Source organism: Antechinus flavipes, chromosome 3 (genome assembly GCF_016432865.1).
Source record: "Antechinus flavipes isolate AdamAnt ecotype Samford, QLD, Australia chromosome 3, AdamAnt_v2, whole genome shotgun sequence".
Lineage (NCBI taxonomy): Eukaryota > Metazoa > Chordata > Mammalia > Dasyuromorphia > Dasyuridae > Antechinus > Antechinus flavipes.
Window position 1 is genome coordinate 272,958,863 of NC_067400.1, and position 144,179 is coordinate 273,103,041.

Sequence of the window (144,179 nt, forward strand, 5' to 3'; positions counted from 1 at the left end):
GCTAAGTGAAATGAGCAGAACCAGGAGATCATTATACACTTCGACAACGATATTGTACGAGGACATATTTTGATGGAAGTGGATTTCTTTGACAAAGAGACCTGAGTTTCAATTGATAAATGACGGACAAAAGCAGCTACACCCAAAGAAAGAACACTGGGAAACGAATGTGAACTATCTGCATTTTTGTTTTTCTTCCCGGATTATTTATACCTTCTGAATCCAATTCTCCCTACGCAACAAGAGAACTGTTCGGTTCTGCAAACAGATATTGTATCTAGGATATACTGCAACATATCCAACATATAAAGGACTGCTTGCCATCTAGGGGAGGGGGTGGAGGGAGGGAGGGGAAAAAAAAATCGGAACAGAAATGAGTGTCAATATAATGTAATTATTAAATAAAAAATTTAAATAAAAAAAAAATCAAAAAAAAAAAAAAGATTCTTAACAAACCCCTTTAAGACATCATATTAAGTCCTCCTATTTGAGAGCCCAGATTCCAAAGCATAATATCTTTTGGTAAAAGCATAAACTATAAAGAACATAATGCCAACCATCAAGAACCCATGCTCTATTTTTCACTAAAACACATGACAAATTGGAATCACAACATATTGTTAGAAGAAGGAACAACTTTTAGCTATCCATTAAATAACATTTTCTCCCATGATGTAATCCCATGAAGAGTTCAAATATATCATTCTAATTAGAATCTATATAGCTATGAGTAGGACAGATCTATTCCGTGATGAAAAATTTTAATCCATCTATGAAGTGTAAATACTTCCATTTTTATTGAGTTCTGTCCCTGACTTTCTGGAATTCTTTTTCCACTAAACTCAACATTATCATATGCTTTTCAGTTTCCTTTAATGCATATGGTCTTTTCCTATTACAACGTTTCATTCTTGAGTGTAGTAACTTTTTTTTAAAACTTTGCTTGAATTTGTATTCCTAGTACTTGTGTTCATATTGCCAGGCACAATAACTGGCAAATAATGTTTAATGAATGCTTTTTGACTTGATTTGGCTAAGCTAATTAACCAAGCAACTAAATAAAGCCTTTAAATTGGTAAATTCTGATTCACTTTCAGGCACCTAAGAGTGAGAAAAATTGCAAGCTTACAGGTGCTTGTGAAGAGGACAACTTTAGAGGAGGGAAGTAGAGAAATTCTCACTCTTTGTACCATTAATGTCCTCCATCTAATTTTTGAGAGGAGCAAAAATTAAACAGTAGTATTCATTGTAGACATCAGGGGATAGAGACATATATTCACGACAGATGCAGAAAGGTAAGCCACCTGAGGGAGGGAATAACTTTTAAGCAACATGATTCTTAGAAGCAGGGAAAAAGTCATAAAGAGGAGAACCTGGAAGTCTAGCTGAGAAATATGCCAAGTAGCCCCTATCAGCCTGCTAGGAAGCTTTGTTGATTCAGAGTAGCAAAAATGAAGTGTTCTTTTTAGTCTGGAATTCTTGGCAAAGTTAATTCTTCTGCAGACTGGAACTAGAACTGAGACCCTGCCCTGCTCCTGGAGTCTGTCATATTGCTGTTTGTACTGCTCCCTACCATTTTGCCACCTTGGCTCTCTCTTATTTCTAAATATTTAAAATAATCCTCAAAGGAAAAAAAGAGGGAAAAACACAAAAAAGACAAAAATGTCTATGGAAAAAGTAAGATTTCCTGAATTTTCTGGAAACATTTTAATTCTCCATGATTTCTGGAAAGATTTATAGTAAGTGTATTATCATATTAGGAAGCTCTTTATTTCTGAACTTACACATGATCAACAATGACTACAACGCCTGATCAAAAACCAGAAACATCTGATTTAAGAATAAAAAGAATGGCTAAGTATGCTAAACCAGGATTCAGGAAGACTCATCTTCCCAAGTCCAAATCTGGCCTCAGATATTTACTAGACATATGACACTTAATTCTAATTTGGTCAGTTCCTCTTCTGTAAAATGAGCTGTAGAAAGAAATGGTAAATTACTACAGAAGAAAATTGACAAAAAGAAGGTTAGAGATGAGGAAAAATTTTAAACTATCTTAATTGGGTGGGGAAAGAACGAGGATGACAGGAGAAAGATAACTAGGACAATTTAATTACAAATTGAACAGAGACAAAGAGTGAAAGACAGTGATAACTTGGGGAATAAGATAGGATCAAAAGGGAAAACAAAATTAAACACAGAGGCACAGAAACGACTAAGAAGAGGAAAGCTACAAAAACAAAAGTAACACATTTATCAGAGGAAAATGAACAATCATAACTTTAAATTTTAGCTAACTAAAAAAACCTAAGATCATCAAATGATGGAAGTGAGGTGGGGAGGAGAGAACCACAATCTTGCAGGGTCCTCAAACTTTTAAAATAGGGGGCCAGTTCACTGTCCCTCAGACTGTTGGAGGGCTGGACTATAGTAAAAACACAAACTTTGTTTTGTGGCACTTTAAATAAACTTCATAGTACTGGGTGAGGGGGATAATCATCCTCAGCTGCTGCATCTGGCCCGTGGGCCTTAGTTTGAGGACCCCTGGATTGTATACAAGAAAAGAGTGTAAAGACATAAGAAAAACGAGAACCTAGAACAAAATATACTACTTATCAAGTAAATTAAAAAAAGTCCAAAAGTTATACTCATATTGGCTCTTTGATCTTAGGCAAGTTACTCAATATTTTAGTGCTCTAGGCAACTCTTTAAGACTAAAAGGTATAGTAAAGATATAAATCTGTTTTAGGAGAGGGAATCTGATGATACGGATTTGTAGAATTCTACATATCAGTGAAATAGCCTCTGGTTCAATTGGGATGAATTTTAGATGTGTTTTAGTATTAGGCATCATTTTAAAATATTAGAATAGCAAGAAAAAAAGAAAGCAAAGGCATGAATTTAGACAGAGAGGACAAAATAATCCCTGTTTTCTGACAACTTGAAGGTTTGCTTAGAAAACCCCAAAACAGCAAAGAAACAGAAATTAATAAGATACACACAAAAATTTAACCTGCACATAGAAAAAACAAGATAGGCAGAGAAGGGAAAGGGAATAAACATTTATTTAGTATCTACTTTGTTCCAAGAATTGTATTAAGCACTTTTAAAATCTTGATTTAATTAAAAATGTAAGATGTAAGAAAAGGGAAGTCTCATTCAAAATAAGTACATAATTCAGTGACTATCTGGTGGTCAAACCTTCAAGGTGTACTCCAGAACTGTCTGATTCTCTAAAGCTCAAAAATCCAGAGATCTAACTCTGGCAGGTAAAAGGTTGCAAAGGAACCCAAGATGACATCCAGCAACACAGAACATCCTGCCCAAAAGCAGACTGAAACAAAGCCTCTCCTTTTTACTGCATTTTTATTTTTCACAAAAATATATTTTGGTCATTGAAATTTTCATTCAACATGATAGTGAGAAGGGAAAGAAAGTAATGGAATAAAAATTTATATGTGTTTGTATATATGTGCTAAGTAATTTTTTCCAATATTGTCTGATTGATCCTCATAACAATCCTGAGAAGTAGATGCTATTAAACCCTGCATTTTCACAAGTTAGGAAAATGAGAGACAGTTTAAGTCACATGCCCAGGGTCATACATAAGTATATGATCTTGGATTTGAAATCAGGATTTCTCAATTAGACATTAACACTCTTATCTACTATATCAATAGCTACAAATGCTAAGCAGGTAATGTGCCACAGTTTTCTTTTAATGTCCTGACCCAGTTTCCCTAATTGTCCTATTCAGTTACTCTGCCTCAGGTTATAACCATTCCTTCTTAATGTTTGATAGGATAAAGGTCTTTATCCATTTTAGACATCATTAGACTATCAGGATCCTCTCCAGTGCCTCCCCCCATTAGGTCATCCCCATCTCAGGTACCTCCCCCATTACATCATTGTTGTTACCCTATAAAAGATTCTTGTATCTGACATTCACGGCTGGATTCTTTGAGACGATAGTCTCAGTCAGCCCTGGGATCAAACCATGAATCCATTTGGTCCCAGTGACTCTCTCCCATTTAATAAACTATTAAATACTCTCTAATCTCTTATCTTGCTCAGTTTCTCTGGCATTACATTTTGGAGCTCCCCAGCAAGATGTTAGAAAATGAGGATTAGAGATAAAAGAGTGGAAGTGGAGTGGGGGGGAAGGGCAGCCATGTGGAATCTCCCCCCCCCCCTACCCCCTCTAAACTGTTCCAGACATTTTTTATCTAGTTGTAGCCACCTGGTTCTTGGCTAAAAGGAGCAAACTGATTTGATAAATATAAGGTTATGGTAAATATCTGTTTAAGATTTATCCAAAACTTTGGTTGTTATTGGAGGTAAAATTTCTTGGGCTAATATTATTTGTTAATAATATTAGTTAATATTATTTGCGAGTTTTAAAGCTCCATTGGGACAATTATTTGGAGTAAACTGGGTTAAAGTGGCTATTTATCCTGTATGAGCTTAGGAATCAGTTTTGATTGCTGATGTTATGTTATAGTTATGTCCTCCTGTAACTGATTTCTATGATCACAGCAATGGTCAATATAAACTGTTAATGCAATTCAATTACGTCATACCTTGCTATTTCCAATCTGGTTATATGTTATACCTGGTTATCTGTAATCATTATGCCCTAAATACTTGAGCAAATAAGTATTTAGTCTGGTCATTTATCTGTTACATGATATTGTGTCTGGATATTCAAGTTTTTTTTTTTTTTTTTTAAGGTTTATAACTAATGAGAGGCCACTAATGTAGCAGTCCTTGTGGATCAGTCTTTTTATCTCAGACTGTTCTAACTTTTCTTTGTTAGATTTGTTTTTGTTTCTAGATTTGGTCAAATTACAGATATATGGACTTGCTTCTGGAACCTAGATCAAGCTTTGATTGTCAGCATGCCACATTACACCCATCCCCCTCCCTGGACTGAGCATCTCCGTCCATCTTCAGCAGGAAGCAGTTTTTGAGAAAACTATTGCCCCTGCTCCTGATGTAATTTGGACTGATATGGGGGAGTGGGAAAGTAGTTGAATTGTTAGAATTTTAATTGTATTACTGTATGTTTAAGTATTGGGATGGAAATTGTTAAAATTTGTGTAACTATTACTGTTATGTTTGAGGGATTTTTAGTCTGATGTATATGTATAGAAATTTTGATTCAGTCTTGCGATTTATATATGGGAAGGTTATTTGAAATTCCTTTCCATGAGAAAAAAGGGAGGAAGACATAGGAAATTGGGGAAACTGGTGTATTTTCTTAGGCATTCTGCCCCACTCCCTATCTTACTAGTTCTGATTTAATTGGAAGTCCTTTAAATAGTCCTTTTCACTTTCACTCCTTGCTTAAATTTACTGGACTGATTTGTTGGTTTTGTTTTAACTTTGAAATCCCTTATTCTGTTGAATTGCCCTTGCAGACTCAGTTTGGGGGATTATTTTTCAGAAACCATCAGAAGTCAGACACCTGTTTTGGGACTGGCAGTCTCTGATCTGTTTCTCCACCCCTGTTACCCCCGGTCCTTAATTAGTATTTCAGTGTACTTAAAAGGACCTTGTGGTTTTGTGTCAGGCCTCTAAAAGTTTGGGGTTTGCCTGCCTTGCTCTAACTGTGCTCAGAAGTCTGATCCTTTCTGCAGTCCTGTCCAAGCCTCACCCTTCTCCCCTGGAGCAGGTTGCCCCTCTGAATGGGCAGCACAACTGGCTTGAGCCCCGCTGCTTGGTAAATAGAGGCCAAGTCATGCACAAATGACTACAGACCTAACTTGCAGTGAATTGTCCATATGCTCCCCAACTGCAGAGGATCTGAAATGATTGCAATGAGGAGCTTTGTGTATTGCTGATTAATTCTAGGGTTATCAGGGAGAGACTTGACCTTGCCATAAATCCTTGCATTGTTCTAGCTTTAATTTGATTTTTATTTGGTCTATTTACTTCCCATAGGGTTGTTCAAAATTATGGTACTAAGACCTTCTAGAGGAAGGTAATTCAAAGATTTGAATAGCTCGAAGAGAGAGAGAGTGTGGAATGTTGTGCCACAGTTCTCTTTTATTGTCCTGACCCAGTTTCCTTAATTGTCCTATTCAGTTACTCTGCCTCAGGTTATAACCATTCTCTCTTAATGTTTGTTGGGATAAAAGTCTTTATCCATTTCATATGTCATTAGGATATCAGGAGCCTTTTCAGTACCTCCCATTATGTCATCCTAGGTGCCTCCGCTTATTAGGTCATCTCTATCCAGGTATCTCCCTCATTATGTCATTGGTCTTGTTACCTTATAAAAGAATCTTGTATCTGAAGTTCTCTGCTGGATTCTTTGAGACAACAGTCTCATTCAGCCCTGGGACCAAACCATGGATCCATTTGGTCCCAGTAAATCTCTCTCATTTAATAAATTATTAAATACTCTCTAATCTCTATCTTACTCAGTTTCTCCAGCATTACAGTAAAGATTGTTAAATGAAAATCCAATTGTGATTATCTCTTTCATTTTGTTAAATGCAAAATATCCTATCTTGTCCAACTTCAAGATTTTAGAATCCAATTATTCACATTAGTCTAAATGACCAGACATATCTCAGAATCATATTTGAGGAACTTTATGACTGCCTTTGTATTTTGGCCCAATTTAAATAAATGAACTCAATTTATATTCTATTGTTTAAAAACAAAAAAACAAATCTTGTTATTGAATTCCTTTTTTAAGTCTAGAAGCTCCTATGACTGCACATTTCAATTTCTATATAAGTAAAATTGTTATGAGTCAGTATACATTATTGTGTATAGAATAACTTTATCTCCATGACCACATGGAAAAGTTAATTAACCTTTAGAATCTCCAAGAACTATGTAAGATAGTCTTCTTGTTGGTTTGAATTAATGGAATGGATTTCTTCAATTAGATTTCCTTACATGAATAAAATAACAGATAAGGACAACAAAACAATTTGCTAATGGAGACTTGTGCCTTATGTGAATAAAAACCTAGCTGGATGATCCCATTCATTTTACAATGAAATGAAACAATGGAAGGGATGTATAAAATAGTGTAAGTGTTCTGCTGCATACCTCAAAAAGACAATGATATATAAATGAATAAATGGAAAAGAGTATTTGGAACATCTTTTGCTGCTTCTAGGATGTAGTAAGATTTAATTATTTTGGAAATTGGCAATCATGGAATATCTTACCAGCTAAATGAAGATTGAAGTCATTGTTTTTATTATAATTGGATAAATTTGTGATATTTTGAAGAACTATTATCTTACTTTAGAATAATTTATCATTGCCATGTGAAAGTATATAGCTAAAAAGTTATTGTGCCATATCTATATAGTATTATTATACTTGTATGCAACCATCAATCTTGGTATGCAGATAACACTAATAAAGACAACTATCAGTTAAATTTCTTAAATATAAATCTCTTTGAACCATATTAAATGTTTGTTTTCTTTAATTTTTTTTATCCTGAATTTAATAAATACCAAATAAAATGAATATTTCCATAAAAGAGTAGAACAGAAGAGGACTGTACATGAAACTGTGAATATTTTGCAGAGCACACTTTTCTTTTAGGTATATAATAAATTCAATGTCATTTTCAAAACTGTCCTGCTTATCTTATTCCTTCTATCTTTCCATCTGTTTTTTTCTATGCATTTAAAATATCTTCAATAAATTTCTCTCTCTCTCTTTTTTTTTTTCATTTTGGGAGGGAGGTAGTCTTATCTCTAAAATAAATAAATTTAGCAGAGACACTTTATGATTGTCAGTGAACTCATCCATCCTAGTAATCTAAGGAATGGAAGAAGAATTGCTTGAGAATATCAATGACTTTTTCTAAGCCTTGAATGAAACAATGAAAAACACTTCTTAGAAATCAATATGGGGCCAATGGAAGAGGGATACTGTTAAGAGGTTTAAATGACCTTTTCCGATTTCATGTTAAATAATTGAACATAGACTTGTTAAGTATGTGTCAGGGACTTTGTCCAAATGAATAAATGTAAGAGACATTCAATGCCGTCAGAAAGAAAATATCACAAAAAACAATTTTAAAAACTTACACATACACACATATCTGAATATACATTCATATATTATTATATATTATTTCAGAGTTGCCTAAAAGTTCAAAATTCTCTAATTTCTATCTAGTTCTTTCTTAAAATTATATCAGATACCAACATGAATGAGAAAAGTCATTCTGGAGCAATGTAATATTAGGTGTGTGATTTGGGATTTAAGGATGGAGAACTATTTTCTACAAACCACAAAGTTATTGGTACTCTATCAGAACACTAAAGCTAAAAAAATAGGATAAAACATGCAATTTCCAGACTAACTCCCTGGAGGGCATCAGGATCAGTCAGAGTCAGGATTAATCAAAGTTCTTGGTTTTTAGGAGGAGAAGTGCAGGAGGCAGACAAGCTGCCACCCAGCTTGCCAAAGATGTATCCTGGATTCTGGAATCCGGAGTCTCTAGCTTCCCTCTTCGTCCTGCAGCCAAATGACTCATTTCTCTCCCTCAGCTCTCCAATCCTTGCCTATGATTATTATTTCATCACCAAACATTTAGCAAACACCAATGGTGAGGAGAGCCATCACATCACCATCTCATCTAAATATTTATATAGAGCCATTATCTCACATCAAATAGGTAATTAGCCTTAAGTGTTTTGCTGTCTGATTCAAGCATACCTTTTTGGAGTTTCAGCCCTCTGCATCAACAGGATAAATAAGGGCTAGATTTATTTCTCTTCTTAATAATGCAATTTCTGGTGATATTATAGCTTGTGACTACTTGGAACTCCTTTTTCCAGATCTAATAACTCTTGCTCCTTGTGGCTATGTTTATAAAGTGTTGCTAATGTAAAAAGAACTATACTGTATGTTGAAGGTAAACCAAAGTATATTTGTGTTGTCAGGAAGCTAGTATTCTAATTTGTAAGGTAACATTTTTTTTTTTAATGCTTTAACTGCCAAGGATGAAAGAAAGGCTCAGTGGAAAAAATAGATTGAAGTTTTTTTTTTTTTTTTTTTTTTAAATTTTCTCTTCTATTTCTTATGTTGGACTATTTGACTGTGTCAAGTATTGTGATATTAATAATGGGTAAGACACTGGATATAGAACCCAGAAGGACATGGATTCAAATCTTATTTACCAGTTATCTGAGCAAATTATTTAATCTTTATGTATTTTAGTTAGTTTATTGACAAAATGGGGAATGTTGTACTTGATGGCCTCTAAAATCCCTTCTATCTTGTAAAATATGACTTTATGAACTTTCTTTTTATTATTATTATTTTTTTTAGCTGTTTGTGCCTGAAAAGACAAAGGCTAAAGCATTGGTAGAGTCAGTTGTCAGGTTAAATCTGGACAGTTGCTTCACTGAATGGCTGGGGTTGAAGGAAGTACTGGATCTAGAAGTAGGGTTTGAACTCTGAAGATCACTGTTATTCCTGAGACTCTTGGACTTCCCTGTCCATTGGTAGCAGTTGGTTGGTAATTAGTGTAGGTAGATAAAAGGATGGTGAGCCTCTTCTCCAGGAGATTTGCATTCCTTTATTGTTATTTTGGATAGAAATGAAAGAAAAGGAAAGGAAGATTGCTGTTCTTAGGGCTCTTGGGCAAAGGGTAATGGATTTACACCTTGGAATTCCAGGTGATGGTAGTAGTGATGATTTGATCCATTTACCAAATGTTATCTTCTATCTCAACCTCCTGGTGTCTTGCTGCTTCAAACTGCCTTGCTTGACTTTATAAGTGGCAATTTATTGGCAGTTGATAATAGTGGTTATAGAAATGGCTACTCCTTCAATATTAATGGTCTGGAGAATACTATTATCCCAGGGATTCTGTTCATAGGTGACAGTTGACAGTTGGTGCCCACAGCTGATAAACCTTTTAGTGACAAGGATTAGATAGACTATCAAATATAAACTAGTACTTTCCAATTAGAAAATTCTGAATGAGATTTCAAAGATAGTTTAAGTAATCAAAAATGGCCATTCTCAATCTAGCATCCTTTCAAATGACATTTTTTTTTTTTACCAAATACTCTTTAAAATTTTAATTTCAATTAGAATATACTGATTTTTAACTGATTTTAGCTAATAATGTTCTAACCAAAATTTCTGACTGGGGACATTCTGTCTCTTCTTCTTTCAGTCTCTGATTTTCTTCAAAGTGTCCTTCACAGAACATATCTCTTTGGAAAAAGTATAAAGAACTAAGATAACAAAGAACACTAAAAGTCATCTGTCAACCGACCTAGGATCCTGGGGGCCAATTATTTATGTCCCAAGATCTCAAATAAGGCCAACTAGTGCTGTTAAACCTAGTTTTTCCTAGGCTACTTTCTCCAAAACTCTTTTTTCCCTAGTATGGGAAGGATATACAATTCCAAATCTCTTCTGTATGTAGAGAAATATGCGCTGTCTTCTCATTTTGAAAGAAGTGTCTTCTCTCAGATATTAAAGTTTTATTTGCATTTCTCTTCACTTATCACAAGGCTCAAACTACAGAAATATTTCCATCCTCCTCCCAATCTAATACTTTACTTTAAATAAGTGGAATTTTTATAGCACCACTATATCAGCGTGTATTGGGAATGTAAAGCTTAGAATTTTCCAAGGAATTCCATTCCATTTTGGGTCATACTTGGAAGACAAAATGAGGACATTTTAAAATGAATTGTCTCTTGTTTCAAGGGTTTAATTCAATCAGGTAGCTTTTGTTCAATTAATCATTTTATCAACTTAATCATTTTATCATTTAATTAATACACACTAAGTATCTACTTTGTACCTTGGAGCAATTGCCATACAAAGGCAAAAAAATGATGAGTCTCTGATTTCAAAAAAGTTTGCATTTTACCCTGGGGGGCTGGTGGTGGAGGGGAGGGAGTGTATATGTATATCTGTGTGTGTATATATATATATATATTGCAAGGAGGTGGAAGTGGAGACAAAAAACTCTAATTAGCATAGAAAGGTAAGTTGAATCCAGACTTCTGAGGACAAAGAAAAAAAAATGAACTTTATCACGGCGTTTAATAGAGAACTGTTGAAAAGGACAGAAACATGATCAAACCTGTGATGTGGGAATATCACTTCAATATCTAAAAAACAGAGAACAGATTGGAGAAAGGACATGGAAATCAATAAGAAGGCTATTTGAATAGATCTAGTAAAAGACCTAAACTAAGGTGGTAGCTGAATGCTTTATGAAAGAAATTATGATTTGAGAGGCATAATCAAGGTAGCAGTTATTTAAATATATGGGTTAAATATTACTAATTCTTTTAACAAAATATTAATCATCTTAAAATAACACTAAATAAGGTTTTTTAAATATTTGCCAAGCAGTAGACACACAATTGTATGAAAGGAGATAAAAGGAGAATACATGGAAGAAGAAAAGAAGGGAATCTTGTCTTAAAAAGTCCTGTTAAGAAATCTTTCAATTGGAAAATGGCTAAAATTGTTCATCCGCCATAAACTGAGGCAAAATGAATGAAATGAGCAAAACCAGAACATTGTATACAGTAACAGTATCAGTATATGTCATTGTACATTGTAATGATTTTGGATACAACGATCCAAAACAATCCTAAAGGACTCATGATGAAGCATGCTATTTTCCTTTAAAAAAAGATTTGATGCTATCTGAATACAGAATGAAACTGTTTCCCTCTCTCTCTCCTCTTCTCTCTTTTTTCCTTCCTTCCTTCCTTCTTTCCTTCCTTCCTTCCTTCCTTCCTTCCTTCCTTCCTTCCTTCCTTCCTTCCTTCCTTCCTTCCTTCCTTCCTTCCTTCCTTCCTTCCTTCCTTCCTTCCTTCCTTCTTCCTTCCTTCCTTTTCTTCCTTTTCTTCCTTTTCTTCTTCCTTTCTTTCTTCTCTCCTCCCCTTTCTTCCCCTTTCTGCCCCTCCCCTTCTCTCTTTCCCTACCCTCCCTTCTCCTCCCCTTTACTCTTCTCCTTTCCTTTCCCTCCCCTCTCCCCCCTCCCTTCTCATCCTTCCTCTTTCCCTTCCCATTCTCTTCTTTTCCCATCCCTTCCTTTCCTTCCCTTCCTCTTCCTTCTCCTATCTCTTCCTCTTCTCTTTCCTCCCTTGCCATTCCCTTCCCTCCCCTTTCCTTCCTTTTCCTTTCCTTTCCTTTCATTCTTTCTTGAGTTTCATTAACTCCTTATGGAGTAAAGAATGAATCATTATATAGTTTCTTGACCTTTTATTACCACACTGTGGACTCTAATATTGAAATCTTATCTCTCCTGTACTCATGCTCTGCTGGGTTCAGATAATCCTTTCTTTATCCTCTGCTAACTGCTCTGTTAGCCAAAGAACATGTTTTGGGTTGACTGCTTAGGAAGCTGTGATTATTACTAATATGATATCAGAAGAATAGTATTGTCTAAAAGATAGCTTGGCTCAAAGAACTTCTGAATATTTATCTTGGAAAAAATCCAAAAATGGTCTCTGCAACAACAAAGTTTTATAATTTCTTTTGCTGGATGAAGCTTGCCAAGATACTAAATGCTAACTTTCACTCCAAAGATTTTCTTCAGTTGCTGCTCTCAGAATATTAATGGAATTAACTTGGCCCCATTGTTCATTTACATAAACTTTTATTGTCTAATTGACTAATCATTAGGCTTGACTTTGCTGAGTGGGGCTGTCTTAACAGTTACTGATCTGAAACCTTAAATCTCTACAAATATTTGTAGAGCCACTTTTCCTAGTGACTTTGGTGCTAATGAATGTGATGATAGTTCATTCAAAGAAATAAGAGAGCATATTGAGAATGGAAATTTTGAAAATAATATTTTCCACTTATATAGAATTTTGAAGTGTTTTGTTTTAACATAGCATTCCTTCAACATTAAATTCTATGACAATAAGCAAATCATAGGTACCATGAAGTTATATGATAATGAAAGTTAACTTGAGACATGGAAAAATTAAAGATTAAGCAACTTAAGCAGGAGTACACAACCAAGATCTTCTTGTCATCAAGACAGTTCTGTATTCTACGGCACAGTTCGTTTAACTTTTCCTGAGAAAACTTAAAATCAGGAATAAACTATTTTTATTTGATATGGTGACCATTGGCATGACTTTACCAAGAACTGTGGTCAACAAGTTTTAAGAAGGTCATTGATAAGCTGAAGTATATAGAGAGAAGCAAATAAGGGAATGAAATCCATGATATATGAAGATCTGCTGAAGGAATTTGTTATATTTAGCCTGGGGAACTGAGGACTGGAGAAGGAACATGATAGATGTCTTTGTATATTTGAAAGGTATCAGGAGGAGACATATAACTTATAGCCTCTTTGATAATATTTTATTTAAAATATTTTATTAAGAATACTTTTATATATTGTTTTTACTCTATATGATCAAAATCAAATTTATGTCCTAAGAGCAGTTTACTAGGATTCCATTTTCCTAATTTTTCAGTTTATATAGTATTGGAATTAATTATCCCTTAAATGTTTGGTAGAATTATTCAAATATTCTATTTTCTGTTGTGTTAATTTGGGCAAATTATATTTTCTGAAATATTCATCCATTTCATTTAGATTTTTATCTTCATTGGCACATAGTTGGATAGAATATCTTTTAATAAATAAAACATCTCCATATTTCTTCTTCATTGGTTCTGAATTTATTTTTTTGCATTTTTTTGGTACTGGTAATTTGATTTTTTTCAATGAGTTAGCTAATGGTTTATTTTAGTGTTTTCCAAAAAATTCTAATTTTTTTAATTAATGAGGGATTTGCTTTCAATTTTGGGTTTTATTTTAAGAAATTTCATTTTTATGCTATTATATTGTGAGTTTCTAACTTGTTGGTTTTAGAAATTTTTTTTGAGGGGGGGTGTCCAGTTCATTGAGCTACTCTTTTTCTCTTTTATTGATGAAAGCATTAAGAGGTATAACTTCCTCCATTAGTACAACTTTGATTGCATTCCCCCAAATCTGATATGTTGTTTTATTATCGACATTTTCCTTATTGAAACTATTGCTTATTTCAATTTGTACCATTTTTAAGGATTAATTTATATATATATATATATATGTATATATATATTTCTTCAAAGGTTCTTTGGTTGATAAAAGATTCATTTTATATTTTTTATTTTATACATTTGCTTGTAAGCTGTTTATGATTCAATATATGCTAATTTTCTCTCTCTCCTCTCTCTCTCTCTCTCTCTCTCTCTCTCTCTCCCCCCCCCTTCCCCTCCCTTTTACTGCACTAAGCATTTTACAAATTGTCTTATTTTATTCTCAGAACAACTGTGGTGGGTTAGTGCTGAATTATCACTATTTTACATTGAAGTAACTGGAGTAGACAGAAATTCAATGATTTGCCTAGAGTCACATAGTTACTAGATCTCTGAGGTTGCATTTAAACTCAGATCTTCCTAACTCTAGGCCCATCATTTTATCATGTCATGTAGCTTCTTATATTCATAAACTAAGAGATCCACATACATATACATACTATTATACTTTTATTGTCAATTACCCACTGTAACTCATTTAATTTTTCTTTTAAGAATTCATTTGTTGCACATATGTCTAATATCAATATCATTATATCTTTTAGCAAAATATTGTTTCCTTTTTTATCTCCTTTAATCAGGTGTACTTTTTTCTGTTGCTTTGTTTGAGATCATGACTGCTACTCTTGCTCTCTCGGCTCCCCCTCACTCCCCCCCAAACTTCAGTGAGTGCATAATAGATTTTCCTCCAGTTCTTTCTTTGCTTCAAATGTTTCTTGTAAGTAACATGTTGTTGGATTCTGGTTTGTAATTCAACTTGCTATCCTCTTCTGTTTTATGTATGAGTTCATCTCATTCACATTCACATATCAGTTATCACTGATAATTTTGTGTTTCTTTATGCCTTACTCTTTTCTTCTTTGTTGCTTGTTCCCTCTTTAAGAGTATGTTTTATTTCTGAACAATATCTTCCATTTTAACAAGTTGGATAAAAAAATAATTCCGTCCAATTCTACCCTCAATTATGTGTGTGTGCACTGATTTGTGTGCATTGTGAGGACTGTGAGTGTGCATGTGTTTGCATGAATTCATGTGTGTGTACTTGGGTGTGACTCATATTCATACATATGTGCGTGTGTATGTGCATGTGTGCAGTGTGCATGCAATTTGTGTGCTGTGGGTTTACATGTGTGCACACATGTATATGTGTGTGTATGTATCTGTGAATGTACATAGTACACATGTGTCTGTGCACACTTGGGTGTGCATTATATATTGCCTATATGTGCATGTGTGTGCACGTGTATGCATGTGTTTTCTGCATTGTATGTGTGTGTGTGCCTCTGTGTGCACTTGTGTGCAATTGAATGTACATAGTATTGTTCATTTGTGGGTGCATATGTGTGCATACATGCGCATTGCATGTGTGGGCGCATATGTGTGTAAGTGTGCATGTTCATGGGTATGCATGTGTGCACTGAGTGTGCACTGCATTGTTGATGTGTGCATGTGTGTGTTTTGCAGGTGTGGCACATGTGTATATTGTTACATGTGGATGCCTGAGCAAGTGTGAATGTTTAGTGCATTGTTCCATGTGCATGTGTATGCATGTTTTCATGTATGTGCATACTTGGGTCACAATGTATTGTGCACGTGTATGCATTGTGCATATATATTTTTGCATGTGGCTGCATGTGTGTGGGTGCATATGTATGCACATAGATTACATATGCATATTTATGTGCATGTGTGCATGAATCCATGTGTGCATGTGTGTGCCTGTCGGGGGGGCACTTGGTGTGAATTGTATTGTGCCTGTGTGTGTCTCTGTGCTCATGTGTATGCATATGGGTGTTGGAATCCTTACTAACTGCTAAGTAATTAGAGTTGATCTAATCTTACAAGAAGTTGTTTTGGCCAGAACCTGAAACAAGGTACTAAGTAGAACTACCCATAATCCCTCTCTCTGGAAGGAGCATAAATAGGCCAATGGGCCAGTCGAAGAGGTTAGAGAGAGGAAGACGCTACAAGTTGAGATTTCACCGGAATGACATGAAGACTGGAGCTGGCTGGAGGCTGAAGAAAGCAGAGGCAGAGGCTGAAGGACCAGACCTTTGGATTTAAAGACATTTGGAGAGAGCTCTTGGAACCAAGCAGAGAGATAGGCCGAACAGGGACCGACAAAATCCTGATTCCAGGGAGAGAATTCCAAGCTTTTATGGCAGCCTTAGAAATTTGCTCATACACTGTTATGGGATAATAAATCTGTTCTGAACTCTCTGCATACTGACCGTCACCAGCTAGTTGGTCAAAAGTGATTTGTACAATGGCTCCTATTTGCCTATTGCGTTGGGCTTGAATCCTACATAATTCATGAAACTCCGAAAGCCACAATAAATTTTGTCCTGGTTCTAGACAAGTTTTCGTTATGGATTTCCAGTCATTTGGGGTTAGGATTTCATAAGACAAATTATCCAGTAACATCTTCACATAGGATGATGTAGCCCCATAAAGAGTGCAACCCTTTTTCAAATCTTTAATTTTTTCCAAATTAAAAGGAGTGTATTTTCTCTCTTTTTGACCTGAAGAGTCAATCTTTTCAATCACAGGATATGCATTTATAAAATCAGATATATCTTCTCCTTCATTTTTTGCTTTAATTAATGCTTTTTCTAATCTTGTCAAATTCTGCTTTACAGGAGAAGCTGACTGTGTTTCTGCCTCTCTCCCTCCCCCTTGTTCCACCCATGAAGGGTTAATTGCGGAGGGAGGGTCATGAGATGTGGAATCACCTAATTCCTCCTGCTGTGAAGTATCATACTCAGAATTGTAATTAACTCCATTCTCATCTGATTCGTCCTCCTTTTCACCTAGTAAAGTTGGCAATTCTTCCTCCTGTAAAAGAAGAAGCTAGGAGCATAGTGAAAAGCTGTACAGCTTGCCTTCCCTTCCACGCTCCTACACTGCCTCCAGGGAAGAACCCTCGTGGTTTGAGACCCAATGAAATCTGGCAAATGGATGTGACTCATTATAAATCTTTTGGTCGTCTGTCTTTTATCCACGTTGTGGTAGACACCTTTTCAGGATTCACTTTTGCCATACCAGCAGCAAAAGAGACAGCCCGAGTGGTCACTGAATTCCTCATTCAAGCATTCGCAATTATGGGTGTGCCACAAGAAATAAAAACAGATAATGGACCGGCATATACCTCCAAACATTTTGAACACTTTTGTGCACAGTATAAGATTCTACACACTACTGGCATACCCTTCAATCCTCAAGGTCAAGCAATAGTAGAAAGAAGAAACAGAGACATTAAGACACTCCTCCAAAAACAAAAGAAAGGAGGAGCCACGGGTAACCCTAGAGAACTTCTAAATTTAGTTCTCTATACCATTAATTTTTTAATCTTTGATAAAGATGCACTGGCTCCAGCAGACAGGTTTTATAACCCACCAGAAGAGCAGTGTCCAGTGCGAGCAGCTCCACTATCTTTAGATAATCGCCAGGTGATGTGGAGAGACCCAGAAAGTGGTGAATGGAAGGGACCAGATAGACTAACTGCTTGGGGGAGAGGATTTGCTTGCATCTCTACAGGTGGAGAAGGAATCAGATGGGTGCCTACGAGCCGCATTCGCCTTGTCCATCGCAGAAAGATGGAGCAGACCCTTGAAACAAAGGAGAAGACCCAAGAAATATCGGGTGGTTCTGTTGCTGATTGTGCTCATAAGAATTATTAGATTCCTGGCACATGAACTAATGGACAATGGAATCCTATTGGACTGTTTCTAGGACTTATGGACATGTGTAAATTTTCAGATTGATTCTTGTTATTTGTTACATTACTACTAGCCTGTGTTATATTGCTATGTGCTCATGTAAATTATGTATAATGCCTCCCATATTGATGGATTTATGTATACCATGTATATCTGTTACAAAGTTCTGGCCCATATTGATGGATTTATGTGTACCCCCTCAGAAACCCCCTATGTTTTAAAACAAAAGAAAGGGGGAGATGTTGGAATCCTTACTAACTGCTAACTAATTAGAGTTGACCTAATCTTACAAGAAGATGTTTTGGGCAGAACCTGAAACAAGGTACTAAGTAGAACTAATTAATACAAGGCTTGTGTTCACCCCTTTACTCATTGGAGTTCAATGAGTTCACACCTCCCTTGAAGATCTTTGGGCCAGAGAGCACTATGGGAGAAAACCCACAATCCCTCTCTTGAAGCATAAATAGAGCTTCAATGGGCCAGTCAAAGAAGTTCTTGAGAGTGAAGAAGCTACAAGTCGAGATTTCACTGGAATGACATGAAGAGTGGTGCTGGCTCTGGAGGCTGAAGAAAGCAGAGGCAGAAAGCAAAGGACAAAGTGTCAAGAGCTCTTGGAACCAAGCAGAGAGATAGGCCTCTAAGCTAACCGGGCTATATTGGAGATCTGAACTTTTATCACCTGGCTGCTTTTTGAGAAGAAAAAGCTCACCACACCATATATTCTTGTTCTGCTGTAATTTGAATACGCCATGGAACTTCAACAAGAGATCATTGCCTGTTTCTGTTAGAAGTGTTACAAAATAGCTGTACCTAAATTTAGACCAACAGAGCTTTGTTCCAGAATGGGAAAATTTGAAAACAAAAGAACTTAACACATAAAACATTCTTTCAGCAGTGCAGAAAGAGGTGGAGTGTTCAAGCTCTGACATTGACTAAACAGCTACAGGAGAACAAATGTGCCCTGGAAAGTCATGGAATCAGATAATTATGAATAGTTCACTTCTTCTCACTCATTGCCCACAGAAGAAATTCTCCAACCCAGTACATCTTGTTCTCTTTTTGTTCTTCTTCAAGGATTAAAAATAAATTCCTTTATTTGGCATTCAAAGTTCTTCACAATTTATATTCTTCCTTTAATTATGATATTCTTATGCATAATTCCTTCTACAAACGATAATCTAGCTGTACTGCATTCTTGTGATTCTTTGCATAGAATTCTACATCTACCATCTCTATCCCTCTGCACATCTACTATCTCTATCACTTTGCAATATGCTTAGAATGCTTTTCCTGCTCACTTCCTTCTCCTAGAATCTTTAGTTTAAAATGCAACTCAAATGTTATCTTTCAGATACTTTCTTGGTTTTGCTATAACTGTTAAATCCTTTTCCTCTAAGGTTCACTTCCATCTAACATGTACTTTGTAAATATCTATTAATTTATATGTTTTCCTTTTCCTTACAATGTAAGCTTCTTGTGAGAAAATTCTATTTTTATTTTGCTTTAAATTCCCAGGGATTAGTACAGTCTTGACACATAGGAAAAGATAAATGCTATTTATCTATCTTTCTGTGTGTATGTGTGTGTATGTGACTTATACATGTATATAAGCATATATATTCTTTGTTTCTTTTTTTCATTTACTTCAACTTGAGTTATTGCATAAGACATTTTAAATGAAGAGAAAAAAATCAGCAAAAATATCAATACATGGAAAAAAGCAAAATTATGTTCAATACCACACCCATTGACCTACTGTCTTTCTGCAAAGAAATGTAGTGTTGTAATTAGTGTTCTAATATTTCCTCTCTGAAACTATCTAATCCTTTATAATTTTGCAACATTGATTTTTTAAATTTTTATGATTTTTTTTCATTTTCATTTACATTGCTGTATTCACTGTTTTCTTGGTTCTACTTACTTCATTCTTCAACTGAGCCAATAAATTTTTCCATGCTTCTTTGAATTCAACATATTTTTTATTCTTATAACCCAATAAATTCCATGACACACCCATGTCATACATTTATCATATTTTTATTTATTAATTTATTGGCTTGTATACTTTGTCCTTAAATCCTTTGCTTCCAGAGAAAGTGTTACTTTGTAAAGAGGACTAGCTTTTTTCTTATCAATGATCACTTTGGGTTATAAGCATCAAAATTCAATTTCTGTGTAAAATGGTATAGGCACTTTACTTATTTTTCTTGCATAAATACACATTTCTTTTCAAAGCTGTTGAATTAATTGCTTCACTAAAAACATGCTAATGGGCCTAATCTCCCCACAATACTTTTCAGTGTTTACTGTTCCTTTCTGTTGTGATCTTAACCAATTTATAGAATATAAGATGATGCCTCTGGTTCCATAAACATGCTAATCCCAATTTACAATTTGTCCCTAGATTTAAAAAGAAATATAGCATAGCTTATTGAAACCTAGTTAACATTCACAGGCTCTTTCTGATTTCCTTCTAGAACCTCCTTTTAAGGAAGGAACCAAGGCTAGTCATCTCTTCATTTGTCATCTTACTGCACTCCTGTGGCTTTCTACATCATGCCTACTATGCATTTATTTGTTCATTATTGAAGAGGACCATGACATCTGGAAGGTGATTCTGTGACATGCAAGTGAATTGTACTGAAAATACAGAGGGCTGTGTAAAGTCACCAAATACATTCTCTCCTCCAAGGCCACCTGGGTCTATTGGCAAGAAATAGATCAGGATGACTGGAGATGGCCCTGGATGAAGTGAGGAAACCTTGACCCTTTTAAGCTAAGGTTTCTCCCAAGTTCATTTTGACTGAAGCAATGCCCAATCAGTGACTGAGGCGAAATAATAAATGAAACAATGAATGTCTTCTTTTACCCAGTTTAAAAATTTCAAGCTGGGAGGGAAAGATCCTCAAAATTTCTGGCTAGAACAGAAATAGAAACAATTGCTATTTATATTCATTCTAAACCATCAGGGCCCACACAGGACTGAATAGGACTTAGGTCAATTGGTCAATGAGAGCCAGAGTGATTTGTGTTTAAGGCATGGTTCTTAAAAAAAGCTTTATAACTTTATATATACACACATATACATACATATACATATATACACTTATATACATACACACACATACACACACATATACACATACACACACATATATAACCTATAGGTTATAAACTTCAAGATATTTTTGGGAAGTTACAGTGATCAAGATTTACATCCCTATGGGCAGGTAATTTTAGAAATGAGACCTCTATTAGAACCCTTGGATTTACATTGACCCTACCCTTAGTGGAGAGGAAGAATAAAAGGGAAGGGGAAGGGGGGAAGATGAGAAAGAAAAGGGAAGGTAGAGAGGTAGGGAAGGAATCATGTCTGCATGACTTTCCCAACCCTCACCATTCCATTCTCTCATATACTTGTAAAAGTAGGACAGAGGGAATGCTACAGGAGAATAGCTCTTTCTTGATTCTCCATTGTAAAATAATTTTTTTTTTGCCTCTCTTATGTAAGATATTTTGTTCCATTATATATGTCTATAAAGTAGTTCAATGTATATTAAACATGGTAGAAATGTGTGTTAAATTCAGTATATGCATACATAATTATACAGTTATTTTGCTGCACAAGAATAATCAAATCAGAAAAAAATAAGAAAGAAGATAAAATGTAAGCAAACAACAGAGTGAAAATGTTATGTTGTGAACTACACTCTGTTCTCACAGTCCTCTCTCTCTGGATGCAAATGGCTCTCTTCATCACAAGATTTCTTTGCATTATTCTCATTTTTCTTCCTAATTTTTCTTTTTCATTTAAAACTTAATATAAAATAAGAAAAAAGCAAACTAGAAAAATATAGTAAAAGAAAACGGAAATGCAAAAACAAAAGCATCATATGCCCAGAAGAATATCAGGGAAAATTCAAAATATATAACAATATATTTCTATTTCAAGAAAGCATATATAATAATAGAAGAGATTACACAATCATGACTATCCATCTATCTTTTCTTTCTTTACAGGTTTTTTTTTTTTTTGTTCTTTGCTATGAATTTTTTACTTTATTCTTTTTTCCCATTTGATGTCTCCCCTCCCTCCACATTCTTCAAGCAGGCTATAGTTAAACATGGGTATATTTACATATTCATATATGTATATGTGTGTATGCAAATATAGTTATATACATATATATGTCAGTGTGTATGCAAACATATATAGATGTATATATATTCACAATATACCCACATGCATACATAAATTTATATATTCATATACAAACCTCTATATGCATACATTCACACACATATAAATACACATTTAGACATGTGTAGACATGCATCTAAAACAATATTAATATGTACCTTACATATAATATAGATTTCTCTCTTGATTGAATCCTTAAGTTTGACTTTGTCTAAGATTAATGATTACTAGGCACTACCCATTTTTTTGACCCCAGTGAGTAATATTCCTATTCTTGTAATAGCAGTTTTTGTTTACTTTTTGCTGAGGCAATTACGGTCTAGTGACCTGCCCGTGGTCATACAGTTAAGAAGTGTCAGATGTCCGAGACCTGATTTGAACTCAGGTCTTCCTGACTTCAGGGCTGGTGCTCTATCCACTGTGCCACCTAGCTGCCCTGTAATAGTGTTTTTGTGTATGTTGTAATGACCATGCTAGCACCCAGGATACCCCAGAATCAGCCAGAGTCAGGATAAGCAAAAGTCCTCAATCTTTATTCTTGGTCCCCAGACGCAGGATTGAACAGGATGGAAGCAGATTCTCCCCAACCGCCTTCTCCTCATCTACCCCCAAGAGTGTGTCTCTGGCTAACTTTACTCCACCCCCTAATGCCTCCTACAATCCTCTATACACCAGTCATTGAGCCAGTACAGATGTGGAAAGGACCATTTTTTAAGCATATGCCCATAGAGTATCGTCCAATCAGAAGTTAGCTTCAAGTGCTCCAAGTCCCGGCAGTCCCGAACTCAGTGCATAGTCCCAGCCCTCTACATCTCCTGTTTTCTTTTGTTTTAAAACACAGGTGGTCACGCCCTCCTTGACTTCTCAGAAAAAGAGGTGAAAACACTGAAAAGGAGGTGATCACCCTCCCCGCCCCCGACTTCTCAGGAAGGGAGGTAAAAGCACTAAAAAGAAGATGATCACACCCTCTCTGACATCTCAGGAAGGGAGATGAAAAGCACCAAAGGGAAGTGGGGATTGAAGGCTCTTATTAGAAACAGGTATGCACAAACCCATCAGCATGGGAGATACTACACAAGCACAGAGCAATAATGCACAGGCTATTAGTGATGACTCTCCCCATGACCAGTGCAGGCTCAATGTGGTGCAATAGACATGAATTGTATATGCAAGTATTGATATAACAAACAATATAAATCAATATGGTATTAATAAGAGATTTCCAGAAGTGCTAGAAGGAGGGTATGTAACAGTCACACATACGCCTTCTTCAGCAGCCAAGAGATAGTCCAAAACCAATCTATTGTCCATTGCTTCACGTGTCAGGGAATCCAATGATCCCCCCAAGTTTTTGAAGTCCTGCAACAGTCTTTTTATGTGTTAGGGAATCCAATGATCCCAGCAGATTTTGAAGTCCTCCAACTGTCTTATCATTTCTCAGAAAATCCAATGATTCCTGAGGGTTTTGAAGTCCACAACAATCTTATCATGTTTCGGAAAATCCAATGATTCTTGAGGGTTGTGAAGTGTGAAGTGTGAAGTGTTTGAAGTATATGTGTGTGAACGTATGCAAAATGTAACAATTTTGATGTCCATGAGTCAAACACCATAACTACCACGCTCTTTCAGTGGTGGGCACAGTCAGCAATGGAACCATCCGATGTTTCTTGGGTCTTCTCCTTTGTTTCAAGGGTCTTCTCTGTCTCCCTCTGATGGACAAGGTGAATATGTCTTGTTGGCACCCATCTGATTCCTTCTCCACCTGTGGAGATACAAGCAAACCGTCTCCCCCAAGCAGTTAACCTATCTGGTCCCTTCCATTCACCACTTTCTGGGTCTCTCCACATCATCTGGCAATTACCTAAAGATAGTGGAACTGCTCACACTGGACACTGCCCTTCCAATGGGTTATAAAACCTGTCTGCTGGAGCCAGTACATCTTTGTCAAAAATCAAGAAATTAATAGTATAAAGAGCTAGATTCAGAAGTTCTCTAGGGTTACCTGTGGCTCCCCCTTTCTTTTGTTTTTGGAGGAGTGTCTTAATATCTCTGTTTCTCCTCTCTACTATTGCCTGACCTTGAGGATTAAAAGCTATGCCAGTGTTGTGTAAAATCTTATACTGTGCACAAGTGTGCAAAATGTATAGAAAAATATGCAGGACCATTGTCTGTTTTTATGGCTTGTGGCACACCCGTAATTGCAAATGCTTGTATAAGGAATTCAGTGACCACTCGGGCTGTCTCTTTTGCTGTTGGTATTGCAAAAGTGAATCCTGAAAAAGTGTCTAACACAATACGGATAAAAGACAGATGACCAAAAGATTTATAATGGGTCACATCCATTTGCCAAATTTCATTGGGTCTCAAACCACGAGGGTTTTTCCTGGAGGCAGTGTAGGAGCGTGGAAAGGAAGGCAAGCTGTACAGGCTTTTACTATGCTCCTGGCTTCCTTTCTTGTTATTCCAAATTACAAACATAAAGCTCAAGCAGTCTGATGATATTTAAAATGAGATGCTTAGGCTTCTTGAAATAAAGGAGTATTGTCCAGCATAGTTAGAAGGCTATCTGCCTTTGAATTACCATCAAAAATTGGACCTGGAAGTCCACTATGAGAGAGGACATGCAAAATATAAATCTTACCTGAATGCATTCTCACTTGCTCTTGAAGTTCCTTGAAGAGCTGATATATATTAGAGGTTACAAATTTTAATTGGGCTGTGGCAATTCTTTGTACCACATCTACCAAATAGGCAGAATCAGATATTATATTTACATCTCCTGGATAATAAGTAAAAGTTAGAATGATTGTATACAATTTATTCTGCTGAGTGGACTGAAAAGGATTTTTGACTACTCTCTTTATAGTTAAGTCATGAGAGTATACAGCACAAATATTATGTTTGGATGCAACCAGATAGTTGGTTCCTTTAAGAGGAACTTTAGAAACCTTCTCTTCAAGAATCCATTGCCAATTATGTAATAGTCTGGTTATCTTTAATGCAGACCCGTGTGCAAAATTTGGAGCCATGGCTAATAGAATTTGCCACTCTGGGATGGTTTCACGGCATACATTAATTTGTGCATTAGTATAAAAGGTGTATATCTTGTCAGGTCTTGTCCCAGATAATTGTACTGCTCGCCTAATGGCCTTTAATAAAATTCTAGCCACAAACACTGGGTAAGGAGTAAGGCTTTGCTCTGGTTGTGCTGGGAGGTTCACCCACTCTATCACACTGTCTCCTTGATGGACTACTGTGGGTGTCTCTTGTGTAGCAAAAACCAATATTTCCAAGGGTTTTTGAGTTGCCCTTTCAACCACATTGAATAAAGTCAGTTCAGCTTCTCTCAAAGCCTCTTGAGCTTCTTTTGTAAGTTGGCATGGTGAGTTTAAAGTACTGTCTCCCCTTAAAATGTCATGTAATGGTTGTAATTGATAGGTAGTCAAGCCTAACACTGGATGCATCCATTGGATATTTCCTATCAATTTCTGAAAGTCATTTAAGGTATTTAGCTTCTCTGTTCTTAATGAAAGTTTTTGTACTATGAGCTCCTTAGGATACACTTCATATCCTAAATATTGAAAAGGAACATGTCTTTGAATTTTTTCTGGAGCTATGTGCTATGTATCTTAGTATTTCCATGGTCTTTTGTAGACATGCTTCTAACATTTGTCCCTCAGGTGCACATCCTAATATATCATCCATGTAATGTAGTAACATAACTTTTGGAAATGCTTTTCTTACTGGAGTAAGAGCAGCAGCAACATACATTTGACACATAGTAGGGCTGTTTTTCATTCCCTGTGGCAAAACTGTCCATTCATATCTTTTATAAGGCTCAGCTAAGTTAACGCTGAGCACTGAACAGGCAAATCTTTTCATATCCTCCTTATCCAGAGGGATAGAATAGAAACAATCCTTAATATTGATGACCCAAAGAGGCCATTCTCTAGGCAATTAAGTAGGAGATGGAAGTTCAGGCTGAACAGTTCCCATAGTTTCCATCTGTTCATTTATCTTTCTTAAATCAGTGAGCATCCTCCATTTTCCAAATTTCTTTCTTACAACAAATACTGGGGCATTCCAAGGACTTAGAGAAGGTTGTAAGTGTCCTTGGTCAAGTTGCTCCTGTACTATATCTAATAAGGCCTGAATTTTATTGCTACCCAAGGGCCACTGTTCTATCCACTCTGGTATATAAGTTTTCCATTGGATAGGAACAAGTGAAAGTGTTGGCAGGCCTTCAACAGCAGCTCTGCCTAAAAAACCGAGGTACTTATTTTTAATCCTAATTGTTGTAAAATGTCTCTTCCCCACAGATTGATGGGGATTTTTTCAATAATAAAAGGAGTAAAAACTCCTGTTTTACCTTCAAATATCCATCTCAAAAGGGTAGCATTAACTTCAGCTGCTATTGATCCCCCTATGCCAGACATGTAGGTGTCTTTGGCCAGTGACTGGGCCAGTTGGCACTCTAATGACTGTACGATCTGCACCTGTGTCTACCAATCCTTCCAATGGTAGGCCATTTATATAGATAGTGAGAGCGTAGATCGGTCAGCTGTTACAGCTGCTGTCTAGTATATTCCTGGATTTTGTTGCTTGGAGTCAGAATCTGGGCAACTATCATCACCAGATTTCTTATTAGGAGTCTGTATAAGTAAACCTGATGCTACTACTTTTCCTGGTTGATAAGTCATACATTGTCTACCTGTATTAGTGACTGGGATATTATCTACACATTCCCAAGTTTCCCACATCAGTGTGTGGATGGACACTGTTTTGTACGTACTCTCAGGAGGTGAAATGGTCAAGCCTACTGTGCCTGGAGGTAAGGGATCCATAGGCTGGAGAGGAACAGATTTCACCTCTCCAGGGGGTATCTCAGTTGTCCTAGCTGCATACAGCTCTATTCTCCCCAATTGTAATCCCTTTCTCCCATCAGGTTGCTTCCTGGCTGACTGATTGTGTAATCCCTTTCTCCCATCAGGTTGCTTTCTGGCTGGTTGATTGTGTAATTCCCTTTCTCCCATCATATGGCTTCCTGACTGATTGGTCATGTCTGGGTACTGGACTTCTAGGCATTCTCTGGGTGCACCATCGGCTGCCATCATGCCCCAAGTGTTTTTTGCCTTGGGCCCTGGAGCTGGGCCCCTCATCCTGTTTCCCTGAATCAGTCTATAATTCTGAGGCCCAATGGAAGCCTCTCTTGCATTTTGGACATGGGGTTTGGGGTCTTGTTCTCCCACTTTGTTTTCCCATTCTATCTCTATGCCAACATTGAGCTTTCAGATGTCCTACTTTACCATATTGAAAGCATTGACGAGTCTCTCTGGAAGTCCCTTGCCAAGAGGGACCCTGTCTCCCCATGTTTGGATTTTGGGAAGTCTGCATCATAGCCTGGCTATAAAAGGCATTTGTGCCCACTGTGGCACAGCGTCTTATGAGCTCCTCTAAAGGAGCATCCTTGTGTAGTCCTAGTATAATTCTTATGAAAACCTCATTAGCATTTTCTTTAGCAAGTTGCCTTATCAAGATGTCTGTTATTGCATTTTCCCCATTAGTTCTTATGATATCTGTCTGCAAACGTCCCACAAAGTCAGCAAAGGGTTCATTTGGCCCTTGTGTTATTTTTGTGAAGGCCTCACCCTTGTCATTCTTATTGGGCAACGAAGTCCATGCTTTGATAGCAGCAGCAGCAAATTGCCCATAAGCTGCTAAGAGGTAATTAATCTGTACTGAAATTTCTGCATAAGAACCTACACCTGTTAGTAGGTCACAGGTGATTGCAGCATGAACTCCACTTTGACTATTTTGTTGGGCTTGTATCCTACAGAACTTACTACATTTGGAAAGCCACAACAAGTTTTGTCCTGGTTCTAAGCATTTCCCTTGCTATAGATTTCTAGTCTCTAGGGGTTAAGACTTCATAAGCCAAATTCTGTAGTAACATCTTAACATAAGCTGATGTAGCCCCATAAAGAGTGCAAGTCTTTTTCAGGTCTTTGAGGATTTCTATATCAAAAGGAGCGTATCTTCTACTTTCTTGACCTGAAGAGTCAAACTCTTGAATCACTGGGTACATCTCACTTTGCAAATCACTTAAATTCTGGCCGTCTCCCCTGGCTTTAACTATTGCCTTTTGCAATCTAGTCATAGGAGGGGGTGATTTTTTAGGGGGAGGTGCTGGTGGTGTCACAGCCCCTCCCACTACTCCTTCCCCCTCCATCCCGGAAGGTGAAGTTGACAGGGGTGTGGCAAGAACCAGTTCCTGTGTAGGTGGAGTTGAAGCTTCTCTGTGAGAGCGAAAATCACCACGCCTTCACTCCAGCCTTCACCACGCTCTTCATCCTCACTTCACTCCCCATGCCCTCTGGTGACACTGCTTTTAATCCCTCCTTTGTCCTCCTCATTTTCTTCACACTTCCTCATCTGGCCATTTTTAGAATTTTCCTTTTTTTCTATAGCTAGCAGGATTTTTTTAAGGCCAATTGTATCATGCTGTATGTATAGAATGTCTCCTTGGAAATTGAAGGAGGACATTTATCATTGTAGAATTTGCATCATTGCTCTCCTACCAGCTTCCAATTATCTAGCCCTATCTCTTCTTCCTTTAAGAACCAAGGGCATGTGCGTTCTAATGTACCCAACAGTCTAGCCATCTGCACCCAAGTTACAATTAATCCTTGTCCCTTGATCAGCTTAAGCATGCTTTCTATAGCACCCGCGTGGGGCGTGGGTTAGTGTGGGGCTGGGGTGGGTGTAGGGGAGAATCTTTTTCCCATATCTGCCCCATTGCAGCTAGAAAAGTTTACTAGTTTAGCCCTTAACAAAGTTAAGTTCCCTGTTTGTCTATTTAAATACTCACCCTATTTCCTGGTCACTGGAGACTTCTTCAATGAAAGTAGGGTCTTTGGTTCCCATGCTCAGGCGCCAAATGTAACGACCGTGCTAGCACCCAGGACACCCCAGAATCAGCCGGAGTCAGGATAAGCAAAAGTCCTCAATCTTTATTCTTGGTCCCCAGATGTTGGATTGAACAGAATGGAAGTAGATTCGCCGCAACTGTTTTCTCCTTGTCTACCCCCGAGAGTGTGTCTCTGGCTAACTTTACTCCACCCCCTAGTCCCTCCTACAATCCTCTATACACCCATCATTGAGCCAGTACAGATAGAGGAAAGGACCATTTTCCAAACATATGCCCATAGAGTATCATCCAATCAGTAGTTAGCCTCAAGCGTCAGCAGTCCTGGTAGTGCCGATCTCAGTGCATAGTCCCAGCTCTCTACAGTATGTCTTATTTTCTGTCCCTGAAAACTCTTTTACTTCCAGTACTTAACTTGTCTTAATATCACTTATTCCCACCCATGGAACTCTCCCTTATCTTCCTCCCTTACCACTTTTTCCTTCCCTCTTTATTCCATTCCTAGTAATCTATACACCATGTCCCACTGCTATAAATCTACATACTCTTATATCCCATATTATCCAATTCTCTCTCCCCTTATTTATTTATAAATTTTGGAGGCTACTATATCCTTCATGACATATATATGTATTGTTCCCTATTCAACCCATTCCTGATATGTGTAGGTTTTCAGAACTACCAGCTCTCCTCTTTCTTTCCCTGTAATGCCTCAGTTTTTCCTCTATATTTCATTTATATAGCATATTATAATTTTTACTTTTTCCAATACAGTTTTGCTTTTTAGAATAAGATTATGTTCAGCTCTACTCCAATCTTTTTTTGTGAACTACCTAATTAATAATATCAATCTTAAAAATATGGTATACATTCATGCAAAAAACGTTTTTTTCCCCCTTGTTGAGTCCCTTGAAATCAGTCTGTGCTGTTGGCTCTTATATGTTAAATTTTCTTTTGAATTCAGGTTTGGTTGAAACAAAGTTCTAAAAATCTGTAAGTTCATTGAGTGTCAATTTCTTCCCCTCCCCCCCCATTCAATTATGGTTAGTTTTGCTGAATATCATATTTTTGGCAGCAGACCTAATTCTTTTGATTGTTGATATATATTATTCCAGGACCTGTGGTCTTTTATTGTATCTGCTAATAAATCCCGTACAATTCTAATTGTAGCTCCAGCACAGTTGAATTGATTTTTGTTGTTGCTGCTGTTGTTTGCTTCTTGTAAAATTTTCTTTGATCTAGGGGTTTGGATATTTACCAATAATATTCCTATGTGTTTTCTATGTAAGATTTAAAAAAAAAAAACTTTTATCCTGTCCCTTCATGTTCTATCAGTCCAGAACAATTTTCTCTGATTATTTCTTGCATTATTGTCTCAAGGTTATTTTTTTTTTGATCATGTTTTCAGGTATTCCAATTATTCTTATATTTTCTCTTCAAAGAAAAGAATTTCTTTTTTCAGTTGGTTAGCTTTCTTTTTATAATCACATTTTTCTCGGATGCCTCTTGTATATCTTTTTCTTTTTAAAGTTTTTCTTCAATCTTTCTCATTTGATTTTTGAAGTCTTTTTTGAGTTCTATAAATTCCTTATGGTCAGGATAAAAAGAGGCTTTTTCTTTACTTCACAATTCTCCCCTAAAGATGAACCTTGGTCTTTTCTCCTACTCTTATAATGATTTTCTATGGTTGGGTTCTTTCTTTTTTTTGCCTGTTCCTTTTTTTTTTTAAATGAGAACTACTTGTATAAATACCTCTAATCCTGAGGTAGGGATGTCTCTAGTTTCACTTCAGTTCTCCCCTATGAACCCCAACCAAAAGCTTCACCCTTTTGCAAGTGTCTGTAGCCAGCAGCTTCTCTGCTCCACTGCTTCTGCATCATAGGTGTTTTGGTTCCTTCTCACTTGAGGCACCCACAACACTACTAGATTTGGTGTTGCTAGTCAGTACTGGTCCTCCCAATCTTTCTGGACCCAGATTCCCAGGGCCCCATGCTGTTTGGGAGGTAAAAGTTCCTGTGGTTGTGGCTTAGGCTACCTGTTTGCTGTTTCTCTGGAGCTATCCTGGAGGTGTTTACTCTTCACACAGGTTAAACTCTAACTCTGGAGTCGAATTCAGGTCTTGTTTTCCCAAGAAACTGGTCTGTTTTCCCAGAGATGCAGTTTTTTTTTAAATTTTTATTTAATAATTACTTTATATTGACACTCGTTTCTGTTCCGATTTTTTTTCCCTCCCTCCCTCCCTCCGCCCCCTCCCCTAGATGGCAAGCAGTCCTTTATATGTTGGATATGTTGCAGTATATCCTAGATACAATATATGTTTGCAGAACCGAACAGTTCTCTTGTTGCGTAGGGAGAATTGGATTCAGAAGGTATAAATAACCCGGGAAGAAAAACAAAAATGCAGATAGTTCACATTCGTTTCCCAGTGTTCTTTCTTTGGGTGTAGCTGCTTTTGTCCATCATTTATCAATTGAAACTCAGGTCTCTTTGTCAAAGAAATCCACTTCCATCAAAATATGTCCTCATACAATATCGTTGTCGAAGTGTATAATGATCTCCTGGTTCTGCTCATTTCACTTAGCATCAGTTCATGTAAGTCTCGCCAGTCCTCTCTGTATTCATCCTGCTGGTCATTTCTTACAGAACAATAATATTCCATAACATTCATATACCACAATTTACCCAGCCATTCTCTAATTGATGGGCATTCATTTTCCAGTTTCTAGCCACTACAAACCCAGAGATGCAGTTTTGTGGTGTGTGTGTGTGTGTGTGTGTGTGTGTGTGTGTGTGTGTATGTGTATAAAACTAGAAAGTTAGGAATTGTCTAATCTACGATACCATCTTCTCCAAATCCTCCCTTCTTACTTAATTTTTAAAATTCCTTTTGAATTCTTCCAAATTGACTTATTTCTTTGAGGCTTTGAATGTAGCAGTTTTGACTTTGTTGTCTTCTGAGTATATGATTTGATCTTTCTTGTCACCATAATAGCTTTCAATAGTCAGATGTTTTTCTATTTTTTTTTAACCTATTCATTTTTCCAACTTTTTTCTTGACTTGTAACTATATTAAAGTGAAGTTCTGCTTCTGGAGTAGAGGATACACTTGAGGATTTTTTTTTTTTTTTTGCTACTGATTTCAGAGCTACTGGTCTGTAAGCTTGCAATTATTCCAAGGTGTATAAGCTAAGGAGAGGTATGCTTACTACTTTCTGATTTTTGCTCTGGGCATTGAGTTGACCACAAGCATTCTTTTCTGTCCGAGAACTATGACCATGGTCCTTGTTTCTCTGGGGCCACAAGCTCTAGTACGCTATGTTCTTTCTTCCCCTGGGACTGAAAATCAGGACTGCAGCCCAGATGGGAGTTTGGGCAATGCAAAATGGTCCTGGCTCAGTACCAGCAGAGGGACCCTCTATAATCTCCTTCTGACTAGTAGTCTGAATCTTTTACTCTCTAGAGGCTGAGAATGCCACAGACTGACACTGACACTGCTGATTCACTAGGGCTCCCATGACCTGCTTCTGAATTACTAAGGTCTGGTCTACATTGGCACAGCCTGCACTGGACTGCACTACACTCTCACCTGGTTTGATAGACCTCTCTTGCTGAGCTTTTAAGTTGCCTGGGATTGGAAAATTGTCCTTTTGTGGATTCTGCTACTCCATAATTTGTTTTGAGGCAAAATTTCAAAGGCATATGGAGAGAAATTTGATAGAGTTCAAGCTCTATCATCTAGACTTGTTGTATTTCCACACATGATGTCCTGACTTACTCTAGTCCTCAGTCCTTGGCCTGTCAGTACAGAGCACTAATACTCTGGTTATATTGTAACCTATTTCCACAATTTGGCTTCTGAATTCCTGAGTCTCTGGGAAGGGTAGGGTTCAGATTAAGAAACTGAGCTGTATCTCAGAGCCAGATGGGTGTCCCATCCCCTTCTCCAGTCCTCCACTCTCATGAAGAAATCCTACAGAATGATGCTGTGCTGGTGACTACCAAGACCTCAGAAATCTTTGCACTTTGGAGCTTGTATGTCATTGAGAAGAGAGAGGGGAATCATGGGGTGGAGTTGAGTTTTTGCCTAGAGGTATGGTAGCTAGTACAATCTTGTTATTCGGGCTATGGTGGTCACTGGAGGAAGGGGAACTGAGTAAGCACAAATTAGATGTTCATAGTTTTTTTTTTTTTTTGCCTTCTCTTGGATTTCTATTGTTCTAAACTATGAAGACACTTGAGCTGATTTTTCTTTTTTGAATAATTTATTTTGTAGAGGTCTGAGAGATTGTGAGGATCAGAAAAAAGTCTAGTTCTCCAACTTACTTATCTCATGATTTTTGGAAGGTTACTTGGACAGTTGAGTAGAAAAGATGGACTACAGTGAGGAAATACATGTCACAAGGCAATCAATCAGCAGGATATAATAATAATCCAGGCATGGGGTGATGAAGACTTGCAAAATGGTGATGTCAATTTTACAGGAGAGAAGAAACATGAGGAAAATGTTATTAACAGAAAATTGATAGGCTCTGGCAACTGATTGGATATAGAGGCAGATAAGAAAGTGAAGTTAAGGATGATATTAGATTATTACATTAGTATATTATATTATCTCAATAAATAAAAATTAGGAAGCTGGGGAAAGTTGGGGGAAAGAAAATAAGTTTGTTATGTGATGCATTGAGTTAAATTATATGTGGAACATCCAGTTCAAGATATTCAAGAGGCAGTTAGGGATGTGAGACAGGAAGTTTGCACTAGATAAGTAGATCTGATAGTCATAAACATAAAGATGATAACTGAATTGATGGGAGTTGATGAGATGACCAAGTAAAATAGTGTAAAGGGTGCAAGTCAGAGCCCTTTGGGAAACTAACAGTTAGTGAACATGTACAGTGGTGAGGTAAGTAGGAGAAAAACCAGGGGAGAGAAAGTCATGTCTGAATTGCTTCTGTTGTGGGAAGTAATAAGCCCAATAAATTAATTCAGCCAATGTTACCTGCTGGCTAAATTCTGGGAATAGAGGTGATAGATTGCTGCCAAAACATAAGATTTAATTCCCCAGACATTCCTTCTTTGCAACTGACTGGAGTCATTAAAAGTAGGTAATTATTCCAAACAAACATTTTAAAAAGGGAATTAAGGATTCTGGAATATCAGGGGAAAAAAACAAAAAAAAAACAACAACAACCAATAAACTTTTAAAAAGTATCTTCAGTAATTTTTAATGAATATTACTATTTTTCTTTAAGAATAAATATTTCTTGATATCTCTTACCTTCTATATTTATCATCTTCCTTTTTGTACCATTCTTGGCCTCTGCATTTGTGATCTTGCGTCAGCTTCTGATGTTGCTTTTCTGAATTCCATTCTCTTTGTGGTTTCTATCTCTTCCTTGGTCCTTGTAGCCCTCTTTTTCTATAATCATAATTCTCTAAATTTGTGTCTCTGGGAGACTTTGCGCTATTTCTTCAGAAGTTTTCCTCCTTTACAAATTAAACAGTCCCAAATTTATAGTTAATTGAAGTTAGGATGAGAACTAAACTCTATCTACTCTCATTTCATAGACTACATTCTTCAGTTAAATAGTAAACCAGTGAAACAGTTATGAGTCAAAATGATGAATGTATGCATGCTTTAATTGTGTATGACCAAAGATTTTTTTTTTTACTTTCCTAGTAACCTGGCCATAGTTGACATTTCTGTGATATTTTCTGTGGTATATGCAAGGGAATAATACTAGGGACTGATGGATTCAGGTGGCACTGAAGTAAATAAGGACTGTAAACAATATTTAAAAAAAAATTTAAGCCTGCTCTCATTACTACTAAGCCAATAACTCTTACTGATCCCTGTATGATCAAGTGAATTCATTTGCTTCAAGTACCCTGGCTGGGACTATGCTATCTCAAATTGACTTATACCTGAAAATGGCCTCTCCTTTACATTCACTCCCATTCTTTATTCACCTTTAGTTATAGAAGATAAGGTATGGATGAGAATTAGCCTATCATCCCTCTCCTTCCAAATGTATTTTGAATGGGTGAAGAGGATCTATCTAATATAAAGGAATAGAATCATCATTAATAGATTAAATTGTGAGAGAGCCACATGAGCTCCTACCGACCCACCAGCTGACATGTCTGCCAGTGTGAGACAGTAGAAAGCGTATTGAACTAGGAATGTGAAAATCTGAGTTTAAATTCTACTTCATATGTGTACTACCTCATAAAGTGGTTATAAGGAAAGTGCTACCTCACAAAGCATTAAGAAGATATAAATTATTAAATTATTATATAGAATATAAATTGAATCATTTAGAAATTATCCGAGTTAAATATATCTAAAGTATTAAAAACCTAATTTCTGATCTGGAAATGACAGCCTTTAGTCAGTAGATCTCCCTGAATGATCGAAAATACTATGTATTATGCCAATGCTAACCTGTTCAGTCACTTCCTCCTATATTCAGTTCAGGTCCCAGGCACATGGTCCATCTCCAGTGGTGTCCAAATTTTGCACATTAGTGCAGTTCTTCCACATATATTTTCAATTGGAGAGCAATGTTTGATTTTCTTTCATTTGCTTTTTCTGATATAGATGGTTAACTAGGTCAATCTCTTAAATAATGACATTTCTATAATATTTTACTGACAATTTTCTGTAGTATTCCAGGATTTGTGACTTTAATTCCTAGTAGCACTCTATCTTTGTTACCAAACTGACTCAAAATTGTCCTGTTAGTTACATTTTTTACATCTCACACAATACATAGATTTTTAATGAGAGTTTTTAGGCCTATTGAGTCAAAATGCATGCTTAAAGTTAATAAAATAATAATTGAATTTTGATTTTCTCATCACTTCTTAGTTATAGAGCCCTGAAAATGTGTTGTATTCTAGAATATTATTTGGAACATTCTACTGATTTGCACTCTTTTCACTTCACTGTAATATCCATATAGATTATCAAATTTATTTTTTATGGAATAGGGTTTGTGATTTCAGCACTCCCAAGAGTATCTGCTTTGAGAAGGTATTCAAAGCATAGGATGACACTATGAGTCCAGGAAGAACTCTTATTAAGATCCCATCCATGTGAGAGAAAGAGAATCATCAGAATGTCAGTTATTCCAAAGGCATCCTCAAATTTGCTTCATTCTCATGGAAATTTTGAATACTTTAAACATTTTCTCTATATGTTAATAGGGTCCCTGTGGGTATTTGAGAGTTTCTACATTGATTTTAAGTTGAAATAGCAGTTGACCTCTATCCAGATGTACTTCCTTTTTCAGTATTTATATGAAAACTCTATACCATCTGTCCACATTTTTTTCCAGAAGGAAACTCAGAGATGAGTTATATTTGGAGATTTTTTTTTGGAGGGGAGAAAATTCCATATGAGGAACAATGAGGAAATATACATTTTAGTTTTCAGTCTGGTAGGACTATCCTAGCTAATATGGACCTAGAAATAAGGAGGTTTTAGGCCATTAGTTAATGAGTTATATTTCTACAAATTCTTCATATTCATAATTTCTTATGGCACAATAGTATCCCACTACATTCCTATACATAATTTGCTTAACCATTTTTTTCAGGGAATATGTGCCTGGTAGTTTCCAAATTTGTGCAAAACTATGAGATATCTCCTATGAAAAAGCAGGGATTGTTTTGCCTTTCTTTGTATTCTCAGCACTTAGCACAAGGCTTGGCCCACAATAGTTCCTTAATGCTTTTTTAACTGTCTGACTACTATTACAAAAAATACAGTTGTGAATATTCTATTGAATACAGGACTGGCTACCAGAAGATTCTAGGATAAAATTCAACCTCTCCTGTTTTGCATTTAAAGTCATAGACAATTGCTCCAAATCATCTTTTCCTGCAAATTATACACACACATTATATACATACATATACACACGAACACACATATACATACATATATACATATACATATACTTACACACACACATATAGTTCAGGCCCCTGGTATTTTATGTTTAATTCTTGGAACAAAATGAATGCATATATTTATATATCTATATATCTATCAACCAACATTCAACTATCCATATTTGATACATGGTTGTTCACTTATTGCCTCATTAGACTGTAAGTTCTTTAAGAACAGAAACTTTTTTTTTTTTTAGAAATCCAGTACTTAATACAATCCTTGGAAAACAATTTATACTTAATGAATGCTAATTATTGATTGACTTTGTATTGCTAACACTTAGCACAGTGAATGACGCATAGTAAGTATCAATATACTTATTGACTAAGAGGATCTATAATTGGTTTCTCTTATCAACCCCAAGGAAAAGAAAGCTGTGCTGACTCCATATTTCAAATAATATATAAGTTCAGGCCCAAGCTTAAGAGACAACAACATACAAGGGATCAAGTGATATACAAAAGAAAAAAAAATTGTGTTTTAATTGTTTATCCTACTTTCAAATTTCTTTAACAGAGAAATAGGACATGTGTTTTGTCTCACTGACATCTCTCTTATGATGTTCCTGCTTGTATAGGGCATTTCTCTCTCATACAACTTTTGACTTGGAGATGCTTTCTCCTCATTTCGCTGGCGATATTTGTAACGTATGAAGTCAAGCCAAGTGAGTTTGGGTTTTAATGGAGCCAGGGGTACAGTCTCTGAGTAAGAGCACAAGGGAAAAACTGTAGGGTATAAGAGCCTGCGTTTAGAAGAAAAGATACTTTGATTCTCCAAACTGGGGTAGTCCTTTGACTGGGGCATTTCAACGAGAAATTTGACACGTTTCTTCTGTGGACTAGGCAAGGATGTTGGTACAGTGATCTTTCTGTCAACACGATAAGAATTCTTTGGAAGCCATGAGTAAGCTAACCCAGAGTTATCATTAGCAGACAGATATCGATCAGTCCAGTGGGTACGTCTGGGATAGTCTTTCGTCTGCCACACACGAACCTCATTAGAGAAATTACTTTTTGGTTTTTCCCTGGGGAAAGGGCTTATGATGTCATCAACAAATTTTGTATTGTGAGTTTGCCCCTCGATGGTATAAGGTTTGATATTACATACATATCTGGATGCGCTTCTCTTCTGCTTAGTTTGGACCTGGTCTTGTTCTTCATTTTGGTAGTCAGAGATCTGTGTAGCCTTAGTCTGGTAATAACGTCTTTTTGGAGTGTCAGTTAAATGTAAAGGAAACCTTTTGGGGACTGGTATGTCTTGAACCTTGGGACGAAGTGGAACCCTTGAGCGGTGTTCGAGCATTGGTAGAGACATTGGGCTACGGCCATCAGGGCGCGACTGAGTCTTCATTAATTGAGATCTGGATGAACAGACCCGACAAGGTGGAGTCTTAGCTCGGGGAACAATATAAGGCTTAAATGTTTTTTGACATCCACAGATCATGCATATGCTCAAGGGTCCCTCAGATTTTATATAGGTGCGGTTCAGTGGAAGTAAATCATCAGAGACAAGGTCCAGGGCAAACTCTGTCTCACATTGGTGTCTCAAAGGAATCATGGTCTGGTTATCGTAATCATGGAAAAACTTTGTCCAACTTCTCTTAATTAATTGTTTTTTTGTCTTGGTTTCAGGATCTGGTGTTGGTATCTTTTGGAATCTATTGAGTAGATATGTGGATGGGTCATTAGGGCTGTTAGGCTGGTGCTGGGAAGCAACTTTGAGTTTGATTTGCTCATTGGAACCCAAATTTTGTTTCCCTTGTTGTTCAGAATGCAACTTTTTCCACGCTTGGTTCCTAGCAGCTGATGATTGTCTCTTAGTCGTGGTCTTGGAGCTAGGATCAGGAAAATGTGCTGTTGTAACTGTGGCCCTGCTCAGCTTTTTACCTCGTAACTCTGATGTTACCTTCCATGCTTTTGAGGGACTGGGATTTGGCTCCGTCTTGCGATTGGAGATTGCTGGCCCATCTCTGGCCCTGACCTTACTGCTATAAGGCCTTAAGGTTACTATGTTGGCCTGGTGATCCCTAGGGTACAGAATTCCACTGCGTGGAGTCCTACTCCTGAAGAGCAAACCAGAATGTTTTTCAAGGTTGGTTTGCTGGGATAATTTATTTGTCTTCTTCTTACTCACAAGGGGCACAGCTTTTTCCTGAAGCCCAGAGTCTGTTAATTGGGAGCGATCATTCAAGTGATGAGGAGAGGACTTAATAGTGATGATCTGATGTTTAAAGTAAGCCATTGGTCAGCCTGGAGGTAAAGTGAACCAAATTCAGACAATGGTGTAATCCGATGTAGTGGACATGATATCAGCACTGACTGGGTCTGGTAAGAAACATGTTTTTGAGGAACCAGGACCAAGGCTGAAGATGAAGAAGAGACAGTGAAAATGAGGGGAAGGAGCTACCATATCCATTGAAAAAAGGGGATGGGGGTAGGGAGAGGAGATAATAGTCAGGGATTAAAAAGGAGTTGAGCCTTACATTTCATTCTAAGCTTTTCAAAGTCTTTACCTAAAACTGTTTTGTTAGGTCTATACCAGAAATTCTTAGTACTCTTAGTAAGCTACATGTTATCTCCATTTGACAGATATGAAAAGAGATTATTATAGACCTGCAAAAATTTTATACTTAATGTGTTTTCTTAAAACTACCTATGAGGTAGAGGTATTATAAAAATTAATAATATTAATAACAACAAAATTAGCTAACCTTTATATAGCACCTAGTAGATGATGACAGGCAGTGTGCTTAGCTAAATATCATCTCATTTGATTCTTATAATAACCCTGGGAGGAAGGTGCTGCTATTATCTCAACTTTACAATGGAGAAAACTGAGGCAAATAGAGCCCAGGGTCACACAGCTAGTAGGAGTCTGAGGCCAGATTTGAATTCAAGTCTTCTAGGATTTAGACTAATACTCTTTCCTCTATGTCACCTTCGCTCATACATGAGAAAAATGATACACATGGAATCTTGCACAAGATCATAGGTATGGCTGATATTTAAATTATAAGAGCCAGAACTTAAACCCTAAAATGTTAAGGTGGGATGATTTAAAAGATTTGCTCATAAGATAATAAGTGACAAAAGACAGGGCTGGAACCCAGGTTTTCTGATTTCTTGAATAATGCATTCTTTCCAAAGGACCAATTGGGCCTGAGAACAGGGTCAGATTCAAATGGAAGAGTATTTTACACACACACACACACACACACACACACACCCCACAAAGAGAGATAGGATGGAATAATGTCTAGTTGAAATAAATAAAAATCAAAGATCCTACCCTTTTGGAAATGCCCCAAATGTTTTCCTCATTTTTTAACTGAAGTATTTCCTTGAAAATGTAAGATATTAATAAAGAATGGCAATAATTCTGGATTTTTAAAAAAATCTATGAAAAGATGATCCTTTTATGACTTTTAAAAAAAAATGAAACGTTAAACTTGGAACGTTTTTTTCACTTTGGACTCCCAATTTTGACAGTCTGCTGAAGCCTACAGACCCTCTTTTCAGAATAATTTTTTAAATAATCAAAGGAAATGGTAAATTTTAGTTAAGAGTTTAACCAAAAAATACCAAACATAGAACTTTTGGGGAACTCTAGACTAAGAACCTCTGTTTCAAAGCAACTTCCTAACATCCCCATATTGGAGAATTGTTAATAAACAGAGACTATTGTTTGTATTTATTTACCCACCCTCAACATTATTGAGTCTAATATATGAAGCTAGTCACTGACTTTGTGGTTCTTTTCTTTTACAAATTCCCATCTCTCATCTCATCCATTCCCCTTGCTCTTATTAAAATTTTAAAAAAGGAAATGTTATGTAAATTTTTGTGAAGATATAAATTGAAGGAAAGAATTACAATTTTTCTAAAATAAAAAATGAAACTTTAGAGCAAAATCCTAAATGTTTTCCAGTGATTTCTATGATGTTTTCATTTTCCTCCTTGATCTCAGTTTCTGTTTAAAAATAGTTTATTATTATTATCTGTTGTCTTTATATTATTTAATATAATATTCTTCACTCTACTTCCACTAAAAGCCATCTATCTCACTTATTAGGAAGAATGAAAAAATAAATTGTTTTGCTCTTCAAAACTAATATGTCAAAATAAACTGAGATGAGATACACTGCTTTACGTTTATAATTTCTCATCTCTACAAAGAAAGGTAAGAAAAGTGCCTTCTTATGTTTTCTTTAGGGCAAATCTAAGTCACTAAGATGGTTTTGTGATATTCTTTTCTTGGCTCCTAAGACCAGCGTTGCAAATATTTTTGCAAAAATTTCCCATAAGCCTATAGGTTCAATTGCCAGTAACCCTGTCTTTAAAAAGTGTTTTCCTGTATGTGTTCAAGTTTTCAATTCAAAGACATGAAATGTTATTTTGAGATTATTTTTTCATAATTTACTAAAAGAAATGGAAAGAAACAGGCAACAAAATTCAGACATAAATTTAGATCAACTAGACTCTCTCTTGCCCCTACCCCGACCTTTCCCTTACTTCCCAGTTCACCCAGTCCCAAAGAAGAATCTTACCAGGAGTACCAGGAGTAAGAAAAGCAAGAAATCAAAGGAGGTTAAATGTCCAAATGTAAGGCCATTGCATCATTCAAATTTCCAGTAGCCTCAGGGACCAGAAGCCTCCTCTAATTAACTAATAAATTAAACAAAAACAAAATTACAATAAATTAGTTACTTCAGAGAAATAAATAATTCTTCCTAAGAGGACTGCATACAGAGTTACAAGGAATATAGAGCTATGTGCTTTTAAAAACACTTATTAAAACAATCCTATGGTCCCAACCCAGACAGGAGATCTGACACATCAGTCTGACATCACAGAGCACTACTTGTCCATTGTCACCTGGGGTCACCTGGTGTAATGGGGACTTAAGTATTTATCTTATGGGTTTCATGATAAATGAATGAAAAGCAACCTCAAATTTTAGATATATTTAAAATTGCTACATCCTTTCTAAGGGCTGCACCACAGCATAATCATCTTTGAAATCTGGGCTTTTCTAGTGTTAGGTAATGAAACATGTTTCCTCTGTATGCTTATTTCTGTTTATTTCTCCAGGCTAATTCATTATTTCTCCAATAAGCCATTGTTGGAATCTGAAGGGCACTATTTTTTTCATTTTTCATTTTCATTTCCTTTTCATTTCATTAATTTTCATTGATACCACTAAAGCTAAAGTCCTTTTAAAATATATAAAATAACATTGGGAATAATTGGCAATCATTCAAATTAATTACAAACATTTATTAAGTGTATACTGTATTTGATATTGCAGGAAATGAAGGTTTGCAGAAACAGCAGCATCCCCACACTCAAAAAGTTTATTGTTTTACTGAAAATATCATAGTTATAATGAAAAATAGATAATTTTGATATGGGTAAAGTGGAAAAGATCACCCACTAGGGTGATCAAGATTTATGTGATGTTTGAACTGAATCTTACAAAGTTCATAAGACTATAGAATTAGAGATACAAATCTAATCACTTCATTTATCAGCCTGAGGAAAATGGAGCTCAAAGAGGTGATGGAATTAAACAGTATTCACATAGCTAACAAGTTTCTGAGGAGACATTTAAATACAGGACTCCCTGCCTTAAAGGTACAAGGTATAAGGTTTGGATGTAACAGATGCCAAGATAGAAACTGTAAATTTTGGCAACTGGGATAGAAAAGAACATGAGAAATGAGGGATGACACTGAAGTTGTGAGTCCTTTTGATTAGCAAAGGTCCTTAATCCTTTGTAATTTCTTTGGGTATAGACATATCTATAGAAAGCTAGGGAACCCTTCTCAGAATAATGTTTTCAAGTGCATTAAAATGAGATACATTGCCTTTCTATGGAAATAAATTATATTAAAACATGGTTATCAAAATTTTGTAAAAATTGATTTCATTAATTTGGAGCTATGTCCAAAGGACTAGAAAACATATTTATCTTTGGTCCAGCAATATCATTGCTAGGTCTATCCCAAAGAGAACAAAGAAAGAGGAAACTATCTACATGGACAAAGAAATTTATAACAGGTTTTTTTGTTATAGTAAAAAATTAAAATTGAGGGGAAGATCACAAATTGAGGAATTACTGAAGAAGTTGTGGTATATGCTTGTGATGGAATAGTATTGTGCATAAGAAATGAGTAGGAGGGTACCAGTGGAGCCAAAATGGCAAATTAGAGGCAACCCAGAGGAACTTTCTTAACATTTCCCTTAAAATTTCCCATTAATTCTTTAATACCTCTCTTTGAGGTAATATAAAAAAAAGAAGTATAAAAGTTTGCTGAAGAAAACTATCCTTAAAAATTAGAATTAAGCCAGTGGAAGTAATGATTTAGTGAAACATTAAGAAAAAATAAAACAAAGTCAAAAGGATGGGGAAGGGGAAGAAAATGTGAACTATCTTACTGGAAAAACAACTGACCTGGAAAAGAGAGGTATTAAAATATTATCAAATGATCTGAAAAACATGATCAAAGAAAGAGTTTAGACATCATATTTTTTAAAAATTGTCAAAACTGCACTGATATTTTAGATCCAGAGAGTAAAAAGGAAAGAATCCATCAATCATTGTCTGAAAGAGATCCAAAATGAAAACTTTGATGAATATTTTAATCAAATTCCAGAGTTCTTGGGTAAAAGAAAAAATATTTTAAATAGGCAGAAAGGTACAATTCAAATATTAAGGGACCACAGTAAGGATAACACAAGACTTAACAGTTTCAGTGTTAAAAATAGCACAGGGTTTGGGAGATGATATTATGGAAAGCAAAGGAGCTAGTATTGCAATCAAGAATAAGCTATCTAACAAAGCTAAGCATAATCCTTTGGGGGTGGGGAATGGATATTTAAAGAAATAAAGGACTTCCAAGCATTTCCAATTAAAAAAAGAGCTGAATACAAAATTTGAAGAAATTCAAGAGAAACATAAAAATGTATACATGCTAGTGCATAAATTAATAAAGAGTAATCAGCAAAGTTAAATTATTTATATTCCCATATGAAAAGATAGTACATATAACTCCGAAGAACTTCATCATTATTAGTACAATTAAAAGGAATTTATATGTCATGAATGTGTTGATTATGTGGAAATAATCTTAAAAAAAATGAAGGAGTGAGAAAAGAGGGATTCACTAGAAGAAGGGTATAGGAAGAGGTAGAATGCGGAAAATTTTTAACATTAAAAAGCAGCAAGGAGTGGAGGACAAAATAAGGGGAGATAGATGGCATTTAATACTTGAGCTTCACTCTGATTAGAATTGGTTAAGAGAAAAGAGAATATATATATTAGTCATTAGTATACTGAAATGTAATTTTTTTTGAATCTATGAAATGACTTTATTTAATCAAATGAAATGCTTTTTGATTTATGTGACTAGAGAATATAGATATAGATCATAAGCCATAGCATTTGACCTGGTTATGACTTTTTCATAATTATAACTTTTTATTCACAGGACCCATGCCTGGGTAATTTTTTACATTATCCCCTGCACTCACTTCTGTTCTGACTTTTCCCCTCCCTCCCTCCACTCGCTCCCCCAGATGGCAAGCAGTCCTATACATGTTAAATATGGCACAATAGATACAATATATGTGTGCAGAACTGAACAGTTCTCTTGTTGCACATGAAGGTAAAAATAACCCAGGAAGAAAAACAAAAATGCAAACAGTACATACTAAAAGGTAATTTACTAATAGGGAAATAGGAAGAGAAATGGATAAGAGAAAGAGAGGAGATGATAAAAGAACTGGGACTGATAAAGGGACAAAGTAGTTAAAAGCAAAATAGACTTGGAGAACAGATAAGATAAAAAGAGAAAAAAGAAGAAAAAGAAAAAAATGAGATAGAGAAAAATACACAGTAATAATAACTGTGAATGTGAAAGGGATAAATTAATCCATAAAATGAAAGTAGATAGCAAAATTGATTATAAATCAGAACCAATCAATATGCTGTATACAAGATATTTAAAAGACAAAGACACACCAAGAATTAAATAAAAGTTTAAAGCAGTTTCAGCTGAACCAAAAACAACAACAACAACAACAAAAAGACAGGAGTAATAATCATAAGCTCAGGCAAAGCAAAAGCAAAAATAGACCTCATTAAAAGGAGTAATTTTGCTAAGAGCTACCATAGACATTGAAGTAATATCAGCAAGTTTCTCTGATAAAGGCCATTCTCAAATAGTTGTTGATTGGTTGTTGTCTTTAATTCAAAGAGGTTCAAAACAATATCACTATGTTTGAGGTCAAGGACAGTGTGACCAAATGTCAGACCAATCAAGTCAGACCAATATGAGTTTAAAATGCTTAAACACAGATTGGACACATGAACATCTGAAGTGGAGATGTTTCTAAATTTGTGCATCTCACATTTTTTTGAGTTACTGCAATTCTGCTTCATTCAAAAAGAGTACAATACAGGGCCTCCCGAATCTATTCCAAACTTTTTCAGAAAGACCTTGAGAATTCTTGTATTGCTTCTTTTGAGCTCCATGTGAGCACTTGCCTTGTGTGAACTGATTATAATAGTCTTTTAGGCAAGCATGTTTTTGGCATTTGAATAACATGGCTCAATAGAGTTTAAATGCTTGACTGTTCACCTCAAGAAAGGACCTAGCCAGGTCTTATCTTTCCAGTTAACCTTCAGAATCTTTCTAAGTCAATTCAAATAGAAACAGTTCAATTTTCTGGCATGGCACTGGTAGACTGTCCAGATTGTACAGATAGACTACAATGAGGCTAGCACAATGGTTCTGCAATCCTTTAGTTTGGTAGAAAATCTAATACATCTTCTCTCTCACAATTTCCTTAATATTGATTTAGCTCTGACAATGTATGCATCAACCTCATCATCTATTTGTACTTTCATGGAAAGAACACTGCCAAGGTAAGTGAACTTATTCAAAGCATTCAGAATTGTTCCATTTACTATAATAGAGGTGTCATGTATGGATGGTGTGGTGCTAGCTTGGTGGAGAACTATTTTTTTGGTGTTAGTTGTTAGTCCAAAATTAGCACAAACAACAGAAAGTTGAGCCATATCTCTGCCTCAGAGTTTGCATTGAATGCTGTCATCTGAAAACAGAAATTCACACATTCACTCTTTCCACTTTAGCCTTGGATTATAGACTTTTCAAGTTAAATGACTTATTGTCAGTGCAGTAGCTGACCTTGATGCCATTTTCATCTCTGTTGAAGGCATTCAACATTACTAAAAAGATCATGCTAAAAAAGCATGGGAGCAAGAATACAGCCCTGCTTTATTCCATTGGTGAATAGAAAAATGCTGGAGTATTGTCTGTTGTGTAAGGGTACTGTCATGTAACCAATGTACACTATGAATAAACTTCTCCAAGCTACAAATTTTGCCATAATTTTCTGCAAGCCCTCATGATTGATAGTATTAGAAGACTTGATTAGTTTGACAAATATTGTGTTAAGACCTCTGTTCTGCTCTTGGTATTTCTCCTGGGGTTGTCAAGCATCAAAAACCCCATTAACTTTTTTCAATCCTTTCTGAAGCCCTAACTGGCTCTCAGTAGATGACCATGAATTGAGAAATAACTGATTAACCTATGATATATAGATATACTGGAATACTATTGTGCTATAAGAAATTCAAACAGGTAAATTTCAGAAAAAACTTGGAAAGGCTTACATAAACTGATTCAAAACGAAGTTAGCAGAACCAGAACAATGTATGCAATAATAACACTGTGATGATGAACTATGATTTGCTTGATTCTTCTCAGCCAACACAATGATTCAAGATAGTTCCAAAAAACTCATGTTGGAAAATGCTGTTCACACCCAGAGAAAGAACTGATGGAATTTGAATACAAGACAAAGCATATTATATTAATATTTTCTTTTGTTCTGTTCATTTATAACATGAATAATGTAGAAATGTTTTATATTAATGGTACATATATAACCTATATCAAATTCTTTACCAATTTATATAGGAGAGAAGAAAAATGGAGAAAATTTGGGTAATTTTATTTTCTTTTAAAAATTTATTAAAATTTTATTTTAAAAAGAATATTAAAAATTGTCTTAGTAATTTGGAAAAATAAAGTACTATTTAAAAGAATAAAAAACCTACCATCTGTTGTTCATTTGAAAGTTTGGCTAGAAAGACTAAAGATATATGATTTTGGCTTCAGCATGGATTGATGATGGTCTTCAGAGGGGCAATATGAAAATGTTCAGTCCATCTTTATAGAATCATGTTCTTATCACTACCATAAGTACTGAATTGTTGAGATATATATAACATAGGTGTTTGGCCCATAAATAACCTACAAAGAATCATAATTGGATTGTTATAATCTGTGTAAAATGAATTTCATCTGCCCTCTTATTGAGCCAAGAATCTTGTATATCTCTAAGTTTTGCTTCCATTTTACTTTTGGTAGAGAAAAACATTTTCTTATATCTTGTTGGTAAACACTATGGAGTTCATTTAGTAGCTTCTTAACTTACTTCTTAACTTCTTATTTTTCATTTAGTAGCTTTTTAACTTACCTATCATTGTCCTCAAACCAATCTGGGATGTTTGCAAATGTTCTGGCCCAGATGAGTAAACGCGGTACTATACAACAAATCTCTACAAGCTGTTCCATTGTTGTCAATTGTGTGTTGGCTCAGCTTTCCCTCCAAATTAGCAACAAACTGTCCAAACTTGGGAAAGCATTCTGATATGTTATCATTAAGTCCTCATCTTGTCTTAGGGATGCCACTTTTGTTGCATGTGAATGTTTATCTTGGAAATCTATGATCAGACCAGCACTCTGCACCACACACATAGCCTTCACCATTCTCATATCCTATCTGATTCTTCTACTTACAATGACACAGTTCATTAAATGCTAATGTTTCCTGCAGTGGTGTAGATGGTGATGAGAAGGTCATGACATACAAATCTTCAGCAGTAAGGGACTATTAATGTTGCTATTTCCAACCTCATTCCTCCCAAGGACTCTGTCATGTTGGATACTGTGTGTCTATTCCAGCATTAAAGTCGCCCCAAATTATAAACTTGTCCTCTTTTCCTCTTTTGGCACATTGATGATGAAAGTTTCCAGGTCTTTGTAAAGTCTTTTTTTTTTTTTTTAACCTCATCAGGGTTTATCATGGTGGAAGTATATAATGGTAGTATGGTATTTCCCTGCAAGTAGCAACTATCGTTGTCATGAGACTGTCATTCATTGCTTTGGAGATTCATACAATATTGTATGATTTTTTTTTGATTGCAAAACCTATGCCAGCCTCAGCTTTCTATCACAGCACACACTCCAAAAATGTGTATCCAGCTTTGACTTCAGGAAACTGGCTTTCATTTGCCAGTGTTATTTCACTCAGGGTTGCTATTTGGATGTGATATCTTCTGAGCTCTCTCATAAGAGCAGTTTATCTTTTAAGTCTACTAGATTTTGTGTAGTCTTTAAGTGTGCCAATGATGAGTGGAATCATCTCCAAAGCTTTTGCACCTTTTTGGGGTGCTTCAACCACATCATAGGATCCCTCACCTGCTGCAGCAAGTAGGGCAGAGTTGGGTGAATCAGACAATTTTTAAGGCACCCTTTTATATCCCCCTTATTATGCTGGAGATGAGCCGTATGGACATTTAAAAAAAACCTGCTAAAACACCCATGGGGATTGCCTAATTGCATGGCTGCTTTAATCCAGAGGGAAGATAATTCCATGGCTCAGACTGCTTCTATTGAGATTTGTGACTACAACTCTCACTGTATCTGCATCTGCTACTTTGTCATTTGTCTCTTTCCACAGGACTTTGAAGTAGGGCAAAATGGTAAAATATTAGGGGTGCTATCTTTTGATTTTTCATAAATACAGTTTCAGTGTGGCAATGTTGCATGACGTCTGCTTCACTCTTTCTTCTACAATCACCAAAGTCCAAAGGTCAAGAAGTTCTTTGATGTCTGACCAAGATCAATTCACCAAGAAGAGACTGTTTCAGCTGCTTCATTTTAATATTCTGCTGGAGGAAGTAAGTCTTCACATGCTTGTGGTAGAGATACCCCTTGCCTATTCTCAACTTGGTTCAGCCCATTGTTCTACAAGGCTTAGTAGGGGATGACTAATGAGCAGGCTATGACTCTTGGAGACAAAGATGAGAGTTGGGTGAATCAAGTGACCACTAAAGGTGAAAGTAGGACCTGAATAAGAGCTATAACAAAACAGGGATTCTCTTGAGACAACTGAAGATATAAAGAAAGATCCCAGGATGGAGGTTAGGCCTCATGAAGTATAAATATTTCTAGGCTAATTCCACTGAAATAATGCTGGACTGGGAGGTAGCCTTAGCCTCAGCCACAGGAATTTTCGCTTCTTGGACAGTGTGGGGAGTTGGGGGCCTCAGTCCAGGAAGACTGAGAGATCCTATGCTGATTAGGAATGCCAAGCCCAGCTATTAATGTATATGTATGTATGATATATTTATCCTTATTTAGTCGTAGCCTGCTTGGGAAGGAGGGAGGAGGAAAGAAGGAAAAGAAAAAAGTAAAAAAAAATGCACAGGGGAGAACAAAATAAAACTTCAAACAAACGGACTATTCTGAATACAATCCTTTATTATATATGATTTCTTTAAATGGAAATTTATTGTTAAAAACTTAGAATCCTCTCATGTTCTACTGGATACATGAGTATGTTTTTGTATTTTTATTTTATTTTATTTGACAAATTATGCAATATTTTGTATTTAAAACAAATAAATAAAAACATTAAAAATAAAATTCCAAGTATATACTGAGTAAAGCATACATGCTGGAAATAGATAATATTTTCATCATAAGTCCTTCAAAATTGTCACATATTATTGTGACTATTCTAATCAATAGCCAAGTCATTCACAGTTGATTCTTCTGACAATTATTGCTGTTACTATGTACAATATTATTCTGATTTCCCTCAGTTTATTTTGCATTAATTCAAATAAGTCTTCCTAGGTTTTTCTTAAACCCATCCCCTTGATTGTGGGGATCACAACCTCATATCACAATTTGTTCAGCCACTGTCAGATAATGGGAATCCCCTCATTTTCCAATTCTTTGCTACAACAAAAAGATCTATTATAAATATTTTAATATGAAAAATTCCCTTTTTTTCCTTTGATTTCTTTGGGACATAGACCTGTCCCAAGAATATCACTATTGATGGGTCAAAAGATATGAACAGTTTTGTAGACCATTGGACATAATACTTGAATTGTTCTCCAAAATGATTAAATCAGTTCACTTTTGGTGATGTGAACTGATAAGTTCATAAGTATCCCAAATTTTCCATATACCCTCCAACACGTATCATTTCCTTCCCATGATGTTAGTCATATTTGAAATATATAAAGGTAGTATCTCACAATTATTTTAGTTTGCATTAATGTGATCATTAGTAATTTATAATACTTTAATATGCACCATTTCTAGTCATATGAAAAAATGCTCCAAAACCCTATTGATGAGTTAATTCAGATACCACTACACACCTCTTAGATTGGCTAAGATGACACTTAAAAATAATATTAAATGTCAGAGGGTATGTGAGAAAATTGGGACACTCATACATTGTTGGTACAGTTGTGAATTGATCCAGCCATTCTGAAGAGCAATTTGGAATTATGTCCTAAGGGATATCAAACTCTGCATATACTTTGATCCAGCAGTGTCTCCACTGGCTCTGTATCCAAAGAGATCATAAAAAGGGGAAAAGGACCCACATGTGCAAAAATGTTTGCATCAGCCCTTTTTGTAGTGGCAAGAAATTGGAAACCGAGTAGATGCTCATCATCTGGAGAATGGCTGAATAAGTTATGGTATATGAATATTATGGAATATTACTGTGCCATAAGAAATAATCAGCAGGATGATTTCAGAAATGCCTGGACAGACTTACATGAACTGATGCAAAGTGAAATGAGGAAAACACTGTACATAGCAACAAGAAGATTATATGGTGATCAATTCTGATGGACAGGACTCTTTTCAACAGTGGGGTGATTCAGGCTGATTCCAATAGTCTTGTGTTGAAGAGAGCTGTCTACATCCAGAGAAAGGACTATGGGGACTGAGAGTAAATCACAACATGGTATCTTCATTTTTAAAAATTGTTTGCATTTTGTTTGCTTTCTCATTTTTTTCCCCTTTTAGATCTGATTTTTCTTGTGAAGCATGTTAATTGTGGAAATATGTATAAAAGAATTGCACGTTTAAGATATATTAAACTACTTACCATTTAAGGGAAGAAGGAAAGAAAGGAGAAAAAAAAATTGGAACACAAAGTTTGGCAAGAATGAATGCTGAAAACTATCTATGTATATGTTTTTTTTTAATAAAAAGCTTAAAAAAAGAAAAGTGCCTGTGCATAACCTTTGATTATATATCAATTGAGGAATGATTCATATTTTTCATAAATTTAAATCAATTGTTTACATATTTGAAAAATGAAGTTTTTGTCAGAGAAACTTGCAATAACCCCTCCCTCCTTCCTGTTTTCCTTCTAATCTTATTTGTATTAGTTTTGTTTGTGCAAACTCTTTTTAATTTAATGCAATCATAATTATCCATTTTATCCCCCATGATTCTCTCTTGTTTGGTCACAACTTCTTCCCTTCTTGATAAATCAGACTGGTCAAATTTCCCATACTTCTTTAATTTGCTTATGATATGACCCTTTTTAAATTATTCATTTTGCCCTTATCCTTGAATACAACATGAGATGTTGGTCTATGCCTAGTTTCTGGCAAAGTGTCTTCTGGTTTTAGCAGCAATTTTTAGTCAAATGATGAACTGTTATCTCAAAAGCTTGGCTTTTTGGGTTTATCAAAAATGGATTACAATGGTCATTTACTATGGTGTATTATATACTTAATTTATAATCACTAAACCACCAATTTGTTTCCTAGTCAATGACAGATTGTTTTCATGATTACAACTCCAGTTATCCCTTTCAGATTACAACTTTCCCTATTATGGTTTCAATATATCATGGGTCGGCATATGAAATTAAATGGGAATTTTTGATGAGTTTTGTAGAAACTGTAGAAAACACACAAAGGCTAGCAGATGAGACAGAAAAACTTTAGAAAAACACACAAATGGGTAAAAAATATAGTATTGTAAAAAATTAACATATTTTATATTTTAATATAATAATTCAGACTTCTCTGGTATAAAGGGAAGGTTAAATTTTTTATATAGATTTTCCAGATCCGAGGGTCATTCTGCCCATAACCTTTGTGAAGCAGAAGGGATAGCTGTAGTTTGGGGTATGGTTTTACTAGGTTGCTTTCCTCATGTATTTTTCATTAATTCTTTTTATGTTTTTGATTTTTTGCTTTTCCAAACAAATTAAATTATCTTCTCTCTTTGTCTCTCTCCATACATTCATACACACATTTGTAGTTTGAATGATATGGCACTAAGGAAGTTAATTTAGCAAGAATTGTCAAAATTAGCAAGTAGCATATCTAGTAATTTAGATGTGTTTGGGTGAAAAGTGCTTTTAATTGTGTTCATACAGTTTCTGAGTTTGTCTTGACAAGTAGACTTCTGAGTATTTTACATTGCCTAAAGTAATTTAAAATGGAATTTCTCTATACCTTGCTGCTATACTTCATATATCATGTAACTTTCCTAAAGTAGGTGTTTCAACTCATTTTTAAGTTGATTCTCTAAGTATGCCATTATTTCATTTGCAAAGAGTAAGAGTTTTGTTTCTTCATTGCTTATTGTAATTCTTTTCACTTCTTTTTGCTTTTTTGCCATAGCTAGCATTTCTAAAATAATATTGAATAAAAGTAGTCATAATGGATCACTTTGCTTCAACCTCAAATCTTACTGGGAAAGCATATAATATATATCTCAAAACATTTTCTGATTTTTCAAGTTTGAGTCATCTTATTTTAAGGAAAGCTACATTTATTCATATGCTTTCTATTTTTTAAAATAGGAATTAGTGTTGTATTTTGTCAAAAGCCTTTTTCTGCTAGTATTGAGCTAACCATGTGATTTTAATTATTGATATCAGTAACAGTAATAGTTTCCTAATAATGAACTATTCCTGCATTCATGATATAAATTCCACTTGGTTATAGTATATCATCTTTATAATATAGTATTGTTATACTATGATAGTATTTTATTTTAAATTTTTGCATTGATTCACTAGGGAAATTGGTTTATAATTTTCTTTCTTTTTGTTCTTCCTGATTTCTTTTATCAGAACCATATTCATGTCATGAAAGGAATTAAGTAAGATTCCTTTATCTATTTTTCCAAATAAATTTTAGAATTGCAGTTTTTTTTTTTTTTTTTTTTTTTTTTTTTTGTAAATGGTTTGTAGAATTGTGAGTTCATTGTCCTGGGATTTTTCTGAGGGAGTTCATTGATGACTTGTTCAATTTCTTTTTTTAAATAGGGTATTTAAGTATTCTGCTTCCTCTTCTATTAATGTGGGCAATTTATATATTTTTTAAAATATATTTTTCCATTTCATTTAGCTTGTCATGATTTATTGCATATAACTGCTTAAATATAGTTCTAAAGGTTTTGATTTCATTTTCATTGATGGTGCATTAATTCTTTTCATTTTTAAACTGGTAAACTGGATTTCTCTTTTTATAAAAACCAAATTAACTAATGGTTTATCTGTTTTTTTAAAATTAAAGCCAATTTCTAGTTTTATTACTTTTATTTTTTTTTATATTTTACTTTCAATTTTATTACTCTCTCCTTTGATTTTCATTTTGCTGCTTAATTTTTAAAATTTGTTCTTTTTCCATTATTTTAGTTGCATGTCCAATTCATTGGCATCTTTCTCTTTTATTGATATACACATTAAGAAATATAAGATTTCCCATACTTATTGATTTGGCTACATCCCACAAAATTTGGAATATTGTCTCATTGTCATTCTCTTTTATCATTCCTATTATTTGATTCATTCATTTTTGGAGTAGATCATTTGCTTCCAATTAATTTTTAATCTAATTTTTCACGTTATTTCATGGAATGTAACTTTGACTGCAAGATGATCTGAAAAAGATGCATTCAATATTTCTGCTTTGCTGCCTTTGAGATATTTTTATGTCTTACTGCATGGTGAATTTTTATGAGGTTGTGGAGAAAAATGTATCCTTTATGCTTCCATTTAATTTTCTCCAGAGGCCTACTAGATCTAACTTTTCTAAAATTCCAATAATCTTCTTAATCATTTTATGGTTAGATTCATCTAGTTGTAAAAGGGGAAAGTTAAGGTCCCCCATTAGTACAATGTTTTTACTATTTTAACTTTTAACTTTTCCTTTGAGAATTTGGGTACTATGTATTTGATGCATGTTTATTTAGTATTGATATTGTCTATGGGCCCTTTAAGCAAAATGTAATTTCCCCAATTATCTCTTTTCATTAAGACTTTTTTTTTTTGGCTTTTCCTTTGTCTGGATTATAATCACTACTTTTTTTTTTCTTACAAGCCTTTATTTTAACTCCGTGTGTGCCTTTAATTATATGATTTGTAAATAAATAATATATTGTTGAATTCTAGTTTCAAATTCATTTTGCTATCCATGTGTTTTATGGGTAAATTCATACTATTCAAATTCACAGTTATGATTACTATATATTTCACTCCACCTTATTTTTCCTTTATCTTTTTTTTAAACCCTGTTCTTCAAAATTCTGTTTAGTTTTGGCCTCTGCTTCTCTAATTCTATCCTATTTCTTATGACCCTCATCTCTCTCTTAGACCATTTCATCCCTACTTCCCTGTAGAAAAGATAAGATGTTTACACTCAACTATGTACACATATTTGTCCTTCTTTGAATAAATTCAGATGAGAGTAAGTTCAGGTATTGGCCTCTCCTTTCCCATTTTTCCCTTTCACTGAAAAAAAACTTGACCTTTTGTACTTTTATGTAAGATAATTTCTCCCATCATTTCTCTTTCTTTCCCCTTCTCCTAGTACATCCCTTTCTTACCCCTTGATGTCTTTTATCATCATCTCATCATAATCAACTAACACTCATGACCTCTTATCCTCTTAATTGCTCTTAATAATGTTAAAGTTTTTAGGAATTATAAATATTATCTTCCCACATTGGAATGCAAACAGTTTTAACTATATTAAGTTCTTTGGGATTTCTCTTTCATATTTACCTTGAAGTTCTATTTAGTCTTGTGTTTAAACATAAAATTTTCTACTCAGCTCTAGGCTTTTCAAAACACGCGTGTTTAAAAGTCTTGTTTTTTCCCCCTACCCATCTTTGCTATTAAGTTATTCTTGGCTATAGCTCTAGCTCCTTTGCCTTCTGGAATATTATATTTCAATCGTTTCACTCTTTTAAACTAGAAATGGCTACATCCTGTATGGTTCCATGATATTTGAAGTATTTTGTTCCAGCTCTTTGTAATATTTTCTCCTTCATTTCAGAGCTCTGAGGTTTGACTGTAATATTTCTGGAAATCTTTATTTTTGGCTCTTTTTAGGAGATAAGTGGTGTATTTTTTGTAAAAGCTTTTTTATTTTCAAAACATGCATGGATAATTTTTCAACATTACTCCTTGCAAAACCTTGTGTTCCAATTTCCCCCCCTTCTCCTCTCCCATCTCCCCAAGATGGCAAGTAATCCAATATATGTTAAAACATGATAAATATATGTTAAACCCAACATACACACACATATTTATACAATTATCTTGCACAAGAAAAATCAAAAAGGAAAAAAATAAGAAAAAAAAGCAAGCAAACAGCAACAAAAGAGAGTGAAAATGCTATGTTGTGAATCCACTCTTAGTTTCCACGATCCTCTCTCTGGGTGAAGATGGTTCTCTTCATCACATGATTATAGGAACTGGCCTGAATGATCTTGTTGAAAAGAGCCATGTCCATCAGAATTGATCATCATATAATCTTGTTGTTGCCATACACAATGATTTTCTGGTTCTGCTGATTTCACTTAGCATCTGTTCGTGTAAGTCTCTCCAAGCTTCTCTGAAATCATCCTGCTGATTGTTTTATAGAGCAATAATATTCCATAACATTCATATATCATAACTTATTCAGCCATTCTCCAACTGATAGTCATGCACTGAGTTTCCAGTTTCTTGTCACTACAAAAAGGGCTGCCACAAACATTTTTGCACAGGTGGGACCCTTTTCCTCCTTTATGATATCATTGGGATTCAAGCCCAGTAGGAACATTGTTGGATCAAAGGGTATGCACAATTTTGATAGCCCTTTGAGCTTAGTTCCAAATTGCTCTCCAAACTTATTGGATCAGTACACAAGTTGACTAACAATGTAATAATGTCCCAGTTTTCCTACATCCCCTCCAACATTAGTCATCATCTTTTCCTATCATCTTAGCCAATCTAACAGATGTGTAGTGGTATCTCAGAGATGTCATTTCTTTAATCAACAGTGATTTAAGAGCACTTTAATATATGACTAGAAATGGTTTCAGTTTCTTCATCTGAAAATTGTCTGTTTGTATCCTTTGATCATTTATCAATTGGAGAATGGCTTGAATTCTTATAAATTTTAGACAATTGTATATATATTTTAGAAATGAGGCTTTTATCATAAGCTTTGAATGTAAAAATATTTTCCCAGTTTTTTGCTTCCCTTCTAATCTTGTCTGCATTAGTTTTGTTTGTACAAAATCTGTTTAACTTAATATAATCAAAATGATCTATTTTGTATTCAATAATGAACTCCAATTCTTTGGCCACAAATTTTTTCCTTCTCCACAGATCTGAGAGGCAAACAATAGTTTCTTCTTCTGATTTGCTTATAATATTACTCTCTATGTCTAAATCTGAACCCATTTTGACCTTATATTGGTATACAGTGTTAGGTGTGAGTCAATACCTACCTAGTTTCTGCCAAACTCATTTCCAATTTTCCCAGCAGTTTTTGTCAAATAGTGAGTTTTTATTCCAAAAGCTAGGTTTTGGGGTTTTTCAAACACTAGATTACTATAGTCATTTACTATTTTGTCCTGTGAACCTAAACTATTCCACTGATCCAACTACTCTTATTTTCTAGCCACTACCAAGTGGTTTTGATGACTGCTGCTTTGTAATATAGTCTTAGGTATGGCACAGTTAAGCCACCTTTATTTGCATTTTTTCAATTAATTCCCTTGAAATTCTTGATCTCTTATTCTTCCAGATGAACTTTATTTTTTTTTTATGTCTGTAATAAGTAATAAATAAGTAATTCCTTGGGAGTTTGATTAGTATGGCACTGAATAAGTAGATTAATTTAGGTAGTGTCATTTTTTTTTTTTTATATTTGCTTGACCTACCCATGAGCACTTGATATTTTTCCAGTTAAGGGTTGACTTTATATATGTGGAAAGTGTTTTATAGTTGTGTTCATATAGTTCCTGAGTTTACCTTGGCAGGTAAACTCCCAAATATTGTATATTGTCAACAGATATTTTAAATGGAATTTCTCTTTGTATCTCTTGCTGTTAGACCTTGTAGGCAATATGTAAAAATGAAGATAATTTATGTTGATTTATTTTGTATCCTACAATTTTGCTAAAGTCTTGAATTGTTTCTAGAATCTCTAGGATTCTCTAAGTATACCATCATATCTGCAAGGAGTGATAATTTGGTTTCCTCATCTAATTCTCTAATTCTTTTAATCTCCTTTTCTTCTCTTATTGCCAAACTAGCATTTCTAACACAATATTGAATTCTAATGGTGATAGTGGGCAACCTTGTATGACCCTGATCTTATTGGGCATAGTTCTAGTTTGTCCCCATTACATATAATGCTTGCTGATGGTTTTAAATAGATGTTACTGATCATTTTAAAGAAAACTCCATTTATTCTTACACTTTCTAGAGTTTTTAATAGAAGTGGGTGTTCTATTTTATCAAATGCTTTTTCTGCATCTATTGAGAAAATCATATGATTTTTGTTAGTTTGATTATTGATATAGTCAATTATGCTAATAATTTCCTTAATATTGAACCAGCCCTGCATCCCTGGTATAAATCCTACTTGGTCATAGTGTATTATCCTGGGAACAACTTTTTGAAATCTCTTTGCTAATATCTTAAGATTTTTGCATCAATATTCATTAGGGAAATTGGTCTATTTTTTTTCTTTATTTTCATCCTAACTTGTTTAAGCATCAGTACCATTTTTGTGTTATAAAGGGAATGTGACAGTGCTCCTTCTTTCCCTTGTTTTTCAAATAGTTTGCATAGTATTGGAAATGCTGTTTAAAGGTTTGGTAGAATTCACATGTAAATCCATCTGGCCCTGGAGATTTTTTCTTAGGGAGTTGATTAATAGCTTTTTCTATTTTTTTCTCTAAAATGGGATTGTTTAAGTAATTTATTTCCTCTTCTGCTAATCTGGTCAATTTATATTTTTGTAGGTATTCCTCCATTTCACTTAGATTATCAAATTCATTCACATAAAGTTGGGCAAAATAACTCCTAATTATTGTTTTAATTCCCTCTTCATTGATGGAAAGTTCTCCCTTTTCATTTTTGAGACTAACCATTTCATTTTCCTCTTTTCTTTTTCTAATCAAATGAAAGATTCATCTATTTTGTTTTTTTATAAAACCAACTCTTAATTGTATTTAAGTCAATAGTTTTCTTACTTTCAATTTTATTAATCTCTCCTTTAATTTTCAGAATTTCAAATCTATTTAATTAGGGGTTTTTAATTTGTTCTTTTTGTAGCTTTTTTAGTTGCAAGCCCAATTCATTGATCTTTTCTTTCTCTATTTTATGCAAGCAAGCATCTAGAGATATAAAATTTCTCTACCATTTTGGCTGCATCCCACAAATTTTGGTATGTTGTCTCATTTTTGTCATTCTCTTGGAAAAAATTATTGTGTCTATGATTTGTTGTTTCACCCACTCATTCTTTAGGATTATATTATTTAGTTTCCAATTAATTTTTGGTTTATTTTGCCCTGCCCTTTTACTGCATGCAATTTTAGTTGCAAGATGATTTGAGAAAAATATACTTACTATTACTGTCTTTCTGCATTTGAGGTTTTTATGCCCTAATATATGTGCTCAATTGTTGTATAGGTTTCATATGCTCCTGATAAATAGTATATTCCTTTCTGTCTCCATTTAATTTTCTTCAAAGGTCTATCATCCCTAACTTTTCTATGATTCTACTTACCTCCTTAACTTCTTTCTCATTTAATTTGTGGTTCAATTTATATAGTTCTGAGAGAGCAAGGATAAGATCCTCTAGTAGTATAGTTTTGCTGTCTATTTCTTCTTGCAGCTCTCTTAACTTCTTTCAAGAATTTGGACTCTATGCTACTTGGTGCATATATGTTTAGTGTTGATATTACTTCATTATCTATGTTATCTTTAAGTAGGATCTAGTTTTCTTCCTTATTTCTTTTAATTAGATCTATTTTTGCTTTTGCTTGATCTGAGATCAGGATTGCTATTCTTCCTTTTTTTTTTTTAAAGTTTTAGTTTTAGCTGTAGAATAATGGATTCTGCTCTGGTCGTTTACCTTTACTCTAAAAGTATCACTCTGCTTTAAATGAGTTTCTTATAATTAACTAATTGTAGGAGTTAAGACTAATTTTAATCTGGTCTGCTATCCAATTTCATTTTATAGGACATTCACAGATAAAATTACTAATTCTGTATTTCCTGCCATCTTGTTTATCCCCAGTTAAATTTTTTCTCTTCTTTTTCCCTCTTCTTCTCCTTCCCAGTATTTGTCACTGATTACAACCTTCCTCAAACAGTCCTCCCCTTTGATAGCCCCTCTCTCTTTCTTAAATCTTTCCCATTCTACTTCTGTTTTCCCTTCCATTAATCTCTCCCCTTCCTTTTCTCCTTCCTTTCCTACTTCCCTATAGGGTGAAACAAGCTTCTCTGTGAAGCTAAATGTGTCTGATATTCTCTCTTTGATCCACATCTGATTTGAGTAAGATTTTCACAATGCTCATGACTCTCCCCCTTTCTCTCAATTGTAATAGGTCTCTTTTTGACTCCTCATGAGATGTAATTTACCCCATTTTGACTCCATTTCCCACTTTTTCTGGTAGAATCTCATTTCCTCCTCTACTATCTTTTTAAAAAAAAATCATCACAATAAAATCAAATTATACCTGCAACCCTCTTAAGTATACTCACAAAAGTTAAACACATCATGTGTCTATATAGGGATATAAGCTTTTTAATTTCTAAAATAAATTTTATCTTTTGCTTTTTACCTTTTTATGCTTTTCTTGAGTTCTGTATTTGAAGATCAAATTTTCTATTCAGCTCTGGTATTTTCATCAAAAATAAATGGAATTCATCTGTTTCATTGAATGTCCATTTTCCCCCAAAAAGAAAAAGCTCAATTTTGCTGGATAATTGATTCTTGGCTGCAATCTAAGTTCCTTTGCTTTTCAGAATATCAGATTCTATGCCTTTCAGTCTTTTAAAGCAGAAGCTCTAAGTCCTGGGTAATCCTCATTAAGGCTCCTTGATATGTGAATTGTTTTATTCTGAATGCTCATAATATTTTCTCCTTGATTTGTTAATTCTGAAATTTAGCTATGACATTCCATGGAGTTTTCATTTTAGGTCTCTTTCAGGAGGTGGTCAGTTAATTCTTTCAATAGCTATTTTGCTCTCTAGTTCTAGAATATCCAGTAAAGTTTTCCTTGATGATTTCCTGAAAGAAGATGTTTAAGCTCTTTTTTTAATGATGGTTTTCATGAAGTCCAATAATATTTAGGTTGTCTCTTCTAGATCTATTTTCTAGATCAGTTGTTTTCCCAATGAGGTATTTTACATTTTCTTCTATTTTTTCATTTTTTTGGGGAAGAGGGGTTGTTTGAGTCTTGATGTCTCTGAGTCATTCACTTCCATTTGTTCAATTCTAATATTTAATGAATTATTTTCTTCAGTTAGCTTTTTGATCTTTTACATTTGGCAAATTGAAGTGTTTTGTTCATTGTATTTTTTCCAGTTTGCAAATTCTGTTTTTCAATGAATTTGGTTTCTTTTTCATGTCTAGTTTGTAATAAGTTATATAGTTTTCCCATTTCATCAAGTCTATTTTTAAGGAGTTTTCTTCAGATAATTTCTGGTTTTCCTTTTCCATATCTTCTTGCAAAGATTTCATTTCTTTTCCCCATTTTTTCCTTATCTCTTTTAAGATCCTTTTAAAATTCTTCAAAGAAAGCTTTCTGAAATGGTGATCAACTCATATTTACTCTTTGGGGCTTCATCTGAACCTGCCTTGCCTTTAGGATTCTCAGGATTTGAGGTCTGTTCTTTTTTTTCTCCATAAAAGCTATCTACGGTCAGAGGGTTTTTTTTTTTTTTTTTTTTTTTTTTTTTTTGGGTTGTTGTTGTTGTTGTTGTTTTGTTTTTTGTTTGTTTTGTTTTGTTTTTTGTTTTTGTTTGTGTTTGTGTTTGTTTTTGTTTTTGTTTTTTGCTCATTTTAAGGATTGATCTCTGCTCTTAAGACAAATGGGTGATAACTGCTTTAGTTTGCCCTGGGGCCATTATTGCTGACTGACTTCCAGTACTAGGTAACCATGGCCAGGTTCCATTTTTTTGAGATTATGGAATTCAGAAGCTCACAATTTGCCTTCTGTATTTTGTTTTGGGGTGTCTCACAGCAATATGCTGAAGCACCAGCTTGCAACTAGGACAGAGTTGTCTAAGAGCCTCATATTAGATTCCCCCATGCATGGATGCTGCAACACTTTGGCTCCCAGCTCCCTGCCCCAGTCTTGTGGCATTGGGATCTAGGCTCAGCATCAGTTCAGGGGATTAATTTGCTATTTGTGAGAAGCTCTGTGGTTACATAGAGACATGTCTACTCTCCATCATCTTGACTCCCCTCCTCCCTGTATTTTTTGGATTTCCATTTTACTCTCTGGTTCAAATTATAAATTTTTATTATGGTTATAACTCTTTAAGATAGTCACAAATCTTTAAATATAATATCTAGACATGGCTTCAGTAGTCCAACAAATTTTAAATTCTCTCTCTTTGATCTATTTCCCAGGTCAGTTTTTTTTCCCCAGGGAAACATTTTTACATTATCTTTTATTTATTCTTTCTTTTGACTTCATATTATATCCCGATATCATAATGCAATCATTAGCTTCCTCTTAACCAGATTTTAATTTTTAAGGAATATTTTTCTTCAGTGAGCTTTTGTACCTGTTTTTTCATTTGACTAATTTCATTTCAAGAGTTCTTTTCAGTGAATTTTTTATATCCTTCACATTTTAACCATTTCTGTTTAAGATATAGTGATGGAGCTGAGATGGCAGAGAGGACACATGTTTCTGTCTGACATTCTCTTACGACCCTCAGAATAATTAGCAAATTCAGCCTCTGAATTAGTTCTGGACTAGCAGAATCCACAAATGTTGCGAGTGCAACAAATTATCAGCAGAAGATAATTTCAAAGATTGCTGGAAAAGGTCTGTTTCAATCAGGCATAGAGGGAGGCAGGCCAAGTGCAGGCAGTACAAGCATGCCAAGCACAGATGCCAGCACAGATAGTGAAGACCCAGGGTGGTGTGGACTCTGGGGGGTAGTGCAAACTCTGCAGGGTGGAGAATCTAGGGGGAGAAATTTACAGCATTGTTGGCCACTCTACTCTGGCTGCTAGCCTATAGATCAGTAGAGAAGTCATAAAACAACCAACACAAACACAGAAGGTAAATAGTGAATCCCTAAATGCCAGAATCTCACAAGATCTGGCCATACCCATCTAGCACCAGGAGTGATTTAGCACAAACTCATTGCAGCAGCTGCTGCTTACAAAGGAAGCTTGGACAAACTCCCTTGCCTTAAAAAAAGCAAAACCAAAAAAAACCAAACAAAACAAAACAGATCTCCACTTAAAAAATGAATAAAAAGCAAAAAGAACTCTTAACTATAGATAGTTTTTATAATAAAATAGAACAGATTTCAAATCTGAGGAGACAAAAGGAGATTAGCTCCAGATTAAGCCACAAAGGTGATATAAACTGGTTCTCATCACACAAGGCTCTTCTAGAAGAAATTAAAAAGGATCTCAAAAGAGAGCTAGAAGAAAAATCAGGAAGGAAATAAAAACTTTGCAAGAGGGTTTGGAAAAGACATATAACTCATTAAAAGATAGATTTGATCAAATGGAAATAAAAGCTCCCAGCAAAACAGAATTTGTGAAATGGAAAAAAAGAAAATAATTTCTTAAAAAACATAATTTGCAATATTTTATCCTTTAAAAAAGGTTATTTAAAAAGTCATTTTTTTTCTTAATTTTCTTGGACTCTTGATTTTTCTCCAAATTTCCTCTACCTCTACTATTTGATTTTTAAATTTCTTTTAAAGTTTTTCCAGAAATTTTTGTTAGACTTGTACTTGATTCATTTTTCCCCTTTTTGAGGCTTTGCTCATAACCATTTTTACATTACTGTCTTCTTTAGAGTTTTTGTCTTTATTTTCCCTGTCACCATAATACCTTTTAATGTTTAGATTCTCTCTCAATGTGCTCATTTTTTCATACTATTTCTTTGAACATTTTATTAAAAATTGGGCTCTGCTTCTTGGTTGAAAGGATGGTGTGCTGTCCCAGGTGTAATGTCCCAACTTTCAAATTTTCTGTGCTTCTGTTTTAAGAATTAATCTTTAGAATTTGTAAGTTTTCATCGAGTCAAGTTATATTATCCAAGGAGAATTGTGGTCACTGCTCTTCTGGTTTGTGCTCTATTCTTTAACCAGGAAGGGACTTTGCTTTCCTGTAGACACAAGTACTAGTGTTCTTCTGAGCTGAACTGAGACCAGAGGTTCTGATCCTTTGTGAAGGACCTGAAGCACCTTTCTCCTATCACTGCTCTCAGCTCTTGAACTGTGACCAGGATTACTGCTTTCCTATGGCTGTAAACATTAGACTAGAGCTGCAACCAGAAACTGTCTATGGATAATGCAACAGACTTATAACCAAATGCAGCAAACAGATTGATGAAATCTCTAATCCAATTATCCAAACTCTCTACTGTCTCTGGACTGAAACTTCCTAAAATCTGATGTTATAGCCCCTCTCCTGGGTTCTGGGTTGGTCCCACTCTGGTGTCACAGACCTTCCTGGTGACTTATTAAGTAGTTTGATCTGGGAAAAAATGTTTCACTTGAACATTTTGTTGTTGTTGTTGTTGATTCTTTTCATTCTAAAATTCTATTTAAGACATTCAAGTTTTTTAGAGAGGAATATTGAGAGAGTTCTGCTGAGTTGTTGTCTTTCCCTACCATCTTAGCACTGCCCCTTTCTAAGGTAATTCTTAATGTCTTTTCTGGCACTCAGGCTACACGAAAGAGATTAATGAACTTTTAGACTTATTGAAGATGACCCTTACATCTGATGGGATCAGTGACTAAAGTGCCATTCTTGGTCATTAAAGAGACATTGTTAACCACAAAAAACTTTCATCACTTACCACCTGGGCCATATGATCATTACAATCTGAAACTTGACCCTTCTAAAGCAATGAGTCAAAGACCAGGGTTTTAGCCTTCATATTCTGTTACCCTTGTGGGATGGCTATTGAATTACATATTGTTTTTGATTCCTTACTCTATTGGGATTTCTCTTCTTTTTCTTCCAGTGTTGCCTATGCAGGTTTCTGGAGTGCTTAAGATTAGGGTTTTGACTGTAAAGATTTTTAAGTGATGGAAGGTGATGGACTTTTACCACCTTGTTATGAAAGGAATAAGTTATAGTAAAAGTAATATGTGCTATATAGACTAGGCTAGTTTTTCCTTAAAAGGTACTGAAACCATTTTAAAATTCAATTGACTAAGGAAACTAAAGCTTAGAATATTGCTGCAACTTCCTGGTAACCAAAGTACAAAGAGTGAAATTGGGTACAAGAGAAATCAGTATTTTTCTTCTTAAGGCTTCTGACCAGAAGACCAATATAACCAACAATGAGCAGAATAGCTATGTCCTAGTCATTCAGTGCCATTTCCTTATTGAATATTCCTTTCCCCCTTTTGGCCAAGTATTCTGAGAACTTTTGTCAAATGTTACAGGGTTTACAATGTCCCATTTTATTCTAATGTGAAATCTGAACTATTAGACTGCCCCGAGTTAGGCCTAAAGAAAAAAGACAATTCAGCAGTATCAAATGCTGTAGAATGAACAAAAAGGATAAGGAAAAAGACAATTTTACTTGACAAATAAGGAAAGATTATTCATTTTAAAAGTCAAAGATTTAGTTGATTGATGAGGTTAGAACCTAGACAGCAAAGAGATTAGAACAATTTACTTTTCAAATCTGTGGAGAAGGGAGGAGATTATGACAAAAGAACTAAAGAACATTGTGAAATGCAAAATGGATAATTCTGATTACATTAAAAGTTTTACATTTTACATTACATAAAAAATGCAGCCAAGATTAGAAGATAAACAGAATTTTTTTTTTCATCCAGTGTTTCTGATAAAGGCATCCTTTCTAAAATATATAGAGAATTGACTCAAATTTATAACAACACAAGCCGTTCCCCAATTGATAAATAGTCAAACGATATAAACAGATAAGTTTTCAGATGAAAAATGAAAACCATTTCCAGTCATATGAAAAAATGCTTTAAATCACTTGATTAGAGAAATACATATTAAAACAACTCTGAGATGCCATCTTATATCTTTCAGGTTGGCTAAGGGGACAGGTCAAGATAATGACAAATGTTGGAGAGGACATGGGAAAACTAGGACACTAATGCATTGTTGGTAGAGTTGTGAATTTATTCAAACCATTTTGGGGAACAATTTGGAACCATGCCCAAAGGGCTATCAAATTGTACATAGCATTTGGTCCAAAAGTATTTCTACTGGATCTGTATCCAAAGAGATCATAAAAAAGGGAAAACGGATCCACATGTTCAAAAATATTTGTAGCAGCTCTTTTTGTGGTATCAAGGAACTAGAAATTGAATGAATGCCCATCAATTGGAGAATGGCTGAATAAGTTATGGTATATAAATGTAATGGAATGTTATTATTTTATAAGAAATAAGAAATTATTTTATAAGAAATTTATAAGAAATGAGCAGACTTATTTTAGAAAAGCCTTCAAAGACTTGCATGAACTGAGTTAAGTGAGCAGAACCAAGAGAACATTGTTCATAGCAACCACAGGATTATGTGATTAAACAACTGTGATGGACTTGGCTCTTTTAAAAAATGAGGCAATTCAAGGCAATTCCAATACACTTGTGATGGAAAGAGCTATCTATAATAAGACAGGACTATGGAGACTGAATGTGGATCAAAGCCTAGTTATTTTAACCTTTTTTTTTTGTTCACTTGCTTTTTTCCCTTTTGATGTGGTTTTTCTTGCATAACATAATGAATATGGAAATATGTTTAGAAGAATTGCATATGTTTCATCTATATTGGATTGTTTGCTGCCTAGGTGGGGAGTGGGACAGGGAAGAAGGAGAAAAAATGTGGAACACAAGGTTTTGTAAAAGTGAACATTGAAAACTGCCTTTGTATTTATTTGGAAAAAGAATATTATTAAAGGAAAAAAGTGAATGCACCAAAAAGATGGCTTTTTTAAAGATACAAAATGTTAAGGTTTAGAAGAGCTGAGGAAGGAGAGAAGAGAAAATGAATACAATGACTATAGATTTTCCCCCCAGGACTTTTAAAAAATCAAGGAAGGCTATCATGTGATAGATAAAGGATATATTGGGCTCTAATGCAATTTTTAAAATAGATTATATTATATATTTAGACCCTAAGCAAAAAAGGACACTACTTAATCAAAACACTATAAAAAGAGCATAAAAGATCCTGGGAAGATGGCACAATGAGAAGTAGTCTAGGACTTTGCCCATTTACTATCAATGTATCAAAACATCAGCAAGGAGGGTAGATTAAGCAAGTCACCACAAGGTGGGAGTAATTGAGAGAAAATAATATGAAAAAGATTTGGAAGGCTAATTGGGTTGCAAGTTCAATTATGAGAAAACAGCATGCAGTAAACATTTACAGGCAGTGAGGAAAACACTAAAATGAAAGAGGGTAAATATTACAGAGAAAAAGAATGATTGTGGAGGTAATTTAATAGAAAGATGGATTGAATTCCTTCAGCCTCACATGACATGGGATCTCTGGGATACCCATCTCTAATTGCTCTCGAGTTTGTTGATGCTACCTAAAGAGCAGAGCCTAGAGCTGAATGCAATACTCCAGATATTGACTAACCCTGACAGGATACAGTGAGACTGTTATCTTCCTGTTTATGGATACAGTGCCTCTTTTCATGCTTTCCACCTCCACCATATCCTCTTTGGATGCCATCATAGTTAATTCATACTGAGCAATTCTCTAAAATTCCTAACCAGATCATTTTCCTATGAAGTGTTATCCAGCCACGCCTTGCTTTTGGTGACTTTCTTGTCTTCCCTCTTGATTGATACTTGTGTTATATCTTTAGGTATCTATTGGTTTGAGGTAATTTGTAGGGGGGCACAGTCCTAGGCTTTCTCTCACTGTGCCACCTTTCTTAGATTTCCTACTTATTTTAGATACTTATTTAGTCTCCATTTAGATCTAAATCTTTCACCATATTTTCTTTATCTGTTAAAATACCTGAATATATTTTGATTATATACCTGAATATATTTTTGATTTGACTAAGAAATTGTTTTATATTTAATATTTGCATTTTTGTTTGAATGTTTACATGTAATATTAATTTTTATGAAGATACCACCTAAAGTTTATATGCACATTTATGCTCATAAGTATATGAGTATATATTTTATATTATAGTACATACACCCAATAATATGGTATATACACCCATATATAAACATATATATATATATATATATATATATATGCAAATATATAAAAATGTTTTCCCAGTTTATTGCTTCCCTTCTAATCTTGTTTGAATTAGTTTTGTTTGTTCAAAGGCTTTTTAATTTGATATAATCAAAATTTTCTATTTTGTAATCAATAATGATCTATAGTTCTTTGGTCACAAATTCCTTCCTCCTCCACAAGTCTGAAAGGTAAACTATCCTATGTTCCTCTAATTTATTTATAATATCATTCTTTATACTTAAATCATGGTTTCTGCCATACTAATTTCCAGTTTTCCCAGTAGTTTTTGTCAAATCGTAAATTCTTATCCCAAAAGTTGGGATCTTTGGGTTTGTCAAACACTAAATTGCTATAGTTATTGACCATTTTGCCCTGTAAACCTAACCTATTCCCCTGATCAACTAATCTATTTCTTAGCCAATACCAAATGCTGACCACTGCTTTATAATATAGTTTTAGATCAGGCATAGCTAGGCCACCTTCATTTGGATTTTTTCATTAGTTCCCTTGAAATTCTTGACCTTTTGTTCTCCCATATGAATTTTGTTGTTGGTTTTTTTTTTTTTTAGGTCATTAAAATAGTTTTTTGGGATTCTGAGTGGTATAGCATTACATAAATAGATTAGTCTAGTTAGTATTGTCACTTTATTATATTTGCTCAGCCTATCCAAGAACACTTAATATTTTTCCAATTATTTAAATCTGATTTTATTTGTGTGGAAAGTATTTTGTAATTTTGCTCATATGATCCCTGATTTTCCTTTCATAGACAGATTCCCAAATATTTTATGCTATTGCCAGTTATTTTGAATGGAATTTCTCTTTGTATCTCTTGTTGTTAGATTTTGTTGGTGATGTATAAAAATGCTGAGGATCTATGTAGATTTATTTTGTATCCTGCAACTTTGTTAAAGTAATGAATTATTTTTAATAGCTTTTTAGTAGAATCTCTGGGGCTCTCTAAGTATATCATCATATCATCTACAAAGAGTGATAATTTGGTTTCCTCATTACCTACTCTTATTGCTGAAGCTAGCATTTCTAATACAATACTGAATAATAATGGTGATAGTGGGCAACCTTGTTTCACTCCTGATTTTACTGGGAATGGTTCCAGTTGAACCCCATTGTATATGATGTTTACTGATGCTTTTAAATAGATGCTCCTGACTATTTTAAGGAAAACTTCATTTATTCCTATGTTCTCGAGTGTTTTTATTAGGAATGGATTTTGGATTTTATCAAATGCTTGTTCTGCATCAATTGAAATGATCATATGGTTTTTCTTAATTTGGTTATTGATATAGTCAATTATGCTAAAGTTTTCCTAATATTGAACCAGCCCTGCATTCCTGGTATAGGATTTGGTATAAATCCTACTTGGTCATAGTATATTATCCCGGGGATGATTTTCTGTAATCTTTTTGCTAATATTTTATTTAAGATTTTAGCATTAATATTCATTAGGGAGATTGGTGTATAATTTTCTTTCTCTGTTTTTCAACCTACATGGTTTAGGTAGCAGTACAATGTCTGTGTCATAAAAGGAATTTGGTAGGACTCTTTCAATTCCTATTTTTTCAAATAGTTTATATAGCATTGGAGTTCATTGTTCTTTAAATGTTTGGTAGAATTTGCATGTAAATCCATCTGGTCCTGGGGATTTTTTCTTAAGGAGTTGATTAATAGCTTGTTCTATTTCTTTTCTAAGATGGGACTATTTACATCTTCCTCTGATAATCTGGGCAAGCTATACTTTTGAGGGTATTTCATTTCATTTCATTTCATTTAAGTTATCGAATTTATTGGCAATAAAGTTGGGCAAATCAACTCCTAATTATTGCTCTAGTTTCCTCTTCATTAGTGGCAAGTTCTGTCTTTTCATTTTTAAGACTGATAATTTGATTTTCCTCTTTCCTTTTTTATTCAGTTTTACTAAGCATTTATCTATTTTTTTATAAAGCCAAGTCTTAGTTTTATTAATTAATTCAATAGTTTTTTACTTTCAATTTTATCAATCTCTCATTTTATTTTTAGAATTTCAAATTAAGTGTTTGGGAGTTTTTAATTTGTTCCTTTTCTAGCATTTTTAGTTGCAAGTCCAATTCATTGACCTTCTCTTTCTCTATTTTATGCAAGTAGACCTCTAGAGAGATAAAATTTCCCCTTATTACCACTTTGGCTGCATCCCACACATTTTGGTATGATGTCTTATCATTGTCATTTTTTTTGGGTGGAGTTATTAATTATGTCTATGATTTGCTGTTTCACCTAATCATTCTTTAATAGGAGATTATTTAGTTTCCAATTATTTTTTGGTCTATTTTCCCCTGGTTTTTTATTGAATGTAATTTTCATTGCATTGTGATCTGAAAAGGATGCATTTAATATTTCTGCCTTTCTGCGTTTGAATTTGAGGTTTTTTTGTCCTAATATATGCTCAGTTTTGTATAGCTTCCATGAACTGCTGAGAAGAAAGTGTACTTTTTTCTGTCTCCATTTAGTTTTCTCCAAAGATCTATCATACCTAACTTTTCTAGTATTCTAGTTACCTTTTTGACTTCTTCCTTATTTTGTGGTTTGATTTATTAAATTCTGAGAGTTCAAGGTTGAGATCTCCCACTATTATAGTTTTGCTGTACAGCTCTCTTAATTTCTTTTTTAAGAATTTAGATGCTATACCACTTGGTACATGTATGTTTAATACTAATGTTGCTTCATTAGCTATGCTACCTGTTAGCCAGATATAGTGCCCTTCTTTATCTCTTTTAATTAGATCAATTTTTGCTTTTGCTTGATCTGAGATAAGGATGGCTACTCCTGATTTTGTGACTTCATCTAAGGCATAGTATATTCTGCTTTAACTTTTTACCTTTACTCTGTATGTATTGCTCTACTTCAAGTGTGTTTCTTGTAAATAACATAGGATTCTGGCTTTTAATGCAGTCTACTATCTGCTTCCTCTTTTGGGGGAGTTTACCCCATTCACATTTATGGTTAAAATTACTAATTCTGTATTACTTGCTATCTTGTTAACTCTGCTTATGCTTTTATCCTTTCTTTCCCTCTTACCTCTCTCCCCAGTATTAAACTTGTGAGCACCACTTGCTTCTCACAGCCTCCCTTTTTAGTATCCCTCCCCCTACCTTAAGAGTTCCTCCCCCTTAATCCTTTTCCTCACAATTTCTGTATTCCCTTCTGTTTAGCTTACTCATTCCCTTTTCCCTTTTCCCCTCCCACTTTTCAATGAAGTAGGAGAAGTTTCTCAGTAAATTGAATATGTCTAATATTTCTCTATTTAAGCCAATTCTGATGAGAGTGTTCTCTATGTTCACCCCCCTCCATTCTTTCTCTCAGATATAATAGGTTTCCTTTGCCTCTTCGTGAAATGTAGTACCCCCAATTTACCCTGTTTCTGGTACAATTTCCTTTCCACCTCTAGTTTCTAGAACAAATTATACATTGTTCTTTATCTATGTTTAGAACAGAAATATAGTTCTGAATATTTCTTTTTATCTTTTTATGTTTCTCTTGAGTCTTGTATTTGGAGATCAAACTTTTTATTTAGTTCCAGTTTTTTCATCAGAAATAGGTGAAATTCACCTAATTCATTGAATGTCCATCTTCTTCCCTGAAAAAAAATGCTCATTTTGTCTGGATAAGTTATTCTTGGCTGCATACCAAGTCCTTAGCCTTTCAGAATATCAGATTCCAGGTCTTTCAATCCTTTAATGTGGATGCTGCTAGATCCTGTGTAATCCATATTGTGGTTCCCGTATATTTGAATTTTTTTTTTCCTAGCAGCTTGCAGTATTTTTTAATTTGGTGTGATAGTTCAGGAATTTAGCCACAATATTTCTCGGAGTTTTGATTTTAGGGTCCCTTTCAGTGCATGATCGATGAATTCTTTCAATGTCTATTTTATCCTCTGTTTCTGTAACATCTGGGCTGTTCTCTTTGATAATTTCCTGGAAAATGGTGTCCAGGTTCTTTGTTTTATCATATTTTTCAGGAAGTCCAATAATTCTAAGATTATCTTTCTTAGATCTATTTTCCAGATCGGTTGTTTTCCCAAGAAGGCATTTGATATTTTTTCCCATGGTTTCTCTCTCTCTCTCTCTCTCTCTCTCTCTCTCTCTCTCTCTCTCTCTTTGACTTTGCTTGACTGATTCTTGGTATCTCTTAGGTCATTCAATTTCATTTGTTCAATTCTAATTTTTAATGAAATGTTTTCTTCACTTTTTAATTTCTTTTTCTAATTTTTCAATTGAGTTTTTAAGTGAGTTGTTTTGTTTTATAGAATTTTTTTCCATTTTGCCAATTTTATTTTTGGAGAGCTATTTTGTTTTTCCAATTCACTATTCTGTTTTTCAAGGATTTGATTGCTTTATCCACTCTATCTTTAAATGGGTGGGATGACTTATCCAGGCCCTCTTGCCAAGCTTCCCTTTCCTTTTCCCATTTTTCTTCTAGCTCTCTTGAGAGAGCCTTTTTAGTTTCTTCTACAAGTGTCTTGTGTGTTGAGGACCAGATCATATGCCCCTTTGGGGATTCATCTGGAGACAATCTGTTTTTAGTCTCCTCAGGTTTTGAAGTCTGCTCTCTATCCATATAGAAGCTATCTATTGTTAGAGCTTGCTTTTTTTTTGCTCATTTTGTCAAAGAAGAATAAAAGAAAATAAACTAACAAAAAAATACAGTCTGCATTTTTTTTTGGGGGGGGGGCTGGATGGTATTACTGAACTTCCTCTACAGACTGCAGAGGGCAGTAGTGAGGCATTAGCAGGACAGCAATGGCTGTGCTGTGTCTGTCCTCTGAGACTCTGAGAGTGAGCTGAGCCATTCTGGGTGGGTATGACTAGGTCTTGAGAGACCCTAGCTTTTCGGGGTTATAGCTTTTACCCCCTGTGTTTGTAGCTTCTCTACTAGCTTGCTCCCAGGGCAAAATAGCCAACATTGTAGTGAAGATCTCTCCACAGAAAATGCTGAGATCTCACCCCACCCCACTCTGGTCTGCTTAGTGTGAGCCGCCTTCCGTATTCTCACTGCTTGCCCTCAGTCTGCACCTGATCTGACCATCCCTGCTAGTGAGCAAAAACATACCTTTTCTGGAGAATTTCCAGGATATCTTCTGTTGGTAATTATTTGTGGGTTTTTTCAGTCAAGCACTAATTCTGAGAATTTGTCAAGAAATAAAGTATTCGAGAGCAAGACAGAGGTTAGATAGATTTGTGTCCTCTCTGCCATTTTGGCCAGAAGCCCCCTACATCCTTTAGATAAAAATTTACATGGTTTACAAGAAATTCTATAGTGACCAGGTTTCTTTTTGAGATAAGCTTGATTATCTTTGTCTTTTTCTCTTATTTACTTGCGGTTAGGTAAATCTGGTTTGAAAACCAATTAAAATGGACTGTTATTAAATGTTAATCTTATATTAACTAGATAAATTTTGTAATATGTTCTTTGTTGAATCTGTAAGATCATGTTTTTAGAGGCAATTGAGATTTGCTGTATATATGGGATCTATCATTTTTTAAAAGTAAGAAAGATGTAACAAGTTTTATTTGTTGGGTAACTTAGAGAAACAAACTCTTATACTGGCCATTTCCTAAAAAATATTACCTCATTCTGCACCTTGAATCCATCACCTCCCTGTGAGAACATAGGCAGAATTTTTTATCAATGATGTTCTATAGTCCTGAGTGGTCATCATAATGTTCACATTCCTTCAGTCCAACTTGTTTGTCTTTACAAAGTTTGTATTTAATAAATTACTCTCCTACTTCACTTTACTCTGCCTCAGTTCATACAAATCATCCTAGATTTCTCCCTATGCATTTGCCAAAAATTTCATTTCTTGTTACTATTTTGCCATTCTGATGGATATGAAATGGAATTGCAGAATTGAATTAATTTTCATTTTACTAAAGACATTTGGATCTTTGTTTTTCATATAGATATAGATAGCTTGGATCTCATCTTTTGGAAGTAGTCTTCATATTCTCTATTATTAATTAGGGATTCTATTTAACTATGTTTTCTGAATTAAATAGTACTGGAATATTTTATTTTAATTGTTTTTAGCATTTTTATTAGTTAGATGTATTTTTTAAGTTCTTCTGGAATTTTGATGTTTAAATACCTTTATGTATCCTATTTTCCAGATCATTTGATTCTGATCCTACCTTACCTATTCTGCTAACTGTCTATCTTTTCATTTTGCTCTTATATTTATTTTTTGAACTGCTAGTTGTGAATTGTTTTCCTCCCAGATTTTGTTTTAAGCTGTCTGTTTTATTACTTAGGCTTTCTTTCTTTTCAATCCCTTTCGACACCTGTCAGAGCCAAAAGAATTATGGAACGAACTTTGGAGCTAGAAAGGACCTCAGGAGTCCCTGCCAAGGCCTATGAAAAAGTATTCATCAAGTATGTGCTTCAAGACTTCCAAGAAAGAGAAACTCAGAACCATTCAATGACCACTTATTCCACTTTTGGGCAGCTTTAGTCATTAGTGTTTTTTTTTTTTTTTTTCCAGCAAGCCCAAATGTACATCTTTGTAACCTTTTCCCTTTCCCCAGGTCCTAGTTAAAATACAAGTCTATTCTCTTCCCCCATATAAGAACCCTTCAAAAAAACTAGAAAATAATTATTAAACTACAACCCACCCCTTCTTCCCATCCCCAAGTTTTCTTTCCTATAGGTGAAATAAGACCAGCTATTTCAACTAATCTTCATATGACAAATTTAAAGCCTTTGCTCATACTGGTTGTCATTCTTCAACTTATAATATCTTCATAAACTACAATGATTAGAGATAAGTACTATGTCACTGCTGACTCAAGTTGAGTTAGTGGCTCAAATAAAACTCCTAGATCTTTTTCAAAACTTAACTGCCAATGCCATGCTATATTATAGTTGCAATTTTTTTTGTATTTTTTATATTTATCCCTATTGAATTTTGTTATAGTTAGCTCATAACTCTGGTCTGACAGAATCCTTGTGGATCATCCATATAATAGTCATCCTTCCTAGCTTTGAGTCATTTACAAATATTTTGAAAATGTCATCTCAAGTTTTTATCCAAATCCTGTTGAATAGCATAGATTCCTGGGAGATACATCATTGGAAACTTCTGTATATTGACAAGATTCATTATTAATGCTCTTTGATTCTGGATCTCTAAAATCATTTCTGTATTTATCTGATTATAATATCATCTAATCAACATGTCTGCAAATCTTAACAAAATATATTTTAGGTAAATTCTATCCATAGCATTCCCGTCTATATATTTCAATAACCTTGCAAAAAAAAAAAAAAGGAAATAGAGTTGGTCTGGTATGATTTGTTATTTTAAAAAATAAATTACTGTTATTTATTTTATCAACTTTTTCCTAATTACCATAAAGAATTTTAACAATATTTTTTAAGAATTTGAGTTTCAAATTCTCTGCCTTCAATCCATGCCTCCCTACTCCTGGAGAAAGCAAAAAAAAAAGACATTGATTATACATGTGGAGTCATGCAAAACATATTTCCCTATTAGTTACACTGTAAAAGAAAATATAAACAAATTAAAACAATAAAAATAAGGTAGAAGAAAATGTGCTTCAACCTGAATTCAGAGTTAATCAGTTCTGTCTGAGATACATAGCATTTTGATCCTGTATCCTTCAGAATTACCTTGGATCACCATCTTGATTACTGTATCTAAGTTTTTCATAGTTGATTAAACCCTTACAATATTGCTGTTATGGTGTATAATGTTCATCAGGTTCTTTTCAAATCAGTTCATATGAGTCTTGCCAGGTTTTTTTGAAAATTCTGTTCATTATTTCTTATAGCACAGTAATAGTCTATTCACAATAGTATTTCACAACTTGTTCAGCTATTCCCCAAATAATGGGCATTCCCTTGAATTCCAATTCTTTGCTACCACAGAAAGAAATGCTATGAATTTTTTTGTATACAAATAGGCCATTTTCCATTTATTTTTGATATCTTTGAGATACAAACCAATAGTGATTATTGCAGTGTAAGGAAAGTTTTATATAGCCTTTTGGATGTAATTCCAAACTATTCTCTAGAATGGTTTGGACCAATGTACAGCTACACCAAAAATGCATTAGTATTCCAAGTATTTCACATCATTTCCAGGATGTATTCTTTTTTTCTGTATGTCATTCAATTTGATAGATGAGAGAGAGTTGTCTTGATTTACATTTTTCTACTCAGGAGAGATTTAGATTGAATTATTTTGTATAACTATCAATTCCTTTAATTTCTACTTCTGAAAACCATCTCTTCTTATCCTTTGGCCATCTAATTGGAGAAAATTTTAATTTTTAAGGAATGGTTTTCTTCAGTGAGATTTTGTACCTGTTTTTCCACTTGGCCAATTCTGCTTTTTAAATAATTATTTTCCTAGGTTTATTTCTCTACTTCTTTTTCCATTTTGGATAGTTGTGTTTTTAAAATGATATTTTCTTCAGAATTTTTGTGCTTCTGTTACCAAGTTACTAATTGTCTTTTCATAGGTTTCTGTCTTTGCTTTTATTTGTTTATCTAATTTTTTTCTCTCCACTATTGAGTTTGAAAATTAATATTTTAGCTATTTCAATTGTTCTTCTTGGATTTGTGTCCAAATTTGTTTTCTTAGAGACTTTTCTTATAGCTATTTTGATTACATTATTTTCTTCTGATTTTTGGTCTTATTCTTTCCTATCACCATTGTAGATTTTTGTGTTTTTTTTGGGTTCTTTTATATTGTTTATTAATTTTTTCTATTCCATTTCTTGATTTTTATTAAAACTGGTCTCTTTTCCTAGTATAGGGTGAAAAAAGAAGCTCTATCTCAAGCTTCAGACTTTCTCAGACTTTTCAGAGCTAGTTTTAAAGTTTTGAAAGTTTTCAGTGTTTCCAAGGTAGCATGATCTGGGAAGAAATGCAGTCACTCTTCTCTTGGTCTGCATGCTAGTCCTTAACCAGGCAAGGGTCCTGTAGTGATTGCTTGAGTTTGCTTTAATTTTGCTTCTCAAGAACCTTTCTCAGGAAGGCAAATGACACTATTTCTCAAGTTCCCTGATTCTCTGGCACTGAAAGTGATGTTGACCCTCGAGATTTACATAAAGTGGTCTTCTTCATCCTTGAATTCTAAAGTGAATATAGGCAATGAAGGTGCCAGTTACCCTTCAGGGATCCTATTGCCTCTTGATTGAAATTGCTCCTCTCTGGCTTTGCACTATGACCCAGAAAAGTGTCTAGATAATAGGGTTGCCAAACACATGTGGTCTTATATTCTATGCCAGCACAGGGACACCTATAATCTTTTTCTGACCATTTGCCACATCCCTTTATCATCTCTGGTTTGAGAACTCCTGAAACTAACTTGCTGCTTCTCTTGCCTACCACCTAGTCAAACCACTGATGTCTCATCTACATGGATTCTAGGCTAGCCTCTTATCCCATGTCACAGATCTCTGTTTCCAACTTCCTATGTGGTCTTGGGCTAGAAGAATTTTTCATTCTGACCTTTTGTTGACCCTGCCATTCCAGAAATCTATTTGAATCACCATTACAAAGTTATTTGGAGGGAAATGTTGGAAGAACTCCACTGCTCCTCTATTCTGCTTCTCTATTCTGCTCCATCTCCAGAAGTCCAGGATGAGGGGTTTTTAAATATCATTTATTTAAAATTAACATTCAATTTATATTTGTACTACCTACATATATCTGTATGCACATACATATGTAAAATACAAATTACATTGTAAAACTAAAATACAATTATTTCTTTAAAACAAAAAATAGAAAAAAACAACAAAAAAGAAGAAAAAATCATGTTAGCATAGCAGAACATTAGAGGATTCAAAAGAGACTAATATATTTCCATTTCAAGAAAGCAATATAATAATAGAATGCATTGTATTAAGAACTGTCTTTATTTCCTTGTAGGTTTCCTTTTATTTTATGTTATGTATTTTAAATTTATTCCTTTTTTCTCCTTTCTTCTCCCTTTTTAACCTCCCCCCAAGCAGGTCACAGATAAGCATGGATATAATATTTATGTAAGTATGTGTATATACACACATATATCTATACACATAAGCAATCATATACATATACAAATACACACATATACATTCATATACATTGATATAAGGTTGTAATATGCTAATTTGTCTTCTGTTTTCTCTGAAGGTGGATCATCTTCCTTATAACCAAGTTTTTCCATATTTTTCTAAATCCCCCCAATCATTTGCTATGCTACAGCAACATTATAATCTTATACTAGTAGCTATTTTGAATAATCTAAGATAGTATTAATGACTGACATATAATTCAGTTTCTCTATTTTTTCTTTTTTGATTGCATATGTTTTAGCTTTAATTTTATCTGAGATAAATGGATTACCATCACTCTTTTGTTCTTAGTAAATTCTATTTCTGATTATTATGTATGCGTGTATCTCTTGATGTTCCTATCTCTGCTGACTCTTCTACTATATTTCTACCCTTTAGCTTACCTTGCTGTTACTTAACCTCTTCCCCTGCTAAGGTCCTTATCCTCTTCTCTTCACCCCTTCTCTCCCTCCTTATCCCATTTCTCATTAATCTACACCTTGTAGAGGTACTCTGCCCTATTCTATTATTATATTTATATTCTATTATTTATATATTATATTCTATTTATTAATAAACTTTGAAGAGTTTTATACAATTCTAGATATATATGTATTGTTCCTTCTTTAGACCCTTCACAATTCCAGAACTACTTGCCCTCCTCCCTCACATTCTTCCTAGTTCTTTCTTTCACACCTCATTTATATTATATTATTTTTTAACTTTTCCTAAGTGTTTTTGCTTTTTTAGAGTCATATCACAATCTTTCTTTTGAACTACCAAATTACCAAGGACATTCAGACATTTGGATTACATTTCCAAATGTAAAACAGTTTGTCTTTATTGAGTCTTTTGAAATTAGTCTTTGATGTCTATCTTATATTTCTTACATGTCAAATTTTCTGTTAAGTTCAGAGTATTTTTGGCAACAAAATCCTGAAAGTCTGGCAATTCGTTTAATATTACCTCTGTGTTGCTGCTATTATTGTTCTGGTTTGTAGTTAATTTTTCTTGGTAAAATATTTTTGACTGAAATTCTAGTTCTTTTGACTGTGGATGTATTATATTCCAAGATCTGAAGATTCTATAACAGTCATGAGATTGCCAAAGGCTAAAATATCCATGAAAAAGGCTAAAAATATCTCATTTAGAATATAATAGCAGCAAAAACTGAAAATTAACTTAGCATTTTAAAGTTTGCAAAGATTTTTATTTTTTTCATTTGATCTCAGAACAGTGTTATGAGGAAGGCAGTGAAGATGATAAAAATCTCAGTTTTATGGAGATTGAAGCATATATATATATTTGATAAGTGTCAAGAGTAGAGACTGAAATTGATATTTTTGACTCCAAGTCCACCTCCAAGTCAGTATACTGGAGGTGTCAACACATTGGCCTGAAAGGCTACATGAAACCCATAGCACTCCTGACTGCAGAAGAACCAGATTAAATTGTAATCAGCAAATATTTAACAAAATAGATTAAAAACTACAAAACACATAATATGGCACAAATATTAAAAATCATATAATTTCATTTGAATACAGTTTTGTGATAATGAAAAAGAATAATTCATCACCATATTTACTAATTCTTATTAACTGGCAATGGCTGATTTTAAAAGATAATTTTCCACTTAAGTATCTAGTTATTGATAATTTGGTGGAGGCAAAGAGATGATCAGTGAAAAGAACAGTTGAAGTAGTCTGGACAATAATTTGGGAGAGAAAGCTCAATTAATGAAAATCAAAGATGAGGGGGGCACATAGATGGTGCAGTGGTTAAGAGCATCAGTCCTGAAATCAGGAGAATATGAGTTCAAATCTAACCTCAGACACTTAACAGTGTTCCTAGATATGTGACCTTGGAAACAAGTCACTTAACCCCCAATAGCCTGAGCAAAAAAAGAAAGAAAGAAGAAAATCAAAAATGAGTTTGTAGCACATCAAAGGCAGATGTCAGAGCTTTGTATACAAAGAAAGGAGCAAAATGGAAAAATAATTCTAGGATTCTTATATTTTGCAGCTAATCCCACGTATTTGAAGATGGCAATCTGTTTTTCATGGAAAATGCAGGAAAATATTTATTTTACTGAACTTAATGTGTTTATTATTTGAAAAATTCTAAGGAAAAATAATTTCAATTTTCCTTTACATGATAGTTGCTAGTCATGCTGTAAATTATATATTGTTACAATTTCCACTTGACTAAATACCTTCTGGCACTTTTGTTGTTCAATATTTTCAGTCACATCTAACTCTTCATGACCCCATTTGTGTTTTTCTTGGCAAAGATATTGGAGGGGTTTATTATTTCCTTCTCCAGTCCATTTTATGATGAGGAAACTGAGGCAAACAGGGTTAACTGCCCCAGGATCACGCTGCTAGTGTCTTAGGTCAGATTTGAGCTCAGGTCCTCCACTCCAAGGCAGGTACTCTTATCAGCTGTACTACTTAGGTGTTCACATCTTGTAGCACACTTATCATGTTATCATGCTATCTATTACTGTGAATAGGTTCTGATTCTATTGTGAAGTACACTGAAGCACTTTGTGGGTTAGTTGGCTTTTGCTTTTAAGCTAAAGGTGATGGCAAAGTACCATTTCAGTAGAAACAATACTAGAGTTCACATGGAAAGCAGATGACTTATTTTTGAGAGAAAAAAGCCAAAAGTAGTAAGCATCGGATAGTACTTCCTCTTCTTTGTTGTTCTCATGACATGTTCTGTTTTTCTTGAACCATATGATAGCATCTGTAAGGTTCTGAAATTCGCTCCCTATCAGTAGCTTAGTAAGAGGGAAGCTTTGCATCACTGACCCCAGGAAATTCCTTTTTCAAGGTTCTTTTAGTCAAAGTTCAGACTATTGGCCTATTGTTTTGATTAAAGCATCTCAAATTCATTCTGCATTAAATGATATATAAGACATGATGTTTTGTTGTTTTGATAATCAGCGAATATTTATTTTAAGTAAAAGAGTTTGAGTCTTCATTATACTTTATCTAAGATACGAAATAATGAATTTATAACTATAAAGTTTGACACATAATTGAAACAAAGTGTCAAATTCATAAAGTTTTTATGTATTTTATCTAGTTCCTATTGGTTTTGAAATGTAGATTATTGATAAAAACAATATATGAGCAATGTATACTTTTCTAAATTAGTACGCGTCCTGCAGGGATTCTTCTAAGGTTCAGTGCTCCCTATGTTTCAGTTTGACACCATGCTGACTCAATCAACTAAGCTTCCATGTATAGATTTTGATTTTTGATGTCTGTCTAGAGCTCTCCTTTTGTTTGGAATTTCTGAAGTATGCAAGCTTTATTTTTATCTCTAACCCATTCAAGTGTTAGTATAACCAAGTCTTTCTTTTTCCCTCTCTCTTTTCTCCTTCTCTTCCCTCCCTCCCATCCCCATTTCTTCTTCTCCCTAGTTCCTTCTCTCTTCTCAAAATCCTAAGGAATCAGTCTTGATACTGTTCACTTGTGATATTATAGCATACACCCCTTGAACCTCTATGCTTCCAACCACCATACATTCATTCCTCTCTGTGCCATTTGCTAATAAAGTCTTAACATTATCTTTCCTAAGAGATAGCTTTTTATTGTTGCTGCTGTTGTTTTTTGTCTAAACAAAGTGCACTAGAAAATACCTGCAGAATTCTCTCACTTTTGTAGAGTTTTTTTTTTTTGAGATATTATCAAAGTTGATAAGAGAAAAATCCTGTTTACCATGAGATCTAATGTGACTTTATTTATTGATGACAGAATGAATTGTACCATTAACAGTAGTTACCTCCTTCCCCAAAATGTATGATTTGGTGTCTTTTAAACACCATAGAACTTCTCTATTCTGCATTGTGTGTTGTGTTTTTGATTAATTTGATGTGATTTGATAAAATCCAACACCCATTCCTATGGGGTAAGCCTCATTTTAGTGGTCAGAGATCAGTGCAGACTTAGCCTGGTGGCCAGAGCTCATTGGCACCTCAGCTAGAACCAGTAGAAGCATGGCTCTGTTGTATTAGTTTGATGGATCTGTTCCTATGCAGACTAGTTGGGAGGTGTTTTCCCTTAGGGCTTTGCACACTTAGATTTTTGTCCAGTGATTTAGATCAGGGGGATTGTAACTCCACATCACTGGAGTCTAATACACCATATAGTGTATAGAGCTTTCTATAAACATCATAAGCCAAAGATCAGGCAGTGGAAGTTTGGAGCAGGAATGGGAGTTTAATGCAATCAAGATTTGTTAGTAAAGGAAGGCTATGGCTGGGTTAAGATTCCAGAACCTCACATAGCCTTGCTGGTGGTCCAGGTCCAATGGAGGCATGATCCTGGGATCTGGAGTCCTTAATTTCATGTTTAAAACAAAGTGATAATGAGGTCCAGAAAACTAGACCACTGTATAAACCAGTCAATGCTCAACAATAATATTAGAGTGGTGGGGTGGTCACACACCCAAATGGACTTCATTCCATTGTTCATCCCTAATTTATTCAATGGATGGGTTTCAGACTCAATCTTGTGACCACTGCCTAAATGAGATGTGATTAGTGGTCAGGGCCTAATAGAGCCTCAGGAGAGTGTTGTTGACCTATTCTGAGTTTAGCCTATATCGAGTTTAGTTTTTGTTCTAGTATTCAAGCCTAGATAATATCCTAATACTTAAAGAAATATTAGAACTGAGTGACAAGGCCTGGAAAGTCATTACCAATGGAAACTTTGGTTCTTTAGATTAGTCTTAATGGCTTTGTGGTCTTGAAACTGTTATAACCTTATTTTAATGGTTGGTGCCTAGTGCAGTTAAAACACTGACTATCACTAATTTTGTAACCAGCACCTTGCCTCACAGAACTTATATTATCTGGTTAATGCTTTTGAAAGGTAGTAAGATGGGTTTCACCCAAGATACTATTTATTGATCAATTCTTCCATTTGCCCATGGTCTATGGTAGGCCCTTTGTTGTGTTCTGGTTTGGGGGATTCTTTTGGAGTTGGAGGGGATTTGGTGTTTTGTCCGCTGTGCTGTGGTGAAAGATGATGGCTAAGTAGCCCATACTCAGTAATTTTGGTCAATTCATGTAACGGAAACAATTGCCAAAAGATAGGGATCAAAATGTGATTCCTCAAAAGTCTTAACTACGACACATTTGTTCACATTAGATGTTTTTAAATCCATGGTGAAATGGACTAAGTAGTGTGGTGAAATTGCTGTGTGGATTTAGCTCAGTGTCAAAGGTTGCTGCAATACTGTAACAAAGCAGCTACAGACTTAGCCAAACATCTGACCCTTGGGGAAGTCAATGTTAGTCTGGTGACTTGCCTAGCTAAGATCCTGATCTGAAAGAGCATGTTGAGGATTCATCTTTTCTTTTAGACCTATTATCTATACATACAAGTTTATTTCTAAAGTTCCTGAGGCATCTTTCTGGTGTTTGTGTTACAGAGATGTTTAGCCATATTGTCTATCTATGGAGGCCATAACCCATTTGTTACATTTCCCCTCAATCCTGCTCAGTCTCAGAAGAAAGTATGCTCAAGCTTATTTTTAATACATACATGTAATAAACCCCCAGGGAAGTCATTTAATCTCTCAGTGCCCCAAGCAACTCTCTAAGACTGCAAACTGCAGAAGAGGGACCAAGCTGCATTGGTAGAGGGAATGGTCTCCCAGGGACTTCATTACACAAATGAAAACCCAAGATCCAGACTAAAAGGTCATAATTGTTCCCTGGAGGCCTATATGAAGCCAAACATTGGAGGAAGAGTGAGAGGACAAAGTGATGTGATAAGGGACAGAACTATCTAATTCAATGAATTTGTATCAATACTGATTTGGCCTGGTGACAAAATCCTTTTAGGAGGATCTGGACCCAAGGTTGCTGCTGAAGAAGAAACCACAAAAGCCATAATAATAATTGCCATTGGCCTAGGACTTGTAGAGGAGAAAGATGAACCTGAAGTCCCTAAGTTTGTGGCACACATCTTCTTTGAGAAAACTTCTGAGACAAAAGAAATTGAGCTATGTCAATATTCCCCAATATTATTTCCTTCCTTATGGGAAAACCAGAGAATGAGCCAGACAGATTCTATCTTGAAAGAGGCTTCCACTATTTTAAAGATTACTGATCCCAGAAAAATGCATTTCCCCATAGGAAAAATGCAATCTTTATTGATTTGCATAAATCTGAAATTTTGTGACATTCCTTTCCTCTAACCCTATTTGTTCCCCTCATTTCTTTTCAGCTATAGGGGTTGGGTATTTTAAGTCTAGCCTAAAAGTCTATAAAAAGCCAATCTGTGTCCTACAAGTGATGGGTCAGAACTGAAGGTCTACTCAAAACTGCATATCTAGCTAAGGAATTGGAGCAATAAAACCTCTTATCTGTTATTCTTTATTTTCCTTTACAAAAAAAAAATCCATCCTGTGTGATTGACAATACTTTGCTAAAAGACACCTTGTCTCCTTACCTGGGTGAAAAGATATTCCGCTCTTTCTCCTATCTTTCTTTCACAATTTATAACCTTCTAAGCTGTTAGCCTGCTAGCTCACTCCCTAATTTTCAGTATATAAAACTCTCCTTGAAATATTTCTAATTTGTTGGACTTCTTTTAGAGACTAGCACATCAGCTATGCCATAAGCAAACTCTTTTGTGACTTTAAGAAAATATCTTTGAATTATTTCATATTATGAACCCATGACTCACTCACACTGCAAGAGGTTGAAGCTGGTACCAACCTAAGCAGTCTTCCTTAGTGCACTTATAAATTTATTTTATTTTCAATGTGGCTGTTTTATTCTATTTGGCCTCTCTCTCTGTAAAGTGATAGGAGACACTTTACCTTTCAAGGTAATCCTTTCAAGGAATCCAGACTTGGGACTCTGCTGGTTTGAATATTTCTCTAAACTAGAAATCTAAACTGGATTTATAATCATTAAATAAAAAAAAATTAGCTTCATTTTAGTTTTAGTTAGCTTTCTTTGCAAAATATAGTGTTTACTTATTTTTGTTCAAAGGAAACAGATTGGATTTTCATAAAACCAAGGTTAAAAAACATTAATGGATAAACTTCCAAATTCACCCTTTTATGTCATCCAAACAATTATGCTAATGACATTGAATTCCTCTTAATCCTAAAATGTCTTTTACCAGTAGGGACAAGAAGCACAGGCACCAGAATCTTGAATTTGGAGAAGTCCACTTTCCAATGGCCTTGGTAGCTAGTTGTTTTTTGTTTGTTTGTTTGTTTGTTTTACTTAGTAGAGACTAGATGATTTGTGTGTCCAGGAGAAACAAAAGAACAAGAAAATTATCAGCTTCTTCAGAGAAATAACTTTTCCTGAGAAGCCATTTTCTTTAAGTCCTAGGATCCAAAGAGAAACAAGATGTACTTCCTCATGTATCTATAGCAAAACTGAGCCTTGTGGTTTCAAACCACATATGAGACATCATAGAAGATATGTTGTAAATTTTGACCTAGATGGTATAAATCTGAGATGTAAGAGAAGATCTTATAGACTTTTCTGACAAATGGAATAAAAAGAGCTTGGACTTTCAGTTGTGTTAAAAATGAAAATTTCTGCCTCTTGGTTTATGTTATTTCCTCATCTCCTTTCAGCACCAGACTCGATATATCTTTTGACAAAGGACAAAGAATGAGATCCTGTTCCATTAGAGGTCACATCTTTTTATGTGAACTTTAGTCTGCCATATTTCTAAGCTCATTTTCTTGAAAATAATGAAACATTTCATATTTAAATATAAAGTAAAAAAAATTAAAGTCAGATTTCTTTTTCTATTAAGATGTAGAATCAAGATCACCATTTTGCAGTCTTAAGGCAAACCATTTTTTTGACCTTTCTAGGTAATACCAAACTAAAATAATGGAGGAAATCTCAGAAAGAACACAGAAAGTGGAGACAAAAGTGCTCAGAATCAATAGGAAAGCAATAATTATGTAATTAGTTTCTATACAACACCCCTCTACATTTGGAACCTTTTGAATCAGGAGTTTTAAGCGGGAATGATAATATTTGAGTAAGGTGCCTGCCTAAACAACCATGATCAACAGAGAAAGATAATGAGATCTCCCTGATATTAGGACGTCCACCATGACCCAAACCCAACTGAAAAAAGTCATCTTAAAAATAAAGATTGTCTTATGAGGCCTTGAGTTTTTAAAAACAATCAAGAGAGGAGTTAAGAGAAATTCAGCAATGTTCATACCATAGAAATCAGATAATAGATCCCATAAGAAACTTATTCCATAATTTCTTAAGAAAATGTTAACAATGTCTTTTAATATACCGAACATAAATAAAAGCTTCATAACCTTTTTATGAAATGTAAATAAAAATTTAAAAAGTCATCATGTGGAGTAGGGATTCACAATTTTTTTTGTTTCATTTGAACAACCCCAAATATTATCCCTATCCCTATCCCTATCCCTAACATTCAAACTCCTTTATATCTCAAGATATAAAACACAGTTGTATTTACTTAAAGAGGTATGGTATCAGGGTTTGTTTTTCATCTTGAGATGAACTTGGATTTCACATGGGCTAAACTGAAGCCATTTTAGCATGTATCACCATCAAGGTAGGCGACTACTGTTTTAGATTACTGGGTTTTTTCATTTTTTCCTTCCCATTCTCATTCACTTCAGGAATCAATTTAGAGTCTTCCCTACTTTGGATTTTACAGGGAACCAAAAAGCTTCTATGGTCCTATAGAACTGAAACCTAAAGGCTGGCCTGACTTAAGGAATTTGTTCATTTTACTAATGAATACCTATTTTCAAGGTCTTTTCTGCTCCAATTCTTGGCCCCAAGAGAATATCTGTTCTATTATTTATGATCCCTTGTATTTTTCATCCTGATCATAATTATGTTTCATTTGTATAGATAGAGCTCTAGAGCACCGAATTACTCATTGGTAAAGGTGAAGCATAAAGAAAAAAAAACCCGAATAGTAAGATCATGAACCAGTAGAAATCTATCTGTAACCTTGTTGATTTCAAGCTTCTCCAAAAGGAGGATGATAATGGCCTTACTCCCCAAGGAAAATAAGAGTTAACTAAAAATCAAATTCTTTAGTCCAGAAACATAACACTCTTGTCTGAGAGGACTCTTTCCTGGGATGCAGGAGAAAAAAAATTGCTTCCTTAGATATCATAGATAAAGGATATGAAGTTACCTAGACTCAACAAAGTAACACTTGTCTTTAAGTATCACTTGTCTTTTATATTGCTTCTGGAGGGAAAGATTAGTATCAAGTTTAAGGGGTGGTGATGGTTATATTTAAAGAGATGGTGATATATTTAAAGAGCTATGTTTTTATGCTGAACATAAGCAAGCCTACTTTGAAGTTTTATAAACACTATATTTTCAACTGGTATTCACAAAATAATTTATTCATGGGCCTGATAGAGAGAGGTCTTGTTAAGTTTCAGACAAAAGTAAAACTACTGAGTTTTAGTTTTAATTTTAATTCTTAGCCTTCTTTGGATTATAATTGTACTCATGTGTAGATAAGAGAAACTATATGTATTGCTCCTTAGAATAATTTAATTTAAGAAAGTCATCGGTAGATATAATGATGGATTCTTCCACAATTAGGGCATTGAGTTTATATTGGTATTAGTATTGTGGGTTCAAAATGACAAATTAATCAATTTCCTAAAATGTTGTCTCCCTGCTCCATTTCACCATCGTTGTTTCCTTCACCTAAATAATTTTGCCTATTACTCATCTTCCACATGTTTCCCCCTCTCCCCCACCTCTATCTTTATCTCACTAGAACATGAATCATCACTTTGACACTACCTAAAACCCAGAACAGTAACTAGCAATTTTGATTCCTGGAACAAGCAGTAAATAGTTGCCCTCAAACAAGCTTTGACATTCACTTGTGTGAATACAAGAAGCCATTAAGACAAATTGAGGTGAGTGGAAAAGGGGAAATAACTACCATAGTAGAATCTTAGAACTGTGAATGTCAGAAGTTCACTCCAAGGGTCAGGTCCTTTCTTTTTTCTACTCCACCAAAGAGGCCCTTCTTGAGTATACTTTCCAAACAGTATGTTGGACAAAAGATAGCACTGGTACAATTCACACTTTTTTTTTATCATAGCTTTCAGGGAGTCCAAAAATCTTAAATTATCTCTCCATCGATTTTCCATGTTGTTTTTCAATAAAATATTTCACATTTTCTCCTATTTTTCATTCTTTTGATTTTGTCTTGTTCCTTGATGCCTCATGAAATCATTAGCTTCCACTTGTCCATTTCTAATTTTTTCAGGAGTTATTTATACCTCAAGTGAACTTTTGTGCCTCTTTTTCCATTTGATCAATTCTACTTTTTAAGTTCTTCAGTAAATTTTTGGATCCTCAGTACAATCAATGATTTCCTCATATTTTTCCTTTCTCATCATAATATTCCCTTGAAGTCTATACCTTACACTTCAGTATTTCTTCACTCATGTTTTGTAGGAATGAGATCATTCTATCTCCATCCTCTCTTAGTTATATCCCCTGTAAAATACACTTGAGTTAATTATGTGGGCTTATAGCACATTACATAAAAGAGGGAGAGCTTAAATATCTTATCAGCAACGACCTGTAGCAACTTTTTCTAATCTATTTGGCTGGTTGAACCCAAACAAAAGACTAAATATCATTTTTCATTCCAATAACAAAGTTCTCACTCTATTAACAAAAATAGCCCTAGTTTTCCTAACACTTATTCAGTTCTTTCCAGGATTTCACACTGCGTGAGAGAACATTCTTTTGTATTATGTATTTGGGGATTTAGCAGATGTCTAGACCTTTCAAAAGTATATTAGATTGAGGAAAATGCAGCCCAACTGAAGTGACCAGAGGTACATGTCAATCAAAGAATGTGACAGTTGGTGGTTAGGTTCTGTGACTGTTGGAGTTCAGAGAAATACACGGATTCCTATGGAAGCAAACAACCAGAAGAAAATTGAGCTCTCATTTGCTATTATTATATTCCTATGTCCATTGAAATAAAAAGGAGAAAATCAGAAACCTAGTCTTTGGATTACAATTTCAAGTTAACTTCAGGAAAGGTTACTAGCTCCAAATTTTAAAGGTAGCTAGAGGGAAAGATAAGAAAGTGAGAAAAATAAGTATTAACACTTTGCTAGAAGCAAAGTACTTCAGATTTAGTAAAGGATTTTTCTTGTATTGGGGACTCAGAATCTTATATGTGTCCTTTCACAGAAATGAGATGTATGTCCTCAAAAGAATTTCCTCTTCTTTTTAGTGTGAGATTGAAACCCTTCTCATGGTTTGGGATTCAGCAGTTTACAGTATATAACTTTTAAAATTCCTGTATATATATAGAGATTCAGATCAGGCCTAAATCCCCAAATCCTGCCACAGTCAATTCCCACTGAATGTAGATTATATTCTTTATATTAGGAACAAAGGTCCTTTCCCAATTATGGTTTTCTTCCCATGTTTTTTAAATTAGGTGGTTGCTGTTTTCATTATGTTTTGATTAAATGAACTTTGCTGTGACCTAACATATTCTCTGAATTTTAAAAGTGGGTAGAGAAATGCTAGTTATTGTACTGTTTTATACAATGGAAAAATCATGGTTTTTCTAGTAAGATAAAGGCAGGTAATGAGGTGTTATGGAAAAGGTGATGATTAGGAATTTTAGGGAAAGTGGAATGAGAAAAGGGAGAGGATAGAAAGAGGGGGAGGGACCCTACTCTATCTATTACTAGGCTGTTGATTTTGTACCATCTCACATTCACATGGCCCAAAGCTGTATACACACACATGTACATACATGCACACACATACATAGGTATTTATATACTATATGTTCATGTATTATAGACATAATATAAAGATATGAATATCGGCAGAGATATGGTTATAACTGAAGATTGAGATATTGAGATACATAAATTTAGGCATTCAAGATCAATCAAAAAGGGCAAGTATCCCAGGATCAATATATAATACATCAAAAATCTCCTATAAAACCTGGGAATTCATATTCCTTCAAGAGGGAGAGATATAACTGATCCTTTCATAAAGGATCATAGAATTATAGGTTTAGAGCTTAAAAGTATCTGAGAAGTTTTATTTTATCTTTGCGTTTAGAATTTAATTCTTTCCAAAAACTGAGTCCTCTAGCAAAAAGACTAATCGGGTTAGAATGGGGGATTATGACTAGAGTGTGGGGGATGGTGATAGGAATCTTTATAGTTCTAAGAAAATCAACAAAAATTAAGGATAAATGTATTACAGCTTCAAGTCAGGTCTGCTTGTGTTCAGTGTCATAACACAGCCCTATGGAACATGCATGATCTCTAAGTATCTCCCCACAATCCTCTAGTACTAACTGATCTCCAAGAGATTATTGGACTAATTTTGACCCTAAAGTGAACAAATCATAACTGGTGATTTATGAAGTCAGGGAAAGGGTCAGGTACCCTACCTGGGATGGACAATCAAAATCTTAGTGTTGATATGCTAAGGAAGCATACCTGGATGCTCTATTTCCTAGGGCACTGTTAGCTCAGAAGAGAAGGCTATTCTTTCTGAAATGATTGGATTTACTTTTCCTTTAGTTCCTATTTTTCTAAAGGAGATTCTGAGTCTTAGCCTTCCCTTTTGGGGAAGCTTATAGCTTCCACAAACACAAAACTCTGAAATCCCATTTCCTAGTCTTCTTGAAGCTCTTCCTGTTTCAATAATCCTGTAGTAGTACCAGTTCTGTGTCTAGAAGAAGGAGTCTCAAAATCAAAGACAGCAGAGGTCTCCAAGGATAATTCATACTTGCAGTCTAGAACAGAAAAGGAAGGAACCAACAGATTTGTGCACAACAGTACTAAGGGTATTCAAGTTAACCCCGAGGCAGAAAAAGGTTACTGTTTCTTGGAGGTTCAAAAGAAATTCCCTTCTCTTTTCTCTGTAAACTCTTATAGAGAGAGCCTCTGAATTGATCCCAAGAAGGCAAGGAAAATGTGAAGCCAAGAAGGCTTTGTGTGAGAATGCATTAGAGATGACCAGGTTGGAACCAAAAATTCCCAATATTTATAACAATATCCTAAAGCTGCTATAATTTAGCTTAAAATGTTATCCAAAAAAGCTTTCCAATTTAATAAAAAGCTCTCTTTAAATAAGGAACTGCTATTGTTCTACTTTGAGGAATTGAAGGATTGGGATGGCATTGGGGAATGGAAAATGTTTGACTATATCACCAAATAAAGACTGAATAGCTCAGGTATGGTATCAAGTACTCAGCTGGCAAGTACCTCTAGTGAAAGACAATTCCTCTGAGCAGACCTTTTTTCTCTGTACAACTGTAGGTAAATTTGGATGCAGTTTTAAACATCTCAAATCTTACAGTACTTTTAATATAATAGGTAGAAAATCAGAGTCAGCATTTGGGGAAAATTCATTTGAGAAAGGGTTCCAGAGTATGAACAATCCTGTTTGTGGTTGACCTATAATGCCCAAAGCTGAGTAATAAGCTGAGTAATAAAAAAGACTCCAAGCCAAGTATTAAATAGAGAGAAGGGAGGATAACCTGAAGAACTGTAAAGCACAGAAGCAAGGCTCTGGGCAGAAATAGCTTTTAAAGGAGTAAAGGTGGTCATAGTGATGAAAGAAGGGGGAATAATTGAAAAGAATGGTGAGGATGAAGCAATTTGTCATTTTCTCCTTCTAACCCTGTGTGTCAAACAGAAGGAAGAGTCAGCCTTGAAAATAGGCTTCATGGAGGACTAAAAGATGGGAAGAGCACAAGAAGAAGAGTCAGAATGAGAAGTTTGTTACCAATGATGGTATTCCAGGTCTCTAGAGTACACAATGGAAAGGGAGCAGAGGAAGATAAAAGCTACTGGGAGTAGCAGTTGGTAGGATGTTGCCTTCATTAATGATCCTGGCTTTAGGCCAGGTAGCATATGTCAATAGATGCAGTGTGAAGATGTGCCTATGAAGGAAATTGTTAACATAATTGAATACTAAGGAATCCCAGCTTCAAGAGATGACTTTAGCAATTGTGTTCTCAGTCACAATTCACAATAAGATTGGGAGAGCTCATTTATAAATCACTAAGTAATTCTTAAGAGATTATAATCAAATATAGCATAATACAAATTGTGTGAGGTCCTGTGTTTAATTTCCACAGTCTGAGACTGTTGGATTTCCCAGAATCTGCTCTTTTAGACTGTTGGATTTCCCAGAATCTGCTCTTTTATTGCTTCTAAACCACTATTTGTTTTTGTGACTGATTTTACTTCAAAATCAGATTAATTCCATTGGCTTTTTGTTTATTGCCTCTAGGATATGTTTACTTTCTGAAATCTTTTGTCTAGCCTAACCTAAATTCCCAACTTCATTGGACATTAAATTTTCTTTTCCCATATTCTTTCATCCATTCAAATTGATCTTCCTGTTCCAATATCCTATCTCCCATCTCCATGCAATTGCCACGAGCAATTAGTGGTTCCAATTGCCCATAATACACTGTCTTCTTTATTTTCACCTTTTAAACATAATCTTCTGTATGAAGTCTTTCCTTCTTCCTTCCACTTGCTAGTGGTTCTACTTCCATACTACTTTGTATTTATATTTATTTGTAATACACACAAAGACGACGTGTGTATAATATATATATGAAACATATGTACATTTGAATCCATATATACATAGATATTTATTGTCTTCTTTGCTGAACTATATAGAGGTCCTTGTGGATGTAAATTGTTCATTTTTCTGTACTTTTATTTTCAGAACCTAGCACAGTGGATGATATCTAAATAGGCACATTAAAATGTTTAATGATTGATGAATTGATTTTTAGGTTATTTGAACTACTTGATTTTCTACTTCTTGAGAAGTTTTTTTATATTAGCTTTATTTAAAATGGTGATGATTAGGGATAGCCCTTGTCATAATACCAGCAATCCTTTATTCCAGATATAGAGAGATTCAATGAGAGGATCCTCCAAATAATTTTAATCAGACTATTGCTTTGAGATACTTTATTATCAGTTAGAAAAGCCTGTGATAGCTAACTTCTTGAATATGGGTGGGTTTACATACATACATACAGACAGACAGACAGATAAACAGATAGATGTAGATCAACAAATCCTTCTTGGGGTAGCAACAGGTGATGACTGCAAATTTAAAATCAGTCAGAGTCAGGAATTCAGGTTAAGGGAAAAGTCTTCAATCTTTATTCTTTTTGAGGTGAGGGAGGATTGCGATAGTAATATGGGCAGTTGCGACAGGAAGCCAGCCAGCAGAGGTGAAGGGGGATTGCAAGTGAAAGGAGGATTGGAGGTGAAGGAGGGTCATGAAAGCAATACGAGCAGCTGTGTCAAGAAGCCAGCCAGCAGTCTCTCTTTCCACTTCTTTCTCCACCCCCCGCCTCCACCCACCAAAATTGTCATTTCCTATACAACACATCAGGACTTGCACAAAGAGTGGGCAGGGGCCATTCTTTCTCCAAGCATATATATTAATAGAATATGGTCCAATTACTATTTAGCCTCACATGCTTGGGACCTCAGTGCATCAACTCGAGCCTCAGCCCATTACAGCAACATTTGGGGTTTAACATAGGAAAAAGATAATTTTGTAAATTTTGCAAAAAATTTGCAAAATCAATATTAGCATTGTTTTTGGAAATTGGGAAAAGATATCCTTGAAAATAAAATGCTACTGAAATCATTGCATGTACAATTCTACCCTTAGAAAACCTCATTCTTTTATTAATACCTTCTAATCATTAAAAATGCTTTGGGAAATGTGGTTTTATTCATAATTCTGCTTTTTATAACACCATGAAGATAAACTTATCATTTGTTCCCTTATGATTTAATGAAATTGGGTGAAGTGAAATATAAAGTAGGGAATAAAAAGAGAAGAACTACATGACAATAACTAGCTCAAATTTGAAGCACAATATATGGAGTAATTAACTTGAAGTCAGAAAGACAAGTCCAAATGTATCTCCAGACACTTAATACCTATATGACCCTGAACTAGTTACTTAATCTTTGTCTTTTAGATTTCCTGATCTGTATTGGGGAAAATAATAACACCTAGCAAAGAGGGGATTGTTGTGAGAATAAAATGAGATATTTATAAAGTTGCTATATAAATTTTAGCAATTGTTTTTATATTTTTAATATTATCTAATTGTGTTGAGGCTGATCCTAAAGTAAGGACCAAAATATTCCCATATTAATGATGGGAATCATGCCCATATAAATGATGGGCCATGATGGGGGGGAATATTAAATATTGAACTAAAAGGAAGCTCATTCCAGTGGGACAGTATACTATATAACTCTAAAGCTCTCTTCCTTGGAACTAGTGGTCTTTAAATTTCTTCATGAATATATCATTTTTTCAAGTAAATCATTCACTGGGGTAAATAGGTAAAAAGAGTCAGCATATTTCCAAATAGTTAAAACTTTTAGTTTTTGCTAGTTCTAACAAGTCCCCATTAGATTCCCTTTTTATGAAGCTTTTTTTTTTTTGCATATATGTGTCATCATTCATTTGATCCTAACCCTATGATCCTCATAAACAATTTGGTGTTAATAGAATGATCACTGATGAAGTAATCAGAAGATGATTTGAAATATTAGCTTCCTAGATTGAAATTTTGGTTCCGCCATCTATTAGCTTTATCTATAACTCTAGAAAGACATTGATCTTCTCTGCACTTCTTTTCTCCTCTAAAAACTGAAAATAATAATAGCACCTACTTCATGGGATATTGTGAATATCAATAAAATTATAGGTAAAGCACTTTGCAAATCTTAAAATAGTGTAAAAATGCTAGCTATTAATACAAAAATAATTAAAGAACCTTTCCATGTGACTTGCTGAAACTTTCTAAATATTATGTATCCCCCATTAGAATTCTAGGTGCTCCTAGAAATTAGCTTCTATCTCACTTTTCTATCTGTATCTCCATTGCTTAGTAAGTTGTCTTGCAGATAAGCACTTAATATGTGATTTTTCATTCATTCCTTCATGGTTTACTGCTAAGAAAACACTTAATTAACAAAGATAAAAGCAAAATGATTAAGCAAATAAAATTTCTATTTATATTTGTCAAATAAGCATAATATCTGCCTTGGGTATTAAAGACTTCTTGTATGAATCCAAATGAGTTAACATTAGAAAAACACACTATAAAATATTATAGGAATGTAAGGTACTATTGTGGGATCCTGCTCATATTCTGACTGCCCAGAAGATCTCTGTTTTCACTTATCTCTCCTCTATGGAGACATTCTAGCTCAATAGTCCTTAAGCTAGGGTTCATAAATCCCCATGGATAACTTTTAGAAGTCCCTAGACTTGGATGGAAAAGATACATTCTTATTATTCACTAATCTGACAAATTTACTATTTTCAATTATTTAAAAGCATTACAGTGAGAAAGAATCCAAAGGCCTAGGCATCAACAGATTGACAAAGATATCCAGGATGCCTGTGTTCTAGATGTTACAATACATTCTTTGCCCTCATTCTCAATGTGTTTTTTCAGTTTCATTCCTAGTTCAGGTCCTCTCCAAAAGACATTTCTCACCAGACCAAGACAAAGCTGATAACATGTCCATCATATAGGATCGCACCATTGTCAGAATGAGATTCTCCAGTTCAAGGCTGAGCAGATGTTCTGCTTTAAACAACAGATAACTTTCACTCACTGTGAGCCTTCTGTATCTCATTGTGTCTCAAACACACACTTTCTGATTCATAATTAGGACATTTGTCTTTGCAAGACTTTGTCAAGGTCCAGGCCTTGGGCCAGGACTTCACTTTCTAATTTGAAAGAGGGCTACAATTATACCACCAAAGAGCTCTGGCCCTTGCAAGGTCCAAGGCCATAGGTGGCAATGAAAAGATTAGAACTGGACTATTCCCTGACCAAGACCCAATGTAGAAGAGATCATATTCTAATCTGTTCTCTAGGGCAAAATCTTTCCAGTTAGAGTAGTCTTAACTGCTGGTCCAGAACAGCATAATCGAGTCCCAGTTATCAAGGCTCAAATTTCACGCCTTTCATGTTCTCTCTCAATAAGGTTATGTCAATAGCTATGCCATCAAAAAGTACCAAACATCAGAGCAAAGCAAGATAGATTATGAGTAGACTTTGGACCACGGGAAAGGAAAGAAATACTGATCTTGCACTATTCATGTATCAGTTTTGGTCATGGCTAACTCAACAGTCTTTCCATGTGAGGCTCATATAGATAGAAAAACTCCCAATTCCAAATGACAAGAGCAATGATACATTTAAGCCACAATCACATCCTGAACACCAACCCACAAGTACACCAATAGGTCACCCAGCCTAAATCAATCTACCATTCCAATTGAAGTTCAGAGATTTTTGAGGCAATAGGTTTCATCTGCTATAGGATTCTATGGCCAGGTCAAATCTACACATAGTCTTTATCAGAAGGTCAAATATCTACTAGGCTTTAACCACAAGTTTAAATCCATCCTCAGTTCTTTTCTCTAGTTTGAGGTCATACTGGAACTGACTATACTTCATCTGTACAGAGACCAGAATATCCAGTGGGTGGAAATAACTAGGCCAAACCAATCTGGGACAGTTTGTCCCTGGCCATGACCTACCTTTCTATGACTCCACTCTTACAAGCACAGACAGTAGACAGTTCCTGACTATGACATTGACTTTTGGGTTCTGCCTTTGTTATATCACTCACATTTTCAAGCTAAGGACCCCAAAGCCAGAGCTCTGAAATTCAAGCCATACTTCTGTCCTTTATTTCTCAATAGGCTTTTGGGGGGCTCCACCAAGTTCTTAATTCTTGACTACACCTCACTAGACACGTCTCTACTTGGTTCCAATTCTTAAACACACTGTGTCTTTCATTTAGAGGCTCCATCCAACCCCAAGGTCAAATACACAACTAACTTGTCTATCTCATTAGGCAAAAATGCTACATAGCAAAGAATATCAGTATACACTCCCAAGAGGTCTGAATGATAAAGCAACGTACCCAACAAGCCATACTAGAGCTCGCCTTTCTCTAGATTGAAGATAACAGACTGAAATTCCAATAGGTCATATCACCAGCTCTGGCTGAGATGAGACTCAACCTGTGCTCCCCTATAAGATCCAGACTGTTCAGAATAGAGAACACCTTGGTGTTTAAATGATAATCATACCATGCACTATCCAGGGTAGATCCTCCATACTAAAATTATTGATGACATTATCAATTCCATTTCCTAGAAGGAATTAAAAAGTAACCTTTATAACCAGGTTTTTCCATGGAGAATGAAGGGATGCCCCAGTCCCATTCACTAACCTGATAAATATGTCAGTTATCTGATCTGTTTAGTGCCTTTCTCCATAAAGGATTGCTCCAATTGTAGCTTTGAATACTTAAATTCTTCTAAGATTAAAATCCCAAACCCTTCATTAGCCTGCATTAGATTGAAAAATCATGCTCCCCATTTCCTCCAGAGCTCACATGAATTGACTCCATACTTGACAAAGATTAATAGTCAAGGGCAAAAACAAACAAACAAAAAAAAGCAAACTACAAGTCAAGAGCTATTCTTGGGAGAAACACCTAGTTGATCAAAGAAGAGGAATTAAGGAGAATAAGCAACACATTTCAGATCTCTCCTAGAGAAATTTCAATGCAAACAAAAAAAAAATTCTCTTAGAATGGCTTCTTGTGTGTCTTTCAAATTTGTATCTGATTTTATGGATTCCATCAGTCCATGCACAAGGGAGAAAAAAGGACTTCTGCCTCTGTCACACATTTGTTATGGTAATTGAATGAATTTCTTCCATTCAAGAAAAGACAAACATGATATTTACAAACCTCTTTATTAAGATTTCCCAAAACCCAAAGAAAGATAAAAAAATCATGCACATACTTCATACTTCTGTATTTTAAAACTTCAAAAGATCTAAGGATTTCATCAGTGAATACTTTCTACAAACATTATAGATAACAAATTAATGTAACTTTAAAAGATGCTATTATGCTGTTATAAGTTTTTTTTTAATCATCTGACTATTGTGATGAGGTAATGAGATGAGCAGGTAAAATAGATGAGCAAGTGCTACTGTGAAACACTCAGAATCTTTTTAATGATAGAATCTGTTAGACATGGCACGCCTTAGAGAACCCTTATGGAAGGATTAGAAATATTGTACTACATCCTGTAATCCTTAGAGCTGTAATGTATATAGAGAAACCATTTTCCATTGTAAAAATCCCACATGATGGCATTTGTTACCCTTTTAGTACTGGTGCCACAAGTGTCTTTATATACAAAAACACTTTTCAATGATAGAAGATAATGGAATGAGGTCTTAGATAGGTGGTGTGAGAGAGTGGTGCAAGATCAGTAAATACCAGGAATACTTGGGTCTTCAAATGGACATTTACAGGGAAATGACATTATACTGAGTCAAGCAACTGAGTCCTGTGTTCTTTTCTTCACATCTTTGTATGGTGCTCTTTCCCTGATTGCTGGTTTACTTAATATTAAGGAGATCTTGTGCTAAAAGTATCAGATGGTTAAAGTCAGTTATATAAAGTTTTATTTTAATCATTTCTGCTCTACTGGTTAAAGACAGATAGTTTCAAGTAGAGGTCTGTTCCTGATATATTGCTAAGGAAAGTGGGGGTGTGATGTATGGTAAGAGTACAAATCAGCCTAAAGCCAGGGTACTTAACCATTTTTTGCAGCATGGATTTCTAAGAACTCTTGTCTCAGAATAATGTTTTTAAATAGAAGGAAATTGTAAATTTCAGTTAGTTTATTAAATAAAAGATACAATTTCTTTACAATACAAGTTCATACACTCTTAAAGAGTCCAGATTAAGAACTACTGGTCTACAGGTGTAGTTTCAATACTTGGAGAATAGGGAAGTATCTGGGTACACTGTTATGTTTCTGTTTTTTTTTTTTTGAAGAATTGTGGGAGATGTAGCACAAACTTCCTTTAGGGGAGAGGAGGATACCTTACTATCTTCACATTTTACATGGATGAGATCCACATTAAAAAAAAAATTCTGGATCCTTTGCATCCTTTTCAGATTAAGTGTTCTTAATTTGGGATCTAAGAGTCCATACATAAATTTCAGTGAGTCCATGAACTTAGATGGGAAAATAGATCTTTATTTTCATTAATCTCTAACAGAAATTTCTATTTTAAACTATGAAATTAAAAAAAAATATTCTGATATTGGGGATTTAGACTTCACTAAATTGTTTTGAGGGTTATAAAACAAAAAAGTTCAGAACTCCTCACAGAATAAAGAAGTTGGGGAGGGGAGTATTGCTTCAGAAAACATTTCCATGTTAGCCATATTACAAAAAAAATACACACCAAAAACTAAAACAAATAATGAAAACAAATAACAAAAGCAAAACAAGAATACAAAAAATGAAAAAATGCTTTAATCTGCTCTCATCAGTTCTCTCTATGAAGATGGATATTATTTTTGATCATGAGTTTTTTGGAATCATCTTTGATCATTGTTTAGATGACAGTAGCTAAGATATTCAGTTATTCATCTTTAAATTTTGCTGTTACTATGTACAATGTTCTCCTTGTTTACTTTGAGTCAATTCATAGAAAGGTTCCCAGGTTTTTCTGAAATCATCCAGCTCATCATTTCATATACAGCAATAATAATTCATCACAATTATATATCCACTTGTTCAACCACTCTCCAATGAATGGATAATCCCTCAATTTCTCACCACTAAAAGAATTGTTATAAATATTTCTGTACAACTGTGTGCCTTTCCTTTGATCTCTCTGGTGCAAACCAAGAGTGATATTAGTGGGTCAAAGGATCCTTTTCTATCATATTAGCCAATGTGATAGATATGTTGGAGAGGGTACCTTGGAGGTGTTTTAATTTGCATTTCTCTAATCAATAGTGATTTTTATATGACTTTTGATAGTTTTGACTTCTTCTGATAACTGCCTGTTCATTTCCCTTGAACATTTATTGAATAAATAATAATTTTATTTATTGTTGATAATAATTTTTGATAATAATATGTTGATAATAATTTTGATACATTTTGCTTGATTATATATTTGAGAAATGAGGTCTTCGTCAGAGAAGCTTGCTGTATAATTGTTCTTAATTATTTTTTCTGATTTAGTTTTGAATTGTGCAAAAGCTTTTTAATTTCATGTAATCAAAATTATTTATTTTATTTCCTGTGATTTCCATCTTGTTTGGTCATAAACTCTTCCAGTAGATTATTCTTGCAGACCCAAATCCAGAATTTACAGACTTCAAACCATAGGAGCTGCAATTAAACTGCCTTGGATCACACCCCTGAAAGCAATGAAAATTTACAGCTCTCCAGCCTGTCCTTGAGATCCTGGAATAAATATTCTCAGAGCACAGCACCAGTTCTAGGACCAGTCTAGACCTTATCTCCAGAAATGTGACCCTAACATTAAGTCAGAAGGTAGAAAGTAGGCTGGAAGAATTTTTTTGGAGGGGAAGGGAATAGTGGAGGAATGAGAAACAAATGCAAAAGAGAATGATTCCTAATCATCTACAAGAAAAGCCTAATTGGAGGAGGATTCTGAGAAGATGGCTGAGTAAGAGTAAATTTCAAGCACTTCACATTTTCCCCACAAACAAAACAAATTTGTGCTTCAGGGTAAACATAGATTGGTGAAAAATCAAGAAGACTTGGGGCAGAACAGGGTTCTCCAGGTAAAACCCAAACAGATCCAAAGAAAGACCCCAGGATGGGGATTAGCCAGTGTTACGTGCCAACAATTCTAGGCTAGCTCCACAAAAATACCAAGAGGAAAACTCTGGGGTACTCTGGGTTTGGCTGGAGACCTCAGCAGGAACCACAAAAAATTTCTCCTCCTGGATAACATGAGTCAGGGATCTAACTCTGGAAGACAAAGGGAACTTCTACTAATTAGGAACAACAAGCCCAGCTGTGTTGCAGAGAGGTGGCCTGGGACAGGAAGAAACAAGCACACTCAGGGAGTGCAGATACAGTAGACAGGAACACTGCTGACTGCAAGCATTTGCAGGAGGGAGGGATCTTTTGGTTTGGGGTTCTGGGCCGTAGGGAAAAGCTGAAGTGAAAGAGGCACCACCTCCCCACCCTACTATTAGAAGTGCTTACACTAATACTTTTTATTAAAAAAAAAAAACAGCAAAGAACAATGAAACCCACCATAGATATTTACTATGGGGGTTCAGAGGAGGAGGACACTGAAGTAAAAAGGGATTTTTCTACCCCAAAGAGTAATAATGTTAAATGACTCCTTACCCAAAGAGAATTTATAGAATTCAAAAATGAATTTTAAAATCAAATGAGAGACAATGAGGAAAAAATTAATAAAGCCCATCCAAGAAATACGAGATTTAAAAAAAAAATTATCCAACTAGAAAAGGAGATAAAAGTCTTAAAGATTCTGAAAATTAGAATTGGACAAGGGGAAGCCAGTGGAACTATGAGATCAAGAAATAACACAGAATATAAATAAAAAATAGAACAGAATGTGAAACATATTAAAAGAAAAACAACAGATCTAGAGAACAGATCAAGATAAGAATAAGGACTACCTGAAAGCTGTGACCAAAAAAAAAAAAAAAAAAAAAATCTTAACACAAAAATGCAAGAAATAATCCAAGAAAATTTCCCTGTAGTGATAGAGTATGAGGGGAAAGGAGAAAAGGAAGAAAATCCACCAATCACCAATTCAAAGAGATCTTTTGTGGAAACATATAGGAATATTATTGCCAAATTTCAAAATCCCCAAATCAAAGAGAAAATTTTGCAAGAAATGTGACAAAATTCAAATATGTTGGAGCTAGAAATAGAATTGTACAAGACTTATCAGCAGCCACAATAAAACACCACAGATTCTAATATATACCTCCAATCAAAAGAACTAAGGCTTTGGTCAAAAATAACATATTCAGCAAAATAATCCATAATGTTGAATGAAAAAAATGGACATTCAATGAACTTGAAGGTTTTCAGATATTATTTTCAACCAACCCCAAAAGAAATTGAAAATTTAACACATATAAAAGCCAGTATCCAAGATTAATTTCAAGGAACCTAATCAGGACAAATTGTTTGGTTTTTACATGGAAATGTATATCACATGAAATTGATATCAATAACTGGGTAGCTAAAAAGAATGATTTATACAAATGAGATGCAGAGATTAGAGGAAAAAGCAGGACTCAAAATTCTGACAGCCTATTAACATCAGGAATAGATTAAATAGGCAACTATACACATACCATGAAAGGATGGGTGAAAGGGGAAACAAAAGGCAGAGAAAGAAGACAAGGGAGGGAATCTATGGGTAGCGAATCTTAATTACATTAAGTAATAATAAGGCAAGTTAAGGAGCAGAATTAAAATAGAAGAGTTAACAGGGTTGAGAAAGAAGAGATTTAAGAGAAAATACAACAATGATCAAGTATTTGAATTTATTAGAAAAATAGTAATCATTGATCTCAGATAAAGTTTAACTGAAAAATTCAATCAAGAGAAATCTACACACTGTGTCAGCCATAATGTTTTAGATGCATATTTACAAAAAGGCAAATGCATGTGTGTGTATCTGAATATATATAGTTATACTTGCATGTCACTCTATGTGCATATATAGATACATGTATAAATGTGAGGGTCTGTGGATAGGGGTGAATGTGTATATATATATATATATATATTATATATATATATATATATATATGTGTGTGTGTGTGTGTGTGTGTATACACATGTGTGTATGTATATATCTATTAAATATATCTGTGCTTAACTATACCCTGCTTGGAGAAGGTGGGGAATGAAGCAAGGGCAGTGGGGGGGGTGGGGTGGGGAGATAAACTTTAAAAAAATGCACAGTAGAGAACAAAAGAACAACCTACAAGGAAGTAAAGAAAAGATGGACACAAATGAATGCAAGTTCTTCTACTATTACATATCATTTCTTGAATGGGAATTTTATTGTTATATATTTTGAATTCTCCCTGATATTCTGCTGAACACCGAACAATGCTTTATTTTGTTTGCTTTTTCTGCCTTCCTTTGTTCTATTCTGTTTTTTTTTAAATAGAAAATTAAAAAAGAAAACAGCTTGGATACAAATCAACTAGAATTTCTGAAAATTATGAAGCAAGAAGCCTTTTTTTATTTAAGTCTAAAATGTTTTTCATAAATGCTACTTCAGGGGGAAAAATGAAAAGAAATGAGAGCTATGAAAGAGAGAAATGGAACAGAAATTAGTAGTTTGACATAAGAGGCATAAAACCTTATCCAAGCAACAAACTCTTTGAAAATTAGAATGGGTCCAAAAGAAGCCAATGACTTCCTGAGGCAAGAAGAAATATGAAAATCCAGAGGCTGAAAAAAATGAAAATATGAGGTTACTCATAGCAAAAAGAACTGACCTAGAAAACATAAAAAAAAACCTGAAGAATAATTGGACTATTTGAATGCCATAATTACAAAAAAATAGACATCATAATGCAAGAAATCTTAAAAGAACATTACCCAGTTCTCTTAGAATCAGAAGACAAAGTGGAAATGGAAAAATCCATTCCTCATCTCCTGAAAGTAACTTCAAAATGAAAACTCTCAGAAACATTGTAGCCCAAATCCAGAGCTTCAAAGAGAAACACTGCCAGGAGCTAGAAAGAAAGAATTCAAATATCAACAAGCCACAGTCGGGCTCACACATGATATAGTAGCCACCACTACAAAGGAGAGGAGAACTTAGTATATGATATTTTAAGAGGCAAAGAATTTGGGCTTATGGTCAATAATACCTATGAAATAGATTTACAAGCATTGGAGCTATGGAGAATCTTTGAAATAAAAACACAGGAGTGAAGAGAAACATATAAAAAGGCAACCATGAATAAACAATGATAAAAGACTAAAGTAGGATAAATTGCTTATATTAATGTATGAAGTGATATGTGTTCTCACTGAACCTGAGAATCATTAAGTTTCATAAGTGGATGTGGTCTGAGAGAGAGGCTCTGTTATATCTTCATAATCTTAAAATGGAAAAAATAGAAAAGGAATACACTGAGTCAGGATAGGGGGGTTGGAGAAAGAAGACAAAGGAAAGTTAGGGAACATTATCTCAAATAATCAGCTTCATTTTACCATCTGTGTGGCCTTTGGAAAATAACCCCTTATGTGTTCCAGTTTCCTCATCTATGAAATGAAGGGATCAAAATAGCTACTGAGGTCCCCTCTTGTTCTACATCAAGGACCTTATGATCATATTTGTAAATATACTCAACTAAAGTAATATAAGATAGACATCTAGTACAAATGTCATTCATACTCAAATTGTACATAATATAATATACAACTCATCATATATGCCATATTAAACAACAAATAAGACATTATATATATTCCAAAGCATATATTTATATAACATATAGTATTATAACATAACAGATTTATCTACTATAACCAATGTATAAGTCACATTCACAAATAGAATACATACATATTCAAAGTGTTCAGAAATCATAAACACATTCTCATAATAACAAAAAGCATAATTGCAGAAAAATATCATATTGCAAACTGACTTGTCATTTAGCTGCATGAGTAAAGCAATTTCCCCATTGACTCTGAATCATCATAAATTAGGTTGGGCATCAGCAGAATACTATTGCTATGCTACATATCTCTACTATGACCTCTTGAGCTCATGAATGAATCTTGGCTACTATCAGAATCCTCAGGCTTATTGCATTGTAATCCCAAACCTAGACTTGTGGATGGCCCAGTCAGGTATTACATGCTCTGTATGTGACTTCAGTTTTCCAATACCTGTAGCATCATGCTTGGTGAGACTTACATACAAGCATGAGAAGTGCTCTTATCAACTCTATTGACCTTAGAATTCAAGGTCCTCAGGTTTAATAGTATATGATTGAAAAACTGAGGATGTGTGTCTCTTTGAGAAAAATAGAGTAAAGTTCTAAATTTTCTGATGTTTGCCAAAGCCAACACTGCAAGTTCTCAAAATCTTAACCTTGATCAGAGTGAGTTCTGGTAGGGAATTCATAATGCAGAGAAATAATTTTAATTGTATTACTACTTTGTAATTGCAGAAGTTTTAAAATTCCTATGATCTGTTATCAGTAGAATGTTGCTTATACTTTCCTTATTCCTTCCAAGGATTAAAAACTAACATGTGCAAGCTTCAGTGGCTTATTGGTGTTTATATTCTCCAAGTACATAGGATAAGTTGATAATATTTTCCTTTGAACATATTAAGAACAAGTCTCACACTTCTAGAAATGTCTGTAGCCATTTTGGGCCAGTATAAGCTGTTGGGTTTTGTGTGAAACAATGATCCTTCTCCAAGTTGAAATCAGAGACTCTCAAGGTAGTAGATAAAAAGAAGTTTATTATGATCTCCCGAGAAAGGGCAACTCCCTTCTGTCTTGATGTTAGCAGAGAGAGTGCAAAACACAAACTGCATACACAGACTTATATAGATCCTAACATAGAAGCTCACTTCCCATTTCTGGCCCATATTCCCCAGGTCTGAGAGTCCAGGCTCAGTCTAAACTCAGAAAATCCACCCCAGAAACAAGACAAGGAAGTAGTAGTCAATGACACATTCTTTTCCACAGTAGGAGCTGAATGCTGAAGTGGCAAAAGAAAAGGGGACCAGGAGGGAAATACATGTTTCTCTAAGATAAGTGGCTTTTGGCCATAGCACAAATGTCATTGCAAAATTTCAAGTTAGAATTAGGGTATAGGTCTAAGACACATTCTTATGATAGGTCTTTACTCAATTCCATACCATTCAATCTTCCCCCTTATCATCTGATGAAGATCTCTCACACTGTTTTTACTATATTTTCTCAACTATCTCATGCTCAGTTTCTAACCCCTCTGGATCTATTATGTCTTCATGCTCTATGGGTATTCACCCTTATCATCTCAACTGGGATACCCATTTTAATTGTTGAGGGCCATCTCCATCCCACCCCCTGCAAATCTAGCAATTTGCAAGGTTAAAACTACTAGCCACAACCATCACCAAGTGTTTGAATCTATTTTCTCCATCCGAAGGTGAGTTAACTGGGGCAAGTACAGTCAAAGATAAGGATCAGGTTAACAAAATATTAGGGAAAACCTTATAGTGTCACATTATTCTTGAGAGGGGGAGTCTCCTTTTGATAAGGAGTTTGACCCTTTGCAAATAAAGATACCTATCACGAAAGTTAGCAACAAGAAGAATGATACAGAAAACAGATCATTTTCTACACATCTAAAAGTCTCATGCATCCACCCAGTGGGAGGCAATTTCTTTTTCAGTTTCAACTTTTAAATTACCAGAATGGTTTAAGTCCACAGTTCACTTTGTGTGAATGATTACTGGTCCTTTGACCCACATCTGGTGGGTCTAGTACTTCTCCTTGGTTCTCATAGCTCTTGGAAAGGTCCCTCTGAGCAGAGGGTGAGTTTTTCCTCTTTCCAAATCAGAACTCAGTCTCCAGGCTGGAATCAGTGCACAGGGAATCCCAGTGATGGAGTCTGTGCAATCAGCCCTTTATTTTGCAACACAATCAAATGTTTTCTCAGCACACATTTCTTTTTTTTTTTAATTAACTTTATTTAGCATTTTCCCTAGTTACATCCAAAACAATATTTTAAAAAGATTTTTGTTTTTATGATTTTAGAGTTCTAGGTGCTCTCCCTTATACTCACCCACAATTAAAAAAACCACATGTGAGTTGTTGTGAAACAAAACAAAAAATCTCGCACCCTATGAAAATAAAAACTCTCAAGAAAAATCAAATTAAAAATAAGAAAGAAATAGAGTACTTCAGTCTGTATTCAGGCACAATGAGTTCTTTCTCTGAGTATGGATAGAATTTTTCTTAAGTCGTTCAGAGTAGTTGTGGATGATTCTAAATACTGAGAATAACAGTCATTTAGAGCTGCTCATCCCCTAACATTACTGCTATTTTGTATACAATGCATTTCACTTTGTTCATAGAGGACTTTCCAGGTTTTTTCTTTCCTGAGAGCATCCTGTTTCTCTCTCAGAGAACATTCATCAGAGAAACTTGCTTCAAAAATTATTTTATAATTATTATTGCTAATTGTATTTCCCCCATTTACTATTTTTTTCCTTTTACCCTGTCCCTCCTCAAAAGTGTTTTGTTACTGACCATTTCCTCCCCCAATATGCCCTTTCTTTTATCAACCTCCCCTACTTCCCATATCCCATTTTTCTCCTATTTTCCTTCAGAGTAAGATAGATTTATAAATACACCCCATTAAGTGTATATGATATTTTCTATTTGAGCCAATTCTGATGAGAGTAAGGTTTACTCACACTTCATCACCTCCCCCTCTTCCCCTTCATTGTAAAAGCTTTTTCTTGCTCCTTTTTTATGGAAGATAATTTGCACCATTTCATTTCTCCCTTAACCTTTCTCCCAGTACATTCCTGTCTCACCTCTTACTTTCTTCATTTTTTTTCAAATACAACTCATACCAATGATCTCTGTCTATATATACTCCTAAATGCCATAATATGGAATATGTTCTAATGAGTTACAAGTATTATCCTTCCATATAGGAATGTAAACAGATACACCTTTCAAATCCCTTATAACAGCACTTTCTTGATGCATTCTTATACTTCTCCAGAGTCTAGAATTGAAAATCAAATTTTCCATTTAACTCTGGTCTTTTTTATTATAAATGCTTTGAAAATCCTCTGCTTCTTTAAATGACCACCTTTTCCTCTAAAAAATTATACTCAGTTATTCTGGGTAGGTAATTCCTTATTGCAATCCTAGTTTCATTGCTCTCTGAAATATTATATCCCAAGCCCTCTGGTTCTTTAATGTAGAAGCTGCTAAATCTTGTATTATCTTGGATGTGGCTCCACTATACCTGAATTGTTTCTTTCTGTATACTTGCAGTATTTTCTCTTTGAACTGGGAGTTCCAGAATTTGGCTATACCATTACTAGAAGTTTCCATTTTGGGATATCCTTCAGGAAGTGATCAATGGATTCTTTCAATTTCTATTTTACCCTCTGGTTCTAGAATATCAGGACAGTTTTCCTTGATAAGTTCTTGAAAGATGATGTCCAGGCTATTTTTGATCATAATTTTCAGGTAGACCAATAATTTTTAGATTATTTGTCCTGGATCTATTTTCTAGGCCAATTGCTTTTCCAATGAGACATTTCATATATTTTTCTTTTTCTTTTTTTTTTTTTTCATTTTTTGGCTTTGCTTTATTGTACTTTGATTTCTCATGAAGTCATTATCTTCCATTTGCTCAATTCTAATTTTTAGGAAATTATTTTCCTCAGTGAGCTTTTGGACCTCCTTTCCCAATTGGCCGATTTTGCTTTTTAAGGAATTCTCCTCATTAGCTTTTTGTATTTCCTTTTGATCTTCTCTCAGTTCCTTCCTTAATTTTTCCTCTATGTCTCTTACTTGATTTTCAAAGTCCCTTTTGAGCTCTTCCATGGCCTGAGCCCAATTCTTATTTTTCTTGGAGACTTTGGATGTAGAAGCTTTGATTTTGTTATCATTTTTGAGTGTGTATTTTGATTCCTCTTTGTTACCACGACTTTTAGTGGTTTTTGTTTTCTGCTCATTTTCCTAGCCTATTACTCTGCTTTTAACTGTCTAAGTGGACTCTTGTTTCCAGGGTGGAAGTTGTACTGTCCCAAGCTTCAAGAATTTTGTGCAGTTGTTTTCAGAGTTTCTTCTAGGAATCTTACCACAAGTGCTCTTTTCTGCTCTGGAACTGTTAGGTGTGTCCATGCCTTACTGTATCTGTAAGATCTAGTGTGCTGGCTGGGGCTGAGGCTCCACTGACCTGGTCTGCACTTGAACTCTCCAGACTCCCACACCTCATTGCCACAGACCATCTCCATTGACCTTTCGTGTCCTCACTGGTGTTCCCAGGCTGAGAGGTCCAAGATCTGCTAGCACTGCTACTTGATTCAGAGGTCTTGCCTAGCTGAAGCTGGGGTCTCAGCTAAGGCTAAGACTTGGCCTGTATTGGCTGGAGTTCCACTCTGGTTGCATAGACTTTTTCTGTTGACTAAAAAGATCTTTTTTGGGGACTCTGGGCTGAGAGGACTGGAAGCCATCAGTACTACTGCTGATTCAAAGGTTGACCTGAACTTGTCTGGAGCTGGGTCTGGGGCTGCATTTTGCACCTTGGACTATAGGTTGTCACTGATGTTTTCTGCTAAGCTTGTAAGTTACCTTTAGCTGGAAAATATTCTACTCCATCTGTTGGGGTGTTCTGATGCTTTTAAAATTTGTTTAGAGTCATTATTTAAAGGAATTTGGAGCAGTTTGGGACAGGCTTTGGGCAAGTTCCTGCCTTTACTCTGCTGTCTTGGCTCTGCCCTGAGCGCACATAATTTCAGAAGAACTTATCTCTGCTATCAAATATAGAATCCCATTTTCCCTCTCCTCTTTCTAAGTATGGATGTCCAAAGAGGAGTTCATAATGGATTAATTCAACATCTGTTAGGGGTTTGGTCCTCATTTTGAGGAGGGATGGTGGAGGCATTTAATTATTAACCATGTGTTTCTAATACCAATTAAGTGAGTTGCCTCTTGATCTCCTAATTCATTCTTTCTACCTTACCCAAGATGGGTGCTAAGGAGTATGAAACTCCCAGATAATATCCAAGGCCTGCACTAGAGACTAGAGAACCTCAAAGGTAAAATGAGTCCCCTGGTATGAGTCTATCCTCTCCACCATCCCATACCTGGGTATAATTTGTTCCAATAAGATCTTACTAACGGTCTGAACAGTAACTTGGGTCATGGGAAAGGTCTCTACCCATGACAAGCAAGCATTTGAAGTGACCCACCAAGGACAACTCAGTAAAATCCACCTGTATAGTCTGAAAAAGATCTAATTCTTGAGGGCCTCCCTGATGCTGGTGCTTGGTGCTAGGCAGACTTATCTGTCCTTCAACAAATAAGGCAACTATCCACCAATTGGCATGCAAGGATATACAGGCCAGGGGATAAGAGCTGCATCAATTTTGCATCACCCAGGTTTTGGACATTCCAGAGGCTGCCCTGGGAAAGCTGCTATAAAATCTGCCTCATCCTTGCCTCATTCAATACTTTCTGACCATCAGGGAGATACCACTTACCATTATAGTCCTGCTGGACTCTCAGCTCTTGGCCCTGTTGTTTCTCTTCATCTAATAACATTCAGACGACTATATAACAAAAAAAATCTAGATTTTTCAGTCTCAGGAAGGAACCTGATAGTGGTTCTAAACTGTTCAAGTTCCCATCTTCAGCCCCTACATGGCACTAAGTTCCAGAGTCATACCTATTGGGACAGTTGCCACTGGGACAGGGAGGATATAGGGAGTGGGAAATACCAAGAAGGGTCCCAAGGATGAGGGTTTCTCTGGCTCCTTTTCCTCCTCCTTCAACATAAATTGTTCCACAGTCAGCAACAATAAGGTTGCACACACATTTTACTCAGTATTAAATAGCTCCTTTGAATTAAAATAAAGATTCAATTGTTAGTATACCCAGGCCTTGGGGGATCCATACTTTGGCCAGAAGACATTTCTGTTAAGTGGGGCACCTGCCTCGACAAAATGGTATATAACCATTTTCTTTGTGTCCTTCCCTTTATATTTTGGTACTCCATTCCAATTCTTAAGTCTATTTCCTAAACGGCTATCTTCCAGGACACTAGATAGACTTTTTAGAGCCAGCTACCTTAGACTGTTCCTTTCCCATGGTTCACAGTATCTTGTCTCCTTTGATGGAGGACTCATCAAATCTTTCTAAAGGGGAATAGGAGCACTCTAATGAACTTGAACCACTTAAGAGTCTCTCAACTGCAATGGGAAATGGGAACACTCTTAGGATGCTTCATCCCAATTCTTCCTAAAGGGTTATCTTACTGGGATACTAAATAGGTTTTTAAAGCCAGATACCTTAAATTGTTCCTTTCCTATAATTCACAATATTTTGTCGTTCCTCTTCCTCCCCCACCGCCCTCCACACACACCCTTTTTTTAAAATGGAGGACTCATTTAATTTTATCAAAGGGAAATGGGGATCACTCTTATGGACTGGAACCACATATAATCCCCTAACTAAAGGGAACTAGACACTCTCTTACTGACTCAAAACCACTTAGAGTCTCCCAACTCTAGTCACCCAGGTGACTCAACTAGTTCTTGCCAAAGGGATAGCACTCTTATTGACTCATACTACTTAAGAATCCTCCAGCTCACCAGTTCTTCCTTACACGGGTTGTGCACACAACTTACATGACTCCTTTTGAATTCTCTTCTCTGGCTATTTGATTTTCAGTCTATCTTCAATAGTGTGGTCCAGAGCTCCACTTGCTTTCATTTTTATCTTTCCCAAGTGACTCTCTTTGGGAGTTTATGCAATCAAAGGAGGACTCCTCCAGACCAAAGTCCAAGAACCACCAAAGAACTCCCAAATGGGTGCTTGTCCAAGAATTCAATGTGAAGAAAACCCCTCATGAAAAGAGAATATCCTGGATAAGTCCCAAGGCTGTGTGAAACAGCAACCTTTGCTCAAAATGAAATCAGAGACTCTCAAGGTAGGAAATAAAAAGGAGTTTATTACTGTCTTGCGAGAAAGGGCAACTCCCTTCTGCCGTGATATTAGCATAAAGAATACAAAACATAAGCTACATACACAGATATATAAAGATTCTGACACAGAAGTCCCCCTCTCCTTCTGCCCATCTTCTCATTGGCTGGGAATCCAGGCTCACAGTCTAAATGTGGAAAATCTTCCAGAGTAAAAACAACAACAACAACAAAAAAAACCCTGAATTTAATAATACTAGCCAATGATACTCTTTTCCATATCAGGAGTTTAATGCTGAAGTGTCAAAAGAAAGGGGAAAAGGAGAGAAATATATGTTTGTCTACAATAAGTGAACATTTGTAGATTTTTACTATAGCATGACTTGTCATTGCAAAGTTTCAAGTTATAATTAGAGTCTAGATCTAGGCCACCTTCTTATGAGAGGTCTTTACTTAATTCATTCCCTCTTGACTCATGTCATAAATAATGTTGTAGTGCTGGCAAAAGAGCAGAACGTTTGGGGTAGCACTAACAATTTTTAAATTATGAACATTTATGTGATCAGTAACAACCAAATGTAGAAGGAAAAAATTTGGAAACCACACTTCCCAGACTAAAGTACTTCACTGGTTAATTCAAGCTTCTATTCTCTCAATAGTTGGGTATCCTGTGGGGCATCACAACTAAAATAAAAAAAGTTCTAGCATTAGATTCTCCTCTAAAACTTCATTGTGACAACAAGTATAAAGCTAAGCAGAAAAAGAAAACGAAATGTTTTTAGATAGTAATAAAATTAAATATTAAATAATATTGCATTGCATTGAGTATTATTAATAAAGTTGCACAAAAAGCAGAAATTTTAAGTTTAATCACACCTTTTTTGAAAGTGTGTATCATTTATATGAAGCTTAACTGTTACCCGGAAGAGCAACTCTTACTTCACTGTTCCTTATCTTTTGAAAGATAGAAAAGGAAATGATTTCTGGAGAAATACATTTTGACTATGTAGAAAATTAGGTTCTTTTTGCTTGTTATTCTTTATATAAAGCTTCTGAAAATATTTCAAAAAGAATTTTCAAAATTCATTACAGATAATCTTTCTGAAATCTTTATTAATTTTAAGTTGCCCCAATTACCTCTGAAAAATCAGTGTAATATTTGTATCATTAATAACCAACACATTTTCCTCCTCTATTTTTCCTGACTAATCTTGTACTTAGCACTTTCAATATTTCTTTATTTCTACTTCTTATACTAACTAATCTTTTTCTAGTGTTAGGGTGTACTGATCTTATATTTCAAGCTCTTTTTTTTTTTTTTTTTTTTTTTTTTTTTGGTTTAAGTAGTTTTTCAATGGTGTCCAACTCTTTGGACTTCTTTTGGGGTTTCCTTGAAAAAGATATTGGAATGATTTCCCATTTCCTTCCCTAGCTTCCTAGATTTACAGTTTAGATTTTAGATTTTAGAAACTGAAGCAATCAAGGCTAAGTGACTTGCCCAGGATCATAAACTAGGAAGTATCAGAGACCAAATTTGAATTCAAAAAGAGGTTTCTTCCTGATTCTAGGTCTGTCATTCCATCCATTGTATCGCCTAGTTGCCCTCCAAGTTACAAATGCCATTTAAAATGTCTTTTGGTTTTGCCTTGTCAGGCAAATAAAAGGACTACTTTGCTCCAGAATTATTATAGCATTTTCCTTTTGCTGTGACCTTTGGATTGAGGCTCCCTGGGTATTAACACATCACACAGAGATTCCTCCATGTCATGACTATATTACCAGTGGTTTTGTGACCATTACATAAGACAATTCTACCATGCCTCAAATAGATCATAATCCATAACCCTGTAATTCCATTAACACTTAAGTTGGTATCCAATCATTCACAGACCATGGGTTGTAATTTCATGTTTAATATGCCTCCAAATTCTAGGCCATTGTAACAAATGCAACATTAACATGCTCCAGTTAGCAAAATTGTGTTTCCTTGAGGCATAAGTATAGGTCAGAATCACAACAATGGCAGGTATTGTGCTAAGTACAATTAATTCAAAGACAATAATTAAACTATCATGGTTATCACAAGAAAGCCCATTATGTTGTAATGGGAGGAGGAAGCACTGCTAAAATATATTTGTAAAAAAAGAAAATTTTAGCTGTAAGGGAAAAGATTAAAGGCTGCAATATAAGCTATTCAAAAAAAATTCAAACCATAATGATGCTTCAGTCTGAGGTCATATTACCACACACAGTAGCTTAGGGTGATACTATTATCTTATCCAGAATACTGGACCAGAGGCACACTTTCCTTTCCAGCGACCCATCATTTCTCACTCCCTCATCTCTGATTGTAGTTACCTTCAGACCTGGATCTCAAAGCATTTTAACCTTCTCCCATGCTGAACAATTCATGATTTACCAACCTATATCTCAGATCCAACTGACTTTTGGATGGTCAGAAGTGGCCCCATATAGATGCTGTGCTCCTGTTTTCAGGTATATACTCAACACACACACATAGTCCTCTGACTTGATAACTTATTCCACTCCCTCTGTTCCTAAGTTCCCTGAGTAGTGGCAGAAGTAGCAGTTCAGAGTTTGCTTTTCCCAACATTGCAGTTCAAAGATAGGCAGCACTGGTGTTTCTGACTCCCCAGCCCTTAGTGGATTTTTGCCAGGATAGTTGTCAAAGACTGAGAAAATTTATATAGCTGGAATCTAGGGTATTCATGGCATAAGAAAGAGGGAGGGGGAACCAAGGTATATGAATGGATTTTTATGTAAGCTTGTGTCATGTCCTTTGGTCTTGTAGCAAAGTCCTGCTTCTGTACTGAGTGAGTTTAGGGCCAGTGAGTGTCAGTTCTTGGATTCTTATTTTTACCCTTTGGATTCTGGGTGTCCTAGATCATGGAAACAACCCATATCAGATTACTTGCCATTTTGAGGATTGTAATACATTCAATTACACCTGGATCTATTTCCCAAATGCTATCACACAATTTCAACTTATAATTTTAATTATGAAATATTATATATTACACAAGTTATTTATTCCAAACATTTCATACTATGGGGTTCTCTATCTCCAACCAATACATTTCCAAAGACTGAGAACAGTTTAAAATAGTTCAAACTGGGGTTCCACAATCTCAGAAAGAATCCATTACTTATCATTTTACTCCTAGTCCTCTATAATTTTTTCTCTACATGTTTCCAAATCAAACTTTTTATTAGATTATTTTCCAGTAAGATAAACACACAAAGTTTCATATAACATACATGAAAATGAAACTTTCTCAACTCTTTGAACATATTCAAACCTTCTCAACATGGTTCTTTTAATTTTTACACATTTCTCTTATGGCTTGAAGATCCAAACCTTCTTTATTGCCTTCTACAATCTTTCCTTAATATCTCTCTGTTGTTCCTCTCTTTCTCTCTCTCCTTCTCTCTATCTCTTATATATCACTCCTTTCTCTGTCTCTCCTATCTCATATATAACCATATAATACACACACACACACACACACACACACACACACACACACACACACGTATATATACATATACACATATGTGTGTATATGTATGGGTATAATTTTCCAGTGGTTACTTTTTTTTTTTTTGGCTGCTGCAATTGGGGCTAAGTGACTTGCCCAGAGTCATACAGCCAGAAATTGTTAAGGGTCTGAGGCCAGATTTGAACTCAGATCCTACTGACTTCAAGACTGATACTCTATCCACTACACCAAATAGCTTTCCTTCAGTGGTCACCTTTGTATGTGTCTCCTTTCAAATCTCCAAAACCTTTTACCCAGACTACACAATTTAGTTCACTCAAATCCTACATTTTAACCACATCCCAAACTATATTCACTCCATTGAACAATTTTATAATTTTAGTAATATTATTTTTAAACCCAAACTTTACTTTCTCAGCTGTATAGTTAAACTCAAGTGAATTTTTTCATTAATATATCTTTTGCATTATAATTCTTTCTCTTGATTTTACTTCATTTCAGGCATTCCTTCAAAGACAGAAGCACCAAAAACCGAATCAAAGATTCTTAGAAATTATAAAACCATTAACATATTGGTATATGCTAATGACAATTAAATTCTAGTATATAATTCACAGAAGTAACATATAAAGCATTTTCAAATTGCTTTCTTAAATTAGCTCCTTTTGAATAGGTAAGAATCAAGATAGTACATAAGATTCAAATATATAATCTGCAATGGTGTCGTATAAATGACAATGAAATTATTAAGAGCAATGCATGGATTTAAAACCTACTTTAATGTAAACTCCCAAGAATGCAATTAGATTTTCTAATAGTTATTGAGCTTGCTTTTTTTTTCTTTTCAGTATGGTTTATTATTTTACAACTAGAAGAGAAAGACCATCAATCATTTTGGTGATGGGGTACTCTTATCTCCCTTAAAATAAATTCTAAAGAATGTTACTCCAAACCTTACATTCCCCATATCCCCAACAGGACACAAACAAATCAACTGTCAATCACTCAGAGAGACCCTTCTAAAAACCTAATTCTTTGCCTGTCTTGCTATGTATTTCTAGATGGGACATGCTATTACCCCCAAATACATACAGCCCACTAAATTATCCTTTACAAATTGCACCTGCTTTATTTTTGCATATTTTGATTTGACCCTTTATCAGTCAAATCCTAAATAATCTTCACTTCATTGAACTTTTGCTTCTCTAAATAATCTTCACTTCATTGAACTTTTGCTTCTCTTCCCTCTGACTTTCTCTGTTCTTATCCTAAAGTCACTCTTCATGGTATTGAAAGTTCTCATCTTTGTCTAGATTATAAATTGGCAAATTAAATTTAAAACGTATATCTAAAATTCCAAATATTTAACCTTCTTGTTCGTATTATTGAGATACTTCTTAAGATCCTTTATTGAATAAGTTCCCCAGGTTTGCCAATAATAACAGGTATTGTTTTTAGTTACTTTCTGGCAATTATACAAATACCTGAAGATTTCAGAGCTAGAAAGCAATACCATGTAGCCCTTGTCCCTTCCCCTAGGGAGACTTCTTTTAGAAGTTTGGTTATCCCAAAACCAGGACTTCCTAGTTCTTGCTTCATCAACAAAGACAGACTCTGGAAGGGCATTCAGTGTCTTGACTCTGAATATACTTTGGCTAGGTTATAGAGTATCTTATCTGAAAGTTTTTTCCAAAGAGAAGTTCTTCCTCACCTTAGCCATGACTGAATCAAAAAAGTGCTAAAGCAGAGTCAAGAGAGAGATAAGGGTGGGGATGGAGGAAGAATGACCAAACTGGAAAGATCTCTTACCTGACAGAGACCTCATAAAGATTTTCTGGAGAGGCCCAACAGAGTCTCAGCTAGTGCAAGGAAGGGGCTTGGGCCAGTCACCCAAAGGCTGTACCAGATGCCCCTGTCCCACTGGGACACTGAAAAAGTTGAGGTAGTTTCCTGAGAGTTCCTTCTTCTCCCTTTCTTCTCATCTCACATTATCCAGAGGCCTTCTGTACTCACTTTCTCCAATGCTGCTTCACATGAACAAGCCCTCAACAAAACTTAACATGCTTAAGTGATCCCATTCCATGTTCTCTAGAAGATTGCTACCCTTTATCTGGCTTCCTTAACCAATGTTTGCATTTCCTTTCTCCTTACTCTCTTAACATCTTGGCTTCTTATCTCATAATTTCAATCAAGGTCTTGTCTCCAAAGTTATCAATGATATCTTAGTCTATTAATCTTATTCCAGTCCTTATCCTTTATTTCTCTATAGCTATTGACACTATTAATAACACTTTTCTTTTTTCCTTTCTAGGTTTCTGTTATACTAATTTATTCTACTTTTTCTTATGCCTATGTAAGCAATCCCCATTTTCTTTCATGGATTTTCATCCATCAATAAGATTAAGTGTCTACTATGTGTCAAGAACTGTGTTAAATACGAAGGCCATGTCCAGGAATAATGGGTATCCTCCAGTGCTGTCCTGGACCATCTTCTCTTCTCCCTCTTTGCTTGGTGATCTCATTGGTTCTCATGGATTCAGCTATCTCTATACTGATGATTCTCAGATCAACTTATTGAGCTCTAATCTCTTCCCTGACCTCCAGGCTTATAACCAGTTGTTGACTGAGCATCTTGTCATATATCCAAAATTCAATTCATGATCTTTCATAAATCCTAATTACTAATTTTCCAGTTACTGCTAAGGGGATCATCATATTACCAGTTACCTAGGCTCACAACCTAGTATCATCCTTGACTCTTCACTCCCCTCCTCTCCAAAATTCAATTTGCTTCCAAGTCTTGTCAACTTTATTTTAAAAATATATCTCATATATATGACATTTTTGTTAGCCTCTGACACCAGTTACCACCTTAATTCAATCCTTTATCACCTCACACCTGACTTTTGTAATAGCTTGTTGCCTATAGCATTCTAGTCCATCCTCCACTCACCTGTCAAACTTCCTAAGTAATGGCCTGATTACATCATTTCTCAAAGCCCCATTCAAAATATTCCCCATTATTCCCAGAATTAAATCTAAAATCATTTGGAGTAAAAAGCCTTTTAGAATCTTACCCTCTCTTACCTTTTCAGTCTTTTTTAACCCTACTTTCATTTTCTCTGCAATCCAATGATACTGGCCTCCTGGTTGGTCTTCATGTTCCTGAAAAAAAATAGAGCACTCTTATTTTCAGTCTCACTCTAGAAAGACCCAAAGACTCCTCCATTGCTCTGATAAGCTTGGGAGGTCTATTAGTTAGGCGTCCTGGAGAGGATCAGCTCTGCAACCTAAATTCCATGGCATTTTCCTGTTAGCCTTGGAATTTGATTCTCTTTTGCCCTTAAGACACCTCTTCTTTCTGATCTCAAGCAGCATCCCCAGTGTGCTTATTTTCCTGCATCCTAGCTGGGTAGAGGATCCTCAGCCACAGAGCCCAACTAAGAATAACTCCTTTTTCTTTTTCTTTCCTCTATCCTGTGTGGGATGCAGACCTTTACCAATAGATTGACCTCTCCCACCTTTCTTGATACTTTTCCTCATACATCTCATCCACAGTCTTCAATTCCTCTGGACCTAGTCTGCTAACAAATCTTTTGTTTTCATTATTGTGACTACTGCCTGGAATCTAATGAATGTATTCGGCATACACATTTAGAAACTCTATCCCCAGCTCCCATCTGAGAACCACTTATCCCCCCAATCATTTGCATCCCCTGTAATTGAAGTAGGCATCTTTATTTGTGAAGGGTTATCTATCATAAAAATCAATAGCAACAGAAATGCTAAAAGAAACAGATATGCATCTAACCACAAATAGCCGACTAGGCAAACACCTCCTCATATTTTCATGCCACATATTTTCAGAGTGATAACTGCAAGATCTTAAGTACTTGAATTGTGCTCATGACTTCCACCATGCTCCGATTGTAGAAATTTGCTATAAGAGGAAAAAGCAGGGACTTGATTATAATAGCATCAAAACTGGTCCTTCGGTCCTCAGTCTGAGAGCACAGACATGACAGGATAAAGCAAGCATTCTTAGTTCAATATGATTTCAGGAACTGTCAAGCAACCATAAAGCAACAATTCCACCTTATAGCCACCTTATAGGAAGAATCAGGTGAGTTCTTATTTAAAGGAACACTATGGGAAAACTGAGTCAGAAAGATCCCACCTTAAGCAGAGACCAAGGTTATCCTCCCAAGTCTTGTCCAGATACTAACCTCCTCTGTAACAATTCAGGATCATCTTCTGAGTAGCTTTTGGCATATTTCTTTCAGATGGTGGGTTACTGGATTGATTCACACCTAAATTCAAAACTCCGAATATATCAGCTACAGTCCCAAGAGATGTTATCTCAAATGGCAGTTCTCATTAATCAAAATTTCTAATGAATATAGCTCTCAAGGATCATATATCCTAAATAAGTATTTACTATAATCACTGAGAGATTCAACCTAGAAAGTTTACAATTTATTTTTCATATCTAAGTAGAGGGTCTTAAATTCAACATTACACAAATCTTTTTACTTTAAAATGCTCAATAAACAGTCATCAAAGGCTCAAGTTTTAGAAATATAAAACAATTCTGCATTGTATATTGTTTATAACAAACGCAAGTTCAGTTATTAACCATGTTCAAAGGGACAAAAACATTGACTATTACTAACAGATTCTCTTTAATAATGGATACAGCTTTAAGATGACTCATTACAATCAATTAAAGTTTTCTAAACTTCACATACATGAGAGATTTCAGTTAACATTTTTGACCTTCTCCCCACCCTTTTTCTCTTCTTGAGTTTAAATTCATTCTGGTATAAGAGGCAATCATTACAAATCATTTCTATATAACAACCTTATAGATTTTCAATAAACCCATTACACATTTGGACATTATAAAACCCAAACAAAAACTCTTTTCCCAGAGTTAACAAGATGAATTAAGGGAATGAGGATATTAAAATCAAGAGGAAGGGCTGAGCTTTAATATTCCTGCCTGTTCACTCAACTAATATTCCAAGCACAATTAATCCCTCCTCCCATGAAAGCATTTCTAATTGTCCCAATGCAAAGTCAGTTTTAAAGGTTACAAATTGTCCTTAACAATCCATTTTTGAGATGCCTTCACAGGTCCTTTAACCCTGGTGTAATGAATCCACCTCTTTTCATCCTCCAGACCAAATTCTCAGTCATCAGTAATACATGATAAGGTCCTTCCCACTCTGATCCTTACAGGGTTCAAGAGGCATCTAGTCTCTTGGGATTATAAATTCCAAAGATGTTGTCTGGGCCAGTAGTTCTTGTTTTCCAAGGGCTGAAAAGGATTGTGATGACCGCGTATTTTAAAATCAGCCAGAGTCAGGAATTCAGGTTAGGGGAAAATCATTGATCTTTGTTCTTAGTAAAGGTGAAGAAGGATAGACGGTGAAGGAGAATCGAAGGTGAAGGGGGATGGGAGGTGAAGGGGGATGGGAAGTGAAGGGGGGGTAGCGATAGCAATGTGTGCAGTTGCAATAAGACGCCAGCCAGCAGTCTCCCTTTCTACTTCCCTTTCTGCCCCTCTTCCACTACCCACCCAAATCATCATTTCCTATATAACACATCAGGACTTGCCTAAAGAGTGGGTGGGGGCCATTCTTTCTCCAAGTATATATATATATATATTAATAGAGTATGGTCCAATTACTATTTAACCTCACGTGCTTGGGACCTCAGTGCATCAACTCGAGCCTCAGCCCATTACATCTCCTGCTTTCTTTTGTTTTAGAACATAGGTGGTCATGCCATCCCTGACTCCTCAGGGAGGTCAGAGCCCCTAAGGGAGATGATCATACCCTCCCTGACTTCTCAGAAAAGGAGGTGATCATGATCCCCTTGACTTCTTAGGAAGGGAGGTAAAAGCATTAAAAAGGAGATAATCATACCATCCCTGACATCTCAGGAAGGGAGATGAAAAGCACCAAAGGGAAGTGGGGGGTGCTAGTGGGTTTCTGGGCTGAAGGGTCTTATTATGCACAAACCCATCAGCATGGGAGGTATTCTTTGTGCAAGTATATATTTTAATAGAGTATGGTCCAATTACTATTTAGCCTCACGTGCTTGGGACCTCAGTGCATCAACTGAGCCTCAGCCCATTACAAAGGATAAGGACACTGCTAGTATATAATCCCTTGAAAATTTATTCTTTGTTTCAAAAGAGGGCACTTCCTTTTTCCCTCCCAAATAAGGTAAACCAAACAACATCTCATATGGGGAAAGCTCCAGATCTCTTCTGGGGACCTAGTTCTAATTCTTTAATAAAGCAATAGGCAAACATTTGGCCAAAAGCAATTTAGTATTTAATATCAATTTAGTAATCTTTTTCTTAAGAACCTGATTCATTCTTTTCACTTTCCCTGATGAGAGATGCACTCAATTTGCAATCCTCTCTTTTATTAATAAAATCTTAGAAGCAAAGTATGTTCCATTATCAGAATTCAATAGTCTTTCACAATCCATACCTAGTTATAATTTATTTCAGTGTTATTCTCCTAACCCCTCTTGATGTAGCAGAGCTCAGGAGGAAACATTCACCCATCCTATCAAATGATCCATTTTAACCAATAAATGCATCAGTTTTCCTACTAGTGTCATTTCAGTAAAATCTAACTTGAATATTCTGCATCCAGGCTCTCTCCCTCAATACCTTCTTATTTGTCTTTAGATACAAATACATTTCAGGTATTTATTTGTTTTGCAATTGTACATTTCTCTTTACACCCAAATTTTCTTAAAAGACTTCAAACATTGTTTGAGCATTGCAATGGCTTAATACAATATAGTTAAATTTTCCCTAATCATATTCTTCAAGAGATTTTAAATTCTCTAATATCTTCTAATCTTTTCTCCTCCTCTTTAGAACATATTGGAGTTGCCTCTATTTTCAATAGAGTGGGGATAAGAACAAACATCTCTTCCCTACTCCTCTCCCTACAAAGCCAATTCCTTTAAACATTTTCCTTATCAATTAAACAGTTCTCTACTATCTCAGGGATTATTCCCTTCTGATGCTTTCTAAGATTTTACTATCTTGTTTACTGCCCCAAAATCTTGTATTATAAGTGTCATCTGATTTCTTAAGAGGGGTAATGAAAGGGGACATACAAAGTCTAAGAATCCATCCTTGACAAGTCCCTTTATTAGTGACTGCAATCTTATTTTTCCCTTTAATGATACAGAATATTGTTTAACACACATATCACATCCTCTAGATTTTTCAGATTGATTTTAAATGGGAAAATTTTAAACATTCCCCTATTTCTGTTATTCATATTCTATCAGAAGAGGGTGCATTTTAAATTCTACCTGATAGTATTTTTATTTTTTAATTTTAATTTAGAATTATTTTATATATATAAATATATAATTATTTTAATAATTCATATTATTAATATAAATTATATATGTAATAAAATAAATTTAATTTAATTAAAAAATAAACATTAATTTAATTCCAATACCAATTGTATAATCCAATCTCTGCCAAACAAATTATTCCTCACCTCTAGGATTTACATCTACTCTTTATTTTTCCCATATATGGGATTGTTTCAACAATAGGTATAAAGAAATTTTTTTTCCTTTAAACCCATTCATTAATGATTCCTGAAAATTCCTGAATAATTTACAGAATGATGACTTTTCCACTGCAGTAACTACTAAATATTCTCCTTTTTCTCCCAGCTAATCCTATCCTTTAAATTTACTAGAGGTTCCCAGTAGGGGCTTGAAAGAAGGAACCCCAGGTATCTCTAGTTTTCAATTTCTTCAAAAGGTAGAAGGGATGCCACCTTTCCCTCTATTTTTAATTCCAGATACTCATTCCTGAAGTGTTCAGTCTTTCCACAATAATAACAGGTGATCTGATCACTCCACTTTGAGACACCTCTTCCTACCCCAGTCTCTCCAGTAAGGGGAAATTTTCAAATATCCCTTTGTGCACTGAGTTTCTTCCTCAGATCATCTATGGATTTCTCCTAATATTATTTCACCCATCCCTCTTGTTCTACAAACACAGTAATTACCAATTGTAGGTTTTAAGATAATGAAAAATCTTAGAATTTTTATAAGTAATAGCCAAATGGTCTAAGATGTAACTTCTTTTTAACTCACAATCAATGATGGAAATACCTGTCCATCTAAATTATATTTACTGAGTTAGCATGGCTGATAATAATCACAGATTCTTTAACACATTTTCCACCTTCTATTAGTTTTTTCAGTTTATATTCCAATAACATTCAGGGTATTAGATATCTAACAAATCAAATCTGGATTCTACAATCTCAGAAAGAACCCGTTACTTCTAGTTCAGATAGAAGCTATCACAACTTATTAAGTTTCTGATTTTAACACATCAGTTTAAAGTTGATTTAACCTTAACACATTAACATTTAACAATTAACATTAACACATAGTTTAAAGTTATTTAAAAATTATCCAATACTTTAATTTGTGAGATTCTCTAAAATCTACCTAGATGTTTCATTCAAACAAGATTATCTTTTGTTTTCCCAGTTCACATAAACCTCTTCTCCTTTGTAAACCAGGAAAGAGTTAAGTGCCAATTTTTGCTTCATATGGATTTTTACCTTGAGATTCTTCCTGGCATAGTTTCACAACCCTGAGTTCTAATAACAAAGTTACAGACTCACCTTTTCTTGGGAAGTTGCTACAATCAGCCAGAGGCTAAGGAAGAGAAAAGGAAAATACACCCAAAGCAGCTTCAGTCTGTTCTACATGTAGTCAAATTTTCACTTTCAAATGAATCACAACTTCTAAGTTGTCTCCATGGGACACATCCTTTCTCCTTCCATGAAACAGGGCTGATACAAAACCTGCTAATTCTTATTTCTCAAAGTGCAAACTCCCATTTCCAAAGTTATCTAACATTCCATTCTATTAGCCTACATTCCGACTTAAAGGGTTTCTTAGTTCCCTTCTCCACACTCCCAAGTCTGAGGCTGAGTAATTTAGGACCCTGAGGCAAGGATTAGGATCACTGACGCTGGAACCATAGGATAGTTTGAAACTTCCACAGATCTCACTTTGAGTCACTCTAAAAGAATTACTACTCTGAATGAATTCCAGCAATTCAGACTGATATTTCTCCAAGCCAGAAACACAGAGGCTGAACTTTTATCTCATAAGCTTGTTAACTTTTAACACAAAACACAGGTTGCAAAGGAGACATCCACACACAGAAATCTCCTATTTCCAGCTTTTACATACAGATTTAAGTCTGACATATCTAATTAGTCCTGAGAGCATCCTTTCAATTTTCTTCCCTTTATATTTTGGTAATTTCATTCCAATTCTTCAGTTTGGACCCCAAGGGGCTAGCAGCTGGCACTTCCAGTAATGATTCTTTTTCATGCTACTTTGAATTTACCTTTTTCATCCTAACAGATTCCAACTGCTTAGGGTGGTTTGCTGTATATCTTACAGACCCTAACCACTTAGAATCAGGGAGCCTCAGTCATTCAGGTCTCACTTACCTGGATTTGTGTGCACAAACTTATGTGACTACTATTTTTCATTTTGCATTGGGCAGCTTACAGTGGTTTTCTCCTTACTAATTTGGGGGAGCATTTCTGTTTTACTACTTTGAGATATCTTTTTGGGATTTTCTGTCTTTTAAAGGAGAGTCCCAAATCTGGAGCCAAATGAAAGTCATTAGAAGTTCTGGCATGACACCTATTTTCAGGTTCGAGTCAGGGGACCCTCCAAGAAAGGAGTTCAAATCTCCATGAGCTCTCAGCTTTGTGGAACATGAAGACCCTTATCAATAATTCCAGAACTTCAGGATAAATGTAGTAAAAAGGAAAGTTTATTAGCTTTCTCTGAGAAAGGATACTCTCCAAACACCAAAGGTAGTGTCAACAGAGAAGTGCACGTGTGTTCAGTAAAGCAGATTATATAGACCCTAACACTAAACTCCTGTCTCCCTTCTTCTTTAATCCATCTGCTAGCTTTTTGGAAGTACAATCTATTTGCAGAAATTGACTCCAGCACAAAAGCAAAGAAAACAATGTTTTTCATAACATGTCTCATTAGCGGCCCTCCTTTCATTGTAGTTTGGAGGTTTCTATAACTTTTAATTTTGGCTAGAAGAAGTATGGTTTCATGATCAGCATGCATTTTAGCTGTCAAAATGTGATTTACAAATCAAGATCCCAGGATATTCTAGGCCCTTTGGAATGAGATACTTTCCTAGCATAACTATCTCTTTAACCCTGAGAGGACTTCATCATCTCACTCTGTCCTCTAGCACTCAGGGTTTGTTTTTCATTTTTTTTTTTTTTTTGTTGTTGTTATTGTTCTGTTTTTGACCAACAGAAATAGGATGCCTGAATTGCAGTGCTGGGTTATTGCTGAGCTTTGCCACTCACTCCTTTATCCCTCTAGGGCACCACAGGCTCTCTAGGGCTAGCTCCAGTGAAACCCAATGTGGCTACCCGGAGAATCTGAGAATTCCCTGTCCGCTGGGAGCACAACTACCAAGTCAAGACTTTGATTCCTGATTCCCTGGCTCACAATCTTCAACTCTCTTCACCTTATTGTCCCACACTCCACAATTCCATGGTTGCAGCATCAATATCCCAAAGTGTTAAGAAATCTCTGATTAGCAGAGGAGGGAAGGTGGAGGAAATGTCTGCTGGGAAGTGTTGGGCTGACTTGGGAATTTCTGCTTTTTCCCAGTTTTGGACTGGGTGCACTAAGTCTTTAAGTAGGGACCGCCAGCACTTGGGTGTCAGATGGTGGAAAAATGAGTTTGCTTTCCCCTTCTGCCAGTGACTTTGTGGGGAAAGAGACTGCTTCAGAGCTGCTCCCTGTCTGGGCGCGGCACCCCACCCCCCACCCCTAGACTTTTGTCCTCTATTTTCAGAGCCCTCTATTTCTTCCAAGAGTTTAGTCTGGAGCTCAGATGGATTGGTTGGGGAAGAGCTAAGTAAAGCAGTATTTGTTCTTTTCAGTGTCGGAGAACTGGAAACCTGGGTCAACAGAGACCTGAATCGCGGGTCTCAGTTAAGCTTTTTGAAAGGGGAAGAAGGGAGCAGAAAAGGGAATGAGAAAAAAAAAAAAGGCCGCTTTTTTCAAATTCTTTTGGGGATACTAGATTAAGCAAGAGTAAAAGAGGCTGTGGATTTGGGCTGTAATCAGGGGAATGGGGACAGCCAAGGAAGAGAACAATGCACCTGGCTAACTCAAGCCGACTTGAGAGGGCAGCTGCCTACCTTGCCCTCCCGCCCAGGCTGCCCAGAACTGCATACTTCTGATTCCTTCTCGTTTGCAGAGGAGATGAGGGTTGGCAAGTCTCTGATACGATTGTGAGGATTTTGCCAGAACTAATCCCTCCTGTCCTCTTTATTTTAAAAACTGTCCAAAAGAGTAATTCTTGACTGCTAACAATGTAACTAGAACTAAATACAAACAAAAAGGCACTCTGGCAATTTGGCTAAAGTGATCACTAAAGTTTTCATGAGGAGTTGATTATAAATTAAGCAAGAAACTTTTCATTTGCTTAAAATGTTTTTTTTTTTTTTTTTGTTTGTTTGTTTGTTTTTGTTTTTGTCCCAGTACTTTCCTATAGGCTGTTATTTTAGATACCTCCTAAGCCCCAAACCAAATTGTTTACCAGGAAAAAAAAAAGCACTCAATGGATTCTCAGAATGGATTTAAAAAGAATGTGAAGTGGCACTATTAAAAAACTAAAGCATTAAAGACTTGATTTAAAAATAACTCTTTTTAACAAGCCCTGCCAAGTTGTAGGAACAGTATTATGATAACATTGAAAATATGTTCAGCTTATAGGTCCTCCTCTCATATTCTGTGTTTTCCTTTTACATGTATATTGATGAATTGACCTTTTTATACTACTTTCAATTGTTTCAAATGACGATATTAAAAAAAATAATGTAATAAAGTTTTTCCATGGCATCTCTTCTCCATGAATTATTTGTTGAAATTGCATTTTATTTGTATATGAGAATTTTCTTTTTTTTACCAGACCAGCTTTTGGGGTTTCCCCCCATATAAATCCATTTTTCCTTCCACCCCTCCAAAAAATATAGGGTCGGTGTGGGCCAGAGCATTGTCCTTTCTTTCTTTCTTTCTTTCTTTCTTTCTTTCTTTCTTTCTTTCTTTCTTTCTTTCTTTCTTTCTTTCTTTCTTTCTTTCTTTCTTTCTTCTTAATGCATTATAATCTTTTTTTTTAAATAACTTTTTATTGACAGAACCCATGCCAGGGTAATTTTTTTTACAACATTATCCCTTGCACTCACTTCGGTCCCAATTTTTTCCCTCCCTCCCTCCACCCCCTCCCCCATATAGCAAGCAGTCCTATACATGTTAAATAGGTTGCAGTATATCCTAGATACAATATATGTGTGCAGAACCGAACAATTCTCTTGTCGCACAGGGAGAATTGAATTCAGAAGGTATAAATAACCTGGGAAGAAAAACAAAAATGCAAGCAGTTTATATTCATTTCCCAGTGTCCTTTCTTTGGGTGTAGCTGCTTCTGTCCATCCTTGATCATTTGAAACTGAATTAGCTCTCTTTATTGAAGAGATCCACTTTCATCAGAATACATCCTCATACAGTATCGTTGTTGAAGTATATAATGATCTCCTGCTCCTGCTCATTTCGCTTAGCATCAGTTCATGTAAGTTTCACCAGTCCTCTCTGTATTCATCCTGCTGATTATTTCTTACAGAACAATAATATTTCATAACATTCATATACCACAATTTACTCAACCATTCTCCAATTGATGGGCATCCATTCATTTTCCAGCTTCTAGACACTACAAATAGGGCTGCCACAAACATTTTGGCACATACAGGTCCCTTTCCCTTCTTTAGTATCTCTTTGGGGTATAAGCTCAGTAGAAACACTGCTGGATCAAAGGTATGCACAGTTTGATAACTTTTTGAGCATAGTTCCAAATTGCTCTCCAGAATGGCTGGATGTGTTCACAATTCCACCAACAACGTATCAGTGTCCCTGTTTTCTCCACATCCCCTCCAACATTCCGCATTATCTTTCCCTGTCATTCTAGCCAATCTGACAGGTGTGTAGTGGTATCTCAGAGTTGTCTTAATTTGCATTTCTCTGATTAATAATGATTTGGAGCATATTTTCATATGTCTATAAATAGTTTTAATTTCTTCGTCTGAGAATTGTCTGTTCATATCAGAGGGTTATCTTTCACGAAGGGTATTGGTGGTAGCAGAATATTAAAACAGTAAAAGCAGCTATGTAAAACAGTTGAGGATATAGGAAGACAGAGGTATGTATACAGAGGATCATCTCCATTTTGTCTTGTAATGTTGTACATCATGGTGACAATAGAAATTATAATGTCCATGGGGAAAGGAAATGAACTTTTAAAATTGTTAAATTGTGTATTTAGATAAGTTTGTTTCCAACTCTAAATCCATTATCTTATGTTCTGTGATTCAATAATTAAGAAAAGAAAAAGAATAATATAATTAGCTTAAATTGATCCAAACATTTTAAATGAAAAGATACCCAAGCCTGGGCTTCAACAAGGCCCAAGGCTGCTTTTGGAGACTATTAATCCCATAAATCAGTAAACATTTACTAAGAATCTAGGATGTGTGAGGCACTGGTGATTAAAATACAATAAATAAAACAATCCATACTTGCAAGAAGTTGACATTTTAATGGGGGCAACAACAGAGAAATACCTGCAGATACAATGTAGACATAAAGAGAAGGAATACAAAGTACAGGTATTTTGGAAAGGAGGACACTAACTTTTGAGGAGTTCAATAAAAGCTTCCTATTGAGTCAGTGTTTCAGCTGCATCTGGAAGGAGAAGATGAAGTCTCTGAGGTGGATATGAGGAGGGAGGGCATTCCACATATAGGGGACAGCCAGTGAAATAGCCTGAAATAGCTGTTGGAGCATTATATATAAAGAACATAAGGGCTATGACTGTATCATAACTTATTGGAAGTGCAGTAATGTTAGAAGCAAGAAAGAATGGAGATCAAGTTTTCGCAACCTTTAAGTACTGTCTGTCTTGAAATGATTGATGCTAAATTACTCTGCACTATCAGGAATACCAAAACAGCTAATACTAGAGGGAAATTAGTGGGTTCACAAACCTAGATTATATATTGCTATATTAAAAAAATTTAAAGCAAAATTTAAATCAGTCAAAAGATAAAATATACTATAGCAATTTAAAAAACATTTACTATGGCATATAGGCATATAATGTTAGTTTTCTGATTATGATCAAATAGATTCATTAATTGATTCAAAAATGTCACAATATTTCAAAAACAATTTTCATAAACATATTTCAAAGACCATGTCATCCTTCATGAGAAATGGAAAATTTTTTTGAAAAATATAAGACTTCTTAGTCTAAAAATACATACATATAAAAAATATAGGCATAGAAGAACTTTGTTTGGAAGATTTAAGTAGAAACACAATATTCTAATTTGCTGATGATATGTTGGCTAAGTTAGAAAATTCTAGAGATATAGCAAAAATGTAATTAACAAAATTAACGACATTGTTAAGCAGGGGTTTGCAAAATCTATAAAAATTTACAATAGTTCTATATAGCAATACAAAATCCAGGAAGGAATAAAAGAAAAAAATCCATTCAAAATGACTGTAAAATGCATACAATTATACAGGAGGTAATCTATTGTGAAGATGCAATTACCAAAGACCCCTTAAAGAAATCAAGAAAACCTGAAACAAATGTTCAGGCTCATGGGTAGATAATGCTAATAAAAAAGCTAATACTAAATTGTTACAAATTTATTCTTAAACCAATTAATCTATTATAAGCATACTTTATTGTGCCCTTACATATAATTAAAATTCTTGAGGAGGAAAAAGAGTTTTAGAATATCAGGGAAATTGATGAAAAAATATAGGAAATAATTGGATAGGACAAAGTAATTTACAAATCTTGAACTATGTTGTAATTCAGAAAGCATCAAAAATATTTGGTTCTTTTTGAAAAAATAATAAAAAATCAGTCAAAGGAAAATAATAGAAAATGAAAAATTACGGAATTCAGTGTTCTAAAAAATCACAAATTATAACTAAGAAAAAATACTTATTTGAATAAAAGTGATGACAAAGCTGCAAAACAATTTTTCAATATATGAATTTAGACAAACATTTTATATTACAAGGCTTACTAAATGCCAAATTAATAAATTATCTTGAGATTAAAAATTATTTCATAAAAAATTAAATGAGGACCAAATTAGATGTTTTTCCTACATATAAGCTGGATGAAGTCTTAATTAAAGAAAGGATAAAAAGTCCAATGTAAAAGATAAACTATATAATTTCAATTACATAAAAATGAAAAGTGTTTATTTGACATTTTATAAAATTAGAAAATCTTTTTAAAATATTTAAATATTTTTGATAAGGTCTACTATCCAAGTGATAACAACAGCTATCATAAAACATGTAAAACAAAAACCCATGAATGTGAGAAAACTGGGATACCAATACATTGTTGTTGAAGTTGTGAATTTATTCAACTATTTTGGAGAAAAATTTGGAACTATGGCCAAAAGAGACATCAAACTGGGCATATCTTTTAATCCAGCACTGCCTCTATTAGGACTATATACCAAGAGATCATAAAAATGGAAAAAAGGACCCACATGTGCAAAAATGTTTATAACCCTTTTTGTAGTAGCAAAGAACTGGAGACTGGGTGGATACTCATCAGCTGGGGAATGCCTGAATAAGTTATATGAATGTTATAGAATATTATTGTTCTATAAGAAACTATCAGAGGATGATTTCAGAAAGGCATGAACTGATGCTAAGTGAAATGAATACAACCAAGTGAACATTGTACACAGCAACAAAAAGAATATACAATTATCAATTCTGTTGAACATGGCTCTTTTCAAAAACAAGGTGATTCAGTTTCCAGGAGAGAGCCATCTGCACCCAGAAAGAGGAACATGGGGATTGAATGTGGATCACAATATAGTATTTTCACTTTTTTGTTGTTTGCTCCTTTTTGTTTTCTTTCTCATTTTGTTCCTTTTTAATCTGATTTTTCTTATGCAGTATGATAACTGTGAAAATATAAGTGGAAGAATTGCACATATATTGGATTACTTGCTGTCTAGGAGAGGAGTGGACAGAAGAGAGGGAGAAAAATTTAAAACACAAGGTTTTGAAAGGGTGAATGTTGAAAACTAACCATGAATATATTTTGAAAATAAAAAGCTATGATTGAAAAAAATTAAAACAAGAAAAACAAAAACACACAAAACCCAAAACCTTTTCTTCAATAGATAAATTAAAGAATATGAAGAACACATTTTCAGAACACATGAAAACCATGAATAAGAACAGGAAAAAATACCCTCATGATTGTACTTCACCCTCATGATTGTACTTCACTCCATCTTCTTCCTCCCTTATTATTTGTATATAAAATCTTTATCTTTCCTTCAGCTGGAGGATGTCTTCTGTACAGGAGAACTTCCACTTTTTATACTGTGTTAAACTCTGAGAGAGATTAAATAAATTGCTATTTGGTCTCTAAAACTTGTTTGTGCAGCTTCAGTTATCTGAGTTATTCAGTTTAGAGACCAAAACTGTAAAATTTGGTTAAAAAGGTTTAAAATTTGCTTATATTAGATTCTATTTATACTATAAACAAAATTAAAAGTGATCTAGTTAGGTTCTATTTATGCTGTAAACAAAAAATAAGATCTCTTAGTTGATGTCCTGTCCCAGGCTAATCTTATATATCAGGCTTCTGCTTCAGAAATTGATCCCTGAATGAGGAAATAGAAAGGAAAAAATCTCAAACCTAATTTAATAATTGTTTATTAATATAATATAAAAATTACCATTTCTTTCATATGCCCTTCTGGTTTTTTGAGAGATGTAGTCCCTTCATTGAATCCCTGACTGATATGACAAACATTTCATCAAGGGAAGAAAAGTTGAGTGGAAGAGGAAAAGAGATTGACTTTGACCCACTGGGGACAGGTCCTTTTGGAAAGTAGACCTTACATATAAAAGGCACATAGGAAAAAAAGTAAACAGTAAAAAAGTAAAATTATCCATGTCCTCCGTCCATCATATCTTAAGGCTCAGATGTCTCAGCTCATATAGCTTTTTGGTCTCCTAGCATTTCCTTTTTGGCACACTGGAATAGGTGGGACTTCAAATCATTCTCTAGCAGTTCAAGGCCCTTGTAATGATTCCATTTTCTGCCAACTTTTTAAATGGATCTTAATACATTTTTAAAGCTTTTTTTTTTTTTTTTTGCCAGCAATCAGGTTAAGTAGTAAGAGTTACTTAAAACTTTGTGTTTAAGAAAATTGGGAACTTTTCAAACCAGAGAATTTACATTTTTAGGTTAGCAAATTGTCATACTGATATATTTAAAAAATTCAGATAGAAATGGAAAAATTAGACAATTCTGAAACCAGTTTTTGTATTTGATATATATAATCATCTGATCATAAAATCATTTTTTATTTTTTAAAACAATTTTCACACAAAAACTAAAATTTTACTCTTGCTATTTATTTTCTTTTAGCCATTAATTTCCCTCTTAGGAATAATGCTAACAGAACACTATAAGAAGATGACTTCTAGTACACAATTGAATTCTCTTAAAAGTTGCTATATAAATTACAATTGTAGCACACAGTGTTTGAAAGAAATATACAGATACGTTTAATAATCAATTTCAAAATAGTCCATATCAAATAACTTGTTTATAATTAAAAAATTCAATTTTTGGCTATATTCAAATGAATAACCCTGAATAAAAGTCAGTTTTAACAGAAACTCTACAAATACCAACACAAAGACCTCCCCATATGTCTTACAATATCCAGGGGAACTGACAGACTGCAGGTCTGAGAACCATCCCATGCTTCAGTGTAGTCCCCTAGCAAACAGACACCTCCAAAGTTAGACCTCCTTATTTCTCAGCACAGCCCTGGGCAAACAGGTAGATGCCAGCCCTGCAGGCGCCCAGCAGGCGCCCAGCAGGTAACTGACAATTCTAGCTTCTAGTGTGCTTCAGCATAGTCCCAGGCAAACAGGCAGCCTCCAGAGATCAGACTACCACATGCTTCAGTGTAGTTCTGTGGAAATGCAGAAACAACCCACTGGCCCCTGCACGTGTCAACAGCATCACTAGGAGCACAGCTCACCAGGTTTGTTGCTAGACCCTTATAGCCTCCAGAAATACCAGCCAACCCTAGTCCTACCCTACCTTTTCAATGCAGCACCAGACATGAGTCTTTTCCAGGGACCTCAGGGCAACATCAATGCAACACCAGGTAAACAGGCAAGGCCTTCAGCCACTAGTACAAGAATCCTGAACTGGAACCCCTTTTACCTGGGAGCAAAATTTATCTTGAAAAGAAAGGGAAAAGGCCCCCCAAAAAGATGAACAACAACAACAAAACCCCCAAAATCTGATCTCAGAAAGTTATGACAAAGACGAGCAAAACATAAACTCAGAACAATTATGTCAAAATGCCAGTAAACAACCCCCCCAAAAAAATGATAAGTAGTTTCAAACCCAGAAAGAACTCATGGAAGAGTTTTAAAATTATCTTTGAAATTATGTAAGAGAGGTAGAAAAAAATTTGGGAAGAGAAAAGAGAATGATGGAAGAGAATTATGAAAAAAGAAAACATTTAGGGAAAAGAAAACAAATGTTTAAAAAGTAAAATTGGTCAAATGGAAAAGAAGATCCAAAAATCCACTAAAGAAAATAATTCCCTAAAAAGTACAATTGGCCAAATGGAAATGGAAGTATAAAAGCTAAGTGTGGAAAAAAATTTCTTAAAAGTTGGAATTAGGTAAGTAGAATGTAATAACTCTATGAGACATCAAGAATCAATAAACAAATTCAAAAGGATAAAAAAAATATGGAAGAAAATGTAAACTACCTCACTGGAAAAAAAAAAAAACTGACCTTGAAAATGGATCTAAAAGAGACTATGGCAAAATAATTGGATTATCTGAAAGTCATAATCAAAAAGAGGATCTGGAGAGCATCTTTAGGAAAATGATCCTCATATCCTGGAACGAGAGAGTAAAATAATCATTGAAAGAATCTAACTATCATCTCAAGGTAATTTCAAGGAACATTATAGCCAAATTATAAGACTGTTGGTTCAAAGAAAAATACATTTTAAGTGACCAGAAACAGTTCAAATATTGAGGAGCCACAATCAGGATTACACAGGAATTAGCACCTACAATATTAAAGGATTGGAAGTCATGAAGCACGATATTCTAAAAGGCAAAGAAGCTAGGACTATAACCAAGAATCCCCTATTTGCTGAAATGAAATACAATATTCCAAGAGGAAAAAAATGTTATTTAAGGAAATAAAAGGATTTCAAGCTTTCATAAAGAAAATACCAGAATTGAACAAGAAGTCTGATCTCCAATATCAAGACACAAGAGAAGCCTAAAAAAGGGAAAGGGAAAAGAAAACATAAGGAGCTCAATGGAACTGTTTACATCCCTATATGGGAAGATAAGATAATACATGTAATTCTTAAAAGTTATACCATTAATAGAACAGCTAAAAGAAATATGAATATATATGTATGTGTATGTATATATATGTATATACGCAAGTGTGTATTATGTATATTATGTAATATGTAATATTATGCATATATACATATATATGTGTGTGTATATATATATACACATACATATAAATATACATATACATGTGTGTGTGTGTGTGTGTGTGTGTGTGTATGTGCACTGTAGAATCCTCAATTGATGTTGGGTTGAAATGTTATTTGAAACGTTATCGAAATGTAAGTCTACTGCTTTATTGGTGCCCCCCCCAGGTTCCTTCCTTGTTGATGAAGCACCCCAAAATAAAAATTACCTAATGCTGTTGTAATCATTGTGATGCCATGAATATGAGGCCAAACCACACTCTTGCCATCACAAATGCCTCAACGAAAAGCATGGTTGAGCTGAAGTAGGGACGAATGGGCCTGAAGTAGCAACCAGTAGCCAGTAAAAGGAATTAAGGTTCATCTTCAGTTATGGCAGACATAAACTTGTTCTGATGGAACATATCTTCAGATGGCGGGTTGCTGATCTCTTGTGAGTTGAGGATAAAGGTATTCCTAAGAGTTATGACCTGCTAGAGGAAATAGCTTTGTTGAACAGTTTTCATGGATGTAATATGTACTGTATGAGTTATATTAGGTAAAGATATGCATGTACTAAATATCTTTTAGTAACATATTAATATTTTTAGTAATGTTTAATCAGTATGTATGTTTTTATTTGAAGGGGGATTATAAATGTATGCTTTATATACATAAATATTCATAACACATGTTTATATGTTAGGGGAATATATGTTAGGGGAATGAATGTCCTATGTATGTCCAATAGCATTGATGTTATGTATATGTGTAATGTTCTGGCAAGCTTTCTAGAGGTCTTGGACTAGCCTTTGTTTCAGCTGAGTAATCACCACGAGAATAGTCAGGGATAAAGTCCAAGTTCTTTATTATCTCCTTCACAGTCTTCTTCACTTGAAGCCTGGCTAGCTTGCTGGAGGCCCTCTGGAACAGGTCATGGTCTCAGTGGGGGAAGCAGGAGGACAGGCCATCCTCTAGTCCTCTGTCTTCTTTGAGTCTGTTTTAATTCCCTCCCTCCCCCCATGTCTGATTCTGACCTCTTCAATACTCTATTACAATTAAATCCATTCATTATACTGATTATAAGGCAATCATTAAATCACTAGGGAACCATTATTTGTTGTAAGATTAATTCACTCATACTGAACTAGAGGACTCACATGCTAAACTAGATAACCATTATCTTGTCAATTCCACTGAGTTAGTACCTTGTAAGAATCCTTGTTTCAATGTTCTGGCCCATTACATATATGTATATATACATACATAGACATATATATGTATACACACATATAGCTACATGGACATATATATATATATATATACATACATAGACATATATATATACACACATATACATACACACACACACACATATATATATATATATAGCTAGATGGTATAGGTGTAAGGTACATATTAAGTTATGACATAAAAATATGTTGAGAAAGAGGAGTACATTGGATGGGAAAGGAAGAGAGCATGAAGAAGTAGGATGAGATAAATTAATTCACATGAAAAGGTGAGTAAGACCTATGACAGGGGAGAAGGGAAGCTAGAAGAGTGTGACAATTGCATATCTCTTGAGCCTTACTCTCATCGTTATTGGCTCAAAGAGATATCAATATACACCATCAGTTGAATATAGAAATCTATCTTATCAGACAGGAGAATAGGAAGGGAGGAGATTAAAAAGTTGGAGGAAGGTGACACAGAAAAGAAGGCAAATGGGGGAGGTGATAGACAAAAGCAAAATACTGTCACGGTGAGAAAGTCTGCAATAAGAGGGCAAATAGGAGGAAAGATAGGATGGAGGCAAATACACAGTAATCATGACTGTGAATGTAAATGGGATAGGGTTTTGTGTCTTGTTCTCTCACCCTGTCTTCTCACTCTATCTCTGTGCCAACATTGAGCTTTCAGTTGCCCTACTGCATCATAGCCTGGGTATAAAAGGCATTTGTGCCCGCTGTGACACAGTGTCTTTTTTTTTTAAATAACTTATTGACAGAACCCATGCCAGGTAATATTTTACAGCATATTATACCTTGTACTCACATATGTTCTGATTTTTCCCCTCCCTCCCTCCATCCTCTCCCCCAGATGGCAAGCAGTCCTTTACATGTTAAATAGGTTACAGTATAACCTAGATACAATATATGTGTGCAGAACCGAACAGTTCTTTTGTTGCACAGGGAGAATTGGATTCAGATGGTATAAATAACCTGGGAAGAAAAACAAAAATGCAAACAATTTATATTCATTTCCCAGTGTCCTTTCTTCGGGTGTAGCTGCTTCTGTCCATTCTTGATCAATTGAAACTGAATTAGCTCTCTTTATCGAAGAGATCCACTTCCATCAGAATACATCCTCAAACAGTATCATTGTTGAGGGATATAATCTCCTGGTTCTGCTCATTTCACTTAGCATCAGTTCATGTAAGTCTCACCAGTCCTCTCTGTATTCATCCTGCTGGTCATTTCTTACAGAACAATAATATTCCATAACGTTCATATACTACAATTTACTCAACCATTCTCCAATTGATGGGCATCCATTCATTTTCCAGCTTCTAGCCACTACAAACAGGGCTGCCACAAACATTTTGTCAAATACAGGTCCCTTTCCCTTCTTTAGTATCTCTTTGGGGTATAAGCTCAGTAAAAACACTGCTGGATCAAAGGGTATGCACAGTTTGATAACTTTTTGAGCATAGTTCCAAATTGTTCTCCAGAATAGCTGGATGTGTTCACAGTTCCACCAACAATATATCAGTATCCCTGTTTTCCCATATCCCCTCCAACATTCCACATTATCTTTCCCCGTTATTCTAGCCAATCTGACAAGTGTGTAGTGGTATCTCAGAGTTGTCTTAATTTGCATTTCTCAGATTAATAATGATTTGGAGCATATTTTCATATGTCTATAAATAGTTTTAGTTTCTTCATCTGAGAATTGTCTGTTCATATCCTTTGACCATTTATCAATTGGAGAATGGCTTGATTTCTTATAAATTAGTCAATTCTCTATATATTTTGGAAATGAGGCCTTTATCAGAACCTTTGACTGTAAAAATGTTTTCCCAGTTTATTGTTTCCCTTCTAATCTTTTCTGCATTAGTTTTGTTTGTACAAAAACTTTTCACTTTGAAATAATCAAAATTTTCTATTTTGTGGTCAATAGTGACCTCTAGTTCTTCTTTGGTCATAAATTCCTCCCTCTTCCACAGGTCTGAGAGGTAAACTATCCTATGCTCTTCTAATTTATTTATAATCTCATTCTTTATGCCTAGATCATGAACCCATTTTGACCTTATCTTGTGGGTCAATGCCTAGTTTCTGCCATACTAATTTCCAATTTTCCCAGCAATTTTTGTCAAATAATGCATTCTCATCCCCAAAACTGGGGTCTTTAGATTTGTCAAACACTAGATTATTAAAGTTATTGGCTGTTTTGTCCTTTAAACCTAACCTATTCCATTGATCAACTAGTCTATTTCTTAGCCAGTACCAGATGGTTTTAGTAACTGCTGCTTTATAATATTAAAATTTTAGATCTGGTACAGCTAAGCCACCTTCATTTGATTTTTTTAAATTAATTCCCCTGAAATTCTTCACCTTTTGTTTTTCCATATGAATTTTATTATTTTTTCTAGGTCATCAAAATAGTTTTTGAGGGGTCTGATTGGTATAGCGCTAAACAAACAGATTAGGTAGTATTGTTATCTTTATTATATTTGCTTGCCCAATCCAAGAGCATTTAATATTTTCCAGTTAATTAGATCAGACATAATTTGTGTGGAAAGTGTTTTGTAGTTTTGATCATAAAGTTTCTGATTTTCCCTTGACAGATAGATTCCTAAATATTTTATACAATCAGTAGTTACTTTAAATAGAATTTCTCTTTGTAACTTTAACTGTTGGGTTGTGTTAGTGGTATATAAGAATGCTGGTGACTTATGTGGGTTTATTTTATATCCTGCAACTTTGCTGAAGGTGTAGATTGTTTCTAATAACTTTTTGGTAGAATCTCTAGGGTTCTCTAAGTATACCATCATATCATCAGCAAAGAGTGATAATTTGGTTTCCTCATTGCCTATTCTTATTCCTTTAATCTCTTTCTCAACTCTTATTGCCAAAGCTAGCATTTCTAATACAATATTAAATAGTAACGGTGATAGTGGGCAACCTTGTTTTACTCCTGATCTTATTGGGAATGGTTGCAGTTACATATGATGCTTACTGCTGGTTTTAAATAGAGGCTACTGATTATTTTAAGGAAAAGTTCATTTATTACCATACTCTCAAGAGTTTTTAATAGGAATGGATGTTAGATTTTATCAAATGCTTTTTCTGCATCTATTGAGATGATCATATGGTTTTTGTTGATTTGATTATTAATATGGCCAATTATACTGATAGTTTTCCTGATATTGAACCAGCCCTGCATTCCTGGTATAAATCCTACTTGCTCGTGATATATTATCCTGGGGATGATTTTCTGTAGTCTTTTTGCTAATATCTTACTTAAGATTTTAGCATCAATATTCATTAGGGAGATTGGTCTATAATTTTCTTTCTCTGTTTTCTACCTACCTGGTTCAGGTATCAGTACCATGTCTGTGTAAAAGGAATTTGGTGTAGGACTCCTTCATTCCCTATTTTTTCAAATAGTTTATAGAGCATTGGGGTTAATTGTTCTTTGAATGTTTGGTAGAATTCACATGTAAATCCATCTGGTCCCGGGGATTTTTTTTTTTTTAGGGAGTTGATTAATAGCTTGTTCTATTTCTTTTTCTGAAATGGGACTATTTAAGCAATTTACTTTCTCCTCTGATAATCTGGGAATACTATATTTTTGAAGGTCGTCATCCATTTTGCTTAGGTTATCAAGTTTATTGGCATAAAGTTGGGCAAAGTAACCCCTTATTATTTCTTTAATTTCCTCTTCATTGGTGGAAAGTTCTCCCTTTTCATTTTTAAGACTACTAATTTGATTTCCCTCTCTCCTTTTTCTAATCAGATTTACCAAAGGTTTATCAATTTTATTGCTTTTTTTTCATAAAACCAACTCTTAGTTTTATTTATTAGTTCTATAGTTTTTTACTTTCTATATTATTAATTTCTCCTTTTAATTTTAGAATTTCAAGTTTAGTAATTGATTGGGGGTTTTTAATTTGGTCTTTTACTAGCTTTTTAAGTTGCAGGCCCAATTCATTGATCTTCTCTTTCTCTATTTTATTCAAGTAAGCCTCTAAGGATATAAAATTTCTCCTTATTACCGCTTTGCCTGCATCCCATAAATTTTGGTATGATGTCTCATGGTTGTCATTATCTTGAGTGAAATTATTGTGTCTATAATTTGCTGTTTTAACCAATCATTCCTTAAGATGAGATTATTTAGTTTCCAAATACTTTTTGGTCTATTTATGCCTAACTTTTTGTTGAATGTAGTTTTTATTGCATTGAGATCTGAAAAGAAAGCATTTACTATTTCTGCCTTCCTGCATTTAATTTTGAGGTCTTTATGTCCTAATATATGGTCAGTTTTTGTGTAGGTTCCATGAACTGCTGAGAAGAAAGTATACTCCTTTCTGTCACCATTCAGTTTTCTCCAGAGATCTATCATACCTAATTTTTCTAATATTCTACTTACCTCTTTAATTTCTTTCTTATTTATTTTGTAATTTGATTTATCTAAATCTGAGAGTACAAGATTGAGATCTCCCACTATTATAATTTTGCTGTCTATTTCTTCTCACAACTCTCTTAACTTCTCCTTTAGAAAGTTAGATGCTATACCACTTGGTGCATATATGTTTAATACTGATATTGCTTCATTGTCTATAGTACCCTTTATCTCTTTTAATTAGATCAATTTTTGCTTTTGCTTGATCTGAGATAAGAATGGCTACCCCTGCTTTTTTGACTTCACCTGAAGCATAATAGATTCTACTCCAGCCTTTTAACTTTACTCTGTATGTATCTCTGTGTTTTAAATGTGTTTCCTGTAAACAACAGATTGTAGGATTCCGAGTTTTGATCCAGTCTGCTATCCACCTCCTCTTTATGGGAGAGTCCATCCCATTCACATTTACAGTTAAAATGACTAATTCTATATTTCCTGCCATCCTAATATCACCAGATTATACTTTTATTTTTCTTGCCCTCCTTCCCTTCTTCCCTAGTATTAAACTTATTAGTTCCACTTGCGTCATGCAGCTCTCCCTCTTTAGTATTCCTCCCTCTTCCCTTTGAATCCCTTCCCCTTTCTTGTACCCTTCCCTTATTACTCTTTTTCCTTTTCCCTTTTCCTCTACCACTTTTTTTTATGAAGTGAGAGAAGATTCTCTGTAAAACAAATATGTTATATATTGTATCTAGGATATACTGCAACATATCCAACATATAAAGGACTGCTTGCCATCTAGGGGAGGGGGTGGAGGGAGGGAGGGGAAAAAAAAAATCGGAACAGAAATGAGTGTCAATATAATGTAATTATTAAATAAAAAAATTAAAAAAAAAAAAAAAACAAATATGTTAATTATTTCCTTTTTGAGCCAACTCTGATGAGAGTAGGATTCACACAACATTCCTCCCCCTCTCTAAGTTCCCTTATATATGATAGGTTTCCTTTGCCTCATTGTCGCATGTAATTTCCCTCTTTTTAGCTCCCCTCTTCCCTTTTTTTGACACTATCCCCTTTCCATTTATACTTCCCTTTTTTATGTTATATCGGTAAAATCAAATTATACATATGGTTTTTATGTATATCCACAACAGAAATACAGTTCTCAAGAGTTCCTTTTACCTTTTTCTACTTCTCTTGAGTCCTGTTGTTGGAGATCAAATTTTTTGTTTAAGTCTGGTTTTTTCCTTAGAAACAGATGGAATTCCTCTATTTCATTAAATATCCATCTTCTTCCATGGAAAAAATACTCAGTTTAGCTGGGTAGTTTATTCTTGGCTGCATTCCAAGCTCTTTTGCCTTTCGGAAAATCTGATCCCAGGCCCTTCGATCCTTTAATGTTGAGGCAGTCAGATCTTGCATGACCCTTATTGTGGCATCTTGGTATTTGAACTGTTTTTTCCTGGCTGCTTGTAAAATTTTTTCTTTAGTCTGAAAATTCTGAAGTTTGGCCACAATATTCCTTGGAGTCTATTTTTGGTTTTTTTCCAGAAGGTATTCGATGAATTCTTTCAACGCCTATTTTCCCTTCTGGTTCTATTACTTCTGGGCAGTTCTCTTTGATGATTTCCTGTAAAATAGTATCTAGGCTCTTTTTTTCATCATAATTTTCTTGATGTTTCAATGAATCAGTCATTTCTATTTGTTCAGTTCTGATTTTTAGTGAGTTATTTTCTTCATTAGCTTTTTTTACTTCTTTTTGTATATGGCCTATTGAGTTGTTTTGCTCTATGGAATTTTTTTCCATTTCACTAATTTTTTTTTTTTTTTTTTAGTGAGTTATTTTCTTTTTCCAATTTGCAAATTCTGTTTCCCTGTACTTCTTGGGAGTTTTTTACCTTTTCCAATTCACATTTTAGGAAGTTGTTGCTCTCTTCCATAGTTTCCCTTTCCTTTCCCCATTTTTCTTCTAGTTCTCTTTTATAGTTTTTAGGAGAGCCTTTTGTATTGGAGACCAACAATTGTCTGGAGACTTGTCTGTTATTAGTCTCTTCAGGGTTGAAAAGCTGTTCTCTTTCTGTATAGAAACTATCAATCGTTCTTTTGATTTTTTTTTTTTTTTTTTTACTAATTTTGTTAAAGCCTGTAAGGTCTGCCTTCAGAGCCAGGAGGTTACCAGCTTCCTCTGCAGAGCAGTGAAAGGTGTATGGATGGGTAGCTGTCCTGCCAGCCAGCTACAAAAAGTAGTGAGGTACTAGAGTGCTTTGGGAAAGAGTTCCCCACTGGGGAGTACTTCAGGCCTGCAGGGCTGAGCTGGAAAAGTGCCCTGCAAAGAACCCCTGCTGTGTGAGATAACGACTGCCCTGGGGCTAGACACTGAGCAGTGAGATTTTCACTTCCCAAGCCAAAGCCTGCCCTGGGGCTGTGAGTATTAGCAGTTGAGCCGTGAATGGATTTGCAGGGACTGGAAGTGGCTGCCCAGGAAGCACAGTCTGCTGGGAAATTCTATTGCCCCAGACCAAGCCCCCCACTCTGCTGATTAGAGGCTGCCCAGGCTGTGCCCCCTTGCCCCACAGATTTGTAACTGCCCCCGCAAAAGCCCCGAACTGCAGGATGTGCCTGCAGGGCTGCATTACAATCTGCCTGAGTCACTTCCGGGTTTGAGTGGGTACAGCCAGATCTCCTTACATTCTGGCGTTTTTTTAGAGTAACCGCTGTTTCAGACTTTAATTTCTTTGCCATTTACTGCTTTATAGTCAAGGCAGAGCAGTTAGCCTGTAGCAGAGTTGTCCCTATAACTTCTCTAGCCACAGAGATCACCCCCCTCCCTGGTCTGCTCAGGATGCTAGACTCTCACTGTCTGTGCTAGTCTGTTCCTGGCCCCTCAGGACAAACCTTTCCTGGCGATCTTCTAGATTGACTTTGGCTGGTAAATTGTAGTGCTTCTCATCTGCATGAATTTAAGCTGTGAAGAGCTATTTTTGAGGCTGGATTAAATTGTTGGTTATGAGGGGAATGAGAGGAGTTTAGAGAGTCGTGCATGTCTTCTCTGCCATCTTGGCTCTGCCCCAAAAGGAAATATTTAACTATCGTTCATGTAATTGTCTCATACCTAGATTGATTTTTAAGACTGATGCAATAAAAAGAAAAAAATATTCGGTTTGTTGAGAAAAAAGAGCAATTTGTGTTTGAATTTTAAAAGTGTTGTATGCATAATATTCATGACTTCAGTTAACTGTGAGGCTCATATTGGAAGAATCTTAGCAGACAGTCAATAAAGTAGTGGCAATTTTCTTGCCTTCCTCCCTATAGTTTCTGCCTTATTCTTTTGAAAAGCTGAGCATTGCTTTAGCTTTCTCATAATCAGGCATTTAATGTGATGTCACCTACCTGGCCTTGTATTGAATCCTAAAGTCCCCACAGAAATAGGTTTGGATTCCAGTTTTTCTTTTTTTCTTTAATTGACCTGAGGAATAAGAATAAGATGAGAAAAGCATTAGTGAGTCTCGTCTGTACCTAGCTAGGGTCTATTTTCATTTTTCCCAATCCAACCCTATTTCTGCCAATAACCAGCGTGGGCTCTTGCCACCTGTACTTAAGTTAAAATTGTGAATGAGGAGAAAAATAGATCTACCTTTCTTCATCTCCTTTCCACCAATGCTGATAGAATTATTGACACTGAGTT

The 144,179-nt window shown here is 35.0% G+C and overlaps 1 protein-coding gene and 1 long non-coding RNA gene across 2 annotated transcripts; one reads left to right on the plus strand and one right to left on the minus strand.

Annotated features, from left to right (window-relative positions):
* Positions 1-37,361: 37,361 nt before the first annotated feature.
* On the minus strand, positions 37,362-41,636 carry LOC127557167 (uncharacterized). Its single transcript, XM_051990595.1, has 2 exons — positions 41,428-41,636; positions 37,362-39,243 (listed from the first exon to the last, which is right to left on the minus strand). Exon 2 carries the CDS (start codon positions 39,120-39,122, stop codon positions 37,362-37,364), a length of 1,761 nt encoding a protein of 586 aa, XP_051846555.1. The 5' UTR covers positions 39,123-39,243; positions 41,428-41,636.
* Positions 41,637-49,060: 7,424 nt separating this feature from the next.
* On the plus strand, positions 49,061-92,066 carry LOC127557908 (uncharacterized). The gene is made up of 2 exons (XR_007952654.1): positions 49,061-49,178; positions 91,653-92,066. It is a non-coding gene; the product is annotated as an uncharacterized LOC127557908 (long non-coding RNA).
* Positions 92,067-144,179: the final 52,113 nt, after the last annotated feature.

Coding starts and splice junctions, on each gene's coding strand:
- LOC127557167 (XM_051990595.1), bottom strand. CDS start 39,122: ATGGCTTACTTTAAACATCAGATCATCACTATTAAGTCCTCTCCTCAT.